The 144,179-nt window shown below is 38.2% G+C and overlaps 2 protein-coding genes across 10 annotated transcripts in view; one reads left to right on the top strand and one right to left on the bottom strand.

The window, feature by feature from the left end:
* The window catches only part of si:ch211-152p11.4 (regulator of G-protein signaling 1), a 43,141-nt gene extending 23,512 nt beyond the window's left edge, over positions 1–19,629 (top strand). For 2 of the 3 annotated variants that reach the window (XM_062056741.1, XM_062056742.1), the window contains exons 4-6: positions 2,353–2,486; positions 11,156–11,322; positions 18,580–19,629. In XM_062056741.1, coding sequence (XP_061912725.1) covers positions 2,353–2,486; positions 11,156–11,322; positions 18,580–18,750 — 472 coding nt within the window. In that variant the 3' untranslated portion in view covers positions 18,751–19,629. The remainder of the gene's footprint in view (positions 1–2,352; positions 2,487–11,155; positions 11,323–18,579) is intronic. The other variant, XM_062056740.1, reaches the window with a different exon arrangement.
* Positions 19,630–57,122: 37,493 nt separating this feature from the next.
* Positions 57,123–125,389, bottom strand: atat1 (alpha tubulin acetyltransferase 1). 7 transcript variants are annotated; one of them, XM_062056727.1, is made up of 12 exons: positions 124,953–125,386; positions 120,104–120,164; positions 119,938–120,029; positions 100,899–100,956; positions 100,699–100,812; positions 99,261–99,362; positions 95,343–95,388; positions 82,409–82,483; positions 79,960–80,167; positions 71,068–71,153; positions 65,569–65,653; positions 57,138–58,417 (listed from the first exon to the last, which is right to left on the bottom strand). In XM_062056727.1, exons 1-12 carry the CDS (start codon positions 125,042–125,044, stop codon positions 58,144–58,146), a joined length of 1,293 nt encoding a protein of 430 aa, XP_061912711.1. In that variant the 5' UTR covers positions 125,045–125,386; the 3' UTR covers positions 57,138–58,143. The 7 variants fall into 7 exon arrangements, 6 of the variants coding, with proteins under 6 accessions (XP_061912712.1, XP_061912711.1, XP_061912714.1 ...); XM_062056729.1 differs by lacking the exon at positions 71,068–71,153 and adding an exon at positions 88,133–88,178 and having other exon boundaries at positions 58,215–58,417; positions 124,953–125,389; XR_009827079.1 differs by lacking the exon at positions 57,138–58,417 and adding an exon at positions 88,133–88,178 and having other exon boundaries at positions 65,568–65,653; positions 124,953–125,387.
* Between the last annotated feature and the right edge of the window lie 18,790 nt (positions 125,390–144,179).

Raw genomic sequence — 144,179 nt, 5'->3', positions numbered from 1 at the left:
ACGACACAGAACAAACCAAAAGTAGTGAAACAAAAATGAATATTATCAACAACAGTATAAATATTAGTTACAATTTCAGCATAGCAGTGATTAAAAATCCCTCATTGACATTATCATTAGACATTTATAAAAAATGAACAATAGTGTCACAGTGGCTTACACTTGCATCGCATCTCATAAGCATCTCATAAACACACTGTGTCCAATATTTTCACAAAGATAAAATAAGTCATATTTTTGGTTCATTTAATAGTTAAAACAAATTTACATTATTGCAATCAGTTGATAAAACATTGTCCTTTACAATTATAAAAGCTTTTTACAAAAATCTACTACTCTGCTTACATGTCAGCAGACTGGGGTAGATCCTGCTGAAATCCTATGTATTAAATGAATAGAGAATCGTTTTGAATCGGGAAAAAATCGTTTTTGAATCGAGAATCGTGTTGAATTAAAAAAAAAAGAAAAGATTTTGAATCAAATCGTGACCCCAAGAATCGATATTGAATCGAATCGCGGGACACTCAAAGATTCACAGCCCTAATATATATATATATATATATATATATATATATATATATATATATATATATATATATATATATATATATATATATATATATATATATATATATATATATATATATATATATATATATATATATACACTACCGTTCAAAAGTTTGGGGTCACCCAAACAATTTTGTGGAATAGCCTTCATTTCTAAGAACAAGAATAGACTGTCGAGTTTCAGATGAAAGTTCTCTTTTTCTGGCCATTTTGAGCGTTTAATTGACCCCACAAATGTGATGCTCCAGAAACTCAATCTGCTCAAAGGAAGGTCAGTTTTGTAGCTTCTGTAACGAGCTAAACTGTTTTCAGATGTGTGAACATGATTGCACAAGGGTTTTCTAATCATCAATTAGCCTTCTGAGCCAATGAGCAAACACATTGTACCATTAGAACACTGGAGTGATAGTTGCTGGAAATGGGCCTCTATACACCTATGTAGATATTGCACCAAAAACCAGACATTCGCAGCTAGAATAGTCATTTACCACATTAGCAATGTATAGAGTGTATTTCTTTAAAGTTAAGACTAGTTTAAAGTTATCTTCATTGAAAAGTACAGTGCTTTTCCTTCAAAAATAAGGACATTTCAATGTGACCCCAAACTTTTGAACAGTAGTATGTATATATATATATATATATATATATATATATATATATATATATATATATATATATATATATATATATATATATATATATATATATATATATAAAAACTTTTTTGTCGTTTTTGCTGATGTTTACAAACTTAAGAAATACTTCCCGAGACACAGGGCAAAACACAAATAACTTACATATGTAGTAGATAATGCCACATTTCTTGGGCTATAGAGCGCCCCGCACCCATCAAATTTCTGAAGAAATAATACATTTTACATATATTAGCGGCAATAGACTATAAGCCGCAGATATATACCGGTACAAAATATTTTGTAAATGTTTATTTACAGACATTAATTGTTTCCAATCGCTGCATGTAATAAGGTAGTAAAACTGCTGATCGAACAAAACAAAATGTAATGGACCCACTAGCTGCGGAGGTTATCTCTCCAATCAGCTAAACAGCGTCAATAAAGCGACGTTGTGGTGAATTTACAAAACTGAAACAATACAAAAAAAATGCCATTGTAAGTTAATAATACTAACACAGACACGTGAATACATTACGATACACATGTGTCAATTTAATAAGTATGAATTGTTTTGTATTGTAAAACTTACAAAAGTTGCTTGGAGTGATGAATGAAGAATCCGTTCGAGCGGAAATGCTTTTGATTTCTCATCTGATTCAAGGAACGAAACAGAAAGTACATTGTCAACCCGCAGCCCATGCAGTGAGCGAACTCTCCCAAAAGATGACACCATTGCACAAACAATAACACACTTTTTTGGTCTTTCTGTCAGTGTTCTATGAAAACTATTTGTTGAATACGAAACAAATCCATAAATTAGCCAGACGTTCAACGCGTGAAAAAAAGGAGTGGCTAATAGTCTGGATAAAATTGTAGTTTTTGCTTATCGTGTACTATTGACTTTTCTTTGGTCAAAAAATGGTACGTAATAAAAGAAAATAGTAGTAGTTTAAATATTGTGATGATATTATTAAACTGACAATAGCACTCACCATAAATAAATGGAAACATTTACAGTTAATACAAGCGATCGGTAATGATATCGGGGCTGATATCTGCAGCATAAAACCTTGTTTAGAAAATGTCTCATTGTTGGTTTGAAAGAGACGATCTTTTTTACAATCTCTGATGTGTTCCTGGTCCACAGTGCCAAAGAGAGGAGGTCACATTTGCTCTTCATGCATCAGTGGAGCCAGGTGGGCCTCAGCAGGAAGCGCAAAATAAGCCAAGAGGAACTGGAAAAATGGGCCGAGTCCCTCGACTCCCTGCTGGCCAGTCCGAGTGAGTTCTGCATTTCCCCACAGATCACATCATGACGTTCTCATTTCCACCATTTTTTGAACGCCCAGACCACAAGAGTTGATGAAGTTGTTTTTACTTCTCTTTTTGGAATGTGCATGCACGGTATGCCAAAATCAAGTTTCAGTGCGTTCCCCGGTTTTAAGGTTATGGTTTGCATTCAATTTGGGTGCGACAAAATGCAAAACACAAAAATGTTTAGCTTTCGTGTAAACACCTCTTATTGACGTTTTTTCTCAATCAAACATACAAATCTGAAAACTACTGGCAATAAAAATATAAAGTAGATTCATTTTGTACATTAAAGATGTTAAAACTAATCCACAGTAGGTCAGTATATTCTAATCTAACAGCTTGGTGTTATAGCTGACAAAGCAAATTAGTGTAATACTGTATCTCAAAATATACATTTCATTATTAATGAATGCATTTTTCATGTTTTTAGAATTTGCAGAACACCCCTGCTCTTTGGTCTTGCTTGTTTTTGTGTGACTGGTGTAATTTATCAACATGAGTTGACTGAGTACTTTTTTAAATGGATAGACTGGTTGAGGGAATAAAGTAATTATTAAACTCAAATACAAATTAACAAATCATTTTGCAATCTCTCAATTATATTAATATACAGCTACCTTAAGAATAATGAATTGTTAAGGGGTAACTTACAAAATCAGCAGGGGATCAAACACATATTTTCCTTTAACCTTAAATACCAGCTGTAGTGCCTTTTAAACGGGAACTGCACTTTTTTTTTTTTTTTTAATTGTGTCCATCATTCACAATCCTTATATAAGCTATGACCACATATGTCGGTCTATTGCACCTATAAAGCGCTTTAAAAATATCTTAAAGCTTTCATCATCGTTTTATATACACACTACAAGTATATATGTAATGCAGTATCAGCCACATTCATAATAACATGGAATATTTACGTATTTTGCTCATTTTAACCATACAGCCGCGTATAAATTTCCCAGATGCATCACAACTTTTCCCTTCTACAACAAACACTAAGCATCATGCAGCAGCATTGCTAAGTGCTGAACAAGATATACAAACTTCGAACATAATAAAACAATTGCTTTTGTACAATGTCTGCTCTCACTGGGATGCCTAGAGATAGGATATTCATGTATTTCCGTTTAGATGAAGAATTAATCATAATACTCACTAAGGGTTAAAAAAAGTTGCTGAAAACTAGCAACTTTTTGTCACTTTCTCGGCATCTCAGAGTTTAAGTCGGATGTCAAAATGCACCAACTTCTCGGTTTATGGCTACAACCTTCTACTATCCAGGTGAGAGGCGTGATTTATACACTAGAATTAACTTTCACCAGCTTAAAGGCGATACAAGAGATTAATATATAGCAGCACAAGCTATCGCTCTTTGTGATCACAGCGCAGCTAAAATAGTTTGTCTGCGTTAGCGATTATAGTAACAATATTGCTAATACTTGGTTAATATTCAGGTCCTGAGATGTAAATGGAGTATTGTTGTTTGATGTTTTTAGTAGGCTTTTTATGGGCGGAATAGTGTACTCAGTTAGCTCAGGAATGTCCAAAGGCCCGCAGCTAATTTTTTTTACGGCCGCTAGCACTTTTAAAAATACTAAATAGAAAACAACAAGTGGAATAAGTGGAATAAAAGAGCAAACGGGTGCAATGTAACAAGAAAGTGTTGCAATATTGACAATAATAACAAAGCTGCCATGAAGGCTTTTTTTTTCTTCTTTAAAACTGTCATTGTTTAATTAAATAATAATTAAAATACATTTTGGTATGAATTATTGACCTATTCAAGGCTCCAATTACTTCACATCAAATACTTCACTTTGAAACTTTTTTTGGGGGAAAATATTGCATATTTTGTGTGTTTGCCATTGACAAAAGGGGTATAAACATAAAAAAATAATATTAACTTATAATCAACAAATAGATCTTAAAATGATCTAGAGATTTAAGTGTTGAAAGTAAAAATATTATATATTGATGTATGACTTATTTTTAACAATTTTATGATTGGGGCCCTTTTGGATCCCTGATCATTTAAGAGGTATTTTTTTCTTAAAAACTGCCCAAAATTTATAATGAATTAAAATCAAAGTTTTCATGAATTATTTACCTATTGAAAGCTCCAATTACTTCACATTTTTTTAATGAAAATATAGCATATTTTGTGTTTTTGCCATTAAAAAACAGGGGTTTAGTTAGCGAAAAAAGGGCATAAAACATAAGAAACATTTTATCTTTGTCAACTATCCGTTGACATAAAGTTTAAATGTTTCTTTCTATTGTTCAACTTCAGATCTATATCTGAAGTTGAACAGTATATATTTAAGTGTTGAAGGTGAATAAATATCAATACATACTTGCCAACCTTGAGACCTCCAATATCGGGGGGGCGTGTTTGGGGCGTGGCCAAGGGCGTGGTTAAGAGGAGAGTATATTTACAGCTAGAATTCACCAAATCAAGTATTTTACATATATATAAAATATATATATATATATATATATATATATATATATATATATATATATATATATATATATATATATATATATATATATATATATATATATATGTATGAAATACTTGACTTTCAGTGAATTCTAGCTATATATATATTTTATTTTATTTTTTTATTTTATTATACATATAAATAAAAGACATACTTGAATTTCAGTGTTCTGCAGGCTAGGTGGCAGTATTGTCCTGTTTAAGAGTGTCACAACATTGCTGTTTACGACAGACAAACTGCTTTACGGTAGACTAAACGTGACTGCTGTTGTTGTGTGTTGTTACCGCGCTGGGAGGACGTTAATGAAACTGCCTAACAATAAACCCACATAAGAAACCAAGAACTCTCTCTGCTTGTTGTGCACTCTACTCTCTAAAAGCCGTAGATGTTATGACGTCATTGGGCAGGCAAGCTGCTGGGAAAGCGGACGTGAGAACGGCTGTCCCCACTCAGGTCCGCATTGAGCTGGAGGGGGCATGGCCTCCAGCTCCGGCTGAATACCGGGAGTTTGTCGGGAGAAGGGAGGTTGTCGGGAGAGGCGCTGAATACCGGGATTCTCCCGCTAAAAACGGGAGGGTTGGCAAGTATGTATTAATATGACTTATTTTGAACAGTTTAATGACTGAGACCCTTTAACGCTCACCAAAATTGAGAGGAAGTTTCAAGGGTTACAATATATACTGCATTGGTTTTGAAAATTAAAAATATCAAAATGGCCCCGCCCCGAATGCTTTCATTTTTCAGTGTGCAGCCCTTAATGGAAAAAGTATGGACACCTCTGCATTAGCTGCATTGGTAGCCACCTGGTACTTGCCATATTTTAGGACTAAGAATTAGGGATGTCCGATAATGCCGATATCCGATATTCCGATATTGTCCAACTCTTAATTACCGATACCGATATATACAGTCGTGGAATTAACACATTATTATGCCTAATTTGGACAACCAGGTATGGTGAAGATAAGGTCCTTTTTTTAAAAATTAATAAAATAAAATAAGATAAATAAATTAAAAACATTTTCTTGAATAAAAAAGAAAGTAAAACAATATAAAAACAGTTACATAGAAACTAGTAATTAATGAAAATGAGTAAAATTAACTGTTAAAGGTTAGTACTATTAGTGGACCAGCAGCACACACAATCATGTGTGCTTACGGACTGTATCCCTTGCAGACTGTATTGATATATATTTATATACCGTATAATGTAGGAACCAGAATATTAATAACAGAAAGAAACAACCCATTTGTGTGAATGAGTGTAAATGGGGGAGGGAGGTTTTTTGGGTTGGTGCACTAATTGTAAGTGTATCTTGTGTTTTTTATGTTGATTTAATAAAAAGAAAAAAGAAAATAAAAAAACGATACCGATAATAAAAAAAACGATACCGATAATTTCCGATATTACATTTTAAAGCGTTTTTCGGCCGATAATATCGGCAGGCCGATATTTTTGGCCATCTCTACTAAGAATGCATAAAAAACATGAGGATTCTTATATAAGGATTATGAACGATAGGTAAAATTCTCAAAAAATTGTAGTTCCCCTTTAAGTATCCAGGGTAGCTTGTTGCCATTGACAACCTTTCATCTTCTACCTGGCAATTGTTTTAGCAGCCAAGCAGGGTAAGTCCGTTCCAGCTTCCGGCGTTTTTATCAGACTACTAGGGTTGCTGACGTCATTGTTTACTGTGTGCCTTGCAGTAAAGTCAGATGAACTGCAGGACTTCCCATGAACGGGCGTCTATGAATAGAATTGATAGTAAACACGAGCAGTTATAAATATCTGCTGTAACACAGTCTGTCTAAAAGCCTTGTCACCTAAAACTTGTTCAAGCTTTCTTGCATGAAACATTTTTAATTCTGCAAGCTAGATGAGGTATGTCTCTTGGGTCTCTCTTTGAGGGTGATTTCCGGTTTGTCTAGAATCTGACATATTCAGTATCAACAATTTCAAAACCAGGGCGAGCTCCGACTCAACCCTCTGAAAACAGACCGTATCAGAATTGTGGTTTGGTACGCTGGTCTAGACCAAAAGTAAAATATAAAAGGTTATTGCAATTCTTTTATTGGTGTTTACACTGGTACTTTTGTCATTAGACCAAATAATGCACAGTAAAAAACCTAAAACAAAACAACTATGCATGAAGTACACTTTTTAACCCCCTCTTTTCATCTGAAATTGGTACACCTTTGTGCCATTTTAAATGTCATGTCCCCATGAATCTGATTAAAACGTGCTATAGTTTGTAAACAACTGACAATACAAAAGCAAACTACATAACATTACACATCAAATAATGCACGTGTTCACTATTTTCTTTTCAAACTGTTCATCTATTAAAAATGTAAAAAGGATTTGAATACAAGTTTAATTAGTTCCTGTACCTCAGAAAACTAGTTTTGCTAACATTGTGGACCATTGAAATGACATTTTAAATGAATTCAATTAACATTTAACTTGCTTTTTAAAAAGAAAAACCTTTCATACAAAAACTATTGTATGGAAAACATTACAATATAACAATGGCTCTCAAACATTTTTCACCAAGTACCAGGGATGGTTCCCGCTGGCCCCACCATGGACTGGACTTTCGCTGATGTGTTGGACTTTTACAATATTATGTCAGACCCACTCGACACCGAGGATGTCGTTGTGGCTTGTACAGCCCTTTGAGACACTAGTGATTTAGGGCTATATAAATGAACATTGATTGATTGATTGATTGACCTCAGAAAACACTTGGCTCTCCAAGTACCACCATAATGACCAACATTACAATACAGTAGCGTGGTAGGTCTAAGTATTCATTAAAAACAAATCAGAGGTTTTATTTAACAAGTATATTTAATTATTTTGGCCACTGTAAAATTACACAGTTTGAACAGTAACACTGTGTTTGAATATAGGAAAATAAAACACTAATCATCTGATTAGTGCAGGCCTGGGCAATTATTTTGACTCGGGGGGCCAAATTTAGAGAAAAAAATGTGTCTGGGGGCTGGTATATCTGATTTTTAGGAACACTGATACAAAACCTCACAATAATACGGAATGGAATTTTAAATTTTTTTACTGAATGAGACACCCAGACTGGACATGACATTAAAGAATGTGGGATTTACAATATGTCAGATAGACAATAGTATCAGAGCTTGGTCCGCATTGCCGGCAGTAAGTCGGACCCGTTTCCAGTGAGGGTTGGACTCCACCAAGGCTGCCCTATGTCACCGATTCTGTTAATAACTTTTATGGACAGAATTTCTAGGCGCAGTCAGGGCGTTGAGGGTATCTGGTTTGGTGGCTGTGGGATTAGGTCTCTGCTTTTTGCAGATGATGTGGTCCTGATGGCTTCATCTGGCCAGGATCTTGAGCTCTCACTGGATCGGTTTGCAGCCAAATGTGAAGCGACTGGGATGGGAATCAGCACCTCCAAGTCCGAGTCCATGGTTCTCGCCCGGAAAAGGTTGGAGTGCCATCTCCGGGTTGGGGAGGAGATCTTACCCCAAGTGGAGGAGTTCAAGTACCTCAGAGTCTTGTTCACGAGTGAGGGAAGAGTGGATCGTGAGGTCGACAGGCGGATCGGTGCGGCGTCTTCAGTAATGCGGACGCTGTATCGATCCGTTGTGGTGAAGAAGGAGCTGAGCCGGAAGGCAAAGCTCTCGATTTACCGGTCGATCTACGTTCCCATCCTCACCTATGGTCATGAGCTTTGGGTTATGACCGAAAGGACAAGATCACGGGTACAAGCGGCCGAAATTAGCTTCCTCCGCCGGGTGGCGGGGCTCTCTCTTAGAGATAGGGGGAGGAGCTCAAACTAAAGCCGCTGCTCCTCCACATCGAGAGGAGCCAGATGAGGTGGTTCGGGCATCTGGTCAGGATGCCACCCGAAAACCTCCCTAGGGAGGTGTTTCGGGCACGTCCGACCGTTAGGAGTCCACGGGGAAGACCCAGGACACGTTGGGAAGACTATGTCTCCCGGCTGGGCTGGGAACGACTCGGGATCCCCGGGAGGAGCTGGACCAAGTGGCTGGGGAGAGGGAAGTCTGGGCTTCTCTGCTTAGGCTGCTGCTCGGATAAGCGGAAGAAGATGGATGGATGGATGGATTTACAATGTTAACTATGAATGATAAAACACTGAATATTGACAACATATGAACGTCACACCCCCTCTCGATTGACATATTTGCAACAAACACAGCGAAATATAGACACGAAGGGTAAAAAAAAAACACCTACAATCTGATACATCTGATATATCACTAAGGTTTAGAACTTTGTTGTAAAAATCTCCTTCCGCGTCTGTCCCTGACACCCGCATTTCAGGCTGGCCGCTCTGGAAACACTCTGTGGAAACGCTCCCCGCCCACACAGCTTGGTGCCTCGTCTTAGCTACTGTGACTTAGATTACCATAGTAACTAGTATATCATACAAAAGCGCAGATTCCAACCATTGAAATACTTTGTACAGTTCAAGACTTACAGTCATTTAAAAACATCACTGAACATCATAATGGCAGCTACGGTTTCCATCTTAAAGATCTAAAAAAATTATTTTGGAATGTCCGGCGGGCCAGATTGAAAAGCTCAACGGGCCACATGTGGCCCCCGGGCCTTAATTTGCCCAGGTCTGAATTAGTGGGAGGGCGGAGGGAGGACTTGGTGGTGGGTCGCCAGGCCAAGTGTCCCCGAATCCACCGGGCACAAGTCAAGTGGCGATGGCGAGTGGAACGCCGCTGCAGCAGCGAGGCGGGCGACCACGGGTCATACGCCCAACGCCTGGGCGTCGCTGCTGTTTGCGCAAAGGGCATCTATGGACTGGCCACTGAGGGAGCCGCGTGCGGGCGCCTGATGACCGCTTGTGCGGTGAGCCAGCTGGAGGTTGCCATGGCGACCAGGCTGGCGATGAGGGCGGTGCCCTGGATCGGCCCGCCGGAGACAAGGAAGATAGACAGACAAACATTCACATTTACACCCTAGGGGCATTTAGTTGACTAAAAAAGTGATCTTTTTGTATGTCTCTGATGATCCTAATAACCACAAGAGTCATTTAAACACACTAAACTTTACCAACAACACCAAATAGCAGTGGACATTTGTAATCTGTTACATCCGAAGCTTGAAAGTTACTAGCGCTAGCTTATTAGCATGTAGCATTCTCTTCTACTGTATTTCCAATTCGTAGCTAAACAAGCTGAAATGACCACGATCGCCCCCTAGTGTACGAGAGGCACACTCCGTATGGCCAGCAGTCACATTAGGTTTAATAAAAGCATGGAAACTAAAACTTTACACTGTGAAAATGTCTTGACATGACGTCAGACAAAGCAGCACAAATCTTCAATGTTTACTTTCAAACATTATGTGCTGTCAGTAGAAATGTTCCCATTTCAGCCTCCAAGAAAATATACTGCAATAAATTGTATATGAATTGTATGTTTTACACATGTCTAAGAACCTTTAAAAAAAGTTAAAGTACATAGTCACTAAACACACACTAGGTGTGGTGAAATTACCCTCTGCATTTGACCCATCCCCTTGTTCCACCCCATTAAAGTTAAAGTGCCAATGATTGTGTGTGACACACTAGGTGTGGCGAAATTATTCTCTGCATTTGACCCATCACCCTTGATCACCCCCTGGGAGGTGAGGGGAGCAGTGAGCAGCAGCGGTGGCCGCGCCCGGGAATAATTTTTGGTGATTTAACCCCCAAATCCAACCCTTGATGCTGAGTGCCAAGCAGGGAGGTAATGGGTCCCATTTTTATAGTCTTTGGTGTGACTCAGCCGGGGTTTGAACTCACAACCAACCGATCTCAGGGCGGACACACTAACCGCTAGGCCACTGAGCAGGTGGCAAAAAAATAGCTACTAAATAAATCAGAAGTTACTCACAAGTTACTCCATTTTTCACGGAATAGTTACTTTTACTCAATTATATTGATGACTACTTTTTACTTAAGGTCATATTATTCAAAACAGTAACGGTATTCTTACTTGAGTACGATTTTTCCTAATCGGCAGAATAAAACCCTGATCGGAAACATCCCTACTCAATACTCATTTAAAAAAAACGCAGAATGTGAGCATTGCTGTGTTCTCATCACTTTTTCTTCTTCCTCTCAGCTGGGGTTGCAGTGTTTGCAGCATTCCTCCGCACAGAGTTCAGTGAAGAGAATCTGCAGTTTTATCTGGCCTGTGAGCAGTACCGACACTCGTCCACTAGCTTCAGTCTGCAGAGGAGGGCAAAGGACATCTGCGCAACCTACATCCAACCTGGTTCCCCCCGGGAGGTACAATCCCATTTTTATGTTAAATCTAGCTACAGCTGTACCTTGGTTTTTGGCAGGAATCCTTTTGAAAAGGTCAGATGAATACAAAAACCAAACCATTGTTTAAAAAAAAAGAAATAACTTATATGTTTATCAAACTGCTGTCACTTGACTTTCTTTGGCTACATTGTGGCTTTTTTAGCCGACCTACTAAATACATTTAAAAAAAAAGAAAATAAAAAGGAGAGACTGAGTCACCAATGCTTGGGATTCTTTGTTTGGGCACTCGATTCAAACAGACTCGTTTGTTTGGCGCAATGTGTTCCTGTACGATAACCCAGATAGTATTAAAACTAAGGCAATCTTTTGACACATTTTTTTGTCGTAAACCAAATCACTTGAAGAGTGTCGTAACACCAACTGGGGCCCCATACACAAGATTCCTAAAGGGCCCCACATTCCACCCTAAACCCAGTATGTTTACTAATTATTGCATGGATTTGTTTGAAAACAGCTTTTATAACACTTTTAAAAACCTTAATTTGATTTTTTGACTTTTTAAAGGTTGGACTTACATATCTAGATAAACCCCGTGAATAATTTGGTTTTAATTTTTTTTTTACCAAAAAACCTAACAAAATTCAATAAAACATGACGTGAATATGAAATTAAATAATCATATAACCTGCCATTATTCACTTAAATATGATTATAAATCTGTCAGGTTTTTTTCTCTAGCCTACCTAAGAGTATAGTGAATAATATAATCATAATACAAATAATAATACATTACAATTACTATGTTTATATTATTTTTTATGCACCTCTTGGGAGTTACGTTTCAACCCTCTATTTAAAAACTTGTGACACCTTTGTTTGTAAATTGAATTAAGGGTCTTTGAATGCACCACAGTTATGGGCAATTATACGCAAGAGTTAAACTTGTGCAAAACCTTTTCCTATGCTGCCGAGATAGATTTATTATATTTAAACGTTTCGCCTATCACCTCGCCTTGTTTCAAAATGCTGGTGCTGTGTTTGAATTTTTAGAAGGAGAGCTTTGATGACGGCCGTGTTGAGTTAAATATTCAAAGTTAATGTAAATGCTGCTATCCAAGTGGAAGAACCAACTTTTATGAACAAGGTTCATCTTTAAAAGTGTAACAAGTAAAATTTAGAGGTGGGAATTTTTGGGCACCTCACGATTCGATTACGATTACGATTCAGGAGCTACAATTCGATTACAAATCAATTATTGATGCATCTATAATTTTTATATATTGATGTAGTTTTACATTTCTTTTTGTTTCACTAAATAAGCGTTTATCACTTGCAACTTTAAAAAAACTGTGCATTTGTAATAAGAAACAGTTAAATTAATTATCACACTTACTGAATTGATGGAAATGTGTGCAAAACTGGAACATAAGTGCCCTAAAATAAAGGAGCTGGTCGGATCTCTCTGTGAGGTGGCTCGCTGCAGTCAGCCAAATTTTAGAACTGTCTGCATTACTTTATTTACAATAAATATCAACGTTTACTAATCGATTTTATAATCATCCATATCCGAATTGTGATGCATCGAAAAACCGATTATTTCCCCCACCTCTAGTAAAATTGTTTGTACCCAACAAGTCACCAATTAACTTGACTGGTTTTGGGAAAGGTAGTCTTAAGCATTCTGAATTTGATTCAAGCAACCTTATTATTGAACTTGCTATATTAATTCAATATACATTTTTTTTGTAACTTACATATTTAAATGACAGGAACAAAATCTTTAAACGTTACAAAAGCCCACAGGTCCTCTTGAGCTTGGGGCCCCGGTACAACATCCACAGCTTACGACGCTGCTGCACGTGAAAACTTTAGTCTAGGGAAACCGAGGTACCACGGTGCACACAATTCATGTGATCAAGTTTTGTTGACCGTCCGAAAACCTCTAAAGCCAAATACAATTACATTTTTAACAGGTTTAACAAGCCAAACAGCTACTTAAGACACGGGGCGTGCCTCATACTTTGGAAATTCCTTCTACTACAGCGGACGGTTGTTGACATACCTTTCTAGAGACATAACAATGATAGGTGATAGAAAAAGGGTTTAAAAAAAAAAGCAATTTATTGTAATAGTTTTCCTCTAATTGTGCATATTTTCATATTATATATATTCTCCTATCTAACAGCTGCTGCTGCAGTAATTTGGTTGATGTCTTGACTACAATGACAATTAAGCTTTTATTCATATGTAAATCTTTCTACAAGTGGCTAAAATCTGAATAAATAACAATTACAAAATAATACATGTCAGTTGCTGTGGTAGAATGCAGGTTATACTTTTATTGTGAAGCTTACTTTGCGCTGAACAAGAAGTACTGATACTACCCTTGGCAGTGTGGCCACTACACACTAACAGTTGCTGTTATATAATCTTCTCCAGACTTTAATCTACTTGTTAATTTCCTGTTGTAACAATGTTCCATCATAAATTTACAGCTTGCTTGCTGTTGCTTGCTTTTCTGTGTGTAACATGTTTAGCCTCATCCTCCGATGATAATACTTTTGATACAATGTAGTTTACTTGCGGAATGGAGGTGATGATTATTAATTCACACTGTGTATGAAAATACACTGTTAGCTGCCCGCTAAGGGACCAAAATAATGTCTCAGCCAAGACATTAATCAGCATTGGCTGATCACATAGTGATTGGTGGCCGATCATTTGGCACTATAACACAGGGCTGGGCAATTAATTTTTACCGGGGGCCGCATGAGCAACCCGAGCACTGCTGGAGGGCCACATCGACAATATTTCAATTAAATTTTGCTCAATATTATTTTTTATATATACCGTAAGATAAATAATAATAATAATAATAATAATAATAATAATTAATAATAATAGTAATACTTCAACATAGTGTGTGTAACAGCATTCCATGACTAATATAAATAAATTAACATTAATAATAAATGACAGTAAAATAAGCACACGTATGACTGAGGAGTCACAGTGTAACTTTGTGTGGTGTTTGAGTTGTCCGACTTTTTGTGTGGCCATAAACGCACCAGTGGTTTAGTGCTATGCGTGTTGGTGACAGATGACAAGTTAGTCTTGGCCTGGTTTGTACGGCAGAGAATGACTAGTTTTTCGAGATAGAATTGTTTTACTCATGTTTTTGGTGTGGTTATGTCCGAATATAAACAGTTTTGCTCAATAAAGTGATCGATATAATTCCTGGCCTCGAAGCATCTCGATAGACGTTACAATAATTGAACGGTGTTCAATTGAACGGTGTTGACGAACACCGTTAGGGCCGCTTGTTGTCACTGTCACTCAGAGTTGCATTGCAAAATTACATAGAATAAATATGTTTATTTTGTTTAGAATTCAGATGGGATTTGATTTGGTGCGCGGCATATATTTGCTGCGCGCAGCGGACGTTTGAGCAGTGCGCAATTGCGCAGGCACGCACCTTAGAGGGAACGTTGCTTTGCAGTCCATGTCTTGTTGGAAACACGCCATTCGTCATCAACTTTTCTCTTTTTAGCGTCTCGGGTGTAAACCGTGCATCACTTGTCGCTGCATGTGCACCTTCACTCGCAGGTTACACACGGACACACGCCCATAAATAATACTTTTCAAAATAAAAGCAGCACAGTTGTATTGCGCGCACGACATAGATGTTTTTTCAACTTTATTTTGTGATTGCAGCTGTTCACATTCACTCACAATCACGCACACGCATACGTCCACACGGAAGTAATACAAATAACGATTTTCAAAACAAAAGCAGCACCGTTGTATTGCACACTCAACATAGATACTTTTTTATATTTATTGGCCTCACGCGGGCCGGACAGGGACGTACAAAGGGCCGGATGCGGCCCACGGGCCGCAGAATGCCCAGGTCTGCTATAACAGGTTGATATAAACGGGCGCATTGTTCATTGAAATGACCGCTTTGGCTCTGAAATTGTATGTTTACAAAAGTGGGTCGAATTAAGCGGGCACTTTCTAGTATTAACATTGGGGCCTCATATACAGTATTAGAAGTTGCGTGGATTTTCTCCTACAAAATGGTGTATGCTCAGATCCAGAAAACAACATAGACACAAACAGTTTCAGATGTACTAAAGTGTGCGCACACTAGAGATGCGCGGTTTGCGGACACAACCGCGGAGTCCGCGGATAAACCGCGGGTCGGGCGGGTGACATGACGAAAAATTTTTATTTTAAATAGATTCGGGCGGGTGGCGGTTGAACCAATTGGGAAATATATATACATAGTTAAATGTTGTTACCCACTTACGAAAAACGAGCAGCACTCTTTGAAACAGTCAATTATTCATCAGGCACTGCAGCACAACACAACACAACACAACAGAAGAAGAAGAAAAAAGAAAAAGATGGCAACGCCGGCAGCAAACGTGGTACGGGACAAACTAAAAAAAGGAATACTAAAGACCAGGGAAAAAAAAGGCCAGAAAAGTTCAGCGTGGACTCGTTTTTATGAGGTTGTAATAAGGTTATGAGGTCTACTTTACTTTTGGGGGAAACAAGGACAATCATTCCCACGACTACAACACCTTGCCAAGACAATCCTATGCGTCCCAGCAACAATTGAGTGCCGCAAGTGAGCGCTCCTTCAGCGCAGCAGGGCGCATTTTAGAGGCCAGGCGCTCTCGCCTGAATCCTGGCACTGTAGATGCCATTTTATTCCTGCATAGTGCTAACAAAAAAAAAAGTAAGTAGACATACGGTTGGATATGTTAAACGAATTAGTCTACGTTACCTAGGCTATACCAAATAAGCCCATGTCTAACCTATATTGAGTTCGGTCAGCTGAATAATTTTGATGGTTACGTGTTGTTTGGGCGCACTACAATGCAAAGGAATTAAGGCAATTGCGTTGTTTATTGTGTTTTTTTTCTATTCGAGATATACTACTGTGTGTTAATTATTTGGCCTCGCTTTCAAGTGAAGCGCATCTCCGATTTGCTACAATGTAAGGCTATTTAGCCTGCTTTGTTTGTCGCGAACGTCTATTTTCATTATAATTCAAGTTTGATGATAAAGTACAGTCTGATGGGTTTGATTTCCCCCCTTCAGCTATTTGCATTGGCCAATAAGTTGCAGGTAATTTATTATTATTATTTATTTTATTTATTTTTGTTTAAATAGAATGTTTAAATATGTTATTGTATAATTTAAGTTTGTGCGCGTGATTGACAGCCTAAGGCTTATGAGGCACATTTTTTATTTATTTTTTTATTTCAACTTAAAAACGTATGAGCCTATGCCTATGCCTACAACATAGGCTATGTGTTTATCTTTATTTTCCTGCCTGTCGTTGACAATGGAGATTGTCTGATATTTTGACATGGCTGCAGATCAATCAATAAAGGTTCATCTTTGTCGCAAAATTGTTCACTGTTTCACTGTGCACCCCGCCCTCGTCCCTATTTGAGCATTATAACGTTAACAAGTTAATATTCGTTGAAATAAATTCAGAATTTTTTTTTTACATAACGAAAATATAGGCCTAGTCTTTCTAAAACATTTTTTTAACTTCTTAAAAGCATCGTTCTGCTTGCTGCAACTGCGCACACAAAGTGTGAGGAACGCACTCCTGATCTGAGGGCATTGGCAACAATAGTCAACACTTTCTTAATGGAAATGACAATAATATTATAATAATGATAAATAATATTATCACGCATTAATATCTCTTAGCCTCTAATGCGTGGCCAAGAGATATTCATGCGTGGCACGCATTGAATGTCTCTGCTGCATTGGATCAGTCTCCTTTCTTTAACAGGCAAAAGCTTTCTAACCTCTCTAATGCCTTGCATCGTCTATATTAGATATATAACAACGGGCGGGTGGCGGGCGGGTGTGGTTTTGATAAAATGTTGGTTCGGGTGGATGGCGGGTGGATGACGACTTTTGTGATGCGGTTGCGGATGAAATAATTGCCTATCCGCGCATCTCTAGCGCACGCATTATTCCAACTACCGTATTTTACAGACTACAGGGCGCACCGGATTATAAGGCGCACTGCTAATGAAATGCAAAATGATTGCCTTGATAAAGTAATAGACAACTTATATATTAATATGAATATGAAGCTTTAAATGTATTGGATTAGGGTTGTACCAAAACCCCCAACTACACACCGGCGTCAAAATGTAAACAAAAGCGATTGGTCGATCTACACCTGACACCTGACATAATGATACCAAGTACAAGAGCGTATATACTACTATGATTACGTCGATATTTTTTGGCTTCACAACATCTTCTTTCGTTTAAAAAAAATGTATATTATGTTTATAAACTCAAGAAATATGTCCCTGGACACATGAGGACTTTGAATATGACCAATGTATGATCCTGTAATGACTTGGTATCGGATTGATACTCAAATTTGTGTTATCATCCAAAACTAATGTAAAATACCAAACAACAGAAAATTAAGTGATTATCACATTTTAACAGAAGTGTAGATAGAACATGTTAAAAGAGAAAGTAAGCAGATATTAACAGTAAATGAACTAGTAGATGAATCATTAATTTTCTACCATTTGTCCTTAATAATTTTGACAAAATAATAGAATGGAAAATGACACACTTTGTTACTGCATATGTCAGCAGACTAACTAGGAACCTTTGTTTGTTTACTTACTACTAAAAGACAAGTTGTCTTGTATGTTCACTATTTTATTTGAGGACAAACTTGCAATAAGAAATGTGTTTAATGTACCTTAAGATTTGTTGTTAAAATAAAGCCAATTATGCAATTTTTGTGGTCCCCTTCATTTAGAAAAGTACTAAAAAGTATCAAAATAATTTTAGCACCAGTACTGGTACCAAAATATTGGTATCGGGACAATACTATATTGGATTTTGTGTCCTTGCCTTGACCTTTTACATGGTTTACATCAAATAATGGCAAAGCTCGAACAACCACCTCTTTGTCCATCCATCCATCCATTTTCTACCGCTTGTCCCTTTTGGGGTCGCGGGGCAACCACCTCTTTGTGTCGCCAAAATATATACAGCATGTAGAAATGTGCGTACGTGAGCCATAGGTTGGCGTGAGGCACCGCAAATTTTCAGTTCACTCTTGATACATTTCAACTTTGGTGCGAAAAAGGGCATACGGCAGGTTTTTGTGTGTCCACACACTTAATACATGAGGCCCCTGGACTTGATGAGTTGGTGTATCGTTTCCACTGTATTTAACTTGTTTTAACCAATCATTTCTTACATTAGGTGAACTTGGACTGCAAAACCAGACATCAGACCATCGAGTGGCTTCAGACTCCCACTCTCACGTCACTGTCCCAAGCACAGCGACGCATTTACTCGCTCCTGGACACAAACGGTTATCCTCGCTTCCTCCAGTCCACCATCTACCTCACCCTATTGCAGGAGGACGACTAGCTGCACACAGACTGTTAATGTATGCGGCAATGATGGCATATTCGCATACCGCAATGTAAAAAAGAGTGTCAAGTCTCACTGAACTGAAAAAACAAAGAGAAAAAGGTTCCCAGTTGTACAAGTTCTAAATAAGTTCATGTCGAAATTCCTAGACAAGCACAATAATTACCTCAATGATTATTGTCTGTTTGTGTTGGCCCTGTGATGAGGTGACGACATGTCCAAGGTGTACACCGCCTTCCACCGGACTGCAGCTGAGATAGGCTCCAGCACCCCCCATGACCTCGAAAGGAACAAGCGGTAGAAAACGAACAGATGTCAGGCCTTCTTTGTGCAAATGAGTTAGTTGTGTGAATGGCCACCAAAAGAAAGTAATTCATCCACACTATTATTTTACCAGTTGTTATATTTAGTTTTCTTACACTTCTGTCATTTGCAATTATGCATTCATTTCGGTTTGTCCTGAGTGTTGCAGAAGTCTGGAAGTTGTCTTTGCCATTACTTTGAATGTGCTAGTCTTGTCTTTTGATGAGCCCTACAAAGTATTTATACTAAGGCTGTTAACGTTAAAGCGTTAACGCATGTGATTATTAAAATGTTTTCGCATTATCAAATGTGAATGAAGATGAATCATTTGAGCCTTAACCCGAAAGACGCACTCATTTGTCACACGGTCTGTGATTGCAATGAGGGGCGGCCCATTCCGCTTCAAAACAGAACTTTGGATAAAACTAAGGTAACTTGTTGATGTTGCAGCGACAACCGTTTTTATCATCAGCGCACATCAAGTTTAAAGGGGAACTGCATTTTTTGGGGATTTTCTTTATTGTTCACAATCATTATGAGAGAAAATAACATGTCTTTTTGGGGGGGAGAGGGGATTTTAAAGTTAAAAAACGCTTGGAAGATGCGGTTAATGGGAGTCACCATTGTAGCCTTCTAAAACAACTTTAAACCCTCAATTAACGTTTTGTATACACACTGCAAGTCTACACCGTATTTTTAGGACTATAAGTCGCTCCGGCCGAAAATGCATAATAAAGAAGGAAAAAACATATATAAGTCGCACTGGAGTATAAGTCTCATTTTTGGGGGAAATTTATTTGATAAAACCCAACACCAAGAATAGACATTTGAAAGGCAATTTAAAATAAATAAAGAATATTGAACAACAGGCTGAATAAGTGTACGTTATATGACGCATAAATAACTAACTGAGAACGTGCCTGGTATGTTAACGTAACATATTATGGTAAGAGTCACTCAAATAACTATAACATAGAGAACATGCTATACGTTTACCAAACAATCTGTCACTCCTAATCGCAAAATCCGATGAAATCTTATACGTCTAGTCTCTTACGTGAATGAGCTAAATAATATTATTTGATATTTTACGGTAATGTGTTAATAATTTCACACATAAGTCGCTCCTGAGTATAAGTCGCACCCCCGGCCAAACTATGAAAAAAACTGCGACTTATAGTCCGAAAAATACGGTATATAATTTAGTAACAGACACGTTCATAACAATATTTAATATGTTCAATATTTACCATATTTTGGTCATTTTAATCATTTCCGGAACTAATTATTCCGCACATTTATTTCCGTTTCCAAAGCAGCGCACGTCTGACTTCTGGCAACAACCCCTTCCGGAATTAAACACACGAGTGTGTTTTAATCATGGCAGATTCCGTAACAAACGACGAAGAATGAGGATTCACAAACGTATCTTTTTGAATATGAATTTGTGGAGGACAAACTACAGCTTCTGAAAGCCTGTACAAAGGAAGAGTGAGATGTTGGAGTAGACGGAAGCTGAGAGAGTGAGGTGAAAATGAATCAAAGCTGCAAAATATGGAACTTGAAGCCAAGCTATTTCGACATAAAATTGAGTGCTTACCTAAATAAAAAAGGAAAAAAAACGTCCCTGGCCAGGTGGACTAAACAGACAACTGTCAATCGAGTTAGTCACACTTTATATTGATCATGACACACAGCACGCCATGTGTGTTTTTAAAATTACTTGGGCAAGACACTTTACCAACTTTCTCCCAGTGCCACCCACACTGGTTTAAATGTAACTTAGATATTGTGTTTCACTACGTAAAGGGCTTTGAGTCACTAGAGAAAAAGCGCTATATAAATATAATTCACTTCACTTCACTTAAAACTCTACTATGCAAAGCGAAAGCCATTTATCAACAACACCCAGAAACGCCGCCGGCTTTGCTGGGCCTGAGCTCATCTAAGATGGACTGATGCAAAGCGGAAAATAATTCTGTGGTCTGACAAGTCTACATTTCAAATTGTTTTCGGAAACTGTGGACGTCGTGTCCTCCGGACCAAAGAGGAAAAGAACCATCTGGATTGTTCTAGGCGCAAAGTTCAAAAGCCAGCGTCTGTTATGGTATGGGGGTGTATTAGTGCCCAAGGCATGGGTAACTTACACATCTGTGAAGGCACCATTAATGCTGAAAGGTACATACAGCTTTTGGAGCAACATATGTTGCCATCCAAGCAAAGTTATCATGAACGCCCCTGCTTATTTCAGCAAGACAATGCCAAGTCACATGTTACAACAGCGTGGCTTCATAGTAAAAGTGTGCATGTACTAGACTGGCCTGCCTGTAGTCCAGACCCGTCTCCCATTGAAAGTGTGTGGCTCATTATGAAGCCTAAAATACGACAACGGAGACCCCGGACTGTTGAACAACTTAAGCTGTACATCAAGCAAGAATGGGAAATAATTCCACCTAAAAAGCTTCAAAAATTGGTCTCCTCAGTTCCCAAACACTTACTGAGTGTTGTTAAAAGGAAAGGCCATGTCACACAGTGGTAAAAATGCCCCTGTGCCAACTTTTTTGCAACGTGTTGCTGCAATTAAATTCTAAGTTAATGATTATTTGCAAATAAAAATTAAGTTTCTCAGTTCGAACATGAAATATATTGTCTTTGCAGTCTATTCAATTGAATATAAGTTGAAAAGGATTTGCAAATCATTGTATTCTGTTTTTATTTACGATTTACACAACGTGCCAACTTCACTGGTTTTGGGTTTTGTAAATGAAGTATTGACAGTTCTTTAAAGTGATTTAGTAGTAGAATTGATGGACCATGATCCAGGATTAAGTTCGAAACCTTGAGGAAGAAGGAAGAAGAGCTAAAGCCGTCGAGCTCGCAACCCAAGGTGCCTGGATAAGGTGGAACCTTCCCAAGAGGAAAGTGATGTGGAGTGAACTGTGGAGGCTGGAGCCGTTCCGTATCTCGTTTGTGCTCCGGGCAGTATACGACACCCTGCCGACCCCAGTCAGCTTGCTTAGGTGGGGAATGAGGGAGGACCCGCTGTGCAGGTTGTGTGGTGATAGGTTCTACATGTAAAGCGACTTTGGGTACTTAGAAAAGCGCTATATAAATCCCAGGTATTATTATCATTATCATTATTATTATTAAAGGAACTATGGCGCACATTCTTTCTGGGTGCAAAACAGCATTGACCCAGGGAAGATACAGGTGGCGCCATGACAAGGTGTTGGCAATGCTCGCAGACATCTTGGAGCAAGAGAGGAGAAAGAAACACCCAGCCAAAACTAAGCCACTGCTGAGCACCATCACCTTTGTGAAAGAGGGTCATAGACCAGTTGTCCAAGGCAAAGCCAAGCAAAACCTCCTGCAGTTGGCCCAGGGATGGGAGATGGAGGTCGACCTGGGGAGGAAGCTCTTCTTCCCAGGGGCGGTACTGTCCACCACTCTGAGACCAGACATAAGACAAGAAAATCATCCTGGTGGAACTTACTGTCCTGTGGGAGGAGGGATGTGAGGAAGCGGCAGAGAGGAAGAAAACAAAGTACCAACAACTTGTCCAGGACTGCCGGGACAAGAGGTGGACAGCATGGCTGATGACAGTGGAAGTTGGATGTCAAGAATTCCCTGCTCAATCTGTGTGGAATCTGATGACAAAGATCGGATTGAGAGGTCACTTGAGGAAAACAGCAGTTCGTAGGCTGGGAGAAGCGGCAGAGAGAGCCTCCTGTTGGCTCTGGCATAAAAGAGAGGACAATAGCTGGAAGCCTGGATGAGAGGGGCGGTGATCTGGCCAATCACTGCTGACCCACCAACCCGAGAGTGTTGTGGTTAAGGGTCGAAACACTCGGTGAACGTTGGGGACCACCTGATGACCTCTTGTCCAGGCCAAAACTTTATCCATTACAAATTGATTATAATAGCATCTTTGATGTATTTGCAAATGTATTGCTCCCATTAGCTACATTGCTAGCCACCAAGAATGAGCCGTTTTTTGCATGTGAGAATGCAAAAAAAAATTTGTCTTCTCGTCTCTTATAAGGATTGTGTGCAATCGACACATTTCCAAAAAAAAGTGCAGTTACTCCTTAAAACACCATCTTAAATCAAAACAAGTACTCCAGGATGCATGGCGCAGACAGTGTTGTCAATCCTCTTGATGACTTATTTTGTAAACAGCTACTAGCGACAAATCTAGAGACTTTTCTGGGTGATATTGGAGACAAAGCAAGCAGCAGTCAGCGTCCTCAGCATACAGTGATGGCTGCTGCCGGTCAGCTGGTGCTGCCGCGCTGATAGCTACATGCTAGCATGAATGCTAGCTACATCGACAGGAAGAAGAGGTGAAAACTATGCTGGCAAAGTTTATTGATTCAATGTTGTCAACAAAAGTACCACAGTTAAGTTAAACATATGCCTTTGCTAAACTGACAGACAGCGCATGTAGGACATCTAACCTCTGATGAGAACAAGTCCTGCAAGATGTCGTTCTTATCACCACAGCTGAGTCATCGTACAATACCTTGAAGAGGCATAATTACAGCAAGGATAAACCAACTGTACTAAACAAACAAGAGCGTCAAATTGCAACTGCAGAATGAATGTTCATTTATTTTGCTTCCTGGATAATGTTGGACATCTGTAAGTAATCACAACGAGCTGGGGTCGCATTTTACCAAAACAAATGTGACCCGTCTTGAGCAAATCAATGACCACCCACGTATTGGAGTATTTTCTTCAGCAAATTTTATTCATGCATGTGTAACCCATATGGAAATATAGTGTCACTAATATATTCTCCTATTATTCATTTCTAATCTATGGTGTGCCAAAGTCACTTTGGTCACTTAAAAAATGTTAAACTTTATGTGTCAAAGTCATGTGGTCACTACAGGGTTAAATTAATGATACATGCACGCAGCACGTTATTCACATGTTGGCCAGTAGAGGTCGCATGCACCTTTCTCATTCCAGACATTCCTTCACTGAACGTCAAAGAGTGAAGGCACGAGTCATATCGTTGTGTTACAAAGACAAGGTTTATAAGTTAAAATACTTGTCACTTCTCAAACCGAGTGTTGGAAAAGCAGCATAAGATAGCCTGGTTCCAGTGGGAGCTGGATTGCTGTGTTTTGTGCTGCTGAGAACTTCAGTAAGTGTTACTTTGTGAGTGAGGCCTACTAGCAAGCCTGTTAGCCTAGCCATCCTGTTAGCGCTAAAGAGAGGAGTTTGATAACAAGACACAGAGTTAAAATGTACAAAACCAATTGGAGTAATATGATGTCTTGAGAGAATGCCTTGTGACATGTTAGCATGTTGCAGTTGGATAACTTTATTGTATTTTCGTTTTGTGTAAAAGAGAGGTTTATTTAATGTTACTGTGTTCAGCCTTAGCAGTGAGCAGAGGAGCTGCATTCATTTCAATGCTGCTAAAAGCACCCTCGTCATTCTGCTTAAAGGGGAACTGTTGATACATTTCATTTATTAAATTGATACAGTTAAAATGATAACCATTATAATACATGATGACCAAAATGTGATTTCAGTTAAATAATCATTTATTTTATTTTGTGATGGTTTAAAAAGTGATAATTCACAGTTCATAATTTAAAGATAAAAGGGTAAAAATCCTTAAATGGATGTAACTCATTTCATTCATTGAAGTCATAAGTAAGAGGTGAAGCTACTATAGTTTTCATGATTTGATGCTGCTGTTAAAGTCTTACAGACTTATATGGAGTACAGTGTGAACCGACCAGTATTCATATATCCATAACTAAATGGTTAAAATGAGTAACTGTGTTTATTGATTTAAAATTGAAGTTAACATGGTACCATATGGAAGAGAACTAAGAGTAAAAAGAGTATTCTAACTGATTACATTCTGTACTGCTATGTGCAGATTGGTTTTTGTATGATCCTGAAGTCTGGTTCCAAACTGGACTTGAGTTATGATGGCGAGCCAGTCCCAGTGAGTGAGAGTCTGCGGAGAGGGAGCGTTTGGATGTGGTGTGGCCAGCTGCATCGGTCTCCACACTCTGCAGCGACCTATAACTGAACTGATCCACCATCAGAGTCGCAAGTATCGAACCGAATCAGTATGGAATAACGGATTACAATAGAACTAAGGATTCCCAACCAAGGAATATAGACAGTGTTCAATTCATTACTACCCGGGTAGAATTTACTTTTTCAAAGGACAATTTAAAAAGGACATTTCTTCTATTTTGCTACTTTTGAATTTTTGCAACAGAGCTCTATTTTTATTTATTTTTGGGGGGTATTTACAATTTAAAAAGCACACTGTTCATGTGTTATTGTTTATTATTGTGCAATAAATTTGCCAGCAGTTGTTCTGTGGTCCACTAAGTACGTAACGTCTCATTGCGAGTCTCTCAATTATACAGCCAAGAACCTAGTAATCTTAATTGTTGTACTAACCTGCTATCCTACAGTAGGGGTGCTACACACTTGGCGAGCCAGCCAGGAGCGCTGTGATTCCGAATTCATACTGTGCGTACAATACAGAACAGCTCTGGCAACGTTTATTCACAAATTTTGTAATACCTCTGACTTTACACTTGAAATATGGATGTCATTAAGTCTGAAAACATTAAGGTACCCAGTTCAGTACTGGTCAGTGGCATGTCTGGTACTGAAGTAGATGAGGAGGTATTTGACTTTTTGAATCAATATGGGTCCATTGAAAGAGTGGTTAAAATTGACAGTTCCGATGCTAAATTCCCAAATTCTGCTATTGTTGAGTTTAAATCTGGGGAAGGTGTTAGTGTTCTTGCACGTGATTTACCATATAACAGACCTTCTTCAGATGACAAAATTACACACTATGTGCAACTTTTATCTAGTGTTTATGCTGCTAATGCAGGTTCGAACATAACCAAATTCTACCTGTGTGAGCTTGAAAGCATTGCAAAATTGAGTGGCACAGACTTTGAGAAAATCCTGCGAGAGGAGTTGGCCAGAATTCAAGAAAGCAGGCCAGCTCAACGAGATGAGGATGTTGAGCACCAAACCCCCTCGTCTACTCCTCACAAGAGTGGAGTTGAACCAGCATCAGTCCAAACCCCAACTCAGTCCACTCTAAATATGAATGCGGTCCCACTTAGACAAACCCTGCCTAGTGGTGCCAGATCACCCTTTCAGCTACCACTTGACCAAATTAACACACCTGAGGTGCAGAGAATGGTCGTGGAGCATATTGTAAAGAGCAGTGACATGTCGTCAACACACCATGCCAGGTTGAGGCCTTTCTCTGGGAAAACTCCCTGCCCCAGCCTGGAAGTCGATTATGACACTTGGCGTAGTAATGTCGAGTTCTACTTCAGCGATTCCACAATCCCTGACAAGCAAGTGGTCAGAAGGATTGTAGAAAGTCTCCTTCCTCCAGCTGTAAATGTTGTAAAGCATCTTGGGCCCCAGTCGAGCCCACGTGACTATTTGCATGCTCTTGACTCAGCCTACGGTACTGTGGATGATGCTGATGAGCTCTTTGCAGCATTCCTTACCACCGACGCAGAGCCGGGTGAAAAGGCTTCTGCTTATTTACATCGTCTACAGTCAATACTGAGCAAAGTAGTCAAGAGGAATGGCATTCCTGCCAGCGACGCAGACCGGCAACTGCTGAAACAGTTCTGCAGGGGATGTTTCAACAATAGTTTAATCACACATCTTCAGCTGTCCCAACTGCAGAAGGATGCCCCACCCTCATTCTCCGAGTTGTTGCTCTTAGTGAGGACGGAGGAAGACAAGCAGGCTGCCAGATCTCGTCGTATGAAGCAACATGTTGGATTTCACAAAGCTAAAGTGCAGTCTAATAATGTGAACGTGTACAAATCTGATACAGATGAGAGGGACGTAGCAGCCGTTGCTGTAAAGTACAACCATAATGAGAGTACAAAGAAAATACAAAAACAACTTGCACAACTTCAAGCCCAGTTGGCAAACCTGAAAGCGTCCATGGATGAATCTTCCACAAAGGCTACCTCCAAGGGAGCTAAGCAAAAGAAACCCAAGGAAAGAGAGCCTAAGACTGAGGCTGTCCTAAGAGGCAAAAAGAGACCACGAGCGTGGTATTGCTTTAACTGTGGCGAAGATGGACATATAGCGCCAGCTTGTCCCAACGAGCCCAACCCGGAGGTTGTTGAGGCTAAACGCCAAGAACTCAAAGAGAAACAAAAGCTGTGGGACGAACAAAGCAAACAGGATTTATAAATCATGTTCCTGTTGAGGAGCAAACAGGAACAAAGACTAACACAAGCTCCAAACAAAATGTTTCAAGTTATTCTCACAGAACCAAGCACCAATCTAAAATACCAAAAGGTTTAATTGGCAACAAATGCATCAGTAATGTGACTGTGTCAGGTGTAAATTGTAACTGCCTTCTTGACACAGGGTCTCAGGTGACCACAATTTCAAACTCATTCTACACAGAGCACTTGTCAGAACAGCCTATCCAGCCATTCAATCTTCTTGATGTGGAAGGTGCTAATGGTCAGTCTGTCCCATATTTGGGCTATGTAGAAGTCAGTATTAGGTTGCCAAAAGAGTTTATTGATACTGCACCCGAAGTGAACACTCTAGCATTAGTTGTCCCTGATCAACGCTCCAACAGTGACCTTCCTGTTCTAATAGGGACCAACTTACTTGATGTATTATATGATGAAGAGTGCCAATACAACACTCAAAAGACCACTTCAACTGTTCATGGCTACAAACAAATCCTCAGTGCACTTGAATTTAGACAAAAGCTAAAGAGCACTGGGCAAATAGGTCTAATGACACTCAAAGGGAAACCGCAGAAAGTTATTCCTGCACATGATAAAGTCCTTGTGGAAGGCCAGGTCAATGTCAATCTTGCAAATACGGAGAAATTGGCAGTTCTGGAACAGCCAAGAAAGTCTGTCTTACCTGGTGGCATTTTCGTTGACTGTTGCCTCGTCACTTTGCCCCAGCAGCCTCAGCACAAGTTGGCTGTTTGGCTGAGAAACGAGACAGACCATGACATAACACTACCCACAAACTGTATTGTCGCAGAACTGCATGTTCCTGATAAGATTGTTGAAAAAAGTCCATTACCTGACAAGAATGCAGCTACTGTGAACTGTTGTAGTGCAACATTTTCTCCAAATCAGTCCACAAACAACACCCTGACATTTGACTTCGGCAATTCTCCTCTACCAGAGGAATGGAAAACCAGAGTCACAGAGAAACTCAATGGTTACTCTGATGTGTTCGCACATCATGACCTTGATTTTGGTCATGCCACCAAAGTCAAGCATCTTATCAAGCTCAAGGACGAGACGCCTTTTAAACAGCGTTCAAGACCCATACATCCCAATGACTATGAGGCTGTGAGGAAACACCTTAAAACACTGCTAGAAGCTGGTGTGATACAGGAGTCCGAGTCACCCTACTCGTCACCCATAGTCGTTGTAAAGAAAAAGAACGGTGATGTCCGACTTTGTGTCGATTACCGTAAGTTGAATACGCAAACCATAAAGGATGCTTATGCACTACCAAACCTCGAAGAAGCATTCTCCGCCCTCACCGGGTCACAGTGGTTTTCCGTAATGGACCTCAAGTCCGGATATTACCAAATTGGTATGGAAGAGAGTGACAAAGCCAAGACTGCTTTTGTCTGTCCCCTGGGGTTTTGGGAGTTCAACCGTATGCCCCAGGGGATAACCAATGCGCCGAGTACATTTCAGCGCCTAATGGAGAAATGCATGGGTGACATTAACCTGAAAGAGGTGCTTGTCTTTCTTGATGATCTCATTGTGTTCTCTGCCTCCCTGGAGGAACATGAGGCCAGGCTTCTGCACGTCCTTCAACGGCTAAGAGAATATGGTCTCAAGCTTTCTCCCGAGAAGTGCAGATTCTTCCAAACGTCTGTACGTTATCTTGGACACATCGTCTCAAGAGATGGTGTTGAGACTGATCCCGAGAAAGTCATTGCACTGAAAACGTGGCCAAGGCCACAGACCCTAAAAGAATTGAAGTCCTTTTTAGGCTTCGCCGGCTATTATCGCCGCTTTGTCAAGGACTATTCTAAAATAGTGAAGCCCCTAAACAGTCTCACTTCTGGCTATCCACCTCTCAGAAAAGGCCAGAAGATGACGACATGTAAAGGGAAATATTTCAATCCAAAAGAGCCGTTCGCAGAACGATGGACACCTGCTTGTCAGGACGCTTTTGAATGCATCATAGAGAAGCTCACATCTTCTCCCATCCTGGGGTTCGCAGATGCAAAGCTCCCCTATACACTGCATACGGATGCTAGTACTACTGGTTTAGGAGCTGCTTTATACCAAGAGCAGGACGGCCAATCAAGGGTCATCGCCTATGCCAGTAGGGGCCTTTCATCTAGTGAGGCCAGATATCCAGCACACAAGCTGGAGTTTCTAGCTTTAAAATGGGCAATCCTAGAGAAGTTCCAGGACTATCTCTATGGTAACAACTTCACTGTGGTAACGGATAACAATCCGTTAACTTACATACTCACCTCAGCTAAGCTAGATTCTGCCAGTTATCGCTGGCTAGCAGCCCTTTCTACGTTCAATTTCAACATCAAGTACAGGGCTGGAAAGAGCAATCAAGATGCCGATGGTCTCTCCAGGCGACCGCATGGAATGCTGGTTGAGGATGACGCTTCACTGGAAGAAAGAGAGAGAATAAAGCGGTTCACCTCACATCATCTATCATCGTCACCTGACCATCTAAACTTACCTGAAGATGCAGTTACAGCCCTTTGTCACCGACACCTGATAAGAGAAACCGACAACTTACCTTCCATCACGTTGGTTGAATCCCTAGCTCTCAACGCCAACGCTGTTCCAGACATCTACAGTGATGAAGAATTATTAGGTCATGTGACAGTACCCATCTTCAGTGAGGATGACCTCCGAGAACGTCAGGAAGCTGATCCTGCCATCAAACATGTTATTCATCTGTTGGAATCTGGAGGCCCAGTACCTCGGAACATTGGTCCTAATTCTCCTGAACTCACACTGATGCTCAAGGAGTGGAAGCGCCTTGTGATGAGAGACGGTCTCCTGTACAGGAAGCGGAAATGTGAAGAGGAAACGATCTATCAACTCGTTCTTCCAGAGTCCCTCAGAGTCACTGTACTCAAGTGTCTCCATGATGACATGGGACACATGGGCATAGACCGTACCATTGACTTAGTACGGTCAAGATTCTACTGGCCACGAATGGCTGCGGATGTTGAGCACAAGGTCAAAACCTGTGGCCGTTGTGTTAGGAGGAAGACTCCGCCTGAGAAAGCAGCACCGCTGGTCAGTATCCAGACAAATAGGCCAATGCAATTAGTCTGCATGGACTACCTATCACTGGAGCCTGATTCCCACAATACTAAGGACATTCTGGTCATCACAGACCACTTTACAAAATATGCAGTAGCCATACCCACGAAAGATCAAAAAGCTACTACTGTTGCAAAGTGTCTGTGGGAGCAGTTCCTGGTTCACTACGGCTTTCCTGAACGCTTGCACAGTGATCAGGGAAGAGATTTCGAATCCCACACTATTAAAGAACTGTGTGCCATAGCCGGTATCAAGAAAGTGAGAACCAGTCCTTATCACCCGAGGGGAAACCCGGTTGAGCGGTTCAACCGCACGCTTCTTGGCATGTTGGGTACTCTGAAAGAAAAAGAGAAGAGTCACTGGCGTGATTTCGTTAAACCCCTCACACATGCCTACAACTGTACCAGAAGCGATGTCACCGGGTTCAGTCCCTATGAGTTAATGTTTGGGAGACAACCCAGGCTTCCAGTCGATATTGCATTCAACCTACCCGTAAGGGAAGGAACACCAGTATCTCACTCCCAATATGTGCGAAATCTCAAGTCTCGACTGGAGGAGAGTTGTCAAACAGCCATTGAAAACTCCCAGAAGGTTGCTGAGAGGAATAAGCAGCAGTGGAATAAACGAGTCAGAGAGTCTGCACTTGAAGTGGGAGATAGAGTACTGGTGAGAAATGTCCGTCTGAGGAACAAACACAAACTCGCTGACAAGTGGGAGTCCGCTGTGTACAGTGTCTTACAACAGATGGGCGACTTACCTGTTTACAAGGTTCAGCCAGTAGATGAAGATGGTCCAGTCCGCACTTTACACAGGGATCTTCTGCTGCCATGCGGGCAATTGGTTGAAGTCGAGGATGAGGAACCCAATCAGCCAAGGCCGATTCGTCGTCCCAGGACAAGACAATGTTCTCCTCAGGTCCAAGAAGAGGAAAGTTCTGAGTCTGAAGAGGAGTACACAGTCCTTCCCGAGGAAACCTCAGCTCTCACTGAGAAGAGATTTACAAAGGTCTATGACATCCCTAAACAGCTGGTTGTAGCTGACAATCCTCCCACAGAAAAGGAAGTGGGCGAGACACTACAAACCCAATCACAAGTGGAGTCCTCTGCTGGTAATGAGCCTGCGTTGCCAGTTGAAAAAGAAAAGGAATTTCCTGAAGTGGTTGGAGATCACCAGTTGGAGAGTAATGAAAATGGAAAACCGGGAAATGACACTGAAATTCCAGAAGCTCAAGATACTCAAGGCGAGGGAACCGACTTACCTGATGACTGTGGGGAAGGCAATATGGTACGCCGATCTATAAGGTCACGGCGGCCACCAGACCGATTGAACTACCCACTGTTGGGTAAACCCTTCATCTCTTTTGCTCAAAGTCTTTTAGACAGTTTCAATCACGCACTCATTTCCTTAGGTGACTACGACAGTCATGAGGTTATAGCAATTTGAGTCAAGATGTTATAGCACATGAAGGGACTCATGCTGACTTAAGGGGGGAGTGTGTAACCCATATGGAAATATAGTGTCACTAATATATTCTCCTATTATTCATTTCTAATCTATGGTGTGCCAAAGTCACTTTGGTCACTTAAAAAATGTTAAACTTGATGTGTCAAAGTCATGTGGTCACTACAGGGTTAAATTAATGATACATGCACGCAGCACGTTATTCACATGTTGGCCAGTAGAGGTCGCATGCACCTTTCTCATTCCAGACATTCCTTCACTGAACGTCAAAGAGTGAAGGCACGAGTCATATCGTTGTGTTACAAAGACAAGGTTTATAAGTTAAAATACTTGTCACTTCTCAAACCGAGTGTTGGAAAAGCAGCATAAGATAGCCTGGTTCCAGTGGGAGCTGGATTGCTGTGTTTTGTGCTGCTGAGAACTTCAGTAAGTGTTACTTTGTGAGTGAGGCCTACTAGCAAGCCTGTTAGCCTAGCCATCCTGTTAGCGCTAAAGAGAGGAGTTTGATAACAAGACACAGAGTTAAAATGTACAAAACCAATTGGAGTAATATGATGTCTTGAGAGAATGCCTTGTGACATGTTAGCATGTTGCAGTTGGATAACTTTATTGTATTTTCGTTTTGTGTAAAAGAGAGGTTTATTTAATGTTACTGTGTTCAGCCTTAGCAGTGAGCAGAGGAGCTGCATTCATTTCAATGCTGCTAAAAGCACCCTTGTCATTCTGCTTAAAGGGGAACTGTTGATACATTTCATTTATTAAATTGATACAGTTAAAATGATAACCATTATAATACATGATGACCAAAATGTGATTTCAGTTAAATAATCATTTATTTTATTTTGTGATGGTTTAAAAAGTGATAATTCACAGTTCATAATTTAAAGATAAAAGGGTAAAAATCCTTAAATGGATGTAACTCATTTCATTCATTGAAGTCATAAGTAAGAGGTGAAGCTACTATAGTTTTCATGATTTGATGCTGCTGTTAAAGTCTTACAGACTTATATGGAGTACAGTGTGAACCGACCAGTATTCATATATCCATAACTAAATGGTTAAAATGAGTAACTGTGTTTATTGATTTAAAATTGAAGTTAACATGGTACCATATGGAAGAGAACTAAGAGTAAAAAGAGTATTCTAACTGATTACATTCTGTACTGCTATGTGCAGATTGGTTTTTGTATGATCCTGAAGTCTGGTTCCAAACTGGACTTGAGTTATGATGGCGAGCCAGTCCCAGTGAGTGAGAGTCTGCGGAGAGGGAGCGTTTGGATGTGGTGTGGCCAGCTGCATCGGTCTCCACACTCTGCAGCGACCTATAACTGAACTGATCCACCATCAGAGTCGCAAGTATCGAACCGAATCAGTATGGAATAACGGATTACAATAGAACTAAGGATTCCCAACCAAGGAATATAGACAGTGTTCAATTCATTACTACCCGGGTAGAATTTACTTTTTCAAAGGACAATTTAAAAAGGACATTTCTTCTATTTTGCTACTTTTGAATTTTTGCAACAGAGCTCTATTTTTATTTATTTTTGGGGGGTATTTACAATTTAAAAAGCACACTGTTCATGTGTTATTGTTTATTATTGTGCAATAAATTTGCCAGCAGTTGTTCTGTGGTCCACTAAGTACGTAACGTCTCATTGCGAGTCTCTCAATTATACAGCCAAGAACCTAGTAATCTTAATTGTTGTACTAACCTGCTATCCTACAGTAGGGGTGCTACACAAGCAAAACATAACCCATGTTTAATCACAGGTTTAGAGTTTGATTAATCTGATTTTAAAAAATTAATCACTTGACAGCCCTATTTACACTGTAAGTATTGCTATTATTACGCACCAGCTATTTGATTGTAACATGCATTTTAGTTGTATACCTATGAAGGTTCTCATTCATCCAGGTCGTTGTCATCTCAGGGCGTTCAATCGTTCGGAACTGAACTGCTTGGTTTGTCTCGGAAGACGTTCCACCTTTTAGTTGTAGTTTTCATTACCAAATTCAGAAGTATTGACATCACCATGTAAAATCCCTAATGCTAATCAGTAGCATGTATATGGCATATCTCAATTAGCAGTGAGCTGGCACATTTGAAAAAATGGAGCGATTTCTATCAGGCATGCCTGCTTTGTTGGCATGAAGAATTCCAACATTATCTAAAGACATTCCGCTACAAATATGCTTGTTAAGTGCTTGAGCCGGTGCAGAGTCTGAAACCGGATGTGACGTTACGTGGTATGGTAGGTAACCTATGTTTTTATGTGAATTAGTACTGGGTGGTACCATCGAAATTCCGTCAGTACCTATAAAAAGGACCAAATTCTGTACCCGTCCATAGATATGACGGATATGAAGAACGTGTCAATGCACATTTTCATCCCATAAAACCTAAGTTCTGTTTAATGTTATGGCTTTCGTGTGGCCTACTTTTCATAAGATTCTGTTTTTCGTGAATATTTTTGCCCTGCTTTTTGTGTATCAGCTGAGCTAGTAATTTGCCCGTGCATCTTTTTGCGGAATTGAGTGCCCAAACAAAGGATCTGCAAAAAAAAAAAAAAAAAAGCAAACAATATGGGGCCAAAGATGTCATAATATGTTTGGGCTACACCAACAAGAATCACAAAAGTGACGTTAAAAAAATCTGTGCTTGAAATTGTTTAGATTTCTGTGCAATAACATTTCTGTCTGATCTTTTGGAATGGACAATACTAACGAAAACTGAGGTACCACTTTACACACTTTTCATAGGCTTGTTTAAATTTGTCTAAAGGGAAAGTAGCAGAAAACTTCATTTAAAATGATATAATTTTTCTATTTTCCACGTGACTGAAGCGTCAAAGCACCATACCGGTGATTGCAAAAACATTATCGATGAACCGTGTTGAAGCAGATGTAGGTTCACTATTGATAATATACAAAACTCAAAACCAGTCAATTTGGCACGTTGTGTAAATCGTAAATAAAAACAGAATACAATGATTTGCAAATCCTTTTCAACTTATATTCAATTGAAAGGACTGCAAAGACAAGATTTTTCATGTTCGAACTGCGAAACAACATTTTTTTTTTGCAAATAATCATTAACTTAGAATTTAATGGCAGCAATACATTGCAAAAAAGTTGGCACAGGGGCATTTTTACCACTGTGTTACATGGCTTTTCCTTTTAACAACACAGTAAATGTTTGGGAACTGAGGAGACCAATTTTTTAAGCTTTTCAGGTGGAATTCCTTGCCATTCTTGCTTAATGTACAGCTTAAGTTGTTCAACAGTCCGGGGTCTCCGTTGTGGTATTTTAGGCTTCATAATGCGCCACACATTTTCAATGGGAGACATGTCTGGACTACAGGCAGGCCAGTCTCGTACCCGCACTCTTTTACTATGAAGCCATTGTCTTGCTGAAATAAGCAGGGGCGTCCATGATAACGTTGCTTGGATGGCAACATATGTTGATACATAACCTGTATGTACCTTTCAGCATTAATGGTGCCTTCACAGATGCATACTTGCCAACCCTCCCGTTTTTAGCGGGAGAATCCCGTTATTCAGCGCCTCTCCCGACAACCTCCCGGCAGAGATTTTCTCCCGACAAACTCCCGGTATTCAGCCGGAGCTGGAGGCCACGCCCCCTCCAGCTCAATGCGGACCTGAGACTGAGTGGGGACAGCCTATTCTCACGTCCGCTTTACCACAATATAAATACGCTTGCAAGTTCCAAAACGAATGGAAACAAGAATTTCAGTTCATCCAGGACAGTTCGAAGGGGAAGGTGTATGTTGCCTGTAAATATGTAGAACAGACTTCTCCATTGAACACAGTGGCCGAAATGTTTTCTCAGTCATGAACAGAGAAGTTAAACAGGACAATACTGCCATCTAATGGATAGATAATTCAAGTATTTCTTTTATGTAAATAAAATAAATATATATATATAGCTAGAATTCACTGAAAGTCAAGTATTTCATACATATATATATATATATATATATATATACATATATATATATGAAATACATATATACATATATATATATATGTATATATATATATATATATATATATATATATATATATATATATATATATATATATATATATATATATATATATATATATATATATATGAAATATATATGAAATACTCAAGTTGGTGAATTCTAGCGGTAAATAACCACGCCCCCAACCACGCCCCCCGCCCCCCCACCTCCCGATATTGGAGGTCTCAAGGTTGGCAAGTATGCAGATGTGTAAGTTACCCATGTCTTGGGCACTAATACACCCCCATACCATCACAGATGCTGGCTTTTCAACTTTGCGCCTTTTAACAATCTGGATGGTTCTTTTCCTCTTTGTTCTGGAGGACACAACATCCACAGTTTCCGAAAACAATTTGAAATGTGGACTTGTCAGACCACAGAACACTTTTCCACTTTGCATCAGTCAATCGGGCCCAGCGAAGCCGGCGGCATTTCTGGGTGTTGTTGATGAATGGCTTTGGCTTTGCATAGTAGAGTTTTAACTTGCACTTACAGATGTAGCGACGAACTGTAGTTACTGTCAGTGGTTTTCTGAAGTGTTCCTAAACCCATGTGGTGATATCCTTTACACACTGATGTCGCAACGCCTGAGGGATCGAAGGTTCATAATATCATCGCTTACGTGCAGTGATTTCTCCAGATTCTTTGAACTTTTTGATGATATTACAGACCGTAGATGGTGAAATCCCTAAATTCCTTGCAATAGCTCGTTGAGAAATTTTATTCTTGAACTGTTGGACAATTTGCTCACACATTTGTTTACAAAGTGGTGACCCTCGCCCCATCCTTGTTTGTGAATGACTGAGCATTTCACGGAAGCTGCTTTTGGCACCCACCTGTTCCCAATTAGCCTGTTCATCTGTGGGATGTTCCAAATAAGTGTTTGATGAGCAATCCTCAACTTTCTCAGTATGTATTGCCACCTTTCCCACTTGTGCCAGCTTTTTTTAAACATGTTGCAGGCATCAAATTCCAAATGAGGTAATATTTGCAAAAAATAACAAAAGTTTTCCAGTTCTAACATTAAATATCTTCTCTTTCCAGTTTATTCAATTAAATATAAGTTGAAAAGGTTTGCAAATCTTTGTATTCTGTTTTTATTTACGACTTACACAATGTGCCAACTTCACTGGTTTTGTAATTGTGGTTATTTGGTCAACATTTTAAATAGATTATTTTAATAGACCTTCTTTATGGAAGTATTATTATACCAAAATTATTTGAAAACGTTTATCTCAATCTGTGCGCGTTTGTGTGCGTGTGTACTAATTTGTGTGTCTGTATATCAATAACCAATCCCAGGCAAAGCCATCAATCATTGTGTTGTCCCGATACCAATATTTTGGTACCGGTACCAAAATTATTTTGATACTTTTCGGTACTTTTCTAAATAAAGGGACCACAAAAAATGGCATTATTGACAATATTTTAACAAAAAATCTTGCGGTTCATGTTAAGTTTGTCCTTAAATAAAATAGTGAACATACAAGACAACTTGTCTTTTAGTAGTAAGTAAGCAAAGAAAGGCTCCTAATTTAGCTGTTGAAATATGCAGTAACATATTGTGTGTTACGGTACAGCGGGGGAAGAAGACGGCACAGAATGCAGGACGTCGTTTAGTTCAATTTATTATAATAAATTATATGCAATGAGGCGTGTCAGAAAACTTGTATTTAAATTATCAAAAAACATTCCGTTCTGAGTTTCCAATGAACAGACAAGCTGTCTTTGTTGCACCAAGCCAAACGCTTGGAAGATTCCGCTGTGTACGGTGGAATGAGACGGGAGGGGTCATCCATTGTCCTCAAAAACCTGCCAAAGCTGAATCCACGACAAGCCCAAGCCCGAGGGATCTTCTTCTTTTGTCTTCAATGTGACCGAAAACAATGACTGTTTACATACTCCCCATTCCTGTTGAGACAGGTGTTGTTGCGTAAACATTGAACATCTAAATAAAAGAGGGGACGAAAACCTTCTTCGTCAGAGCGTGGTCCAGGACTGTACAGAGAGTACAGTGGCCATGTCTCTCCTCAATATTGAGTCCAAATTTAATTCTGTCTCTGTTTGATTCCTTGCCTTTTGTCTTGTTTAATAGATGTCATCAGTGTTTGAACCTGACAAGGCGTTTAACTAAACCAAAATGTATATGTGTGATTATATGTTGAGTGTTACCAGGAGTTGTTGAACGTGCGTGTTGAGTGAGAGGCGGAAGTCCAAGATAGGGCAAGGCAGGCTCGGAAGTCCAGAGACCAGCGGGAGGTCAAGGGCAGGCGTGAGTCGAGATCCAGAGAGGCAGCAGAGAGTCCAGGGGGGAGACACACAGCTTGACAACGGAGAAGAAAGACAGGAAGCTGAATGACGACACAACGAGCACGACGGGGAAGAACAAAAAGAGCGAGAGAGAGAGCATAGAGGTAGACACGTGTTGGCTTACTGTACGAAACAGGAAACTACGTTCTTGCCCGGAACGCAGGTTTGCTCTAGCTTGAGAAGCCCAGGGAGCTCATCAGTGACAGGTGTGTTGAGTGCTGAATGATTGCAGCCGGAGGTGCGCGCTTGGAGGTGCGCTATGCGCAGCACACAGATGAAAGCGCATTTGGATGCACCCGGGCCGTGACAGTACCCCCCTCCTTTGGACAGCTTTCAGATGTCCTAGGACTGTAAACAGAAGAACACAGATCAAGAGTCAAGGGAGGGCGGAGGGGGGAACTGGTGGTGTGTCGCCGGCCCAAGTGTCTCCGAATCCACTGGGGACGAGTCTGGTGGTGGCGGCGGCGTTCGCCGCTGCAGCAGGCGAGGTGGCTGATCATGGAACGGCCACCTCCTTGGTCGGAGTCAGAGACGAGGAGGACGATGTCGTCGGAGCCAGAGACGAAGTAGCAGGCTGAGGAGCTGGCCGAGGGACCAGTCTGGGTCTTGGTATGGGTACCGGTCTGGGTGCTGGTACGGGGACCAGTCTGGGTGCTGGTACGGGGACCAGTCTGGGTGCTGGTACGGGGACCAGTCTGGGTGCTGGTACGGGGACCAGCCTTGGAGCGGGTGCTGGTACGGGGACCAGCCTTGGAGCGGGTGCTGGTACGGGGACCAGCCTTGGAGAAAGTGCTGATACGGGGACCAGCCTTGGAGCCGGTGCTGGTACGGGGACCAGGCTTGGAGCGGGTGCTGGTACGGGGACCAGCCTTGGAGCGGGTGCTGGTACGGGGACCAGCCTTGTAGCGGGTGCAGGTACGGGGACCAGCCTTGGGGCGGGAGCTGGTACGAGGGCCAGTCTTGGAGCGGGAACTGGTACAAGGGCCAGCCTTGGAGCGGGAGCTGGTACAAGGGCCAGCCTTAGAGCGGGTGCTGGTACGGGGACCAGCCTTGGAGCGGGTGCTGGTACGGGGACCAGCCTTGGAGCGGGTGCTGGTACGGGTACCAGCCTTGGAGCGGGTGCTGGTACGGGGACCAGCCTTGGAGCAGGCGCTGGTACGGGGACCAGCCTTGGAGCAGGCGCTGGTACGGGAACCAGCCTTGGAGCGGGCACGGGTACAGGGACCAGCTTTGGAGCGGGCGCTGGTACGGGGACCAGCCTTGGAGCGGGCGCTAGTACAGGGACCAGCCTTGGAGCGGGTGCTGGTGCGGAAACCAGCCTAGGAAAGGGTAGTGGTGGTCTGGCTGAAGGTTGCGGCTTGGCCTGCCAAAGTCTAGGTGGTGGTGGTGGTCTAGCAGGGTGTTCTGAAAACTATGTGGTGATGGTCTAGCAGGGGGTAGCTGTTTTGATGGTCGCAGCTGTGCCACCCCATCAGCACAGCCATCACCCCCCTCCGAAAGCGGATGCCAGTCACTTCCTGCCAAATGTGGAACAGTCACTAAGGGTGGGAGGTGGGAGGCCAAGAGGCGGGTAGATTCTTCTTCCCCTCTAGATAGGCTAAAAAGTCAATTTCTCATTCCACCATGAGATTGTTGTTGGGGACGGCGTGGAGCAGTCGGGAGAGTGGCCGTGCCAGCAACCTGAGGGTTCCTGGTTCAATCCCCACCTTCTACCAACCTAGTCACGTCCGTTGTGTCCTTGAGTAAGACACTTCACCATTGATGGGTCGTGGTTAGCACTTTGCATTGCAGCTCCCGCCATCAGTGTGTGAATGTGTGTGTGAATGGGTGAATGTGGAAATAGTGTCAAAGCGCTTTGAGTACCTTGAAGGTAGAAAAGCGCTATACAAGTATAACCCATTTACATTTACATTGTTGAGGAGGGCCAGAAAAAAATTCCATTGGGGGTGGGGCTACAGTCACTGGGGGCGTGGCTTGAATCACTGGGGGCAGAGTTAGAGTCCCTGGAGGCGGAGCTTGAGTCACTGGGGGCGGAATGTGAATCACTGGAGGAGGAGCTTGAGTCACTGGAGGAGGAGCTTGAGTCACTGGAGGCGGAGCCTGAGTCACTGGGGGCGGAGCTTGAAACACTGGAGGCGGAGCTTGAGCCACTCGGGCGGAGGGTGAATCACTGGAGGCGGAGCTTGAGTCACTGGAGCGTCCCGGCAGCGCGTCGAAGCCCTTCTGGAAGGTCTTCGACCTCGCCGACGCGACCGGCGAACCCTCGGGACCCCACATTATATTTTGTAGATCTTCGGGCGAATAGCTGAGGGTCTCCACTATCATTGCGTCCAATGCACTCCACTCCCAGGTACATACCCGCAGTCTGCGTCGCGATGATCGGGCACAAGGGAGTTCCAGGCTTCCAATCATTCGGCCGCGTGGTATGTCTCCTCGTCCTTGTCCTCTAAAGAATACCACGACGGCAGCGAATCAGTCTTCAACTGTTGAAAAATTCCTCTCTTTTCCTGGTCGGAGAGAGACGGGGCAATTCACAGCGTCTAGGACGCATGGTCGACAGATAGGGAACCGTGGGGGGTCGAGAAAGGGGCGGGGACTATCTGTGCCGTCTGGTTCCTGATCTTTTGGTCAGAACGTACTGCTACGGTACAGCGGGGGAAGAAGAATGCAGGACGTCGTTTAGCTCAATTTATTTGAATAAATTATATGCAATGAGGCGTGTAACTAAACCAAAATGTATATGTGTGCGACTATGTGCAGTGATTATATGTTGCGTGTTACCGGAAGTTGTTGAAGGTGCGTGTTGAATGAGAGGCGGAAGTCCAAGATAGGGCAAGGCAGGCGGAAGGTCAAGGGCTGGAGCAAGGCGTCGGGGTCAGAGGGCGGCGTGAGGTCGAGATCCAGAGAGGCAGCAGAGAGTCCAGAGGGGATCCAGGAAGACGAGACACACAGCTCCACAACGGGGAAGGAAGACGGGAAGCTGGATGACGACACAACAGCGGACACAATGAGTGTGACATGGAAGAACACAAAGAGCGAGAGAGTGAGCATAGAGGTAGAAACGAGTTGGCTTACTGTACGAAACAGGAAACTACGTTCTGGCCCGGAACGTGTTTGCTCTGGCTTAAGAAGCCCAGGGAGCTCATCAGCGACAGGTGTGTTGAGTGCTGAATGATTGCAGATTGATTGCAGCCGCCTGCTGCAGTCAGAGTGGCGCGCGCAGGTGCGGGTTTAGAGGTGCGCTCAGGGCAGCGCACAGATGAAAGCGCTTTGGGATGCGCCCAGGCCGTGACATTGTCATTTATCATTCTATTATTTTGTCAAAATTATTAAGGACAAGTGGTAGAAAATTAATTATTAATCTACTTGTTAATTTACTGTTATCTGCTTACTTTCTCTTTTAACATGTTCTATCTACAAACCCTGTTTCCATATGAGTTGGGAAATTGTGTTAGATGTAAATATAAACGGAATACAATGATTTACAAATCCTTTTCAACCCATATTCAATTGAATGCACTACAAACACAAGATATTTGATGTTCAAACTCATAAACTTTATTTTTTTTTTGCAAATAATAATTAACTTAGAATTTCATGGCTACAACACGTGCCAAAGTAGTTGGGAAAGGGCATGTTCACCACTGTGTTACATGGCCTTTCCTTTTAACAACCCTCAGTAAACGTTTGGGAACTGAGGAGACACATTTTTTAAGCTTCTCAGGTGGAATTATTTCCCATTCTTGCTTGATGTACAGCTTAAGTTGTTCAACAGTCCGGGGGTTTCTGTTGTGGTATTTTAGGCTTCATAATGCGCCACTCATTTTCAATGGGAGACAGGTCTGGACTACAGGCAGGCCAGTCTAGTACCCGCACTCTTTTACTATGAAGCCACGTTGATGTAACACGTGGCTTGGCATTGTCTTACTGAAATAAGCAGGGGCGTCCATGGTAACGTTGCTTGGATGGCAACATATGTTGCTCCAAAACCTGTATGTACCTTTCAGCATTAATGGCGCCTTCACAGATGTGTAAGTTACCCATGTCTTGATCACTAATACACCCCCATACCATCACAGATGCTGGCTTTTCAACTTTGCGCCTATAACAATCCGGATGGTTCTTTTCCTCTTTGGTCCAGAGGACACAACGTCCACAGTTTCCAAAAACAATTTGAAATGTGGACTCGTCAGACCACAGAACACTTTTCCAGTTTGCATCAGTCCATCTTAGATGAGCTCAGGCCCAGCGAAACCGACGGCGTTTCTGGGTGTTGTTGATAAACGGTTTTCGCCTTGCATAGGAGAGTTTTAACTTGCACTTACAGATGTAGCGACCAACTGTACTTACTGACAGTGGGTTTCTGAAGTGTTCCTGAGCCCATGTGGTGATATCCTTTACACACTGATGTCGCTTGTTGATGCAGTACAGCCTGAGGGATCAAAGGTCACGGGCTTAGCTGCTTATGTGCAGTGATTTCTCCAGATTCTCTGAACCCTTTGATGATATTACGGACCGTAGATGGTGTAATCCCTAAATTCCTTGCAATAGCTGGTTGAGAAAAGTTTTTCTTAAACTGTTCAACAATTTGCTCCCGCATTTGTTGACAAAGTGGTGACCCTCGCCCCATCCTTGTTTGTGAATGACTGAGCATTTCATGGAATCTACTTTTATACCCAATCATGGCACCCACCTGTTCCCAATTTGCCTGTTCACCTGTGGGATGTTCCAAATAAGTGTTTGATGAGCATTCCTCAACTTTATCAGTATTTATTGCCACCTTTCACAACTTCTTTGTCACGTGTTGCTGGCATCAAATTCTAAAGTTAATGATTATTTGCCAAAAAAAAAAAGTTTATCAGTTTGAACATCAAATATGTTGTCTTTGTAGCATATTCAACTGAATATGGGTTGAAAATAATTTGCAAATCAGTGTATTACGTTTATATTTACATCTAACACAATTTCCCAACTCATATGGAAACGGGGTTTGTACACTTCTGTTAAAATGTAATGATCATTTATTTTTCTGTTGTTTGGATGCTTTACATTTGTTTTGGATGATACCACAAATTTGGGTATCAATACGATACCAAGTAGTTACAGGATCATACATTGGTCATATTCAAAGTCCTCATGTGTCCAGGGACATATTTCCTGAGTTCATAAACATAATATGAATTAAAAAAAAACGAAAGAAGATGTGATGCCAAAAAATATTGACGTAATCCTAGTAGTATCGACTAGATACGCTATTGTACTTGGTATCATTACAGTGGATGTCAGGTGTAGATCCATCAATGGCATTTGTTTACATTGTGATGCCGGTGATCTACAGTGTGTAGTGAAGCATGTTTAGCTATTCCTCGCCCTGCAGGGATGAGACTTGTAGGGATGAGACTTGTAAGAAATGTACTTTATTTGTCACCATGGAGACCAGGATTAGTGATTTAGAAGTAGCTAAAACACTGCCGACGGCGGATGGACGTTAGCTGCTAGCTAGCTAGCCATGTCTTAAAGTAACTCTTCCTGAGGGCGTTTCAGTGTTATAACTTCACCTTTATCATTAGTTTTTAAGCCAAAATGCCTCCGTTTTCCCTCTTCTGTCTACACACGGTATCTGCTTGTAAGTACTCTGGGATTGTGCGCTGCCAAACATGCTCCTCTGCTCGTAATCAGAATCAGAATCAGAATAGTTTTATTGCCATTGTTTGAGAACGGGTTCAACAACTAGGAATTTTTCTTGGTGCAATCATGAAACATAAAACATATATAACACAGAATATGTAATAAAAATGAGCTGTAACTGAGTTATCAGATCTTGTTATTGTAAACCAGCAATGACACGACGTGACGACGGCAGGGGCATGCGGGACCGGTACTTTTCAGAGGCGGTATCGTACCGAATATGATTCATTAGTATCGCGGAACTTGGCTAATACCGGTATACCGTACATCCCTAGTGCCCACATTTAACCAACCACGGAAGACACCACACAATTTAAACATAAGGCGGGTCTTGGCGTCTCTCTTTCACGCACTTTAGCTGTACGTTATTTCTGATTGGCTTAAATTGCGTGGTGTCTTTTGTGGTTGGTTAAATGTAGGCACACCTCAAGCAGTGTTTCCATAAACTGCCAAGATACCTGTGGCGGTGGGGGCGTGGCTATGGGCGTGGTCACCATGACATCATCAAGTAATTTGCATAATTTACTACAATGATTTGATTTTCTCTAAAAAGGCTAAAAAAATGTATACTTACTAATTAATAATAACAGTTTTGTTTTAAACGTCCATCCATCCATCCATTTTACAATATAATTACAACACTTTAGGTACATATTTATATACAGATTTGAACAATAAGTTATTCACTGAAATATATTTATTAATTGTGGTTCTTACAAAAAATATATCTTATAAAATATAAAAGTTAAAATGTCTCAAAGCTCTGCCCCTTTAATTAGTGCATACTAAATAATTTAACTTTAGCCTACTACTACAACCATATTATTTACCAGCAACATAAAGTGAAACAGAGGCAGAGGTGTCCTGCCACAGTCAGTAACAAATAAAGAGAAAACAGGAGTGGTGGTAGATAGACACAGAGCTTCATCAAACATCTGATCCACTGAACAAAGAGCTCCAAAAATCTTGAACTTTAGACTGCCATCAGTTTTACTCCCTACACTTAACCATGTGTTTCCTACTGCCTGCAGACTTTGCACCCTTTGTTATATACACATGTTGTGTTTCTAATATAAATACATTTAATAAAGTCAAATACAAATAAGGCAACAAGAGAAGTATCCTACACTTCTCTTTTGTAAAGTAAATCTGAACAGCCGATATGGGCATCTACATCAACTATATGATTTGCCTGAGAAGCTGGAGAGGACCAAAAAAAATAAAATAAAAAAATAAATAAATAAATAAAAAATACAATTTTTAATTTTTTTTTACATTTTTTTATTTGTGGCGGACGTAATTCTTTCGTGGCGGGCCGCCACAAATAAATGAATGTGTGGGAAACCCTGCCTCAAGATACGCACACGCAGATTGTGTTACATGCACACACTTCTGAATACGTGCGCATAGGTTGCTCAAATCTTACACAGCAGAAGTGTCGCAAAAGTCACGTGTAAGTAGACCGCCTATCGAGGGCTCTTTCTGATTAGGGACAGACAACTTAAAACACACATAGGCGGATCTGAATACACACACTCAAGATTGATTTACAGACACACAAACTAGTACACACGCATGCGAATTGGATTACACGTGCACAGATTGAGAAACACGTTTGCAAATAATTTTGCCACAATAATATTTCCATACTTCTTCAAGCCGTTTTCTGACCGTCTTTGCGCTGTTTGCTGGGCGGTCTTATTTAAGTGCCTCCACTTTGACTGCGTCTTTTCCCATCATCCATGTTGTACTTTTTAGCGCAGACAAATATAAATTTGAACTACACACTACTCTATATTAGAAATAGCAACAGCGTAAGATGCATCTGCATATATGAGCCAATCTGCCCCACGATGGGAATTGAAAAAAAGGAATTTACTGACTACAATGGCGAACTCGCGCAAAGCTTTTCGGGTAAAGCTTTACCAAATATCGAGATATCTGCTGACCTCACATTTAAGAAAAATATTTAAATTGGGCAAAATCCAAACGGCTCGTTTGGCGGGAGCATGAAGGAAGGCAAGATTGTTTTATAAATACCTCTGCCATGCCTCCATGGTTTGAGTTCACATTTTCGGGACTCATGCAGAAGCCAAAAACCAAAAACAGAAGGGACAAGCGACAGAAAATGGATGTATGGGAAGGTAGCAATAGGTAGGAAAAGTCGGTTATAATAGGTCCCCTTTGATACCAAATTACCACAAAATAGCACACAGACAACGACTGCACTGTTTGAGTGGAGATGTGTGTTTTTGAATTTACGGTATGTAAACTGTACGTATGTACATAAATGTATATGTATGTACATACGTATATGTAAATGTAAACTGTACGAATGTGCAGTTTAAATGTTGCCAGTCATACAATAAAGCAGAAAGGCCTTTCTTTTTGTCAAAGTAGCTATGTAAAAAAAACTCTGCACTAGAAATAAATACATACTGAAATACGAGATGTAGATGAAAATGTTTTTGTTGTTGATGACCAATATTTACTTAATGTTATGGCAAAACAAGCGTATTACCCATGTTTGGGTTGAAATTGGCTATAAAAATAAACGCTACAAAAATAATCTGAAAAAAAAGTTGGAGACCCCTGGCTCAGCATATATTCAGTATCTAATGTACAACTTTTTTCAGTGGTCACTAAATCTTTTTATTTGTTCTGTATGTGACCCTCACTGGAAAAATCCCAGCAGGCACAAGACATTGAAACAATGTTAATTATACATAAATGTCATTTAAAACTGGCTTTGAAACAACGTTGCAAACATTGATTGTAAATTGAGATGTTGTCTAATGTTGGATCCATGTTGTTGGTTGGGAAATGACCAAATTTCATTGGTCAAATCAACGTCACAAGCTAACATTTAATAAACACCGTCAAAAAGCATGTCATTTCAACGTTGTATTTATGTTGTAGAATGTTGGTTGGGAAATGACTAAATTTCAATGCGCCGATCAACGTCAGAACCCAACATTGATTAAAACGTCGTCAAAAAGCATGTTGTTCCAACGTTAGGTTTGAGTTGCTTAACGTCAGGACGTAATTTGACAAGTTCTCAACAATGTTTCAATGTCCTGTGCCTGTTTGGACACCCTAGTTGTAAAGGGAATGCCTTCCAATATTGTAATTTACTCCTAATAAATAGTATGAAGCTGTTGCGTCTTTTTCGCCCAAAATACGGCATTTTGTACTTAAGCTTTCTTCTCGGGTTGGAAAAAGACACATGTAACACACTCTGTGACCCGTGAAAACGTCACAGCTCTTACTGTAATCATTAAACATCTTGTGTGTGAGAACGTAATGTCCCTCATGGTCCAGCAGGCACCCTAAGCCAGGTTTTTAATGCAAATGGAGAGGAAAAACAGGTTGAGCTCCTTGCAAAGAGCAAAAGAGTCCAAAGTACTATGTGAGTTTCCTGAATATCTGTGTAGACTTGACTTGAGAATTACAGGGAAGTTGTGTAACATATGCTTCTTATTGTTCTAAACTGCAACGTGCTATTTGTAAGGAAGAGTCTGAGCTACAGATGTAAACATGTTGAAAAAAACGTCACAAAATGAGATCCATAACAAGAACTGTATTAAAATGATTGTCAGTCCCTGCAGGATTTTGCAGGCATTTTGTTGTTACTGTAAGAGCCATGTTCCGTTATTAAAATACTGTATATGCAATTGCATGTAATACACAAATTTATTTTAGTCAAAAATAAAAGGAGAAATACATTTAGTAAGAAAAAATAAAGTACTTTATTGAAAAATATTTCTTGGCCAAGGTTCAGTTGTGGCTCTTCTGTTGTGACTCCCTCAGATTTTTTTTTTTTACCCCGAAGTGAGAAAAGTTAAGAATTTTTAAAGAGAGTTGTATCATTTCTGACTGTGAGGCCATGAATGAAGTGAAATGAAGTCAAGTAAAAGAGACTGGAAAACTGCGTGTTTAGTTTAGCTTCTCGAGTGTGACACCCATTGGGTAAGATAACTATAAATATGTGCCAAAAAATAAAGGAGAAAAGGAAAAATAATTTAATTTCACATGGACTGATTGTAAAAAACAACAAATAAAAAGGCCAAAACTTTCACAAGTTTATCAGCTGTATTACATCTCGCTGCTCTGTACTATTTTTCTTTAGTGGAAAAGGTGGCAAAATGTCTCTTGATAGTAAAGGTCACCTGTGCCCTGTAAGAATTAATACTATTGTGAGCTATGAGGCCGAGTTCAGCTTGTGAACGATCAAGGGGCATGTCCATGGTTCTTTGTGACTCACACATTCTTTTGTGAGTGCACATAATGTTCCACATGCTATGACTTTGTACTTTTGTATTTGTAAATTGATTGTGTAGTGGAAAGTCCAGGTTGTCAATGAGAACCAAAGTAGATTTAACACAAGAGTTTTATTTTACTTATAATCAAATGGTACAATGGTTGAGGTGAGTTGTCGAGTTGAGTTGGCTAGGTGTTTTCTCTCCTTGGGGGTCCTCCCAGTCCGGTATCGGGTGTTGGTCTTGGATCGGCTTTGACCGTGCCCCTCTTAGCGAGTGCAAGGGAATCTGGGGTGGCTGCTTTCATCCTCAAATCTGCACAGAGGAACTGGCACACAAATTCTACATTTTGCAAACTTACCATTTTGGTCTCATGGTCTTTCCACCTTCCTAGGAAGCTGCTGGTCCTGAGAAGTGCTGATCTTGTGACTGAAGATGATAACCTGTTTTCTTAAAATGGGTGCCGTTGTTTGACCTAATCTTTTTGGGGAAACCATGTCGGGATATTAGATCATTCACAAAACATTTAATTACTGAATTGGCATTCTCCTTTGAGGTTGGGGTTGCTTACGCCAACCACTGCAATTGTCAATCTAAATCATTACGTTCCTTATCCTTGTATCGGATTGATCACATCGATTAAATAAAACCTCAACACGCTCAAACTTGACCCAATCCAAACTCACCTCCCCCCTCTGTCCCTGAAACAGGGACAGTGTTAGTCGTAGTAATAGTAATAGTAATAGTAGTGGTAGTAGTAGTGGTAGTAGTAGTAGTTTCAGAAACATCCAAGAAAAAGAAAAGACAGCTGATAGTCAAGTGCAGCAAGAACAGAGGCGGAGGACAGGTCATGTTTGAGGTCACTGTTCGCTTTTGCAATAGTACTTTGATATTTTACAACACCTAGTGAATTATTGTGGCCACAATAATTCACTAAATCGTTGTATTTAATTTAGTCTATCTATGATGGGACAATGCACAGAAACATTAAGTTCAGAAACAGATGTGTTCTGTACCAGATTATATCTAAATAGCTACTTTCCATCTGTAGTCCCTGGCTACCTAAATTAAAGGGATCCAAAAATCAAGCAATAAAATTATGACACTAATTAATCATAATAAATATATACATTCATAATAATCAATAATTAATCAAAAAATAATCATACTGTAGCATGTAATCAAATTTAGGAAAAGTCATAAAATGCCCCTTCATGGACACATTCTTAATATACAATACAACCACACCTTATTTACATCATCACACAAAGACCATACATGCTCTTGTTCACATCTGTCATAATTCGTAACAACAACCAAGATTTTAACAGCCATACCTCACAATTTACAACAAAAATGCTCTCATGGATAAATATAGTACACATTAAGTTGATGTGTCAACATAATGCCCCTCTTAGTGACCGTGTGAGCAGCCTTGATTGCTCCAAAGCCACTTTTTAACTTCAAATTTTCTATTCCTTTTGTTGTAACGTGGAGAAGGCTAATTGGTCTGTACATGTTCTGGTCTTCTTTATTTCCTGCTTTATGGATTTAATTATAGTAGCAGTTTCTCGACGTGGTAGGGAAAGTGTTTTCCGTTATTGATTTATTTATCAATTTTTGTTATACGAGCAATAATACAATCCTTGTATGTTTTTAGGAAGATAGTGTCCAACCCATATATATATCTCAAGATCGTGAGTCTGATAATGCAGTGAAGATTTTGTTTAACTTTGTTTCATTTGTTAATTCAAAAATTAGTCCATCCTAAATAAATGACAATTATTTGCACTGATTTTGAGGGATTTTTTATTCAGGGTTTGTACAGACTGGATGAAATGTTCATTAAAATGATTACTTATGTCCAGACTGTCTGCGATAGTAGCGCCATTGATATCTAATGTTATAGTGTTGTTTCTTGTTTGCTCTCTTTCCGTAAGTTTGTATCTGGTTTTCCATAACTTTCTAATGTTCCCTTTTGCAGCTTTGATTAATTCTAAGTGAAAGTCAGCCTTTGTTCCTCAAAACTTTTGAAATCATACGATCTGTATTTAGACCTGTTATGATTGCTCTTATGAGAGCTGAGTCCTCATGTCTTATTAGAATCCAAATTGTTTTATTAATCCAAGGTATTTTTATTTTAGCACTCTTCTTTCTGGTTTTGTATTCGTGTATTTACAGATGATCTCTTTGATTTTTGTCATCCAATTGTAATTCTAGTAGAGCTGCTTATCCTTTGTATCATGTAGAAGCCGTTTATAATATCCTTAAGTTTCTTTCTACGCGTCTTATTTAACCAGTCCAGCTTAACGTCCCCCATGACGTTCAATTCTTTCATACTATGCTGTTTGAGGATGTCTGAAAATGAATCGAGAAAAATGTCTTTAGCTGTGGTCGGTCGGTATACTACAATTACCTTGAAATACATTTCTGAGGAAAATTAAATTAAATTAAATTTTAACATACTCAAATTGATCTACTTTTAATGTTTTCTCTTTCAAAAATCATAATTCCTCCCCCCTTTGTCACTCGATCTGTCTTTTCTGTAATCTTGTCCCCCGGGACATTAATTAGAACGAAAGGTGTTGTGGGTTTTAACCATGTCTCTGATAGACACGGTAATCCGGATTAGAGTCTGACAGTAACTGCTGTATTTGTTCAGTATGTTTCCTGTGGTAGAAAGTTTAATAATGCGGACACGTTTGTTACTGAATACTTTCTACAGACTTCTGTCTCTCTGCGACTTTGTGTATGTAATAAGCAACTATAAATATTTGATATGCTTAAATTTGTTATTTTAGCTCAGCTGTTGTATAGCTGCTAGCTCCTTGTAGCCTACAGCAGGAGTGTCCAAATTGCAGCCAATACCTATGTTTTTAACAGACAACCGAAATAATTAAAAATGTGGTATTAGCGTATCGGTTCAATCAGCGGCAGCTACGCCCTGTTTTATCATTTGACCTACATTTTTGGTTTCGTAGGCAGGACAGAGGGAACAATGTGGGACAGCAATTGTCCATCTTATACCATTCTAATTGTTGTAAGGATAGTTCACATGAGCGGCCATACCTTGAGTCCCACCATATACAGTATAAGAGTCAAAAGGCTCCTATTATGAGTCGTCTAATTGGTGATCATACACTTTGGCGGTTTGGGTGGCAGGACACACGGTCGCACCTCAGTCAGCAAGTGCTAGGACAGTTGGAGCAGTCCCCGTCCTCCATTCGTTCCTGGGAGGCGTCCCCAGTAGTTGTCAGCTGATGTCGTGCTGTCAGGCAACATCAGGAAGTTCCTTCTGTGCAGTATTGAATTGTCAGGGCACAGTTCGTAAGCAGGTCATTACAAGGTGTGTGCAGGTTGACCACAAAGGAATGCTTCAAAGATTGTGTTGAACATTGTCCGTTGACACTTATGTCCAGCAGGGGTCTGTTTGTATCCTGCTGTGGGCGTCCTCTGTCACACCTGTATTTTTTTTTGTGTGAGCATGTTCTGGCTACACTTTGGAGCTTGTCGTGTTCAGAGAAGTTGGCAGTCCCCCTTGCATATCCTTTCCACCCTCGCTTGACCTAGGACAACCGTGACTACCACCCAAGTCCGTCTGTATGGTTTTACGTTTTGTTGAGGTTTTTTTTTTTCCTCCAGAATTTGGAACTCAAAACATGTACACTCATCGTTTTCATATCCTCTCGGTTAGTTCAATTTTGCATATCACGTTTTAAAATCACAGTCTTAACTATCCCATTAGATGTTAATCAATAACCCTAATTCAAAGATTATGCGTACTATTTCATGTGTATTTAAGTACCCTTTTAATTCAGTTAAAGATTATCTATAAGTTAATTTAAACTATCATTTGTCTATCAGTAGGCGCGAGCAAGCTGTACGTCATGCTACAGGCAGAATGTTTTTTATTCTCGTTTTTCCATCTTCTCTTTCACACTAGTCACAACATGCACACACACATTGTTTTGTGCCAGCTTTCCTGATATCGCAGCACAAACACCTCACAAGGCCACCTCCCAGATGTATGGTGGAATGCAATGTCTAATTAAAAATATAAATGACTCTAAACTAACCACCACCACAGCAGACATCTTCCTCAATCCTATCCCAATACTCCCATAAATTAAAAGTGTTTCACAACAGTGGTTAAGTAGTTATTTTAAGTAATAGATCTCAATATGTAGAAATTAATAAGACTAAATCTTTACCAGAAAGAGTAACTTGACAGAGTATATGAACTAACTTCTTGAGAATAATAATTGATCATAAATATGTTGGAAGCCACATATTGAACATATTAAAGAAAAATATCCAAATCCATTGCTATTCGGTATAAAGTAAAACACATGCTGAATAAGAAATGTCTGCACATGTTATATTATTCATTTATTTTTCCATATGTAATATTGTTTTGAAGTTTGGGTTATAGAAGACATATAGACCCAATACTTAAACTTAAAAGGCTCATTTCAATAATACACAAAGCATTATTATTATGATCATACCAATCCATTTTTTATAAGTCATAATGTGTTAAATGTTCAGATAATTAAATTTTAAAACAATGGCAATTATGTTTCCGAGTAAAGAACAACAGCCTTCCAGTTTGTATTCTTAGCTTATTTACATTATGAGGAGAAAACTATCATTTACGGGGGATATTTATTTTTAAAATAGGTCAAGTAAAATAAAAATAAAAACACAAATGTATTTCAGTTTTAGGAGTTAAATGATGGACCATCCTCAGTGATGAGCTGAACACATGTAGTTTTTTGTTATGGTTTAAGAGACCCTTGAAAAGTAAAGTTTTTTTAACATTATAAATTATAGTAACAATTACTTTCATCTTTTAATGTTGATGTTCCAGGTAATTTAATGTTCAGTAAATGTATATCATAGGCCAATATAAGCTTTGGCTTCCGCCTATTCTTTTTTCGGTCATTCTTTTTCTTTTCTTTTCTGTGTGTAAATGTGTATGATTGTTAATATGTCTAATTTACTGTTAAACTGCTCACACAAATTGGTTGATGGTTGATTATATGACCAAAATAAACCTATTTCATCTATTCATTCATTATCTATCGCACTCATAGTTTTATTCCATTTTGCATGTAATTATTCCTATTGATTTCTTCCCATTTCACTCAAACAACTAAACAAACAAACAATTAAACAAACTTGCAGCTAACCACAATCAACAGCATACCATTTACGAATACCTTCATTTGTCACTTTCTCATCTTTTCTTCACTTTCGTTTTCCTTTACAAACAACATCCTGTATCCATCTCTTCCTTACACTTCACACAATGTTTCTATTTTCTGTTCTCCTAGAAACCATTCACATAACGTAAGGTTATAAACATCCTTTTCCCATATTTTCTCAAACCATCCTCTTCACCCTCAATCTTCCTTCACCTGCTCTCTCTTCCTCTCTCTCTCACCCTCTTTCCTTCTCTCACAATACAAACACAATAATCCAAAATAATCAGTCTTATAAAATAATTTTAGCTTTAGATATGATCTAGGGCAGTGGTTTTCAACCTTTTTTCCCAGTAAAATAAAGAAATAAAATACAGCATAATGTAATCAATTTCTGATTTATTAAATTGTATAACAGTGCAACATATTGCTCATTTGTTGTGGTCTTACTTGACTTATTTGGACAACAACAAAAAAATATAAGAATAACTAAAACGTTTTAAAAATTGAACAAGTGATTAAATTATGTTAAAGATTTCTATACATATAATCAATCATCAACCTTCTTTGGATATTGTAATAGTGATCCATCTGGATTCGTGAACTTAATTCCACATATTTATTTTGTTGAAGTGTTATTCTATAAATATATTTATAAAGGATTTTTGAATGGTTGCTATTGGTAGAATATTTAAAAATCCTACGTACCCTTTGGCATACCTTCAAGTACCCCCTTTTTGTCCGGGCGGAAACACCATTACCTCCTTCGAGAACTACTGGTTTAGACTATAACGAATCCTTTGTCCCACACATCATTAGACTGTACAACTCCTCTTTGGGGGGGCTAGGATGACAGGGAATGCAAAACAATAACAGTGCAATACTTTTTTATGTCATGGTCGTTAATGCCTAGTTTCTCTTATTTTACTGTTCTATTTTTATTCTCATTGTGATATTTTTCTATTTTGTTTCCATTTATACCCCCATTAGTTATGTTTATGGAACAAATATGGACCCTATAATTATTATTATAAACTTAAAAACAAATCATTAGAATACTACACAAAGCGTGCTACTCTGAACATACCCATCCATTATTTATAAGTTATAATATGTTAAAATTTCGTCTGACCACGGGGAAATCTGCAGTTTCTGCGCATGTGACCACTCCTTCCACAGTTGTAGCATCTCATTCTTTCCCCCCTGCAATTCTCCGTCCTTTGTCCTGTCATTCCTCTTCCTCTTCCCATCATTGGACCTCCTCTCCAGCTCTGTGGCTGCATATATATTACCTGGGGGGCAGATATTGGTGTAGGTACTGGAGCAAATGGTGTTGGATCCGCTGGTGACATACCTGCCCGCACCTTTCTCTTTCCCCCAGTCAGCTGATGTTGTGTCAGTCTTCTCACAGCTTCCTCATCAGCCTGCTCTTGTTGTAGGCTTGTGGTTCTTGTGGCCAGCAGGTGGTTCGCTGAGTGTGTTGATCCTTCCAGCACTGTTGTGGTGGCAGGTGGTCCCTGTGTCACTAATCTGATTTCACCATTTACCTGTCCCCATTCTTCCACAACTTCATCACCACCAGGAAGCGTAGATGCTGCAACTCTTGGATGAGCTTCCAACTGGTTCTGATGCTTGAGTATGGCTCTACCCACGCTTGTGTTAAAAGTCCCGTCCCCTGGCCAGGGTGACAGACAACTTTGTGTCCGCCTGTTCCATGTCTGTGAATATCTTTTTATTTCATCGGCTACCAGTGGTTTCAGTTTACTGAGGACGCAACCTGCTGACCAACCCTGCGACTCAGATTCCATGATTTACCGGTGTGACTATAAACGTCGACAATATTTTGATTTAAACCCAGTTACACAGATAAAAGTAAAAAATAACCAGATTCAAATTTTTAAATTTCCTTTTATTGTGATTATTCTAAAAATTAAAATTAAATATATTTAAACAACTAATTTATCTTTTTCCTATTTAAATTCAATATTATTAATTTATGTGTTGTATAACTACTAATTCAACGCTACAATGTTTTCTAATCTATGATGTGCGTGCGTGTGTGTTTTGTCTCAGCTCCACACAGGAACTGTATGGATCAGCAGAGCATCAAGGCTGTACCAAAAAAGTATACTAAACATATAAATGAATGATGAATTAAACAATGTTTCAATGTACCACAATCCGTATTTATTTATTGATATTTAAACGTGTAATTTTCCATATATCTATTATTTTACTGGACTTAGCAAGCACCTACTGCTAGCACACTCTACAGACCGAGAATAACTTTTCAACCACACTTAGTAATGCCAAGCTAGATGCTAACTTAGCCTTACTATGCCTCAGTAAGCAAATTTTTGCTAACCTAGCCCAATGCTATGCCAACCCAATGCTAACCTAGCTCAATGCTATGCTAAGACAATGCTAACCCAGCTCAATGCTATGCTAACACAATGCTAACCCAGCTCAATGCTATGCTAACACAATGCTAACCTAGCTCAATGCTATGCTAACACAATGCTAACCCAGCTCAATGCTATCAGTGTCACTCCTCTTCGAACCAATGCCTCGTACAGCTGACACTCACACAGCCTTGCCACTTCTGACACACTCTTATCTCAAAATGTCTCCCAGCTGAGACTCCTTTTTTTTTTTATGCGTCACACACGCACTCACACACAGAGAATTTACCAGCGAGCGAGAGCCTTTTTTCCATACTCAAAATCTCAGTGTGTAAAACAACTGTAATATCGCACAGTCACAATCACCAGTATAGTTAAAAACAAATTCAAATGACTGGAATTCGCTCGCAGTGCCAAAGAGGGGGAGCTTCCCTGCTTAGGCTGCTGCCTCCGCGATCCAACCTCTTGATAAGCGGAAGAAGATAATTGTATGGATGGATCATTCACTCATATGTTTTCTGTACATAACTTTGTCTATTTTCTCACAAGCACACACATTTTGGACAATTTCCCAGCTCTTGCAGATCAGCGTGGGTGCGAAAAAAGCGTGAGGGGAGAGGTTGATTTTTTCAGAGGGGAATTAAAACAGGTAAGAAACCAGGTGCTACACAAATGTTATTACAATACGCAGATATATACATATAAATTTAAAAAACACACATTTTTATCCCACAAACCACGCCCCCCTGGTCCGGACCAATATAAAAAACTAATGCACGCGTGCTTTTGTGGAATCGGCCGTATCATACACAAAAACCAGGTTCCATCATTGCTCATACAACGGCGATTAACCCATTCAGTGGAGCAGCACCTGTGTTTATTCCCTGACCAACACGGATAACTGGCCTCTAAGGCGCCATAGGACCACTAGAAATCACCCAACAATCCTACAGACATCGTGTCTGGTCAGTCCATACAGTTTCACCAAGTTTCACCAAAGCTCTACCATATGGAGCCCTTAACTCTATCCATCTATACTGCAGCAAATTTCCAAATTCGTGACAACTTGGCTCAGTTGATCTCCTTTACCGGAGTCACTGAACGATCACCTTATATCAGGCTTCTTACCCGGCTGCAGTTTCCACATAGACAGATATGTAGGACCTTCATAGACGTCATAAATTTGTGTGGGCCAAATGTCACACCAGTTAGCCAACCTTGCCTTAAATTTCGCTGTGTCCAACTCCGGCTAACCTAATGTACTTGCAGAAAAAAGCATCCTCTGCCAACAACGACAGAGGATGAAGAGGTTAAAAGAAATTTTTCGTCTCACATCGTCTATGCTTCAAAAACACTCCAAACCACCAATAATTCTATTAACAATCCCCTTATAGCTAAAAACAAGAAATCACAAGTTTTCAACAAACACACAGACAAATGATCACATATAAAACAACTCAGGCCAACCAACACATGCCCCAGTCTAGGTTGTTTTTGGAGAACCTGCTAGGCCTATCTTTTATGAAAAAAAAATTAAGTTTTCGTCTTACCGATCCCGTTTCTCTTCAGACAGACAACTTTTACACAATAAGCAAAATAGCTTACCTTGTATTAGATGCGCGCGTGCAAGCGTTGTCTGCCTGAGAGAGAAGCCGGGAGCGGATGTTGACTTGCAGAGTTCTGGACCATCCTAGTTCGTGACGCCAATTGTGTAGTGGAAAGTCCGGGTTGTCAATGAGAACCAAAGTAGATTTAACACAAGAGTTTTATTTTACTCATAATCAAATGGTACAATGGTTGGGTTGAGTTGTCGAGCACACAGAAAGTTTTCCCCCCGGGCGCGCCCGACAGCATGGAATGATGGCTACCAAAACACTCTCTTCGTTTGACTTTATCCCTTTCTTATCTCTCTTGTTAGTGCGTCAATGTCTTTTTTGTTTTCCCTATCTGTTCCATAACAACTCGAATCCTTTAGACAGTCAACACATTCTGTAGACAGGTTGGCATGACTTAAAATTCACTTTTGTCCCACAGAATAGAAATCAAAATGAGCATACATTCTTGACATACATGATATATAGGTCAAAAGGTCAGAAATTCTACGACAGTACAACACTGACTCACACCACTTACTGCTCTTACGTCTGTTTTTACTCCACAGAGTGAAAGAAAACTGGCACAGGGTTTTCTAATTGAGCAGGAAACTGTCTTACTGCCTTAGTGACGTCATGTATTTAACAATTATTGACTACAATTTGGTGTGCAAACCAAGCATTTATGACAATGAACACCATATGAATACTATTCTGTTTCAGAACAGTGGCAAGCTGACATTACATATATGCAATACATACTGTATACCACAGCCATCACCATGGACAGGTGCTCCTGTATACGTGCATCTGCTTCACCTGTTGGGCAGACCAGCAGCTGTTTCCCACAGTCCAAGAGCACCCACTGCTGCTTCTAGCTTGCTTCTTCGCCAACAGGCCTCCTGTAGCGCCCTCTGGTGCTTTAACATCCTTTTTAAGACCAACCACCTCAGCACCTATGCCGCGGTGTGGTAGCCCTCTGTTGTTTAGGAATGTTGGGCAGCAGACGACATTGTTCTTGGACGTGGATAGAGGTGGCCGTGTAAGAAGCCTGGAAGGATTAGAGGTAGGGCATACATATGAAAATGTCTTTACCTTTTAAACCATAGGCTTTGGAGGTGAAACTTTGATGCTTCTGAATATTTAGAATCTCTGAATTTAGGTGCTTGTGGTTTGAATTAGCGTCTGTTTTTAGAAAAGTTGGGTGTCTCGAGCTTTTAGCTGACAGCCTGCAGGTCCCATGCCCCTGTCTTGCGGAATGACAATGTCTTAAAGGGGTCACATTTAGATTTGTTTTCTACATTTAAAACACTTCCTTGTGGTCGACATGACATGTGATAGTGTTTCTTTGGTCAATATGTTGCATAGATTTTGATTTACAGACCATTTTCAAGCTGCTTTCTGACCGTCGCTTTAGAATGCACCGTTTTGTGGGTGGTCTTATTTATGTGCCGGAGCCCTCCTCTAGGCCAAGCCCCCTTCGACTGTGTCTCCACCCTGTCAGTCATGTTGTAGTTTTTAGTGTTTCCATATCGAGTCTACTGACAGATATAAGTTAGAACTACTGTATACATTACTTTGTATTTGAAATGGCAACAGTGAAGGATTTTAGCATGTACGAACCAGTCTGTTTTACAGATATCCACCTACATCGGTATGATTTTGGCATCTTTAAAGGCCTACTGAAAACCACTACTACCGACCACGCAGTCTGATAGTTTATATATCAATGATGAAATCTTAACATTATAACACATGCCAATACGGCCGGGTTAACTTATAAAGTGACATTTTAAATTTGCCGCTAAACTTCCGGTTCGAAACGCCTCTGAGGATGACGTATGCGCGTGACGTAGACCGGCGAACACGGGTATGCCTTCCACATTGAAGCCAATACGAAAAAGCTCTGTTTTCATTTCATAATTCCACAGTATTCTGGACATCTGTGTTCGTGAATCTGTTTCAATCATGTTCATTGCATTATGGAGAAGGAAGCTGAGCAAGCAAAGAAGAAAGTTGTCGGTGCGAAATGGACGTATTTTTCGAACGTAGTCAGCCACAACAGTACACAGCCGGCGCTTCTTTGTTTACATTCCCGAAAGATGCAGTCAAGATGGAAGAACTCGGATAACAGAGACTCTAACCAGGAGGACTTTTGACTTCGATACACAGACGCCTGTAGAGAACTGGGACAACACAGACTCTTACCAGGATTACTTTGATTTGGATGACAAAGACGCAGACGTGCTACTGTGAGTATGCAGCTTTGGCTTCTAAACATTTGATCGCTTGACCGTATGTGCGCAACTTTTTTTTGCGTATGTACGTAACTTTTTTAAAATATATAAGCTTTATGAACCTTGGGTTAGGTGAACGGTCTTTTGGGCTGAGTGATTGTGTGTGTGTTGATCAGGTGTTTGAATTGTATTGGCGTGTTCTATGGAGCTAGGAGCTAGCATAGGAGCTAGGAGCTAGCATAACACGTACCGTACCGTACGTGCGCGTCACGTACGTAACTTTTTTAAAATATATAAGCTTTATGAACCTTGGGTTAGGTGAACAGTCTTTTGGGCTGAGTGATTGTGTGTGTTGATCAGGTGTTTGAATTGCATTGGCGTGTTCTATGGAGCTAGCAGAGGAGCTAGGAGCTAGCATAACAAACACGCAGGTGTTATTATGCAGGATTAATTTGTGGCATATTAAATATAAGCCTGGTTGTGTTGTGGCTAATAGAGTATATATATGTCTTGTGTTTATTTACTGTTGTAGTCATTCCCAGCTGAATATCAGGTACCGTGAGTATGCAGCCTTGGCTGCTAAACATTTGATAACTTGACCGTATGTGCGCGTCACGTACGTAACTTTTTAAAAATATATAAGCTTTATGAACCTTGGGTTAGGTGAACGGTCTTTTGGGCTGAGTGATTGTGTGTGTTGATCAGGTGTTTGAATTGTATTGGCGTGTTCTATGGAGCTAGGAGCTAGCAGAGGAGCTAGGAGCTAGCATAACAAACACGCAGGTGTTTTTATGCAGGATTAATTTGTGGCATGTTAAATATAAGCCTGGTTGTGTTGTGGCTAATAGAGTATATATATGTCTTGTGTTTATTTACTGTTGTAGTCATTCCCAGCTGAATATCAGGTCACCCCCGGCTCTCACAGCATCTTCCCTATCTGAATAGCTTCAACTCCCCACTAGTCCTTCACTTGCACTTTACTCATCCACAAATCTTTCATCCTCGCTCAAATTAATGGGGAAATTGTCGCTTTCTCGGTCCGAATCTCTCTCACTTCATGCGGCCATCATTGTAAACAATAGGGAACTTTGCATATATGTTCAACTGACTACGTCACGCTACTTCCGGTAGGGGCAAGCCTTTTTTTTTATCAGATACCAAAAGTTGCAACCTTTATCGTCGTTGTTCTATACTAAATCCTTTCAGCAAAAATATGGCAATATCGCAAAATGATCAAGTATGACACATAGAATAGATCTGCTATCCCCGTTTAAATAAAAAAAATTCATTTCAGTAGGCCTTTAATGTACAAAATGTATCAAAGTGGCCGCCATTAATTTTTCTGTATGCAGCCCTCTGTGAAAAAAGTGTGAACACTCCGTGTTAAAAAGATAAGTCATAGATAAATAACGATTAAAAAAATTGATTGCGATTAATCACAGTTTGTTCATAGTTAACTCGAAATGAACCGGAGACAGATATAATTTTTTCATCATTAATAAGTGGACCCTAGACAGACAATTTTTTTGTTTTTATTACCATGACTAGACAATTAGTTCGCTTTAATGAAATGTTTTTTTAAACATTATGCTTTTTTTTTTTTAAACAGGTCAACACAAAATGGACAATCATGCTTTTAATGACAATAATGAAATTACCTGCAGTGTGTTGGTGTCTTGTATTTTGTAGGAATACAAAACTTGTTTTCCTGCTGTAGAAGCACTTGCATTCAGAGGAGAGGAGCTACATCATGTTTAAATATCAGTTACACACATTAATAACACATAATGTGGATTGTCTAATATGTTTGGTAATGTAATCTGTGATATTTTTACCTGAATATATGCTTCTGATATTCTGTACATTACATGTTGTATAAGTTAAGGATATTCACATCTCTGCATGGCAATGTTTTAACCCTCTTTATTTTTAAATAAAATTACCACCTCAACCGACGCACGGGGGTGGGGGAGGATGTGTGGGGGTTGGGGTTTGGTGGTAGCGGGGGTGTATAATGTAGCCCGGAAGAGTTAGGGATGCATGGGATTCTGGGTATTTGTTCTGTTGTGTTTATGTTGTGTTACGGTGTGGATGTTCTCCCGAAATGTGTTTGTCATTCTTGTTTGGTGTGGGTTCACATTGTGGCGCATGTTAGTAAGAGTGTTAAAGTTGTTTATATCGCCACCCTCAGTGTAACCTGTATGGCTGTGGACCAAGTATGCCTTGCAGTCACGTACAGTATGTGTGTGTACAGAAGCCTTATATATCATGTGACTGGGCTGGCATGTTGTTAGTACAGGCTGCTGAGGGCGCTAAAGGCAGTGCCATCACGGCACGCCCTTATTACTGTTGTTTGGGTGAAAATCAGCAGACATTCGAGAGAATAGTTGCCCCGATATACGGGGGTCTCCTGGAAAAATCGGGAAGGTTGGCAAGTATGACGCTGTCAAGCAGCATTCATATAAAACTTGCGGGCCGCACTAACATTAAATGTTCTTATTAAAGTGCGGGCCGAGTGTCTGAGAACCCTGGTTTATACATAGCACAAAGCAAAAAAAAAACTTTGTATGCAGTGTTATTTCATTTTAAATTTCAAAATAGTTTTGTGGCTCCCATTGTTTTCTTTAATTTGTGAAACAGGTTAAAATGGCTCTTTGAGTGGTAAAGGTTGCCGACCCCTGCCCTAAGTCAAGCATTGATACGTTTTAGAACTGGATTAAGGCAACTTTTATTGAAATCAGTCAAATAATAACTTTCTTATGTGAAGACTTCAACATTGACCTCTTGAACCCTAACAAAACAAAAGTACATAGATTACTTTATAGACAAAATGTACAGCCTGAGTTTATATCCTAAAATCACAAGGCCCACCAGAATCTCAGGATGCAGTGCCACTTATTGATAATATTTATACTAATGATTTTGATAATACTACAAGTGGTCTGCTAATATCCGACATCAGTGACGGAAACTACAAGAAGAGGAAAAGATTACAGATCCCGAGTCAGTTGAGGACTTGAATGACACTACAGACAGAAAACCCCACTCAATGTTCCTCGAAGGTGTGACAAAACAGGAAATAATAAATACTGTGAAAAAATGTACATCAAGACCTCAACTGATTGTAACGGGATTGATATGGAAACGATAAAAACGGTTATTGAAGAGATTTCAAAACCTGTAACATATATCAGCAACTTAACATTTCAAATAGGCAAATTCCCAGATAAAATGAAAATCGCAAAAGTCGTACCAATTTATAAGACGAGAGACAAACACCAATTTACAAACCTGTTTCTCCAAAATGTTCTAAAATTATTGAAGAATTGTTTAACAACAGATTGGATGAATTCATAAATAAAAATAAAACACAGACAAGCAATACGGATACAGAGCCAACATTTCAACATCAATGGCATTAATCGAAATAACAAAAGAGATCACCAATGCAATAGATAGCAAAAAATGTGCTGCTGCAGTGTTTATGGATTTCACAAAAAAAGCATTTAACACAATCAATCATAGCATCTTAATAAACAAATTAGAACGGTCTGAAATCAGAGGGTTGGTCTTGAAATGGGTAAGAAACTACTTAACCAACAGGAAGCAATAGCTGAAAATATATTGTGGCGTACCTCAGGGATCAATACTAGGAACAAAATTGTTTTGTCTTTGTAGAAACGACATTTGTAAAGTTACAAAGGACTTAAAGCTAGTATCATTTGCAGATTATACAACTGTGTTTTGTTCAGGAGAGAACACACATAAGCTAATATAAATAACAACAGAAGAAATTAACAAATTAAAAAGATGGTTTGACAAAAACAAAACTAAAATAATGCTATTCGGTAAAAGTAGAAGGGAAAGTCAAACACAAATAAAAATAGAGTAGATATTAAAAGAGTAAAATAAAACACCTTTTTGGACTGAAAACCTCATGTAAAAATATTCAACATAAAGTAGCAAGAAACATATCAACAATGAATAAAGCAAAAATGTTCTGGACCAAAAATCACCTCATATTCTCTACAGCTCATTGGTGTTACTGTGTAGAAACATGGGGAAACAACTACAAATGTGCGCTTCATTCAGTAACTGTGTTAGAAAAAAGATCAGTTAGAATAATACATAATGTTGGATATGGAGAACATTCAAACCCTTTGTTTATTGAATCAAAAATATTGAAATTCAACAACTTGGTGCATTTGCAATTAGCTAATATTACGTACAAAGCAAAACTATAATCTGCTACCCAAGAATGTACAACAATTCTTCTCAACAAAAGAGGAGTAATATAACCTTAGAGGAAAATCTAACTTAAAACATTTGTATGCACATACAATACTTCAGACCTTTAGCATATCCGTATGTACAATTAAATGATAGAATAGATTAATTAAGCAAAGAAATCAAGCAAAGTACCAATAGGATTCAGTTTAAGAGATTGTTCAAACTACAAGTGTTCACAAAGCACAAAGAAGAACAATTATGAACATCTTAAACCTTTAAAAAAAAAAATTGAATGATTATTTATGTACCGTATTTAATATTTGTTTACTTATTTATGGTATATTTATTTATTCAAACAGAGAATAAGGAAATGGGATAAATCTGATATGATATAAAAAGGGGTAGGATTAAATATGCTCTGCTTCTCCCCATTCCTTTTCGGATGTGCTGTAAAGAAACAACTGAAAATATGTGATGCATTACAGTGTATTGTATACATGTTCGAAATAAACTGAAACTGAACTGAACTGAACTGAACTAGAAAATGTCATATTCAGCCTGCTAAACATTCTGTAATCGCGGACTATCAATCAAAACAGGTTATAAAAGAACATGCACCTTATTTTAACCTGCCAGAAACATTTATTTTGGTATAAATATCAAAGATAACATCACAAAAACATATTTGATAAAGCATGATCAAAATATTAGACATTTTTCCTCTTGTTATAGTGGTAAGATCGAATGTGACGTGTTTTTGTGAAGCCGGAAGTATGTGATTGGTATGCAAAGGGGTGTCTTGACATGTTTTAACAACGTGAAAGTCTCCAATAAAAAATTACTCCAGAGTTCCTGCCTTTCTTTTCTGCTGAGCTTTTATTCCATCTTACTAAAGCAGTTAGTGTAACAATCCACATTTTATGTTATCAAAGTCCTCAACCGTAATCCAAACACGGAAGTGAAGCTCCACCTCTTTGTTTGCAAGTTGCAAAGCGCGCCAGCAGGCGTTTGCATCAATGATGTCGTCTCATGGCGATCAAAAATCAAATAGTCTTGCATTGCTGGGGGGAACGACTTGCTATGGCTTTAAATCTGGCATTTCTATAATGTGCCCTTTTCCTTATGCATTTCTGCTCTCTATTTTCGAGCCTGTGGCTCAGCAGTAACTGAACGCCATTACATTTTCCCATGCTACAGAATGGACCGAAGATCAAAAAGGAGTCAGGACACATGCATGTTAATAACATAAGAGCCGTTAAAGGGACTTGTAGTTAACACATTATTATTGAATTAACTTTGACAACCCATGTTGTAAACAATCAAAATGTGTCCCTAAGGGCATCCTCCAGCTGTTATTGAAACTGTATGCATATTTTGACATACCACTGACATACATTCTAATTAGAGATGTCCGATTACAAATATGATATTGGATCCCATTGGTATAATTTTTTTTGCTGATAATCATATCGGCATACCGTATCGAACTGCTCTGTGCATCACAAAGCAACACGCTTGCTGTTTGAAGGCTAACATTTAACCCCGCAGAAGCAGCAGCCTATGAGATGATTATGAAACCATCTTTTTATCAAATTGAATCCATTATAATGTATCAATTTGGTCAGTGCGGTAGATATTTTGGCCATTATTTTTTGTTTTTATCCCAGAAGCTTTATCTACCTGTACATTGTTTAACAGTGTCTCAAAAAGATGTTGAGTCCAAGAGTGTAAATACCTGCTCTGTGGTATAGGAAGATTGGCCACTTTGTGTGCTTCTGGATGCCCCAGTATGTGTGGCCGTTCTCCTCCCCATCTGAGACCTGAGGGGGCACAGGTGACTTGGAGATGACTGTACTCAAAGCAAAATATTTTGGTATATAAAAGGTTAGGCTAATGTTCAGTTCAGTTTCAGTTTATTTCGAACATGCATACGATACAATGTAATGCATCACACAATTCCAGTTGTTTCATTACAGCACGTCTGAAAAGGAGTAGGAAGAAGCAGAGCTAATTTAATCCTACCCGTTTTCATACCATAGCAATTTTATCCAATTTCCTTGTTCTCTGTAACAGAACAGTGAACAAATAAATATTAAATAAATAATATACCATAGTAAACATACAAATATTAAATACATAAATAATATTTGTCTCAATTAAAAAATAATTTAAAACATTTTCATCACACAAACCCTGTTTCCATATGAGTTGGGAAATTGTGTTAGATGTAAATATAAACGGAATACAATGATTTGCAAATCATTTTCAACCCATATTCAGTTGAATATGCTACAAAGACAACATATTTGATGTTCAAACTGATCAACTTTTTTTTTGTTGCAAATAATCATTAACTTTAGAATTTGATGCCAGCAACACGTGACAAAGAAGTTGGGAAAGGTGGCAATACATACTGATAAAGTTGAGGAATGCTCATCAAACTCTTATTTGGAACATCCCACAGGTGAACAGGCAAATTGGGAACAGGTGGGTGCCATGATTGGGTATAAAAGTAGATTCCATGAAATGCTCAGTCATTCAAAAACAAGGATGGGGCGAGGGTCACCACTTTGTCAACAAATGCGTGAGCAAATTGTTGAACAGTTTAAGAAAAACCTTTTCTCAACCAGCTATTGCAAGGAATTTAGGGATTTCACCATCTACGGTTCGTAATATCATCAAAGGGTTCAGAGAATCTGGAGAAATCACTGCACGTAAGCAGCTAAGCCCGTGACCTTCGATCCTTCAGGCTGTACTGCATCAACAAGCGACATCAGTGTGTAAAGGATATCACCACATGGGCTCAGGAACACTTCAGAAACCCACTGTCAGTAACTACAGTTGGTCGCTACATCTGTAAGTGCAAGTTAAAACTCTCCTATGCAAGGCGAAAACCGTTTATCAACAACACCCAAAAACGCCGTCGGCTTCGCTGGGCCTGAGCTCATCTAAGATGGACTGATATAAAGTGGAAAAGTGTTCTGTGGTCTGACGAGTCCACATTTCAAATTGTTTTAGGAAACTGTGGACGTCGTGTCCTCCGGACCAAAGAGGAAAAGAACCATCCGGATTGTTATAGGCGCAAAGTTGAAAAGCCAGCATCTGTGATGGTATGGGGGTGTATTAGTGCCCAAGACATGGGTAACTTACAAATCTGTGAAGGCGCCCTTAATGCTGAAAGGTACATACAGGTTTTGGAGCAACATATGTTGCCATCCAAGCAACGTTACCATGGACGCCCCTGCTTATTTCAGCAAGACAATGCCAAGCCACGTGTCACATCAACGTGGCTTCATAGTAAACGGGTACTAGACTGGCCTGCCTGTAGTCCAGACCTGTCTCCCATTGAAAATGTGTGGCGCATTATGAAGCCAAAAATACCACAACGGAGACCCGGACTGTTGAACAACTTAAGCTGTACATCAAGCAAGAATGGGAAAGAATTCCACCTGAGAAGCTTAAAAAATGTGTCTCCTCAGTTCCCAAACATTTACTGAGTGTTGTTAAAAGGACAGGCCATGTAACACAGTGGTGAACATGCCCTTTCCCAACTACCTTGGCATGTGTTGCAGCCATGAAATTCTAAGTTAATTATTATTTGCAAAAAAAAAAAAAAAGTTTATGAGTTTGAACATCAAATATCTTGTGTTTGTAGTGCATTCAATTGAATATGGGTTGAAAAGGATTTGCAAATCATTGTATTCTGTTTATATTTACATCCAACACAATTTCCCAACTCATATGGAAACGGTTTGTAATTCTTGTTCTGTGTACTTTATGAACACTTGTAGTTTGAACAGTCTCTTAAACTGAATCATATTGGTGCCTTGTTTGATTTCTTTGTATGAGCATACAAATGTTTTAAATTAGATTTTCCTCTAAGGTTATATTACTCCTCTTTTGTTGAGAAAAATTGTGGTACATTCTTGGGTAGCAGGTTATAGTTTGCTTTATACATAATTTTAGCTGTTTGCAAATGCACCAAATCGTTGAATTTCAGTAATTGTGATTTAATAAATAAAGGGTTTGTATGTTCTCTATATCCAACATTATGTATTATTCTAATTGATCTTTTTTGTAACACATTTAGTGAATGAAGCGCACATTTGTAGTTGTTTCCCCATATTTCTACACAATAACTCAGATATGGTAACACTCGCGAGCAGTATAGAATATGAAGTGATTTTTGGTCTAGAACATGTTTTGCTTTGATGTGTTTCTTGCTACTTTATGTTGTATATTTTTTCCATGAGATTTCCAAATAATTGTATCATCTATTGTTACGCCCAAAAATGTGTTTTATTTTACCCTTTCAATATTTACTCCATCTATCTGTATTTGTGTTTGACTTTCCCTTCTACTTTTACCGAATAGCATTATTTCAGTTTTGCTGAGATTCAAAGATAGTCTGTTTTTGTCAAACCATCTTTTTAATTTGTTAATTTCTTCTGTTATTATTTGTATTATCTTCTGTGTGTTCTCTCCTGAACAAAATGCTGTTGTCTAGTGCATTTGTGATCGCATCCGTTATTTCGATTAATGCCATTGTTGTTGAGATGTTGGCTCTGTATCCGTATTGGTTGTCTGTGAGTGTTTTGTTTTTATTTATGAATTTGTGTAATCTGTTGTTAAACAGTTTTTGAATCATTTTAGAACATTGTGGAAGTAGAGAAACAGGCCTGTAGTTTGTAAACTGGTGTTTGTCTTCAGTCTTATAAATCAGTACGATTTTTGCAATTTTCATTTTATCTGGGAATTTGTCTGTTTGAAATGATAGGTTGCTCATATATGTTAAAGGTTCTGAAATCTTTTCAATAACCTTTTTTATGGTTTTCATATCAATTTCGTTGCAATCAGTTGAGGTCTTGGATTTACCTTTTTTCACAATATTGATTATTTCCTCTTTTGTCACTCCTTCTAGGAACATTCAGTTGGGGTTTCTATCTATGGTGTCATTCAAGTACTCAACTGACTCAGGATCTGGAATCTTTTCCTCCAGATTTGGTCCAATGTTCACAAAGTACTTATTGAAGCTTTCAACTACTTCGTCCATATTGTCATTTTTTACATTTTCATATAAGAAATATTTAGGATAGTCCTTTTTAGCACCATTTTTAATAATGCTAGTTAGGATGCACCATGTTGCTCTCATATTGCTTTTGTTCTGGTCCAATAATTGACCGTAATATTGTTTTCGACATGTTCGTAGTATGCCAGTTAGCTTATTCTTATACGTTTTGTACTTGTTTTCTGCTTCTGTAGATCTTTGTGTTATAAATGTTCTATATAGTGTATTCTTCTTTTTGCAAGTATTTCTCAGTCCATTTGTCATCCATTGTTGATTATTTTTATTGTGCTTCTTACTAAGTTGTTTCAATGGACAGTGTTTGTCATAAAGCATCTAGAAGGTATTAAAAAAAAAAACATATGCATCATCTACATCATTTTCAGTGTAGACATTGTCCCAACTCTGTTTTCACAGATAATTTTTGAGAGCTTTCATACTTTGTTCTGTACATATTCTTCGAGAAGTCTTTTTGTCATGGACCACAATGGAAACAAGCCTTTTGGCTTTTTGTGCCATCCATTTGCCTTTTTAAAGCATTACATGGATTAAATTCTATAAGCTTCTCAATCAATCAATCTAATCAATCCATATTCTTCCTCTTGTAGTTTTCGTCGTAGATTATGAAAACTGGCAGATGATCACTGATGTCGGATATTAGCAGGCCACATGTTTTTTGTTATCAAAAGTATTAGTAAAAATATTATCAAGAATGTGGATCTTAATCTTCTCGACAGATACAAGAGTGGAAGTTACTCATGGACCTTGTCACAACATTTTGCCAACAATAAGGATTGTGTCATGATAACGCTATTGTGCAATATACCATATTAAGTGGAACCGCGGTTTTGTACACCACACTTTTCTGATTGTTTTTGACAAAGACTTTTCACCCAAAATTTGCCCTTGTTTTCGCATACTGTCCTAGTTATTGTATTGCCAAACTTTGCGCGTAACAAACTAGTCAATTTGCTAGTTTTGACAGCATCTTATTCCAGTGGCAAAAGAATCCCACCAGTGACTCTACTTTTTTTATTGTGTACGACTGCAAAAAAACTTATCATGGGACCAAAGAAAGTTGCGGGTGACAACATTTTGATAAAGGTGAAACACCTCTAATTCAAACTAGTATTTAAAGAAACCATTATGAGAACACTATCAATTACAAGTTGTACTATATGCTAGGGGTGTGGGAAAAAATCGATTCGAATTCGAATCGCGATTCTCACGTTGTGCGATTCAGAATCGATTCTAATTTAAAAAAAATCGATTTAAATTTTTTTAAATTTTTACATTTTTTTTATTAATCAATCCAACAAAACAATACACAGCAATACCATAACAATGCAATCCAATTCCAAAACCAAACCCGACCCAGCAACACTCAGAACTGCAATAAACAGAGCAATTGAGAGGAGACACAAACACGACACAGAAACCAAAAGTAGTGAAACAAAAATGAATATTATCAACAACAGTATCAATATTAGTTACAATTTCAACATAGCAGTGATTAAAAATCCCTCATTGACATTATCATTAGACATTTATAAAAAATAAAACAAATGAACAATAGTGCCACAGTGGCTTACACTTGCATCGCATCTCATAAGCTTGACAACACACTGTCCAATATTTTCACAAAGATAAAATAAGCCATATTTTTGGTTCATCTAATAGTTAAAACAAATTTACATTTTTGCATTCAGTTGATAAAACATTGTCCTTTACAATTATAAAAGCTTTTTACAAAAATCTACTACCCTGCTTGCATGTCAGCAGACTGGGGTAGATCCTGCTGAAATCCTATGTATTGAATGAATAGAGAATCGTTTTGAATCGGGAAAAAAAATCGTTTTTGAATCGAGAATCGTGTTGAATTGAAAAAAAAAATTGATTTTGAATCGAATCGTGACCCCAAGAACTGATATTGAATCGAATCGTGGGACACCCAAAGATTTTTAGCCGATAACACTAACTACTCAAGATTACTTAAAAACAAAAAAAAACATACGTACATTGCCAATTATGCAAATTATATGATGTAATCTTGATATTTTGGCAATCCCACCAAATAGATTGCCATTATGTGGAAATCGCTGTAAAAGATCCTGTTTTCTTCTTTCCTGATCCAAACAATTAGCCCGGTACATTGTCAAATAACTTTACCTGACAAAGGTGTTCCCCGCTTTCCCAAAGATTTGATGTCCATGTAGCGACTGTGCAGATCACCTCTGGCAATTGAGCCTCGTTGGCTATCAGAGAAAGGCCAGCAAGGAGGATGAGAAGGAAAAAAAAGTGGGGCCCAATAGAGAGGGAAAAGGAATTATGAGGGGAAAGGAAAATGCAAGCAAAAAGAAAAACAACATTTTTAAAAAGCATGAAATACCCTCAACATAAAAATGCAACACTTTTGTTTTTTTCCCCATCATTTATTATCTGAATCAAAGATCTAAATCATACGTTAAACACACGTTAAACACACAGGGAAACTTGGGATTCATCAGTAAAGAGAACACGTCTGCAAAGCGCCAGACGCTATTGAATGTGAGCAATTGCCCACTCAAGTCGGTTACAAAGACAAACTGCAGTCAGGTCGAGGCCCCACGGTGAGCATGCACATGAGCTTCTCTGAGACAGTTTGTGCTGAAATTATTGTTTTTTGTACAAATACAGGTTTTTGAAAGAGCTGTTCGAGTGGCTGGTTTGTGTACATATAAAAACATTTCAATATTTGAAGTCAGATCATGAAAGATGGGAGGAAAACTCAAACTGTTGCGTCAATTTTTTTGTTGAGTGTATGTAATGAATATCACAAAGCAGAACTAAGGATCAAACATAACAGCTTGAGATGGTGATGGCACATACAAACTGCAATAGAAGCATCTTAATTCATACTGTGTACAGTTTTGTGGAAGCAAGTTTAATGCAAAGAAAATAGGCACAACAGATCTCTTTTAGCTGGCCAGATAACGACAATGTTCTTTTATAAGGGCAAATAGGATTTTATGCAAGTAAAATAACTATTCAAATGCCAGCACAGTCTCCACCTCTGTGTCGTACAAACATGGCGAGTCTATCAAGACACAGCACCATTTATTTTTATTTTTATGAGACAACAGTGCCAGTTAGAATGTGGTCAATTGAAGCCCAGTTCAGATCTATTAAGGCGACTAGTCGTCATAAGCATATAATGATCATTGTACAAACATGATACAGTGAATCAATCATGAAGGGAATTGAAAAGAAAATAGATTGAAAGGATGGGTGAAAAGATAAATGAAGTGGAGGAAAAGAGAAAGCGACAGAGTTACAAAGCAGTGTATTGGACAAACAAATAAGGAGAAGAAACTCACTATGTATTGGTTTCAAAAATAGATGTGGCATTTCTTCGTCAATGTATATTTCTCCCAGTGTACCAATATAACTGCTGATGGAAGGAGCGTTACAATAATAAATAATACTAATAAGACAATTTAATAACGCCACATAGGTACGCCCAATTTAAACATCTTAATCTGAGAATCTGATAACACCTTGACTCATAGAATGTAACTAAATACAAATAGGAGATTAGTCTAGATCAGAGGTCTACAAAAGGGGGTTCGTGACCCCTAGGGGGTTTGCAGAGGTACTGCTGGGGGAATTTGTGAAATTATTGGTTGAGTAGACTTTAAAAAAAAAATATTACCCTACAATTTTCCATAATTTTTTGTCTTTAAATACACATTTACATTGAGCGAACACACTGTAATGTAGTTTATAGTTGGCATTGGCATAGCCACCCTACTCACTGTATCTTGCAGGTTTAAAATACAATTATGAATAAATAATTATAACATTCTGGTGAGCAGATAAGATAGCTAGCAATTAGCAGTGCTAGTTTCCAGGTAGCAATTAGTGGCGCTAATTTCTAGCTAGCAAATAACAATGCAGGTTTTAAGCTAACGATCAACAGCACTAGTTGCCAGCTAGCGATTAGCAGTACTAGTCGCCAGTTAGCAATTAGCTGCAATAGTTTTTGGCTATTGATTAGCAGCGCCAGTTAGCCATTAACGGCGCTATGGTGTATTATTTGAATATTTTAGTGTTGCATAATAACAGGACCAGTCTTGTTTAAAACCTGATTTCAGACAGGATATATAAATAAGGGATCCCCGCTCCAGCTTCCCATCAAGTTCAGGGGCCTTGGCTTGGAAAACAATGAAGACCCTAGTCTAGAGTAAACTGTTGCCCTAGTCTAGAGTAAACTGTTGCCCATTAATGCGCTACAACGCTAATTCAAGCATCCGTCCAATTATTTTCTATACTGCTTGTTCTCATTATAGTTGCAGGTGAGGTGGCACCTATTATAGTTGACTTCAAGCAAGAGGCAGGAACACTTTAAAGTTAAAGTACCACTGATAGTCACACACACACACTAGGTGAGGTAAAAATACTCCCTGCATTTGACCCATCCCCTTGTTCCACCCCCTGGGAGGTGAGGGGAGCAGTGAGCAGCAGCGGTGGCCGCGCTCAGGAATCATTTTGGTGATTTAACCGCCAATTCTAACCGTTGATGCTGGGTCTCATTTTTATAGTCTTTGGTATGACTCGGCCGGGGTTTGAACTCACGACCTACCGATCTCAGGGCATACACTCTAACCACAAGGCCACTGAGTAGGCTTTGGACTAGTGGTCAGTCATTTGCACTCTGCAGGGCACATATTAGCTGCATCTCAAATGAATACCTCTGTCAGTACACTTGAATAGTTTTACTGTATACAGTCATGGCCAAAAATATTGTCACCCCTGCATTTGTCAGATAATGCACCACTTCTCCCAGGAAAATTTTGAAATTGCAAATGCTTTGGTATTCACATGTTTATTTATTTTGTTTGCATTGGAACAAAAAAAAAAGCCAAATCTGATATTTTACACAGAACTCCAAAAATAGACTGGAAAAAATTATTGGCACCCTCAACCTAATATTTCGTAGCACACAATTTGGAAAAAATAACTGAAATCAATGGCTTCCTGTAACCATCAATGAGTTTCTTACACCTTGCTACTGGATATTTGGACCCCTCTTCTTTTGCAAACTGCTTCAGGTCTCTCAGATTTGAACGGTGCCTTCTCCCAACTGCTGTTTTTAGATCTCTCCACAGATGTTCTATAGGATTTAGATCTGGACTCATTGATGGCCACTTTAGAACTCTCAAGCGCCTTGTCTTAAGCCATTTTTGTGTGCTTTTTGAAGTATGCTTTGGTTCGTTGTCCTGCTGGAAGACCCATAACCTCTGACGGAGACCCAGCTTTCTGATACTGGGCCCTATATTAGTCCTCAGTTTTCATGATGCCATGAACACAGTCAAGGCATCTGGTGCCAGAAGCAGCAAAGCAACCCCAAAACATCAGTGAACCTCCACCATGTTTGACTGTAGGGATGGTGTTCTTTTCTTTGAAGGCCTAATTTTGTTTTCTGTGAACAGTGTGATAATGTGTTTCACCAAAAAGCTCCACTTTAGTCTCATCTGTCCACAGAATGTTCTCCCAGAAGGATTTTGGCTTCCTCAGTTAAGTTTTTGCAAACTCCAGTCTTGCTTTTTTATGTTTCTGTGTCCTCCTGGGTCTCTTACCATACCGTCCCTTTTCATTGAGATGGCGATGGATAGTGCGAGCTGACACTGTTGTACCCTGTGTCTGCAGGTCAGCTTGAATTTGTTTGGAAGTGGATCGAGGTTCTTTATCCAAAATTCTAACAATCCTTCGTTGCAGTCTTTCATCAATTGTTCTCTTCCGTCAACGTCCAGGAAGGTTAGCTACAGTGCCATGGGATTTATACTCCTTGATGACATTGCGCACAGTAAACACAGGAACATTTAGATCTCTGGAGATGGACTTGTAGCCTTGAGATTGTCCATGCTTTCCCACAATTTTAGTTCTCAAATCTTCTGAGAGTTATTTGCTCTTCTTTCTCTTCTACATGGTCAGTGTGGTACACACAACACAAAGGTTGAGTCAACTTTTCTCCATTTTAACTGGCTGCAAGTGTGATTTCTATATTGCCAGCACCTGTTACTTGCTACAGGTTAGTTTAACTACAAATTAAAGGAGCATTACATGCTTAGAATACAACTATTTCTTACAATTTTGAAAAGGTGCCTATAATTTTGTCCAGTCCATTTTTGGAGTTCTGTGTAAAATAATAACAGATTTGGTTTTTTTTTGGTGTTTTTTTGTGTTGATGCAATGCAAACAAAAGAAATAAACATGTGAATACCAAAGCATTTGCAATTTCAACAATTTTTTGAACGAAGTGGTGCATTATCTGACAGAAATGCAGGGGTGTCAATATTTTTGGCCATGACTGTACATTGTGCACACAGAGTTCTTAAGGGTGTTAAGTTTGACCATGTAATAGTGTCAATGACTGTCTCTCCAATGGAACCCTTCTGCTAGTACACCTGAGTAAGTACTCTATACTTTGTACCCTTTGTCTTTCATTCCTGAGTACGCAAATCTGACAAATTAACCGTCAACAACAAATCGATTATTGTTGTTGCGTACTTACGAGAAATAATAATCCAAATATTTAGCCACTGCTGGTTCTTCGGTTTCCTACTTTACAGTGCTACAGGTTGCTCCTCAGTCACCATTATATTAAGTTTCTACCCACGTCTCCTTTATTTAGTCAAGATGGCGATTATTAAAGGTATTAAATCTCCATCAGTACACACTCACCACTTAGGCCATTGTAAGTGCAACATCCGGATACTGACCACTGCATTTGACGTACTTTTACTTTTAGATACGCAAAAAGCTTTTTGTAAGTGCAGAATCTTGCAAATTGAGTCACAGCCATTGACAAACAACAATTCACATTCACACTTGTTTTTCTATTTACAGCTGCAACTGAGAGTCCCCATTTACAGTAACCTAACACACCTGTTTTGGGGAGTAATCAGAGAAAACCAATGCAAGCATAACATGTTAACTCACATAAATGTTCCAAGAGATATTGGAACCTGGAACTCCTGACCGTGAGGCAGACATGCTATGTTGTAAATATTCATGATAAAATAATCTACTGTTATGTGACTGTATTGTAATGTTAGGGAGTATTAAGAGTCCCTGATATAAACATCATCAAATACAATAGTTTTACTTACTTTTAAACCCTCATGTGTATTTTGGATACTTAATGACTAAATGCCCTTCTGACAGACAAGAAGGATCTATTTAAAAATGTGTTTGTTTTTTTGTTAGGGAGATAAATTTACTTTACTGAAATAATGTCTGGATGTATCAGTATATCGATACGGTAGTTTGCTCTTGCAGTGATGACCTCCTATTTTTTCCATAAGGCATCTATTTGAGGAGCAATTTGTTGAAAGTGGATGACACACCAGTTGATCAATGTGTGCATTGAAAATATGCTATCAAATACATTGTTACTGTATACACTTCATCTAGTTTAGACCATACAAAGGGAAGAAAAAAAATAGCTCATGTTACATGGCAATTGTATAAAAGTGTCAATAATGGATTCCCACTGAGTGATTATAGGTATAAATGTGAGTTTGTTATGGTTGTTTGTCAATAGCCTGGTGTCAAACTCATTTTCAATGATGATCAAGTGATTATTAAGCGTACCACTAGCTGGAGCCCACGTAATACAGTTTGAGAACAATGGATTTAAGTATTTATTTTATTTTAACAAAAGAGATAATCAATGTTTAAAAGATATGCAATTGCATGGAGTAAGAAAAAATAAAGTAATTTATTGACCCATATTATTTCCAGGCTTTCGCGGGCCATATAATATGATCCAGATCTGGCCACTGCGCCTTGTGTTTGACACCTGTGATCGTTTACTGTGAGGGTGTACAGTTCCCTGCCACTTGCCTATAGTTAGCTATAAAAGGCTCCATTTTACCCGCACCCTGTAAAAATGGATGGATGGAATTCTTAGACTGCCAGTAACCAGAATATATCTCCTGCATATCTGCCCTCAAGCACCACTTATTTAAACGTATGCTGCACCTGGATTGGTGAGTATACAAGCATGCAGCCTAACAAATCTAACTTGCCAAGTTTCAAACTGGTCCCCTTGTGGGTTAAAAATAAATGGACCAAACACTAAAATTGTTTTAGATGTGACACCAAGAAGCAATGCAAGCTTGCACAACGCCTTGTAAAAAATATTCACTCACCCTGCACATTTCAGCCTTTTAATGCTTTACGTTATTTGCCTTGGATTTGAAATTTTAAGAATTAAGCTCCTTTCATGTCAAAGTGAAAACAGATTTTTACCATTTAAATTACATAGGTAAGTTAAGTAGAAGACTGCATAAGTCAGGGGTGTCCAAACCTTTTTTTTCCAATGGCTGCACGCTAAAAGGTCAATGTATGTAGGGAGCCATTTGATATTTTTTAATTTAAAAAAAAGTTTTTTTTACATATTTAAAGACAGCACTTTGTGTCAGCTTTGTATTATATGTTTGTATGTATTATATCATATATGACGAGGTATATTATTATCAATTATTAGTTAAAACATTTCAGCTTTTTCTTTTACAATCAGATTTTTTTTTGCTCTTTTTTCTCATATTTTTACTGTGGTTTTTTCGTTTTTTTCCCCTATAAGAATATGATCATAATGATAATAATAATAATTATAATAAAAATACCATTGTTTAGCAGTATAACCTATTGTGTCAAATATTCTGCCTGTATGTAAATATTAATGTTTAGTTACACATTTAATAGTGTTAATATTGTTGTAATTTTTCAAATTAACTAAGTCATAAGTTAGTATTTTTATTTTTTAATTAACTAACTAAACCCTGTTTATATTTCTACTTAATTTTATTTTTATTTCGAAAGCTTCTAATATTTCAGACATAAAACATTGGAACCCCTGCATTTCTGTCAGATAATTCACCACTTATCCCAGAAAATTGTTTAAATTACAAATGCTTTGGTATCCTCATGTTTATTTATTTTGTTTGCATTGGAACAACACACACAAAAAAAACAAAAAAACACCAAATCTTATATTATTTTACACAGAACTCCAAAAATGGACTGACACAATGATTGGCACCTTTTCAAAATTGTAATTGTATTGTAGTTGTATTTTAAGCATGTGATGCTCCATTAATTTTTAATTAAACTCACCTGTAGCAAGTAACAGGTTCTGGCAATATAGAAATCACACTTGCAGCCAGTTAAAATGGAGAAAAGTTGACTCAACCTTTGTGTTGTGTGTACCACACTGAGCATGGAGAAAAGAAAGAAGAGCAAATAACTCTCAGAAGATTTGAGAACCAAGATTGTGGAAAAGCATGGACAATCTCAAGGCTACAAGTCCATCTCCAGAGATCTAAATGTTCCTGTGTTTACTGTGCGCAATGTCACCAAGAAGTTTAAAGCCCATGGCACTGTAGCTAACCTCCCTGTACGAGGACGGAAGAGAACAATTTATGAAAGACTGCAACAAAGAATTGTTAGAATTGTGGGTAAAGAACCTCGATCCAACGACCCAAAGCATACTTCAAAAAGCACACAAAAATGGCTTTAGACAAAGTGCTGGAGAGTTCTGAAGTGGCCATCAATGAGTCCAGATCTAAATCCTATCGAACATCTGTGGAGAGATCTAAACACAGCAGTTGGGAGAAGGCACCCTTCAAATCTGAGAGACCTGAAGCAGTTTGTAAAAGTAGCAAGGTGTAAGAAACTCATTGATGGTTACAGGAAGTGATTGATTTCAGTTATTTTTTTCCAAAGGGTGTGCTACCAAATATTAAGTTGAGGGTGCCAATAATTTTTTCCAGTCTATTTTTGGAGTTCTGTGTAAAATAACAGATTTGGCTTTTTTTTGTTGTTGTTTTTTTTGTTCCAATACAAACAAAATAAATAAACATGTGAATACCAAAGCATTTGTAATTTCAACACATTTGTGGGAGAAGTGGTGCATTATCCAACAGAAATGCAGGGATGCGAATATTTTTGGCCATGGCTGTATATGATAGCCAATTTTGATATGTTTTTTACAAAAAAAAAGCTAAAAACAGATATTATTTAAAGACAACACATTGCGTTATAAATGACTAAATATATTATTAATTATTGGTTTTAGAATTTCAGATTTCTTCCTCTTTTTTTCTTACATTTTCACTGTTATTTTTTTTCCCAACAATATGCTACGGATCATTAAAACTTGGTCTGTGGGCCGCAAATGGCCCCTGGGTCACACTTTGGACACCCCTGACATAAGTATTCACACCCTGAGTCTGCATGGATGTGTCTAAATTAGGATGGCACATCTGGACTAGGGATGGGTATCTTTCACATTTAAACTGTTACCAGTAACACTTTTCTGAACTTTTGTGTGCGTTCATGTATTTGAGGCAGCGTGGCTCAGTTGGTACGGCCGTGCCAGCAACTTCAGCGTTCCAGGTTGGTTTAAATATAGTTTAAAGATGTAGAGGTTTCACTATGTAAAGCGCTTTTGAGTCACCATATAAATATAATTCACTTCACTTAATATATTTATTTAGTTAATAAATTGTTCAATAAAAAAATCTCCTTAATTTCCTCTGAGAAGCATCCCCATATAATGTTGCCAGCACCACATTTTAGGGCGCGTGATGAGGTATATCATAGGTGAAAAAGTAAATACAAAATGTATCAAAGTGGCCCCACATCCTTCAAACTTCTTTTGAAGCACTCATTGGAAAGCTTTGACCCATCTGTTATAAACTATTATATAATAATTTCATATTTATACATTTTTTTTTTTTTTACATTTGACATTTTAATTATTGCAGAATTACCTGTTAAAAGTTTGCAGGTTTCTTACGTTTTATTTCAAAATCATTACTTCCAAGGGGGTTTATGTTTTGTATTTTGTTCCTTTAGTCTAACGAATTAGAGTACATTTTAATATTTGCTTTTACATCTATTAAAGGCCTGTTTCAAACTATTTTATAATTGTAAAAAAGAAAAAACACATTAGAATACCACTTATTTGCTAAAAACAATTGTCACAGATGACCTATTCAGTAATTTGTTTACCTGGTGCTTCTTGCTCTGCAGCGTTCGATGAGAGGAAAGTGCGGGCTCTGGTTCCTCTCTATCCCAAGGACAGGCACGCCGAGGGCTTGAGGTGGCACCCTGGTGGGGGACGATCCCACACTGTGGGAGTACTGGGAGAATACCGACCGCTGGGGAGAGTGAGGAGGAGCAAACGGCCATGGAGGAGTCCTCTGCTCCTGACGTACCACTGTTGATGAATTGTATTACATTAAGAGTTGACTATATTATTCAAATAATCACATTACTAACCTAGTATGAGTTAAAGGAGCCATATGTAATAATTCCACATCAAGTCATCATTAAATGGCCCTGATAAATAAATCATGTTCTTTTCCAATACCTCTATAACTGATAACAGTAGTTCAGCCGGGATATGCTCATTTCAAAATTAGATTTACGACCTTGTTATTGTTTTCATTTCCATGTCCCGCCCTCCACCGTTTGACCAATTAGAAAGTCTGAGTGTGTCACATCCAGGTTGCCAGTTACGCACCGCCCTCTTTGTGTGCCTACTGCCACTGGTAAAGTTACTAAACATGTCAGACCTTAGTAAATCTAAAAGGCGTCGTTACGATTCTCAACTTATTCATGACAAATCCAGGAACAAAACGAGGATTTGTATCGGGGATGCCTTTGAAAGATGGAGACGATTGAAGGCGGAGAAGAAACTTGCTAATTTCCTCCTTGACAGGTAAGTCAGGCATTTACGTTTTCTTATTACTTTATTAAATGGAAATGGACATTTTGTACGTAAACTATATTGTCCAATACAGTCTATGATCTTGTCTGAATTGGGGTTAAATCACCAAAAATGATTCCCGGGCGCGGCACCGCTGCTGCCCACTGCTCTCCTCACCTCCCAGGGGGTGAACAAGGGGATGGGTCAAATGCAGAGGACAAATTTCACCACACCCAGTGTGTGTGTGACAATCATTGGTACTCTAACTTTAACAAAGCTAGTATGTTCGTGCAACAAATGCTTAGTGTGATGGTGCTAGAGTAATGCTTAGCATGCTAGCCCGGTCAATGACACATCGACATACAGGCTAACGAGAGAAATATATGCCGTTAAGCCTGTATGTCGATGTGTATTCGAACTGACAGGGCAAAATAAATTTTCAACAAATAAAACCTATGTGGATACGGGTAAAGTCAGTGCCTATTTCGTTCTCAATATGCTGATACGCTGAGGAAATGGATTCCAACATTAGCACGGCTGTCATCATGGCAATGTGAAATGTAAGGAGACAGCCAAATCACATGATAAAATAATTACTCATTTGTGTAGCCTAAAGGCTTGGTAAAATGTCTGCTCTTTAGTTCTGGGTGTACATTAGGCTGCTAAACACGCTCTACTTATTTACACCAGTATAACCATTGCTAGTGTTGGTTGTAGTTTGTTTTAGTCTTTGTTTTCTTTTAGTACTGACAATAACCATATGATTGCCATTTGTTGTGATATTGTACGCAAGCATGACGTATTTTTCCTGAAAATACCCTAATTTCTGTGTAAAATGTGTTAGAGATTTGTTATTGACAAAACGCTTGTCTATTTAGCTATTATGGTCCCAGCACCTCAACTCCTAAGAGGCAGTGGAAGTTTAAAGTTCCTTGGAGTAGCCCAGTCGATCGAGCTGGATTTGGCTGCGTATCTGGCAACCTCAGTCAGGGAGAGGGGGAGGGGACTACAGAATTTTGATTGTGATTGCAGTCTCATTTCTGGCCACATTATTACATATGGCTTCTTTAAGAGTCAAACAGCAATTGAGGAAGGCGAGAATAAATAATTCAAAGCTCAATTGTAATGATTTAATCCAAACTGAAAAATTTGCTGTTAGCTTCGGCTTTCTAGGAAAGGTTTTTACCAAGTATGACACGCAACAGTCCATTCGCATGCCTATCAATTCATGGAATTAAGTGTCTAAACAAAGAATCCTATGCGCTGGTGAATCAGTACCACTGTAAAAGGGAAAGCAAAATGAAGGTGAGAAACACTGTTTAATTCAATAAAGTACTCATAGCAAAGTATGAACTATGATGTCTGTGTCGTGGCTTTCCCCTCCCTCCTCTCAACACCGTCTTTGCTAACATGAGTCTTCAACAAAGGTGAACGTTAAATGTTAATTTGTCATTTATATGTACAGTACTTTGCAAAGTTGTATGCATGTAAAACTATCATTATTCTTTATAAAATGTATTTAGTGTTAACATTTTGGGTGTCTGGAAAAGATTGATTAGATTTACGTTATTTCTTATGGGAAGAATTGCTTCGGTTTACGCACAATTTGTTTTTGTTGGACCATTTGGGACGGGTTACTAACGAAAACCAAGGTGCCACTGTTTTGCAATATATTTCCTTATGCCAAGTCCACAGCTAAAACTGAACCTAGTAGCGAAAACTTGTCAAGTAATAACTACTAAATATTACCTTCTCTCTCCATTATAGAGTAAGGTTTGATCTCGCTGTCTGGCTTTCTTAGGGAAACCTTTCTCAACTGGACCACTGTGAATGAGAATACATTGAAACACTTAATAATTCTGAATACAGCCTGAAAGTGTGAGTCCTACAAAGTGGCTAACATGCTACTTATACTTCTACGCCAGGGGTCACCAACGTGGTGCCCGCGGGCACCAGGTAGCCCGTAAGGACCAGATGAGTAGCCCGCTGGCCTGTTCTAAAAATAGCTCAAATAGCAGCACTTACCAGTGAGCTACCTCTATTTTTTAAATTGTATTTATTTACTAGCAAGCTGGTCTCGCTTTGCTCGACATTTTTAATTCTAAGAGAGACAAAATTCAAATAGAATTTGAAAATCCAAGAAAATATTTGAAAGACTTGGTCTTCACTAACTGACAAAGAAGCAGATAACAGATTTGGTGTCTAGTTCAAAGTGTGACATGATTTATTTAAAAATTTGAGAGGTGACTTTTGTATTTTACATGAGTTATTATTTGTACAAACATGGTGCAAAGTAATTCATGATTCGTTAAAAAATGTTAGTGGCTAGCTAGTTAAAATGGGATATTGTGATACCACAAGACTGTCTTAGAAGTGATCATTTGAAAATGTTCAATTTGAAAAATGTGCACTTAGAGAAAATATAAAAATAAAGTGTTGCATATTGATATTTATCTGTTTCTATATATATTTATTGTGAGAAATCATTAAGATGATCAGTGTTTCCACAAAGATAAATATCATTAATTATTAATAATAACATAGAGTTAAAGGTCAATTGAGCATTGAAGTGTGTATCAAACTGGTAGCCCTTCGCATGAATCAGTACCCAAGAAGTAGCTCTTGCTTTCAAAAAGGTTGGTGACCCCTGTTCTACGCAATGTTGGTCAAAAGGTATCTGGTGGTGAACCAACCATTAAGGGATCACATGATGCAAAATTAACCTTTCTTACCTGTTGGCACCTGTTTTTGTGTATCTGGGATACCTATAACTTCCGAAAATTTGAATTCAAATCATGGATGCGTGATGGAGATATTAATGAAACATTTTTGCCTCGCTTGCACTGGAAAAACTCACAATCTCACCAAGTAACACCTAGTGTGTGTGTTACAATCATTGGTACTTCTCATTTCGAGTCAAAATATCTAAACAAACTTAATACAAGTCACAATCCCCCAATAGTAATTTTCAGTGACACATACGAGCTTGTCTTTAGGCTGTAGATCTTTTGAGGAAAAAAATACTACTTTTGAGCATCACAAGTTTGTTGGAAGACAACACTTCACAATATGAGTAGGTATAACTAATAATAAGTTTTTAATTGCTAATTTCAAGCTCAATTAAAAGGGAAGTGCCCCTTTTTTTTGGAATTTTGCGTATCGTTCAAAATAATTAGAAGATTAGATTTAGACTAGATTTTGATTTATTGGTCCCCGTTGGGGAAATTCCTTTTCACTGCCGTACATTTAAACAATAGACATTACACATCACAAAACAAAAATAACAAAAAGACATCATACATAAGGATGATGTTTGATAAGAAATTATCGAGTTTGAGCCCATTATCGAATCCTTTTATCGAACCGATTCCTTATCGATTCTCTTATCGAATCCATATAGGTTGTTGTATATGAAAAAAAAGACAATATTTGGTTTAACAAAAGCTCACTTTTATTTTATAAGAAGAAAAAAAATATATATATTTTTGACTGTTACCCCTCTAAAAAAAAATAAAAAAAATATTGACTGTTGTAACCCAAAGTATATTAAGTGGGATTTCTTTAGAAAAACAAATATATACAGTAACACAAAAACAACCTGTCTCTGTGATCACTATAGGTGTATAAATAATAATATAGTGTTAAATAAAATCAGTCCCTTGGGCACAAAACTGAAAATACAGCTCTCCAAAAAGTGCACTTCTGCTGCTATTGGAACATACTAACTACACACACTATGACACTAAGAACACCACAGTCATCAATCAACAATTCTTCCCCCCTTACATGAGAGCAAAGCCTGGCAATAATTGCATATTGCCTGTTCTGCCCTCACTATACGTGTTGAGGTTATACAGCTTGGCAGACAGCTAACAAACAATCCAAAGCAGATGAATCCATTTAGGCTCTTTATTGTTGTTGATCTTGCTTTGTCTTTTCCTATCTTTACTTTTGTCTTGCACTGGACTGTTATTTTTATTTTTTTAAACTGAAATACACACAATGACAAATGTATAAGCTATGTGATTAAATTAACATACTGAAATGTAATACACAATATGTAAATATTAGCTTCACACAAATATACAGTACTATCATCAAACAAATACTTCTGAGTGTTGAAACTATTTCGATGGTGGAAATACACGACTGGCAGCCATTTTAAGTCCTCAAAACATCCATTGAAACAGTGCACAAAAATCGTTTTTCAATAAACATCTTAGTATCAAACTTAAACACTTTCCACCTTAATATTGAGTTACATAAACAAGTTAAACAGTTTACTTAAAGACTTATCTTTTCCAAGGCTTGTAAGAGCTAACACAACTTGTCTACTTCTCAATTGTCTCAACTCGGAAGTGCCCAAACTAATGACGCGTGGTATTTTCATATCGCCACAAGGTGTCAGTAAGAGTCTACAATCAAATGGGCATAACATTGCAGGTCCCACAGGGCATTTCCTGTACGTGGGAAGGGATTTGTTCCCAGGGAATCGAATAAAGAACCAACTCTTTTTCTTTACTATAGTGGCCTTGATAACGGGAACCGGTTCTCAAAAAGGGATTCGAGTCCATGGAATCGGTTCTTTTCTTATCGAACAACCGGGAGAACCGATTTTGAACATCATCCCTAATCATACTTGACCAACACATTTACAGGCTTGTCAGACAGGTCGGCCGGGCCTGCTGTTAAGGGCGGCTATAGCTGCAGGGATAACGCTAAGACACGACGAGGGATGTATTTTTTTAATGCAATCTAAACATTAAATAAAGTAAAATAAAAGTCCACTTACAGCAGAGCCAATGTGAGGTCCTCTATTCCGCCCAAAAAACCCAATAAAAATAATCCAAAAACCGGCAAAATTATTGTTAGTATAAGCGTGACGCAGACAAACTATAGCGACGCAATGATCACGAGCTTGCGTGCCAATGTTGAGACAATCGACTGATCAACTGCTTTCTTGTTTCCTTGCTCGTCAAACTTTTTTCAAGATCATAAAATCATACCTCTCACCTAGATAGTAGAAAATGAGGACATATTCTGACATGTTGGTCCACTTTGAGAGCCATTTAGACACGAAAAGACGCTTGGTTCCAAACCCCTCTTCTTCGCAAGGAATACGAGTCATTCTTCATCGTAATGGGAATATATGAACATCCTAGCTGTCAGCATCCTAATGACAGCAGACATTGTACAGTAAGTGATATTTTATAATGTTTGCTGGCTCACATAAATTCTGCAGTGAGTAGAAATCAGTTTTTTTAGTGTAAAAAATAATATCTCCTGGCTTTTGGCAAAGACAGTCGCACTCCCTCCCTTCTCCGTGTCCGCCCTGCTTGCTTCTTTGTTTTGTCTTATCTTAACTTTCTTGTTGCCTCTTTTTGCACTGCTCTCCAAATCTAAACAATGGAATTGATCAACTGGCCTTTAAAGAAAATTGACAAAATCTCGGGTTCAGGTGAACCTGTGTGTCTAGACGAAACGGTTGTTGCTGGGCACATAAACTCTTTGGGGTGCCTGGCGACCCTTTCAGTCGAGGACGCTGACAATATCTACCTATTCGTAATCATGATAACAGGACATCTTCTGATTGTAGTAAGCGTTGTACTGCATCGACAAATTGGAAGATGCTGGCTGCCATTCCAGGTACCCCAAAGTTGCCACAAATGATTGGAGTTTGGAGTACAAGTTTTTTTCTCGGCCCCAGCCTCATAAGAGGGTAGGGGATCAACTGAGGTCGACTTTTTTATTTATTTATTTTTTACTCATCCTTCCCCAGCGTCTACCCTTTTACCACGTTTAACGGGGTGCCGTTAACTGGCTACCCATCACAGTTCCTGTTCTATCTACAATGTTTGTTTGTCTAATCTTGAATGGGTTTGTGGTGAAAATTAAAATTTCGTTGTACTTCTGCAATGACAATAAAGAAGAGCATACCATACCTCAAAAATGCGAACATTGTAATGCGTTTTTGAAATTTATGCGCCGCGTATGCGTAAAATTTGCAAAATACGTAAATATTAAATGTTAATATAAATGTGCTTGTTACTACATTACATATATACTGTACTTACATAATGTATATAAAACCTTAATGGAGGTGTTTGTATGTTTTTTAAAGGGCTTTATAGGCAGAATAAAGCAACTCCCAATGGCTTCATTGTAAGAGGACTGTTGATCACAAATATTCAATATTTAAAATGCAAAAAAAATAAAATAAAACATCCGTCATCATGTCTTTCATAATGATTATGAACGATAGGCAAAATTCCAAAAAAAGTGCAGTTTCCCTTTGAGTTTTTAAAGTTTGAATATAATGTCTTATTTCAAGAAATCTTACCAAGACAATTTTGACTTGAAATTCCATTGGCCGATTTCTTTTCTGCTCATTACAAGCAAAAATAACTTGCACTATTTTGTTTTACTCTTTAAGAGAGGCATTTTTTCAATGTGGAATTTGAGGCGATTGAGACATATTTTGCCACAGTTACTGTATGTCAACGAATATCTCCGTAGAGGTTTACCCAAACAACTTTAGGCGAATTCGCCATTTTTATTTAATTGTAGTCCAAATTTGTAGTCAATAAGTTCCAAATTGTTCTCTATTCTCTTATTTTGATTCGTACATGCACATGCATCCTCCGCTATTGCCATTTGTAATTAAAAGTCGTGTATACTTTTATCTTATATCTGTCAGTAGACTTGATATGGAAGTGCTAAAAACTACAACATGGCTGGCGGGGTGTCGATGCAGTGAAGGAGGGCTTGGCCTGGAGGAGGGCTTTGGCATGTAAATAAGACCACCCACAAAACTGCGCATTTTAGAGACAGTCAAAAAGCAGCTTGAAGATGGTCCGTAAAACAAAATCTGTGTAATATTTTGACCAAAGCACCACCATTACATTTTGTATACCACAAGGAAGTGTTTTAAATGTAAAAAAAAAATCATAATATGACCCTTTTTAAAAAATGATTAAGAGTGCCTGCAATTGTCAAGGTTAGTAAGGCCATTTCCAAGAATGTCTTTTTGAGTTGGAATGGTGTCTACATTGACCAATCCAATTTGTGAGTTATGTATTTTATGTAATTTTTTCTGTTATTTTATTGCTTTTATTTTAGGCACTTTATTTCATAATGACTTATGTATTGTGTTATTTTGTCTCAAGATTACTCTGCTTCAGAAGGGACACAGTTGCAAAGCAACAGGTTCCCTAGGATTGGCTCTGACCAGAGTATGCGCGGCTGAGCGCACGCACAATGTGGTCTTTGCGCACTTATTAGGGTCTCTGTGCGCACAGATTGTGGCACGGTTTTGAGGCAATACAAACAAACCTAAAATATAATGTTAGCAATGCAATGTAAGCTTTTTGTTAAATACAAATTATGGATAAGAAAGGAGGCAAAGAAAAAAAAGATTTAAATGCTATGGGACAAGATGCAGGATAAAGGGATGAGAAAGATAGATAGTCTTACAAAAAGCTGTACATCCCCTGATCCGTCAGAGGAGATGAAGATGAACCTGAGAAAGTTTGACGGGGGAAAAAGAATATGGAACTTCAATAGAAAATAAATCAGGTCTCTTTGGTTGACCACCCTTGTTCACACATAAATCAAATCAATCAAATGGGGGTGTGATGACTTCTTTTTATCGCCCACAATAACATCATACATTTTTTTTAATTTTTCTTTACTGGTATCAAAGCAAAAGTTCACTTTAAAATGGTGGGGTGCAAAATATCTTATGATATACACTATATTGGCAAAAGTATTTGGCCACCCATACAAATGATCAGAATCAGGTGTCGTAATCACTTGGCCCGGCCACAGGTGTATAAAATCAAGCACTTAGGCATGGAGACTGTTTCTACAAACATTTGTGAAAGAATGGGCCGCTCTCAGGAGCTCAGTGATTTCCAGCATGGAACTGTCATAGGATACCACCTGTGCAACGAATCCAGACGTGAAATTTCCTTGCTCCTAAATATTCCGAAGTCAACTGTTGGCTTTATTATAAGAAAAGTGAAGAGTTTGGGAACAACAGCAACTCAGCCATGAGGTGGTAGGCCACGTAAACTGACAGAGAGGGGTCAGTTGATGCTGAAGCGCGTAGTGCAAAGACAGTGAGTTGCTACAGAGCTCCAAACTTCATGTGACCTTCCCATTAGCCCACACAGAGAGCTTCATTGAATGGGTTTCCATGCCATGTGATGTATGCCATCTAAGCCATACATCACCAAATCCAATGCAAAGCATCTGATGCAGTGGTGTAAAGCACGTCGCCACTGGACTCTAGAGCAGTGGAGACGCGTTCTCTGGACTGATGAATCACCCTTTTCAATTTGGCAATCTGATGGACCAGTCTGGGTTTGGAGGTTGCCAGGAGAACGCTACATTTTGGACTGCATTGTGCTGAGTGTGAAATTTGGTGAAGGAGGAATTATGGTGTGGGGTTGTTTTTCGGGAGTTGGGCTTAGCCCCTTAGTTCCCGTGAAAGGAACTTAGAATGCTCCAGGAAATGAAAACATTTTGGACAATTCCATGCTCCCAACCTTGTGGGAACAGTTTGGAGCGGGCCCAACCCTCTTCCAACATGACTGTGCACCAGTGCACAAAGCAAGGTCCACAAAGACATGGATGACTGAGTCTGATGTGGATTAACAGAGTCCTGACCTGAACCCGATAGAACACCTATGGGATGAATTAGAACGGAGACTGAGAGCCATCAGTATGTGACCTCACCAATGCGCTTTTGGAAGAATGGTGGAAAATTCCTATAAACACAGTCCGCAACCTTGTGGACAGCCTTCCCAAAAGAGTTGACGCTGTAATAGCTGCAAAAGGTGGACCGACATCATATTGAACCCTATGGGTTAGGAATGGGATGGCACTTCAAGGTGGCCAAATACTTTTGGCAATATAGTGTATGTGGCCACAAATACTTTGACTGTGATGTTGACTTAAACTTGAACAAACATCACAACTTTAGGGCTTTATCTACTAAGATCCAATAACACGTGCTAAACAGCGTGTGAAAACTTTAAAATTACGTGTAGTGGGCCTGTCGCGGTTGATTTACTAAGACTGTGTCTCCATTGCAAAAATGAGCTGACAAAATGTAAGATAAAAATACTAGATTTTAGGAAAAAAAATACTAAAAACTAGTGAAATTGAAGTGAAGTGAATTGTATGAATATTAGCGCTTTTCTCTAGTGACTCAAAGCGCTTTACATACAGTACATATACACATACTGTACAAATACAAGCACATATGCATACATACAGTCACGCATTCAATCACGTTTCATCAAACGTATATTAATGTTGTTCCCCTGCGGGAAACTGGGTAACACATGGCACACTGACAAAGCTTAACCTATTGTACTATAACAATCTACAAGGTTAATACGGTTTGCTTCTCTTTCTTCCCCTCCATTTATATGCTTTCTTTTGTATTTCAAGTTATCATTACATATATGTATTGTTGCATTTGAAACAATTGTATTGTTGATAAGAGGTTATTATTGTTATTATTCATTATCAATAGTGCTGTTGCTATTGGTATTTGTATTGCTCCATTTGTAATGTAATAATGTTCATTGTCATTTCTGTGTTATTATTTACTTCACTAACTGCTTCTCTGCTATCAGATTTACTATCATATTTGTACATATCATATTTGCTGATGCTGTTCTGTTGTTGTTGTTGTTGTCGTCTCTGTGTCTTATTTCCATCTTGTCCCTGCAATTTCCCCCCCTGTCTTCCTTTTATTCCTCTTTCAATCCCCTCCTGCTCCGGCCCGGCGCCAAATAATAATATAAATTCATTTAATAAAGTCACATACAAATAAGGTAACAAGAGAAGTATCCCACCCTTCTCTTTTGTCAAGTAAATCTGTACAGCAAATATGTGCATCTACATAAACAATATGATTTGCCTGAGTAGCTGGACAGGACAAAAAAAAAAGTGAAACCCATTATCTTTAGTTACATTTAAACCAGTGTGGGTGGCACTGGTGGGTAAAATGTCTTGCCCAAGGACACAACGGCAGTGACTAGGATGGCTGAAGCGGGGATCGAACCCGGAACACTCAAGTTGCTACATTGTTTGTCCATGCAGCTAGTTAATTTTACTTGATAAGACATCCTAATTTAAGATTTGTATATCTAGAAATTAGCAGGACTTTTGAAGCATTTCATTCTGAAAACAAGCATTTTTCAACTTTCAATTCTGAAATCAAGCATCCTCTGGATGTTGCAGAATCTTTAAAAAAAAAATATTTGTATGTGGGGAAAACCTAAATATCCTATTTAAATACCTAGGTATCTTCTTAAGTTTAACAGTTTACAACTATAATAGCCAAAATATAATTATTCATGCTAAAATTAAGATTATGATGTAAAGTTAATGACTGAAAATAAATGGATAACTCTTAAAACTAGGGAAAATTCTAGAATTAAACTGTTGTACTTATATAATGCAACAGGCAGACATTTTATTTTTGCATATTCATTGTACATGCTTTGTGCATGCTCTGTATTTGTTTTTAACTGGGCAACATTGCCAGTATAAACACTAAGCCAACAGGGACTTCCCTGTTTTGAATCACTGTACGTACCTGTTTTTTTTCTTTGGTTTGAACTGGACCAAGCATTGAAATACATTTAAACCACCACATGGTTTAAATGTGGTGGTTTAAATTTGTTTTGCTTAGTTGGTTTTTTTTTTTTGTTTTTTTTTTTTTTTTGTTGGTTTTTTGTTTGCTCCATGCTTTTTTAACCTGTAAAGCACTTTGGTGCAACCTAAACAGTTGTTGAAAATGTGCTATATAAATAAAGTTGACTTGACTTGACTTGACTTGACTTGACACATATAGATTTTATAGATTACCTGTTTATCTTTGCTCATAAACACATTATAATTGGACTTTGGAGTGGGAATTTTTGGGCACCCGAGGTTTCAATTACGGTTCACATGCTACGCTTTGATTATGAATTGATTATTGATGCATCTATAATTTATGTATATTTATTATGTAAGCCGGTAAGCCTCCACCTTTGGCTGCTGATGCGGTATCATACTGTGTGATTTCCGGTTTTCGAATGTGATCTACCACAGATATTTTACAGTATTTAGAAGACTACTACATGCGTAATCACTTCATATTCTATACTGCTCGCTAGTGTTACCATATCTGAGCTATTGTGTAGAAATATGGGGAAACAACTCCAAATGTGCGCTTCATTCACTAACAGTGTTACAAAAAATATAAATTAGAATAATACATAATGTTGGATAGAGAACATACAAACCCTTTATTTATTGAATCACAAATATTGAAATTCAACAATTTGGTGCATTTGCAAACAGCTAAAATTATGTACAAAGCAAACTATAACCTGCTACCCAAGAATGTACAACAATTCTTCTCAACAAAAGAGGAGAAATATAACCTTAGAGGAAAATCTAATTTAAAACATGTGTATGATTGTACAAAACTTTAATTTAAAACATTTGTATGATCATTAGGGGTGTAACGGTACACAAAAACTTTGGTTCGGTACGTACCTCAGTTTATAGGTCACGGTTCGGTTCATTTTCGGTACAGTAAGAAAACAACAAAATATACATTTTTTGGTTATTTATTTACCAAATTTGCAAAATCTTCCACCAAAAATATTTTTTTAGTGGAATATTTTATGTGAAGTAATGGGAACCTTGGATAGGTCAATAATTCATAATAACATTGATTTTGATTCAATATTATGTTTTGAACAATGACAGTTTGAAAAAAAAAACAAAAAAAAAACCGCTTTGTTTTATTAGTCAACATTGCAACTTTTTCTAAATTACATTTAACCTTTAAGCTTTTTTATTTCACTTTTGTTATGTTTTTGTTTATTTTAATAGTATTTTTAGAATGTGCCGTGGGCCTTTAAAACATTAGCTGTGGGCTGCAAATGGCAAATGCTTTTGACACCCCTGCTGTAGATAATAAAAAATGTAATCTGATAAATCTATGGATAAAAAGCAGACGCACACGCTCTCTCTGTCTCTCCCCCTCCCTCACGAATGCTGCTGCGCGCACAATTTGTTTTGTTTTTAACCTTCTTAACACTGAACGTACATTGTTAATACACGCAACCATAACTCGAGGTGCCGGACATTTGGGGCGTCCGGTGAGGGGAGGACGTGTGGTCAGGACCTAGCCCGGTCAGGACCTAGCCAGGACATGTCCTCTTTTGCTAGCATGCTAGCAGCTAACGGGCGAGGTCATAGACTGACCATACGTCCTCTTTTCACCGGACATGTCCTCTTTTGCGGAGCTGTCAGGGCGGAGTTTCTTGAATGCCTCAAATGTCCGGCATTTTGAGTATTGTTTACACAACGTGCAGTACGCTACTTAATATGTCTGTGTGGAAACTCGTTCGGTACACCTCCGCACCGAACCGGAAACCCCGTACCGAAACGGTTCGATAAAATACCCGTACCGTTACACCCCTAATGATCATACAAAACTTAAAACCTTTAGCATATCCGTATGTGGAATTAAATTATGGAATGGATTAACCAAAGAAATCAAACAAAGCACCATTATGACTCAGTTTAAGAGATTGTTCAAACACGTCTTCACAAAACAATAATTATGATGAACATCTTGAACCCTTTTTCTTTTGAGATAAAGATTAGATAAGATAAGATTAAGTAAGATTTGTTTACTTACTATGGTATAGTATTTATTTATTATTTATTTATTCAATGCTCTGTTACAAAGAACAAGGAAATGGGATAACATTGCTATGGTATGAAAAGGGGTAGGATTAAATAAGCTCAGCTTCTTCCTACTTCTTTTCGGACGTGCTGTAATGAAACAACTGGAAATATGTGATGCATTACATTGTATCGTATGCATGTTCGAAATAAACTAAAACTGAACTGAACTGAACTAGAGTAGCTTGCTAAGCGAAGTGCCTACATAGCGGGCAGGCAACCTTTTTGTTTGAGTTTTCATGCCTTTTAAAACCACAAAATTCCTAGACCAATAGTTCTCAAACTTTTGTCGCCAAGTACCACCTTAGAAAAATCTTGGCCGTAGTGACCAACGTTAAAATACAGTAGCGAACTAGGCCTAAGTATTAAATAAAATACTTAACACTTATAACATTAACACTGTGTTTGAATATAGGAAAATATAACCCATTACTTTAATCAAGTGATTCTTTGGCATTTCACTAGATGGAACCTGCGTACCACTAGTGGTAAACGTACCACAGTTTGAGAATCCCTGTCCTAAACACTTTGGCCCCGGTTGCTAGAAGCCGCAGCTCAAAGAATGTGTGTCATATCTACACATTCATTTCTACGGCTTACAGTGTTGAAGGGCTGTGTAAATATTACTCTCTCTCCTGACTTATTCATCTACTTTCTAATTTCAATTTTCTTAGCTGGTTACTCTCTGCTGTGATACATTTCCAGTTAGACTTATGTTTAGGTGTACAAAACATTTATTCTTTTGTTGTTGCACTACTTTACATAAAAGCTAACTTGGCGGTTAGAATGACTTTTCCTCTTCTCCTATTGTCTCTTGCCCTGGCTTCCGCACTATTTCCTTGTTAGAACGGTCTCTATTACTTTAACATACTTAAACAATCGCATGTTGACCCCAAAAGGGACAAGCGGTAGAAAATGGATGGATGTTTGTCTATCGATTCAGAATTGTCCACGTCTAATTTGCGATGCATCTCAGAATCATTCCCCTGCCCCTAATGGAACTGCTTGTTTATAAAATCTGTACAGTGGGTGGCACCGTAAATCCACTTCTTGAAAGCATGAAAGCACTTCTCAACAAGCAGCGGGTGCTGCTGTGCTCTTTCCCCCCTTAAAAAGCCCTTAAAGGCGGCTCCGTTTTGCTTGTGATATAAAACTATGTAAAAAACAAGCAACAGAAATAAAGGTCATTTGAATTTCTCAACATATTTGTTTTGTTTTTTATATTGTTTGCTCGCTTTTTGTCTCTCCCACTTATCTCTTATACAAATTAGAGAGAGAGGTCATCCATCCCCCATCTTTCTTTTAAACGCTGATATATATATATCTTTTTTTTAAAATGAATGGCTGCATTTGTTAGTTGCTGTGGTAGAATATAGGTTAATACTACCATGTTTTTATTTTTCAAACTTACTTTGCACCTACAGGAGATCACCCTGTAAATAGACTATTATGTTGCTGTCCCTCTATGCTAAACTGTCTTATAAAACATTAATGTCTTAGGTTTGTGTTTGTGGTAAAGCAAATTAGTGTGATACCTAATTATATAGATCATTTTTATTGAATTAATTGTTTTTGTTTTAGAATATGGTGAAGGTCATTATGCCATTCAGGATTTAAACACATTTGTTCTTTTACCAATTGGATCTTATTGAGGTTTAGAATTTGTTTGGAACAAACTTTAAATGCTTTAAAGTGTGATACCCTAAGGACTGTGAATAAGAAATATATCTTGTTTAATAATAAAATCAATGGTCTCTCGGCACAACACAAACTCTGACTGAGAAGCTTGACAAGTTTTGAAACTTTTTAAGCAGTCAGAATGGCAAATTAATCTATAGCTTTACATATTGAAACAAGTTTGGTTCTACACAATTCTGAAATATGCTTTTCTCTAACAAAACATTGAAACACTTACCTGCTTTGTTGAGGAAAAAGCCTTCAAAAACAACAAAGTGATTGACCTGGAAGCAAGACAGATAACACAATTACTAAAATGACATTGTACAGTCGATCACAAAAACTCAGTATTCAATTTGGATTTTTGGAGTGGCGATTTGATCCTGAATACATTCTTGATTAAAACAGATACATTATCAATACTGTTTTGGTAACAAAGATTGCCAGTTCCATGATTAACTACATTTCTCTATAAACCCGAAGTTTAAAGTTTTTAAGATATAATTTACTGTGATGACTTGTACTGAATGTAATCAACCAAAGACGCACATAGGTTCCAAAGAATATGACTTTGTGAAAAAGAGTGCATGCAAGCGGTCAGCTTTTAGCTACTTACGTTTGTACTTTGTGCAACTAGCATACTAATTTCAAAGAGTGCATGCAAGCGGTCAGCTTTTAGCTACTTACGTTTGTACTTTGTGCAACTAGCATACTAATTTTTATACTTTTTGGGAAAAAAATATTTGGCTTACTCTGCTGCTCAGTAGCTATTTTTCAGAGACCCTTATTTTGTTAGCGTAGGGAGATATAATGTAGCAGTGCTTTTATTGTGAATGCCGGAGTTGCAGTTGGTCTCTGGACTCTTGCTCTTGTCACTACACGATTGGCACCGGAAGACACGATTGGTCCATGCATGCGCAAGACTGCATCACTTCCTGTACAGGCAATTTTTATGATGGTGCTTCTGCGATGTCACGTGTTGTGACATTTATAGTTTTATGAATATTTTGTATTAAAAAAAGCATACATTTTAGTAAATTTGGAATAATTATTTTTCAAACAAGGCACTTCATTTAAATCCATATTTGCAGACAAACACAAAAAGTACACTTTGCAATTGTGATATGATGTAACTTAACTTAACTGTAAAGAAGTAAAAAAAGATAGATGACTTTGTTTTTTCTTTAGTTTAAGGCTGCCGAAAAAATTGTTTCTGTACAGATCGAGTGGTGTTAGTCAATTGTCACAATGTGGACAATGACTGTTAAGAAATAATGTATTCTTAATATATAATGTTTGTTTTGTATGTAGTGTTTTATGTTATATTGTCATTTAAAGATAATATATGGTATCAGTGACAGCATGCACCAACCTAACTGTCGTAGGACTGCCGTAAAATCAGTTGATAGCAAGTGACGTAACCTTTGCACGTGTGGACCGATCGTGTCTTACGATATTCATCATGTAGTGACAGCTATGTTTAGATAAAAAGGGCCTTTCAAGTTCTTGCCTGCTGTCCTTTCTTTTATTTAGCATGCACCACATTACTGACCATCAGTTGGCATGTATGTCAATCAAGACAAATGTCTTAGTGAGAATGGATCTGATTGGACTGATCTGATTTTTTTCCCGACTCCCACTGCCTTCGCGATCAACTAGTCGAGACATTCAGCTGCGAGACATTTTTATATTACTTCTCCTTACCCTTGCATACAGCGTAGTTAGGCTGACTCACTGTATTTCTTTCTCCTCCATGCAGGAACATTACCAACATCTAAAGCTATCCAGCCTGCCGGCCCCACTCACAATAAACTACAGAGGCCGTTACCTGACAAACAGCACATGCAGTGAGTAAGCTAAGAGATAGCTTAAAACATTCTTTAAAAACGTTTTTTATTTTATTTTGGATACATTTAGATTTGTAATAAAAAAGAATAGCACATCGAACGCAAATATCTTTTTTTTCCAGCACCCCTATTAAGTCTGATTTACGTTATTGCCTTGTGGCGCCACCAAAAAAATGGCTCGCTCCTCATGCTCCAAAACTCCTGCTAGTTTGATGTTGACCTTCTTCTCTGAGTTGCAAAAAATGAGACTGTTAATCATAATAAATAGATAAGACACCGCTCCAAAACTCTCCCCGACCCTTTTTCATTGCCATTGTTTGCTCACAACGAAGGAAGTGAACAAGCTACTTGCATAAAAACACAATCCAGGATTAAGCTAGAGCTTAATACTGGATTGTGCTTTTATGCAAGTAGCACATTATAGATAATGTGCATCATCAATTGTATAGGTAAGTGTACACCACCAGAGGTGCAACGATTCAACAACAAATATCGACAATAATATTTCCTCAACTCGTTAAGATAGTTGTTACTTTGCTAGCTAGCTAACAAGTGTGAGACGAAGTTGTGTGAAAATAAATTTAACTATAATTTTAGTCGAAATCCACCAGCTAAATTTTGTCTTCATCAATTAAAGTACTTTTTAAATATTTGTCAGGAACTTCAGGGGGGAATCAGCGTCAATTTGCAGTGCAAAGAAGGCATAATAACAAACATCAATCACACATAAAATAATTTTCAGAAATAATTGAGTCTATTAGATTGCTAAAAATGCCAGGAATTAATCAATAATCAATAGTAAACCTGTGAATATATATATATATATATATATATATATATATATATATATATATATATATATATATATATATATATATATATATATATATATATATATATATATATATATATATATATATATATATATATTTATTTATATATAACACAATGTGTGTTTCTTTTTTAGGAAGATAGAGAGCCTTGGTCTTTGTTTTCATTGCTGCTATTTTTAATAATTTAAAAAAAATTATACTTTGTTTTTGTCAGGACTGGTTCCACAGGCCACTGCGTCGTCCTATTCCAGTAAGGATAACGACTTTACTACATGTTTTAGGGCCGGGTTGTTAACTGTCAAAGTTAGTACTTCCGTAGCCAATATCTTGGGATCCACTGTAGCTACAAAGAGATGCTTTATATTGTACAATGATTTACAGTACAACGGAGGTCATTAATAAATCTCTCGTAGGCTGCATAATCAAAAGCAAACATATAATTTCTGGCTATCGCAAAAATATTGTTGGAAATCAACACGGAAGCAGCTAAATGTACCATTGAAACAAAATGTTAACTTTACACTATTAAAACTGCTGACACGATGTATAAATAAATGAAAGCAAAATATTTGGCTTACAAGACAAGATCAACTGCAAAAACTAAACGTATATATATGTCAGAAGGAAATTGCCTAAAAACACAGAAACACCAATCACAGCAGTACAAGATACTTGTTAATGTCAACAAAAAGTTACTTACAGATGCACGAATAAGTGAACCATTGTCCTTAATTGCTTTAATGCTAATTTGTGGAGCCATCCAGATCTAAAGACATGATGTGCCTCACATTCTTTTGCACTTTTACTCCTTGCGAAGTAAGAGCAGTTGACCAGATATCTTGACTTTGGTGATGTTAAATATTTTAAACCTTCAGAAAATTATATTATCCTAAGAGTACATGGATTGACTCCATCACATTCACACATTTCTTTCTGATATCCGGTTTGTATATTTGCCTTTAAACCTGTAAACACATAAAAATTTGCAGTGCTGCAGGTAAATAAACAGTAGACACCAGAAGTGCCTCTAAGTTACATGGTTGCAACCCATCAATAGCCTTAGCTTGTAGATATTCAATTTAATTTGCAGCCAATGCCAATCAATTGCTGAAGACTTTACATTTCTTTAAACCCCACTGGGCGAATTGAATTATAACAAAAATACTTTGTTTCACAAAAGGAAACGTCTTCTTGACATTCTCTCAATGTATTGGTACCTTGAAAACAGTATTTAAGATCAACTATACTGTATCTTTGTTGTGGTTGGGAAGGGGGTAATTTATGAAACCAGACAATGTGTTGTTGAATTGTGTTGTGATTGGCTTCATACATCTTACAACAGGCAAGGGAAGGAAGCCCGAAGCGAGAGGCATCACACAACCATCAAACATACTCCCGACCCTCTCTAACTCCTCAAATATAAGATGTGATATATGTATGTGATATATGTGTGAGTCAGCAACATGTATACAATACCTGAGGAACACTTTGTGTGAGGCAGTAATGCTTGGCCAGAAAAGACAACAATTTGGGCGAGGGTCTGTCAAAAGCCATCAGCTCTGGTTCTAAATTCTTGTCCTACAGGGATAAGAGTCTTCAGATTTACCAAGAACTGTAGATGCTCAGTCAACATATCATGGAAATGTGCCAAATTTAAATCAAGGCAACTGGACTTCTTTGTGATTGAAAATATTTCAATACAAAACCCTTCCTCAGTTTTAAACGTTTTGGTGCAGCTGCCATATGTTCTGTCTGCCCTTGTTATAATGAACCACCCATAAAAATGTTGGAATGTCCATATATGAGTAAAGGGGTAAAGTAAAAAGTCAGCAAGTGATCAAATACATATTTTCTCCACAGTACTGTAGAGTTGCTGGGAGTACTACCTGCATTTTTTACGTGTTTATCGTTACGCAAGTTGTTGCTTATTATTGCCCTGTAGTAATAGTAGTAGTGTGTTTACTTATCTGTTGGTGTGCTATGTGGTGTTTCTTGGATCTTTATATCATGCACTGTGACTCTAGTTAGTGTTCTGCCTCATGACTTTTTTCAATTCCATTGTGAAGTTAGCTTGTTGCTTGCTTCATTTTGGCTACTGCTTGCCCAAATAAAGAGCAACTTCCTGTAAGCAAGTTTAAGTGCCCTTGGCCATTTCTTCTGTTTTAACCATCCCCTTAAGTTATCCAGCAATTATATTGCTGAATAGACGACATGTCTATTATGTTTTATTGATGACAGTTCAAATTTGCTGACACCCACACATAGGACGAAGTATTGTCTATCCAGCTGTCTTAGCAGCGCAATCTCCTCCATTTCATAGCCATTGTGTAACTGCCAGTTTGCACGCAGATTTCAGACATACTATATAAAGATTCAAAATGGCGCCTGCAGAACAGTTTTAGCATTGATAAATCACATTGTGTATGCTTAGTGATTATATTTGCATCTACTTCTCCCAGTATTGTGGGCGTTCTGATAATCAGCATATATTCTGTAAATTCATGAAATGAGACAGGCACGCTAAATGATTTGCACTCCTTCTTTTGCTCACGTAAGAGACGGAATCAGCTGCGCACGGGATTAGTAGATAAGCTTAACATGCATTAATCAAGTTTTTTAGTATTTTAATGCACGCAGACCTTAGTAGATGAGGTCCTTATTACATTGTAGTTAGTTAGAAGACATATTGGAAGTGATAAAACCACTTCAACCAGGACAAAATAAATTTTTGTGGTACACAGTTTTCCTAAGTGCTTGGTGCCCCAACATTTTGTCATATAAAAGTGCCACTTTAATAAAGATTTATGATGAGGAAATACTATACATTTTCTGAGAAACTGTCACAATACTTCATAACGATGTTTCAACACAGATCCTGTCTGACTAGGATTTGCACTGTGTAGGAATGGTTCACCTGCAACATGAAATTGAACAGCTCTAGTCCATATCCGTGTCTTTGCAAGTTCTGAGCAATGAAGAAATCCAGAACACACAGTGGCTCAGCTTCTACGTGGACACCTTTTTTATCCTATGGAGAGAATACAACAGGGATGAGTTTACATGAATGGCATAGGACGGTCCCAAGAACAAAGAATGAAAATGGATGAGACTCACGAGCAGAAATAACTTCTTGCGTCCCACCTTGAGAAATCCTACAATGACACCACGTCCTCTGTAGATAGTAAGGAGAGGGTTAAGGTGTGGGTCAATGTGGGATGGTGTGTGAGTAAAGCGGGGTACACACAGATTTTCTAAATCTGAGGAGATCTGCTATCTCTTACAGACCCCACACATGAAGGTAAAGACACACGGCATTGAGCAGTTTTGATCGTTATGTATGTGGTGTTCTCGAATAATATCAATACAGCACACCACACACAAAGATTTTGACCCATCAACAATCCAGAATCTACTGCAATCCTCCAACCCTGAAAAAGAAAGAAACATAGCAAACACTGGTAGAAACAGTCAAAGGCACTGGAACAACCTAAATACACAATAGGCAACATGGAATAAGACATACGAGAGGTGGGAATGATGTGGTCTCGGGACTATTTATATAAGAATAATCCCAAATTTAAACAACAAAAGACTGTAAAAAATATTGGAGGCTTGCATGAACACGGACCTTATAATTTACTGAGCGTGCTGAAGGTGAGTTGTTCTTAAATTAAGCTAACAGTTGGAGTTATTTGTAGTGATGGGTAAATTATGTCTTAGTGCATGTGTGGGACACTCACTGGCTGTAATGACATAGCACTGATACTCTGTTGGTGTCAATGAGCCAAACAGAATAAGAAGAATATTTTCCTTATTTGGCGATTTAAGATCAAAACGATCCCACACTTCAGAACTGTTCCTTTTTCTTAGTTACAGTTAGATGGCGAAGAAAACCCATGTCACTATTTCAGTACGAGCGGGTCACTTCTGAATCGAAAGAAGCGCTTCTTGATTAACACGGTTTAGCGCTTCACAGTGAAATGACACAAAGGCTGGATCGGTCACGCATCTTCTTAAAGTGACACACACATTAAAGGTATCGAGGGACCCATCATTAGTTATTGCCTAGCCACTAAAAAAGAGACAATGATCAGGGTTAATTGTGTTAAACCTCTTCATTTGTATTCTGCTGAGAATCGGGTGATTCGGCCGTCGTCAGCTTTTTCCACAGACATTAAGACTTTTGGTTGTAATTGTAAACATTTAAGAAGTTTAATTGGGACCACCGTCAGTCTACTCCAAGGCAGCTGTGGATTCATATGTAGCTTACCACCACCACAGCGTGAATGTGGACTGAATAAATGTTAAATTCTCAGTGTAACGCGTGTTGAGTCACTAGAAAATAAGCGCTACATAAATGTAATCCATTATTATTACTATTATCATTCACGATGGTCTGCCCCTACTAGTTTTGGAGCCGATTATGTGTCTGTGAGATTAAGTCTTCTCGAGCTTCTGTGACTCAGTAAAACTTGAGAGCTTAGCAAGTGAACTGTTCTTTCTGTCGAGTTTATGATACAGCTCAGAGAGGAAAGAAGAGTTGATTTATGGGGGGGCTAATTTAGACAAACACAGTACGAGTACCAGTTGCACAGTGAGTGACATGCCTGTGTGACAAAAAAGCAAGGTTTATATCATTGGCGCCGTTAGGCCCATTTTAGGGGGTCTAAATATTCTTGAAACCCCCTAAAAAATTGGTGTGATTTTGTTTTTTTGTTTCAAAAAACTGCAGAAAAATTCAATATAAATACTTAGGAATAGGAGTTCAAATAAATAACAAAACCTCTCATTATTCACGATGATTATAAATTATTTGAAGACCCTTATTATCCAATCCTATCCATTCCATCAGTAACGCCTGCATTACTATACTGAACATCCAGTTCACCTTTTTACTGTTACCTTAGCAAAGTCAAGCAAGATAGCAGCAGCAGGATCAGAATCAGAATCAGAATCGTTTTTATTGCCATTGTTTTATTGCCATTGTATTGCATTCACAAGTAAATGCAATACTTTGATTCTCAATTACTTTATCCCGCCCTCTGCCTAACCCAGGGGTTTGCAACCCGTGGCTCTGGAGCCGCATGTAGCTTTTCTGCCTTTATTGTGGCTTGCTCAGTATTTTTTAACCCCGTAGTGAAAAAAGTTTGCCTTTTTAAAAAGAGTTCTATAATTTCCGACTGTCTGTGAGGCCGAGTCCTATGGTGCAAGGAAGGCAAAAAGGCCTTAAGGTAGGCAATGTTCAAATTCAGTCTGAAAACACTTATTTATTCGTGCATATGGCAACTGAAAGTATTTTATCTACAGTATTTGATTGATTTTGAACTAATTATGATTGTTTTTATGATGATTACATTTTCTGATTTTAATTTGAATTAGTTTTCCTTCCTTTAATTTTCTGTTAAGCACTTGTGCACGAATTGTGCTCTCTACATAAACTTGCCTGGCCTTGCCTTGCCAAGTAAAAGAAATGGAAGCCTGTGTTCAGTTCAGCTTCTCAGGTGTGCAACCCCTTGGGTAAGCTAACCATGAACACCTGCCAAAAAAAGAAAAGAGAAAAAGAAAAATAGTTTTATTTCACCTGAACAGATTGTTTTTCCTGTAAAATTACAATTTAAAAGAATCAAAACTTTTAAAAGTTTATCAGCTGTGTTACGATTTGCGGGTCTATACTATTTTTTTTAGTGGTAAACTGGAAAATGCCCCTTTTGATATTAAAGGTTGGGACCCGGGGTGGACCACTCCTCTGTGCATCAGTTGGGGACGTCTCTGCACATCTCTGGGGGCAAGTTTTTTCTTGCCCTAATGTGGGATCTGAGCCGAGGATGTCGTTGTGGCTTGTGCAGCCCTTTGAGAAATTTGTGATTAAGGGCTATATAAATAAACTTTGATTGATTGATTGATTGAAGGTTGCAAACCCCTGGCCTAACCTATCTGTACCTGTCCCGTCCAAACAAAGTATACTTCTGTCCAAATAATTTGTAACAAAGTGTTGATTCCTCCAGTTGTGTTTTTCTTCCTAAATTTTAACCCAAAGGAACCTATTTTGACACACCTGTCATCAAAAATAGATCTTATTTTGCGTTATACTTGACGTAAACTCAGGAAGTCAACTTCGGCATGCATTAGTAGTATTTGATATTGGAAAAATAAAATGTGTTCCACTTGGTCTGTTATAGGCATCTCCCATCATTTTAATAATTACATAGGAAATAAGATATCAATTATCCCTGCTTTTAAAATGTTTGATAATGTCAGAGATTTGCAAATATAATTACAACATGTGTGTCAGCCTCTTTAGTTTTCTTATTATACTGTACGTCACTATACTGTGTGATGACCAAAATCTTGACATGAGGTTTCAGCTTGATGATTCATTCATTGAGGTTCCCTCAAATGGGGACAACCTGAATTACAAATGTTGCTATGCTGCCCCAGAACAAATACAAACACAAATATAAGGATGCAGCAAACAATGGTATTATATGGAGCCAGAACACTGCTGGTAAGTTTTGGTATTGAAAGAAAAAATTGGCAGAGTGGGAAAACTTGCATTGACACTGAAACAAGTATTTGTGTTGTAAAATGTTGAATTGAAAAATAAAACAAAGACAATGCCAATTGTCAGATTTGTTTTACACTGTTATTGCAAGTGTTACAGTTTACCATTTTTCAACTTTCAACTCTATGGTGAGGTTTTGCATGGAGGAGGTTGGGTGAAAATGAAAGTGCCTTATTCTGTTTGTATATTCAATAGTTAAATTAAAAAAATGTATTGCCTTCTTTTTCACCCATTCACACGCATAAAAAATATTATGTTCAAAGCAGCGTCGATCTACAATGCATCTGGAAGGTATTTATAGCGCTTCACTTTTTCCACATTTTTCCTCCAAATTATACAGACAATACCTCATATTGACAATGTGAAAAGGTTTTTTTTTTAATTTTGCAAATGTAAGTGGCTGCTGAGCAGTGATGGTGTAGGACAGGCCTGGTCAATTATTTTGCCTCGGGGGGCCAAATTTAGAGAAAAAAAATGTGTCTGGGGGCCGGTATATCTATTTTTAGGAACACTAATACAAAACATCACAATAATGTCTGAATGCTAAAAACGATATGACAGACCGCCTTAAAAAAACGTAATGGAATTTTATGTTTTTTTACTGAATGAGACACCCAAAATGTACATGAAAATAAAGAATGCGGGATTTACAATATTAACTATGAACGATAAAACACTGAATATTGACAACATATGAACGTCACACCCCCTCTCGATCGACATATTTTACAATCAAGCGAAACGCAACAAAAATGCAACAAACACAGCGAAAGGGTAATAAATAAACCCACCTACAATCTGATACTTCTGATATATCACTAAGCTTTAGAAATGTTGTTGTAAAAATCTCCTTCCGCGTTTGTTCCTGACACCTGCATTTCAGGCTGGCCGCTCTGGAAACACTCTGCGGAAACGCTCCCCACCCACACTGTTTGGTGCCTCATCTGAGCTGCTGTGACTTAAATTACCATAATAACTAGTATATCAAGCAAAAGCGCAGACTCCAACCATTGATATACTTTGTATAGTTCAAGACTTACGGCAATTTGAAAACATCAATGCACATCATAATGGCAGCAACAGTTTCAATCTTAAAGATCGCGTGCGGCCCCCGGGCCGTAATTTGCCCAGGTCTGGTGAAGGACGCGTTTAGCAGTGGCTTTATATATTTTAATAGCACTTTTTGTCAACTTCAGCCGTTTTTATCAAAGTACATTGTAGTCATTTGTTTTGTAAAATGTATTGTTTCCTTTCGTCTGTGAAATCAGACGGTAAACCAGGCTGCAAGCCTCGGGCCTCTCCGCAGCCTGACTCCCCGGAAAAACCTGTCGCCGATTCAACCCTGCAGCAGAACGTAAGGGAAATGAGAGAGGAAATGTGCACTGATATTTACGGGAAACTTGAGTCTTTTGTTTCAGGCTCGGTTAGAAGGGAGATAGCCATACTCGCCAACCTTGAGACCTCCAATATTGGGAGGTGGGTGGGGGGCGGGGGGGGCGTGTTTAGGGGCTTGGTTAAGAGGAGAGTATATTTACAGCTAGAATTCACCAACTCAAGTATTTCATATATATATATATATATATATATATAGATAGAGATAGATAGATATATAATAAAATAAATATATATATATATATATATATATATATATATATATATATATATATATATATATATATATATATATATATATATATATATATATATATATATATATATATATATATATATATATATATATACAGTGCCCTCCAAAAGTATTGGAACAGTGAGTCCAATTTTTTTATTTTTGTTGTAGACTGAAAACATTTGGGTTTGACATCAAAAGATGAAAATGGGACAAGAGATCAACATTTCAGCTTTTATTTCCAGGTATTTACATCTGGATCTGATACACAACTTAGAAGATAGCACATTTTGTTTGAAACTACCCATTTTTCATCAGAGCAAAAGTATTGGAACATGTGACTGACAGGTGTGTTTTGTTGCCCAGATGTCTCCCAATTACATTGATTATTCAAACAATAAATAGCACTGAATGTCTGAGTTCAGTTTCAGATTGGGTAGGATAGGTTTTGCCTGTGCAGACTGCATTTAGAGGTAGAACCAACATGAAAACCAGAGAGCTGTCTATGGGTGAAAAAGAAACAATTGTGAATCTGAGAGAAGATGGACAATCAATCAGAGCCATTGCACAAACATTGGCCATAGCCAGTACAACAATTTGGAATGTCCTGAAGAAGAAAGAAACCACTGGTGTACTAAGCAACAGATGTGGAACAGGTAGACCAAGGAAAACATCAGCAGTTGATGACAGAAACATTGTGAGAGCTATAAAGAAAGACCCTAACACAACCGTTAGTGACATCAGCAACAACCTCCGGAGGGCAGGAGTGAAGGTATCCCAATCTACTGTTCGCAGAAGACTTCATGAACAGAAGTACAGAGGCTACGCCAGAAGATGCAAACCACTCATTAGCAAGAAGAATAGGAAGGCCAGGCTGGAATTTGCCAAAAGGTACAGAGATGAGCCTCAAAAATTCTGGGAAAAAGTTTTATGAACTGATGAGACAAAGATTAACTTCTTCCAAAGTGATGGAAAGGCGAAAGTTTGGAGAAAGAAAGGATCTGCTCATGATCCCAAACATACAAGCTCATCTGTGAAACACGGCGGAGGTAATGTCATGGCTTGGGCTTGCATGGCTTCTTCTGGGACGGGCTCTTTCATCTTTATTGATGATGTAACACATGATGGCAGCAGCAAAATTAACTCAGAAGTCTACAGAAACATTTTGTCTGCTAATTTAAAGAAAGATGCAACCAAACTGATTGGGAGATACTTCGTCATGCAGCAAGATAACGACCCAAAACACACTGCCAAAACAACAAAGGAGTTCATCGTGGGCAAGAAGTGGAAGGTTTTGGACTGACCAAGTCAGTCTCCAGACTTAAACCCAATAGAGCATGCATTTTACCTGCTGAAGAGGAGACTGAAGGGAGTAACCCCCCAAAACAAACAACAACTGAAAGAGGCTGCGGTGAAAGCCTGGAAAAGCATCACAAAAGAAGAATGCAAAAGTTTGGTGATGTCAATGGCTCACAGGCTTGATGCACTTATTGAAAGCAAAGGATTTGCAACTAATTATTAAGTCTTATTCACTTTAATCTATTTTAAGTTTATATGTTCCAATACTTTTGCTCACCTAAAAATGTTGTGTTCCATTACAATTAATGCTATCTTCTAAGTTGTGTATCAGATCCAGATGCAAATACCTGGAAATAAAAGCTGAAATGTTGATCTCTTGTCTCATATTCATCTTTTGATGCTAAACCCAAATGTTTTTAGTCTACAACAAAAATAAAGGAATTGGCCTTACTGTTCCAATACTTTTGGAGGGCACTGTATATATATATATATTATATATTTATTTATTTTATTATATAAATAAATAAAATAAATACTTGAATTTTAGTGTTCATTTATTTACACATATACACACACACACACAACACTCATCTACTCATTGTTGTACTTGAAAGTACAATGCTTCGTTAAGGGTTGAATTGGCCATCCTCTTTCTATTCTCTGTCACTATTTTTCTAACCATGCTGAACACCCTCTCTGATGATGCATTGCTGTGTGGCACGCACAAAAGTGCTTTCATCAAATGCACGAGAGTGTGGAATCTTCCATCTCTCCCTAGCATGGCCCAAAACTTTGTCCATTTTACATCTGCTGTGACAACTAGAAACACACAAGCCTCCACCAGGGGTGTAGCGTACCCAGATGTAAATCCTCTTTTGCACAATCAGCCTTTTCATATAAAGCCATAAAGGAATGGAACGACCTCACAACAAACTTAAAAAGTCTAACAGATTACTCTTCATTCACAATTTAAGTTAAAAAGTGGCTTTGGAGCAATCAAAGCTGCTCACACGGTCACTAAGATGGGCATTATGTTTGACACATCAACCTAATGTGTATTATATTTATCCAAGAGAGCATTTTTTATTGTAAATTGTGAGGTGTGTCTGTTAAAATCATGGTTGTTTTTACAAATGATGACAGATGTGAACAAGAGCATGTATTGTCTTTGTGTGATGATGTAAATGAGGTGTGGTTGTATTGTATATTAAGTATGTGTCCATGAAAGGGCATTTTATGACTTTTTTCTTAATACTTGTGTATGATTTTACTGTCATAATTTTATTGCATGATTTTTGTATCCCTTTAATTTAGGTAGCCAGGGACTGCAGATGGAAATTAGCTATTTAGCTATAATCTGGTACAGAACATATCTGTCTTTGAGCTTAATGTTTCTGTACATTGTCCCTTCAAATACAGACTAAACTAAAACCGGTCAATCCTTGCTTCCTGGGGAAGATCTTCCCTGGCAAGCAATTGGTACTCCAGTACTTGTACCCGGAGGCTGGTCAGGTCCAATCGCAGCTGCGGCAGACTTTTTTTTTTGGGGGCGTGGCCTTCAGCTCCGGCTGAATATCGGGAGTTTGTCGGGAGAAAATCGGGAGAGGCGCTGAATATCGGGATTCTCCCGCTAAAAACGGGAGGGTTGGCAAGTATGGAGATAGCAGCTGCTCTGGAGCCATTCGAGAGCAAACTTTTGTCCTACGGCGAGGCCATTGCTAGCTTGGCGCTCTCTGCTAATGCTCACGCTAGCGACCTCAATGCTAGCGTTAAAAAAAGCTAACTATTACTGTGGATTTCCTCACGAAAAAGTGTGAATATCTGCAGGGTCGCTCGAGGTGAAATAATGTCTATGTGATGGGTCTCCCTAGGGGGTCACACATTTGTCCACAAAGTGGTGGCCCTCGCCCCATCCTTTTTTGTGAATGACTGAGCATTTAATGGAATCTGCTTTTATACCCAATCATGGCATCCACCTGTTCCCAATTAGCCTGTTCACCTGTGGGATGTTCCAAATAAGTGTTCGAAGAGCATTTCTCAACTTTCTCAGTCTTTTTTGCCACTTGTGCCAGCTTTTTTTAAACATGTTGCAGGCATCAAATTCCAAATGAGCTAAAATTTGCAAAAAAATAACGAAGTTTACCAGTTCCAACATTAAGTATGTTGTCTTTGCAGTGTATTCAATTGAATATAGGTTGAAAAGGATTTGCAAATCATTGTATTCTGTTTTTATTTACGATTTACACAACGTGCCTGGGGATAGGTTGATTGGCAACACTAAATTGTCCCACGTGTGTGAATGTGAGTGTGTCGTAGAATTTCTGACCTTTTGACCTATATTACTTGTCTATTAAGAATGTCCGCTCATTTTCAATTCTCTTCTATTTTGTGCCATTGAATGGACCAGTTGTGGGACAAAGGTGAATATGGAGTTATGCCAACCTGTCTACAGAATGTTTAGATTTTCCAAATATGACTAAGAGATACAAGGTTGTTTTGGAACAGACAAACCAAAACAAAACAATCATGACGCACTAGATAAAAACAGTGACGCACAAGATAAAAAACAGTGACGCACAAGAGACATATAAAAAATGGCAGAAGACCGGAACTCGACAGTGATTTTGGCTTGTGTGTGTCTTGTTTGCTCTGGAGTACATGTGGTCTGTCTGCACGGCCAACTCAATTCAACCTGCACTTCTGATAATAGGTAAATACATTTGTTGTACTAAACTACTCTTGTTGCCTGCTTAAGCTTCGGACAATCCACTACAAGTGTGAGTATATTGTCTGTCTATCTGTGTTGGCCCTGCGATGAGGTGGCAACTTATCCAGGGTGTACCTCGCCTTCCGCCCGATTGCAGCTGAGATAGGCTCCAGCACCCCCCGCGACCCCGATCGGGACAAGCGGTAGGATGGATGGACAACGTGCCAACTTCACTGGTTTTGGGTTTTGTATATATATGCAGGTAAGAAGGTGATTTGTACCTGTCACAACAAGTACAAAAACTCAGACCCTAGTCAAGTGTGGAGCCAAAAAAACAAGATAATCGGCTGCAAAAAAGTCTCACCCTACAAAAAATAAAAACACTTGGTGAAAACAGGAACCAATGTCGCAAAGAGCGAGCAAGACTGTCAGGCAGAGTGTGGCACGAGGCAGGAATAAATTGCTCTCTGAATAGTGACCAGGAGTAGGTGAGCATCTCGACCACTAATCAGAGGCAGGTGACAAAAATCTGCACCCATGGCAACTAAGAAAACAAACAATGGTACTGAAACAGAACTAACCAACAACTAAGGAAATACTAAACTAAACAAAACATGACTCAGGCAACGAATCATGACAGTATTACTGATTTGCACATTTCATTGTGTACTTTTGTATGCACAATAAATCAACTCTAAACCCGTTCTTTGTAGCAATGTTCACAGACTGTAGTATTTTACTTGTTAGCTTCCCGTCGCAGGCAAGCGATGATGGTCAGGGTTGAGGGAAGAGTAGTTTGATGTTGGATGCTAGAAAATGTCCGATGCGTTGCAACAGTCAGCCTTAATGCATTGTTGCACATCATTCCATGTGCATTTGCGATACGAGCAGGTGAAATGTGTGGCCGCGCTTGGTAGGTGAGGTCGCGGTGTAGAGAGCGGCTGGATGTGAGGCTAAAGAGGGAGAGGCGAGGCGTGCGGGTGTGTTCAGGGGTTAGAATGTGTGCTTGTTGACGGGTCTGTTGGTCACTCTCCGGGTGGGGGTGTCACTAATGTCATATTAATCTTTTTTTTTTTCCTAATATTTTCGTGATCGACCAGTAGGGTCCAAAAGATCGACTGGTAGATAGCGGAAAAAAACGTTGGTGACCCCTGCCATAGGTGTACAGTATTTTCTTTTGGTCTGCTTTATATTTTTTTCTGCACTTTAATGTATTTTTTTTTTGTCTTTGTTTGAAGTTTAAGTTTATTTTGAACAAGTATAAAGTTTCAATATGGTACATCACATATTGCATTTTTTTTTCATACATGTCCTAAAAGGAGTAGGAAGAAGCAAAGCCTTTTTAATCCTACTGTTTTCTACTTCACAGCAATTACTCATATGTTCACTTCCTGTTCTCTATTTGTTCAGAGTTTACATTAAATTCTTCAAGAAAAGTTAAGTCAGTTATGGTTCACTTCATGAAATTAATGATATAACTCTTTCAATAAGTTCAAGAGGTTTATCATAATTCTTCTTCTTTGTAGTTTGTGAACATTTGTAGTTTGCACAGTTTCATAAACTGGATCATAAAGCTGGGTTGCAATCAACTGGGGGCCCGCAGGCCACATCCGGCCTGCTTTTCATCTAGCCCGCCACACGTCACCCAAATAGGCTTGATGAAACCATCAAAACTAGGGTTGATCATGTATGCAGTACTCCCTCCACTCCGCAAGGCGCCACAGCGAGGCATATGTGTCACAGTGAAGCAGCAGTAGGCTGAGTAGAAACCCCCCCCCCAAAAAATCTAAATCAATTGCAAAAATCTGAGTTTTAAAAGGGGCTGGACAACAAAGTATGAATGTTCTACCCCAAGCAGGTGCTTTAGTCGTTGTTTTCTGTTGGACCTTTTGGGAGACAGATACATTGATCCACACAAGCAACAAAAATGGTAGAAATCCCAGCGTGTAAGCTTCATCACGAAACTTGGTCAAACATTTGTAAGTAGATATAATTTGTGCATAAATATATTTAGTTTGTTTTGTATTGAAAATGCTCTCTTCGTGATGTCTTTTGTATTCGTGATCGCGTTGTTTTTTGTCTGACAGTAACGATCAAACCTAGTTTAATACATGTACTGCTAAATTTGACTAGTAGAGGGCAACAACGCTGATAGTGATAAGTCACAACGTTTGGTGTGTGAATGTTGTGGAATTTCTATTCGTGTAAACATTTGTAGATTATTGTGTGAATATATTAACACTAAACCCTCTATTTTCATTATGTAAAATACACAATGGGCATTATAAATGTAAAATAAAAAATGGACATTATTCATGTAAAGTACACAATGGACGTTATACTTTTGTTTTGTTTATTTTGTGTTTATATTTCCAGTCTTACAAACCTAAATGAAGGAAGAAGTGTAAAGAAATAAAACTAAGGAAGGAAAATAATACAAAAGAAGGAACATCAGTCCTCAACAAAAACTGGAGCTTCCTTTTCTTCATACTGTTAACTAGCTGTACACGCTGGAAACAAGTAGTGAGGGCAGAATAATGAATTTATTGACAGTGCAGTGTGAAAGCCGATGTGTTTACTTTGCAATTAAGAAAACGCAGTTTCAAAGAAATATTACATGTTGAGGCACTTTCTAGCAAAACTTTCACAATTGGATGTCTGACCTCTGAGCCCTTGTGCTCTTAAAAATTGCAGCCCTCTTCATAATTTTGTTGAATAGCCCTCATTAGGCTATTGTTTATTTACCTGAATCAGTGCAGATTTGGGCGTATTTTGAAAGGTTTAGAGGCAAATATATAAGAGATCATGAAAAAAATATTTAAAATGGGATGGAGTGGATTTATACACACTTAAGAAAAATATATGTTTTAATGATTTAATCCATTTATCATCACCAAGACGTTACTGCTCGCTATACAACCTCACCTATCAGAATAGTTTTATTGCCATTGTTTGAGAACGGGTTCACAAATTAGGAATTTTTCTTGGTGCAATCGTGCAACATAAAACACATATAACACAGAATAGGTAATAAAATGAGCTGTAACTGAGCTATCAGACGAGTTTCCACACGAACATATTAAGTAGCCGCCAAAGCTAAAGTCTTAACAAGCTGCTCCGTTTCTACTGCCTATGTCTCTGTCAGCACTCAGCATTGTCCCACCCACACAACCATCTGATTGGTTACACACAAAGCGGTAACAGCCAATCAGCAGTGCATATTCAGAGCGGTAACAGCCCAGCAGTGCGTATTCAGAGCGCATGGAGTCAGTGCTTGTCGTGATGAGCATGTAGGTGTTTAGCAGGTGAGCATAATGCAGCGTACTCTCCCCAAATTACAATAAACACCTCCCAGTCAACTACTAGTAACATCACTATGAGCCCGTTGACGTTCTAGAAATATAAACTGCAGCTCAGCTCGCTCGCAGTCCTGGCTTGAGGTGAAGGCTAATTCGCTTTTAGCGTAACGTTAGCTCATTTTGCGGTGTGTGTGTGTGTGTGTCTGTGTGAGTGTGTGTGTGTGTTACGGACAGCAATGCCCTGTCTGTCTGTTATTTCACTTTACCTTTTTCTGTGTTGTAGCAGCAAAAAAGGACATTATGTTAAATGAAGAGTTTCCTGAAGCTGTCTCTGATAGTTTGTTATGATCCGCTGCCCGGATCATATTTCTGTTTACGTTTTCTAGTCACTTGTGTTTTTCTGTTAGTCTTGATCTCTTTCTAGTTCCTGTTTAAGCACTTCTGAGTTTGGTTACCATAGTTACTGATTACTTTCACCTGCCGCGGGTGTTCCCGACGCGCACCTGTGTTTCATTACTGTCATCATTATATAAGCCTGCCTTTCCATTCAGTCTGTCTTGCATCGTAGTTTGTTTTTCACACAACAGTTGACGACTTTTGTTTCCTGCTCTTTAGCGACTAGTTTTCACACTAGGCTATTTTAGCTTGCTAGCTCCCACGCTAGTCTTTTAGTTTTGTACTTTAAGTGCTATGAGCACGTGTTTATTTGTTCCTGTCTGATTTATGCTTTAATAAATCATTCTTTACCTGCAAGCTGTGTCCGAAGTCCGATCTGCATCCCTGGGAGAACGAACCCGCAACCATGCGACCCTGTCGTCACATAGTTGATATAATAATGTAACTACATCATTAAGCCTACATGGACTCCATGGTGTTCAGGGATGAATAGTCTCTCCTATTACTATTGTACTATTTTTTTCAGCTATAGTTACATTAATCACTAGTAATGGAACAGCCTAGTTTTGAATGGCAGGGTCCCTGCTATCACATGTTGATAAAAATATAACATTTACGTAATAAAAATCAACTACAGGCTTCCCAAATGCTGTAATAAATTAAGCATGATGAGTTCACTTGAAACTGTTTAATGTTGCACTTTTTATATATAGAAGAAAAGTTTTGTCATTTTATTTAATCTGAGCAACAACTTGAGGCAGTTTAATGTTGATTAACGTGGACCCCGACTTAAACAAGTTGAAAACTTATTCGGGTGTTACCATTTAGTGGTCAATTGTACGGAATATGTACTGTACTGTGCAATCTAGTCTCAATCAATCAATCAATCAACAAAAGCACTTTATAAATAGAAAAGTTTAGTTAAGAAACCATTCTGAGCCTTATCTTATTTAGTTTTTATTTGATATATGTTGACCACATTAACCCTGGCAATGTGTGTATATGTATGTTTATGCCATTGTTTACAAATTTGGTAAATAAATAACCAAAAAATTTATATTTTGTTGTTTTCTTACTGTACCGAAAATGAACTGAACCGTGACCTCTAAACCGATATATATATATATATATATATATATATATATATATATATATATATATATATATATATATATATATATATATATATATATATATATATATATATATATATATATATATATATATATATATCAGTGGCGTGCGGTGAGGTCTGGTGAGGCACTGCATCATCACAGTCAGATTTACAAACATATGAACCTGCAGTGCAGGTGTACCTAGTGCTGTGTCCCTGCGGTTGTTCGCGGCTCCTGCAGCGCGAGCATTGTTGTTTTCGCACTTTTTGGCTTCTTGTTAAGTGACTTTTTTTGGGTGGATTCGGTCTTGCACGTGGAGGGTTTGGGTGTGGGCTTTGGTTGGTGTGGCCGCGGCGCTCCCGTCGGGGGTGCATTCTGTGGCGGAGTTGCTTGGCACCAGGAGGCGGGGTTATGAGACGAGCCTCACACAGTGTGTCTTCGCAGCAGATTTATGAATGCTCAGCACTTTACACACATACAGTTGTTGACAAAATACACTGTACTTTATATACCTCAGCTAACTAAACTATGGAAATGTATAATATAATTCATATAGCAATACGGTCTCACTGCACAGCAGGCCAGCAGTTAGCCGAGTCATTGCGCACAATCCATGTTGAGGCACAAATCAGTGACGTGCCTCAACTGGCTGCTGATCACCGCACCGTCTCTTCTCAGTATTTGAACGGCAAATGTGAAAATAAAAATAAAAATAATCTAAAACTGGTGAAGTTAAATGGAAAATAACTTTAGTATAATCACTGGATACATATATAAATTTAATACATTTTTTTTTCTTTTTACTTTTTTTTTTCTTTCCATGATGGCAGGAGAGGCCGTGCCTCCCCTGCCTCTAGTGACGGCACGCCCCTGATATATATATATATATTAATTAATATATATATTAATCGTCTCAGTATTGGCGCATTTGTTGGAATTTCAAGGATTCTGTGCAATCAAGTCAACATTTTCTGAACCGCGGAGAAGATTATGCAAGAAGATGTGTCCCACAGTTTAGGGGACATTTGCCTTGATGTCTGCTCTGAAGAGCGTGTCGGCGATCAGTGGTGAAACATTGATTGACGTGAGTTCCTAAAACATTATTTGTTTTGTGAATAATGATGATGCTTATGATAAGCGTCACCATTATTCGCCATTATGCGACTGGAGCGCGGGACAGTTCACACTGAAGTTGCATGATAACACTATCTGATTGATTTGTAATATAACTCTGAAGACAAGATGCACTGACAGACTTATAGTCAAAAAGGTAGCGTTCTATGGGTGTTTTTTTTTTTCTTCACTTTTATCGTTTTCACCATGAATGGCAAGTTATTGTAATAGTCCATAACACCCATCCCTACACCTGTGGTCTAAATCCCTTAAATTACCATTACAGTAATAACAGGAGACTAACACTATTGCTTTTCAACCATTTCAAATTATTCAGTATTTGCTGTGTAATTCTAATACAGTAACAACAAATTGTGAGCAAAAAAGAATCTTGCAAATGCAAAAATCTGAATCAAAGAGGTTGTGCACAAACATATCTTTGGGTGGAGATCCAGCCTCTGTTTTCCAGGCAAGGCAAGAAAGTTTCTTTCCACCAGAACCTCCTCTGTTTTCAGGTCAACTCTGTAGTGCTGTGCAAGTTTGTTTACATTGCTATCATCTGTGCAATGTTTCCCTGTTTGCCAAGTTGCCTGCTAGCTTTTCCATGCAACAACACTGTCCTTATGTTTTGGGCCATCTCATGCTTACTAAAGCTTTCTTACATTTCCCTTTAACCATTTAGATGTATTCAGCGTTTGGTGTGTACTTATAATACAGTGCCAAAAAGTTGTGAGCGAAAAGAGCTTGCAAATGCAACATTTCTTTGCCCACTCGCATCACAGGAACCTCCTAGGGCCTAAGCCCCCCTGTTATTTAAACCTAGTGACGCCCCTGGTTTATATCCCTACATTCTGGACAAAGTGATATTTTAGCAGGCATTTGGGTGTTTGGATGTTGGGTGCTGCATTTTGATTAAATTTAAATGCAACACATCGAGGAGGTCGATACACAGCTGATTCATCGGAATCCTAAAAAGCAGTAAAGACTTCTCTTCCCAAAAAACACAGAGTGGGAGAATGTCACGCAGCCAGAATCCGCGCAGTTTCATGCCTTTTTTCACATGCGAGAATGGGCCCTTAAAGTATGCGGTAATGCAAACCCGCTGTCAAATGTTAAATTTAGGACCCATTATGGCTTACACGTTGAAAGGTTTTCCCACTCCTGGTCTAAACCTTACAGTACGTACTAGGGGTGTGGGAAAAAATCGATTCGAATTCGAATCGCGATTCTCACGTTGTGCGATTCAGAATCGATTCTCATTTTTTTAAAAATCGATGTATTTTTTATTTATTTACATTTTTTTATTTTTTTTATTAATCAATCCAACAAAACAATACACAGCAATACCATAACAATGCAATCCAATTCCAAAATCCGACCCAGCAACACTCAGAACTGCAATAAACAGAGCAATTGAGAGGAGACACAAACACGACACAGAACAAACCAAAAGTAGTGAAACAAAAATGAATATTATCAACAACAGTATCAATATTAGTTACAATTTCAACATAGCAGTGATTAAAAATCCCTCATTGACATTATCATTAGACATTTATAAAAAATAAAAAAAAAGAACAATAGTGTCACAGTGGCTTACACTTGCATCACATCTCATAAGCTTGACAACACACTGCGTCCAATATTTTCACAAAGATAAAATAAGTCATATTTTTGGTTCATTGAATAGTTAAAACAAATTTATATTATTGCAATCAGTTATTAAAACATTGTCCTTTACAATTATAAAAGCTTTTTACAAAAATCTACTACTGTAATCCTATGTATTGAATGAATAGAGAATCGTTTTGAATCGGGAAAATATCGTTTTTTAATCGAGAATCGTGTTGAATTGAAAAAAAAAATCGATTTTGAATCGAATTGTGACCCCAAGAATCGATATTGAATCGAATCGTGGAACACCCAAAGATTCACAGCCCTAGTACGTACAATGACTTATTTATGATGCTCACGAGTTGTGTCCCGATACAACTATTTTACCTGGAATACGATGCCGATATGGAGCCTTGAGTATAGGCCAATATTGAGCCGATGATATCAGCACAAATCATATATACATGTATTATTTCGTAATGTGAAAGTTGGAAAAGGCTTGATCAGGTGAAATTACTCAGAAAATCATGGTAGGTATGAAAAACATCTAACTTATTTTCTTATCAACGGTTTGAAATGGACTTATGCAGTCTTTAAGTTGACATGGAGTGGTAATCGTTTTTGGTGATACCTATAGGGGACAAAATAAATAATTATGCTGAGCTCATGATACTGGAAAATAAATGATGTGGACACGTTTGTTACTGGATACTTTCTAATATGGTTCTGCTTTGGAGACTTTGTATCTGTAGGTTAAATGCAACTATAATTATTTGATACTTGTTTTTATTGACAAACATGGTATTTTAGTATGTAATATTGTTAAACTAAAGGTGCTCTTTGCAACTTCCTCACAGTAACATTTTTCAAAGCAAAAAATATAACAAGAACACCACTGGCTAGCTTGCGTTACCATCAGTGGTTTAACAGAACACATTTGTTTGAAAATGTTATGTATTTTTCACAATTACAACGTTTATGTAATAAAATGTATTACTGGTCACTCACCCTGTCTGGTCAACACATACGCACGTGCACACATACAAAAGTGGTCCAAGAGAAACAATGAACAAATTGCAGTCAAGTTGTTGTTATGATAGAATATACATTCAATGACAGCTAACGCTAGCTGTCCAAATTGCTATTATTAGCTAACAACACCTAAAGCTAATACGCGTGTATTTGTTACGCACGTATGTAATTATGTCATACGCGAACCTCATATTCTATTTCTCTCAATTCTCTCTCACTCTATTTCTTAGGAATCAAGCTATATATTTCTTCATTTGTTACATATAGTTTATTATTTGCACACTATTGACTAGTGATGCACCAAAAAATCAGCTGCCAAAAAAATACAATCATGGGTGCTTACGGACAGTATCCCTGCAGACTGTATTGATCTATATTGATATATAATGTAGGAACCATAAATATTAATGACAGAAAGAAACAACCCTTTTGTGTGAATGAGTGTGAATGGAGGAGGGAGGTTTTTTGGGTTGGTGCACTAATTGTAAGTGTATCTTGTGTTTTTTATGTTGATTTAATAAAAAATAAACAATTTTTATTTTTTATTTTTTTACATTTCTTGTGCGGCCTGGTACCAATCGATTCACGGACCGGTACCGGGCCGCGGCCCGGTGGTTGGGGACAACTGATGTTGACCACGCCCTTAGCCATGCCTTCACCGCCACAGGTATGTTGGCAATCTGGGGGATACTCTGGGCGCAAACTTTCCTATGTATTCTATGCAGTATATCCCGACTTCTTACGCCTTCTAGGATGTACAGTACAAAATATGCGCACGCACGTTAGTTGTGGTTGTTGTTAGCTAACTATAGCGATTTGGACCGCTAGCGGCCATTGAATGTATATTCTATCATAACAACATGACTGCAAATTGTTCGTTGCTACTCTTGGATTGCTTTTGTATGTGTGCAGGCGCTTCCTTCGTGTACATGTTGAAAAGACAGGGTGAGTGACCACCATAAACACCAATCATTTATTTCGGGCAAACAAAAATGTTTATTACACACATTTAGTAGGTAAAAAATAAAGAACATTTTAAAACAAATGTGTTTTGTTAAACCCCTAATAGTAACATAACCTAGCCATGGAACTTTGAGCAAGTTGCATAAATACAAAAATAGCTTTTGTGCTTATTGGTGGACATTTACTGTTAACTGTGTGTATAGCGTTGCACAACTAAACAAACACTCTGCAGAACGCTTGTGTTGAAGCTAATATCGGAAAGTTTAGATGCAAGCTGATGCTTGTTTTGTTGCTGATATTGAACGGATATTCAATCTCAATTTTTGATCGGGACAACCCTGCAGCTCACCTCACCTACAGTACATCAAGCCCACTGACAAACAAGCAGATAGATGTACAGTAAATATGGATTAACTGAAATCTTACCCATTGCTTTCTCCATCCTTCATCAAGTAGACTTGATGCTGCTGAGACTGCAACTTGATAGTACTTGTTACAGGTGTTGTTAGCATTTGGGCCTGAAAACAATACATAGTTATGACAAAAAAAAACTCTCTACTTAACATTTCACACACTAAACTTCAAGGCTAACCTTTGCTGAGGCTTTTCCAAGTTCGTCAATTACAGCAACAAGTTGGGACTGAAGATTTGGCCTGCAGAGACACACATCACAATTGGTATAATTCATTAAGCAGAGAAAGGTGCCGTCGTACAAGTACAAGTTATAGTAATAATAATAATAATAATGGATTAGATTTTATATCGCACTTTTCTATTATTAGATACTCAAAGCGCTAACACGGAAGTGGGAACCCATCAGTAGTACATAGTAGTACTAATAGTAACTGTTGCAAATATACAACAGGATGGAAGCTAATCTCCATCCAAATAAATCGCTGACTTGCTCATGTCGTGCCTACAAAATGTTTGATAAGGCTGCAAAAGTGATGTGTTGCTGTGACTATTTAAAAACAAACTTTTCACTCAGTGGAATTATTTTACATTGATTGATAACATCTCAATGATGTTTAGATTGTTGTATATGGGCATGCCATTCTTACTTGACAAAATTAAGTTTGATAAAGGAAACTGCCTCTTCTTGTGGGTGTTCTTCTCAGTGACTGAAACATATTTATTCAATATTTGTAGCAACTTTATTCATGGCAATGATGACTGAAACATATTTATTCAATATTTGTAGCAACTTTATTCATGGCAATGAGAGGCAGAGAAAACGTTTTAAGTAATCTACTGCCATAATGTTGTCTACTACCTTATCACTGACTAACCAAATACACACATACTTTTAGTCCATTTTATTAATTCACCTTTGAATACGAAATTATGTTTTGGTCGAAAATTTGGCTGTTTGATACAATTCTACCTAACCTAACGGAGATGTGTTTAGGCATCATCTTCAAGAATGTTCTGCCACTTATTAAAAATGAGGTAGGTTTTATTCAATTGATAAAATATTGACTTACTGTACACTAAAATTGTTTTGCCTAATCAAAATCAAGAATGTTCTGTCTGCCACCTATACAAGAGGTATGTTTTAATTTTAGCCATACAATTGAACAAAATTAACTTACTTTACTTAAGACTCTGTAACATGTTGGTTGGTTAGTTTAAGTTTTTTTTTAACGTGTATATAGTTACAACATGATGCATTATATATTTTACATATTTTCATTTTCATGCCCGAAAATAAGTAGGAAGAAGTTTATTATTCTACTAATTCCACATTATAGCAATTACTAACACATATGTTCACTTGCTGTTCTCGATTTGTAACACAGTTTACATGTGTTACAAATACAGTGCATTCTAAATGTAACAATTCTCTTCATAAATAGTTAAGTCAATTATGATTCACTTAATGAGATGAATAATATCTTATTTTGAATAAGTTTAAGACATCTGTCATAACTCTTCCTCCTTGTACTTTGTAAACACTTGCAGGTTGAGCAGTTTCTTAAAATGGATCATATTAACAAATAACAAATATATAACACAAACATAACAAAATCTTAATCTACGATTTGACTTCCTCGAATGGCCTTGATGCAACAACAGGAGTAGGCTGTTCTGAAAACATCCCCCCGAGGACTCCTCAATGATGGATGCTTTTGACCTCCCTCCCTCCTCAACGACACCTGGAGTCGAACTTTTGCTTGCATGCAGAACGGCCCCAGGCCTATGGACACTACATCAACAAACCCAAGACAATGGGCATATACCCCCCCCCCCCCCCCACGCCTTCACCACCGCTTAATTCCCCTTCGGGGTGATGGACGGCTGGCAGCGCTTTCTAGCAGCAGTCGACCTCAAGGGCCCCAACTCCCCCCCCCCTGTTGCGAGTTGTCGTGATTATATGTAACACGTTTATGTGTGCATGGCATGGAGGTTTTTTCCCACTCAAGACTAGGCCCCCTTAGGAGCCCAGTCTCGATTGTATTTTTTTATTCATCTTCTTCCCCAGCGTTTTACCTTTTTCCCCATCTTTTACGGGGCGCCTTGTGGCGACCCATCAGCGTTCCTGTTCTGGAACCCTGTACACTGTTTGTTTGTCTAATATTGAACGGGTTTGTGCTGAAAACAAAGTTTTGTTGTGCTTGTGCAATGACAATAAAGTCCTATCCTATCCTATTACTACATTGTTTGACTTATTTGCTTAAACCGTTCCACATTTTTATCATGCATACTGATATACTAAAGGTTTTAAGTGTTGTACGTGCATACAAAATGTTTAAGTTTGATTTTTTTCCTAAGGTTATACTTCTCTTTTATTGGGAATAATTGTTGCACATTCTTGGGTAGCAGGTTACCCACTATGCTTTGTGCATAATTTTAGCTGTTTGCAAATGCACCAAATCGTTGAATTTCAATATTTTCAACAATTTATTATTTTTTATTTAATAAATGAAGGGTTTGTATGTTCTCTATGAATTATTCTAACTGATCTTTTTGGGAGCACAATTCGCTAATGTAATGCGCTTTTGTAGTTATTTCCCCAAATTTCTACAGAATAACTCAGATATGGTAACACTAGCAAACAGTAGAGAATATGAAGTGATTTTTGGTCTAGAACATATTTTGTTTAATTGATTATAGAAATACTTCTTGCCACCTTATGTTGTACATTTTCTATATGATATCTTGTTCATTTTATCATCACACCCAAAAATCTGATTTATTTTACACTTTCAATTTCTACGACATCTATTTGTATTGGACTTTCTTTGCTGCTGTTACCGAATAGCATTATTTGAGTTTTACTGAGATTCAAAGATGGTCTGTTTTTGTCAAACCATCTCTTCATTTGTTCATGTTTGTTAACTTGTTTACAAAAAAAAATATTATTTTTGCCTAATCATAATCAAAATTCAAGAATGATCTGTATCCATCCATAAATGTCATCCACACTTCAGACTGTGAACATGTTTAACTTGTTCGCAAAAACTTTTTTTCCATTTTGCCTAAACCAGGGGTGTCAAACGTACGACCCGAAGGCCGGATCAGGCCCGCGAACAGGTTTTATCCGACCCGCGGGATGAGTTTGCTAAGTATAAAAATTACCCTGAATTTTTTTAATGAAAAAAAATCAGCTGCTCTAAATGTGTCCACTGGATGTCGCAATAGTAATTCTTTGTATCTTTGTAGATGATGCTACATATGTACAAAAATAAACCACATGATGTTACTACATCAGTCGAGGAAAATTATCAAACTACATAAATAACATATTTTAATTTGATTTTGATATAATTGTTTTATCTTGATAAGATTGAAATTTAACACCAATGAGTTGACAGGTGAACATTATCACATAATTTATTCAGAAAATATAAATAATGACAAATAAAGTATATATTGGGGCGGCATGGCATAGTGGGTAGAGCGGCCGTGCCAGAAACTTGAGGGTTGCAGGTTCGCTCCCCGCCTCTTGACATCTAAATCGCTTCCGTTGTGTCCTTGGGCACAACGATCCTTCACCCTTGGCCCCAGTGCCGCTCACATTGGTGGATTAATGATGGGTGGTGGTCGGAGGGGCCGTAGGCGCAAACTGGCAGCCACCGCTTCCGTCAGTCTACCCCAGGGCAGCTGTGGCTATGAAAGTAGCTTACCACCACCATGTGTGAATTAATGATGGGTTTTCACTAGAGATGTCCGATAATATCGGCCTGCCGATATTATCGGCCGATAAATGCTTTAAAATGTAATATCGGAAATTATCGGTATCTGTTTTTTTATTATCGGTATCGTTTTTATTATTTTATTTTATTTTATTATTTATTAAATCAACATAAAAAACACAAGATACACTTACAATTAGTGCACCAACCCAAAAAACCTCCCTCCCCCATTTACACTCATTCACACTCTCATTCACACAAAAGGGTTGTTTCTTTCTGTTATTAATATTCTGGTTCCTACATTATATATCAATATATATCAATAGTCTGCAAGGGATACAGTCCGTAAGCACACATGATTGTGCGTGCTGCTGGTCCACTAATAGTACTAACCTTTAACAGTTAATTTTACTCATTTTCATTAATTACTAGTTTCTATGTAACTGTTTTTATATTGTTTTACTTTCTTTTTTATTCAAGAATTTTTTTAAAATTTATTTAGCTTATTTTATTGTATTTTATTTTTTTAAAAGGACCTTATCTTCACCATACCTGGTTGTCCAAATTAAGCATGATAATGTGTTAATTCCACGACTGTATATATCGGTATCGGTTGATATCTGTAATTAAAGAGTTTGACAATATCGGAATATCGGATATCGGCAAAAAGCCATTATCGGACATCCCTAGTTCTCACTTCTCTGTGAAGCGCTTTGAGTGTCCAGAAAAGCGCTATATAAATCTAATCTATTATTATTAATATTATAATAATATACTATTAACCGCAACAGGTAATTGTAAAAAAACAAACAAACCCAACAACATTATGATTTGTACAATTTCAGGATGTGCTTGTTCTATTTTTAAACAAAGAAAACAATCTGAAGTTGTCTTTATTTTTAAGTTATCGTGCCATGATTTTACCAGTCCGGCCCATTTGGGAGTAGATTTTTCTCCATGTGGCCCCCGATCTAAAATGCGTTTGACACCCCTGGCCTAAACCAAATAATAGTCACATACAAAGAAAAGGTACCAGTACTGGTGATACAACCCTTGTTTTTTATTCGGTAGTATTGCCCACCTTGCCTGAATTTTTAGTACAGTACATGTAAACGAATAGATGGACCCATTTCGATAGTTTTGAATACTTAAAAAATATATATAAATGCCTACAAACAACAATATGCAAACAAAGTAAGTGATTCAGCTGAATATTTGAGTAGAACAAGATGCTAACACTAACAGTATTGAATGTTTACATGACGTGACTATGGTCACCAACAACACAGAGAACTGTGGCATTACCTTCTCGGAGTAAGTCGACCTCCACCAAGGGTCTGGTCCAAGATGGTTACCCTCTCGGAAAATAGCTGGTTTATATCAACAGGAAACTCCATAGTATGTCCTTAGTGGAGAGGATGATGCACACCCAGTCCGGGCAGCAGGTGCCTCCCTTGTTAGCTCGCTAGCTAGCTGACAAAGCTATACCGGCGTTTTTGGCTTAGCAAGCGGACTCGTCAGAAATTTAACAAAAGCTAGTTAGTTGCTCCAAGCCTCACACTTCTCTTCACTTCACAGGCAAAACATGAATATAACTGTCGGTGAGACAGGCAGATAACTGTCGGTGATACCAAGAGCTGCCGTTTAATCAATTTAAAGTCGGGGCGCTTCCATTGTGCCGTAGTGGTACAGTCGCTTCAAATAGCATTTACCGTAATGCCGGGCAATGCAGCGACTGCTAATAAAATTACCGGGATCACATGAAATCGGTTCACCTGTCATTTGTAGATCAATTGTTAAAAGGTCTTCGAATCCTTACATCATCAGTCTGTGTTTGAGAAAATACAAACGAAAAGTTTTTAAACTTTGATACGATGGTGGCTTTTATGACGTAATACGGTAAATGCGCGCTGGCATCACTTTTAGTTTAGCAATAAATTATAATATGAATAACCACAGCAGCAGGTCCCGTTGTGGTTTACATCGTTTTAATTAAACATTGCATCATGCGTGCTTAATACTACTGTGTCACAATGTTTTTAATCCAATACAAGACATAAATATAATGCTACTGGAAACATCATACACACACACACACAAACACACAAACACACACACACACACACACACACACACACACACACACACACACACACACACACACACACACACACACACACACACACACACACACACACACACACATAGATAGATGGTTAAACATCAGTGTTGGGTTAGTTATTGAAAACCAGTAACTAGTTACATTTACTAGTTACTTTATTTCAAAAGTAACTAAGTTACTAACTCCGTTACTTACACCAAAAAGTAATGCGTTACTGTGAAAAGTAACTATCTAGTTACTTATATATATTTTATTTTTTTAAGGCCCCCTTTAATGCCCTTTTAGCCTTCATTTCAGTACTGTTATTGCACTGGAGAATAATACAATCTGTTGATCAACTTGACATGCATTTGCATCACTGAACTCTGCTAAGCAATGTGGTCTACATACAACACACAAAGACAAATATATGTTTTACAGGGCCAATTTGTTTCAGGCCAGAACAAATTGACAAAACTATTTTAAATAGCTGCAACATAACATACATAAGTAACAAACAGCATAAGAACAACATAGCTGTAAAACAAGGAAGGCACACACTACATACACAAAGCCTAACCAGGCGTTTTTCTCTCTCAGGGAATTCTGAAATAAAATCATGTCTGAAGCCCAGAATACTCTACACATTTCCCCAGTTTTAGTTTAGAGATAAGGAAAGATTGGCCTGGCCCACTAGCATCCCTCTTTATGTTTGTGAACTTTATAGTCTATACATTTAGAGTGATGTGATAATCAAACACTCTAGAAGTCTAGAATGAAAGAGCAACAGTATATAAGAGAATTGACAGAGTGTGTGTACCTTCAGTGCGCAGTGCCTCGTTAAAATCCAGCCGCTGTTGCTTAGAAGGTGAAGTGTGTCTCTCTTTACTAGCTTCGTCGAAGCATGTTGGGTATCAATACGATACCAAGACTTTACAGGATCAAACATTGGTCATATTCAAATTCCTCATGTGTCCAGGGACATATTTCCTGAGTTTATAAACATAATATACATTGTTAAAAAACGAAAGATGTTGTGATGCCAGAAAATATCGGCAGACCAGTACTTTTCAGAGACGGTTTAGTACCGAATATGATTCATTAGTATCGCGGTACTATACCGTACAACCCTACTGTGAAGTGAAAACCCTTTCAGGTGACTGCCTCTTGAAGCTCATAGAGAGAATGCCGAGTGTGCAAAACAGTAATCAGAGCAAAGGATGGCTATTTTGATGAAACTAGAATATAAAACATGTTTTCAGTTATTTCACCTTTTTTTTATTAAGTACATAACTCCACATTTGTTCATTCATAGTTTTGATGCCTTCAGTGACAATCTACAATGTAAATAGTCATGAAATTAAAGAAAATGCATTGAATGAGAAGGTATGTCCAAACTTTTGGCGCTGGAGCCTATCTCAGCTACAATTGGGCGGAAGGCGGGGTACACCCTGGACAAGTCGCCACTTCATCACAGGGCCAACACAGACAGACAGACAACATTCACACTCACATTCACACACTAGGGCCAATTTAGTGTTGCCAATCAACCTATCCCCAGGTGCATGTCTTTGGAGGTGGGAGGAAGCCATATATATATATATATATATATATATATATATATATATATATATATATATATATATATATATATATATATATATATATATATATATATATATATATATATATATATATATATATATATATTTATATATATATATATATATATATATATATATATATATATACATATATATATGGATATATATATATGTGTGTGTATATATATATATATATATACACACACATATATATATATACACACACACACACACACATATATATATATTTATATATATATATATATTTATATATATATATATATATATATATATATACATACACATATATATACACATATATATTTATATATACATACACATATATACACACACATATATATATATATATATATATATATATATATATATATATATATATATATATATATATATATATATATATATATATATATATATACACACACACACATATATATGTGTATATATATATCAATCAATCAATCAATGTTTATTTATATAGCCCTAAATCACAAGTGTCTCAAAGGGCTATATATATATATATATATATATATATATATATATATATATATATATATATATATATATATATATATATATATATATATATATATATATATATATATATATGTGTATGTATATATATATGTGTATCAGTGGCGTGCCGTCACTAGAGGCAGGGGAGGCACGGCCTTATGAGGGGCCGTTAGGGACATTATTCAGAATTACCTCTTACATACACTACTGAAATGCTCTCACATAAACAACTGAAATGTTTTTCTCTCACACACCCTACTGAAACACTCTTATAAACACTACTGAAATGCTCTTACATACACTACTGAAATGCTCTCATATAAACAACTGAAATGTTTTTCTCTCACACACCCTACTGAAACACTCTTATAAACACTACTGAAATGCTCTTACATACACTACTGAAACACTCTTATAAACACTACTGAAACACTCTTATAAACACTACTGAAACACTCTTATATACACTACTGAAACACTCTTATAAACACTAGTGAAACACTCTTATATACACTACTGAAACACTCTTATAAACACTACTGAAATGCTCTTATAAACACTACTGAAACACTCTTATATACACTACTGAAACACTCTTATAAACACTACTGAAATGCTCTTATAAACACTACTGAAACACTCTTATAAACACTACTGAAACACAGATTATAAACACTACTGAAACATTCTTACATACACTACTGAAACACTCTTATAAACACTACTGAAACATTCTTACATACACTACTGAAACACTCTTATAAACACTACTGAAATGTTTTTGTCTCACGCACACACACACACACACACCTGGAATTATTTTTCACTAGTATGTATAAACGGATTTCACCTGTGTGTGCGTGTGCTTTTTACACGTGTGTGAGGGACAACAATTTCAGTAGTATGTGTGCAAAGATTTCAGTTATGTGTATGAGCGCATCTTACCATTGTGTATACGAGCATTTTACCACTATGTGTAAGAGCATCTTACTAGTGTGTGTGAGCGATGTTGCATTCCGGTTCCGGTATAATCCCCGCCCCTTTTCAGATAAGTTTATTTTTATTTTTTTTAAAGCCAAGTTGTGGACAAAATGTCTGCCGACAAGTAGCTTAACCGAGGCGGGAGCTCCACTTCATAATTTGAGGGCTTCAGCGGAGAATATAAGAACACTTTCAATGCAACAAGGGTCGGGCTGCCGCCATGGGTCTCCCCTGCAGGACGCGGCACCTGAGCGGCCACACAGCGGTGCCTTTCTCGTCCCGACAGCCAAGCAGCCTGGAGCACTCGCTCCATTGCGAGGTTGCACCGCACACATGCAACGTTTCAGTTCATGGACATCGGGGCAAAAGGAGGAAAAGGTAATTAGACATTATTTATTTCTAAATGATTGTTGAATCACACGAAATGTAAGACAACATTGTAGTGAGCTACAATGGTAACATGTCCAAATGTGAGTCACGTCGTGTTACGTCAGTAGCTAATCATATACTAATGATAATGGATTGCATTTATTTAGCACTTTTTTTTATCGACTAGATAAGGGGTCCCCAAACTACGGCCCGCTGGAAAAAAAATAAATTTTGTATTATTATTTTCAATCTGTCTTTTAATTCATTTTTTGGTGTCCCCTAGCCGCTCGGGCAAATCATATTGTATACAAATGCATTTCCCTGTATGACTTATATTGTCTTAACTGTTTTCATGTGATCTGATTGTTACATTCTTATTTCAGTCACCACACAGCTGCATGACCATTTCAACAAAGACGGAATAAACAACCTCTGGATTCATTATAACTTCTCTGCACACAAATATATTAATTGGAATATTCAATAAATTTCACATAAACATATTAAATATCCTTTTTTTTTTTTTTTGCTCAAAAAAGGTTCCCTATGCCTTATTATTTATATACTTTTCAATGCTTCTTGCACACAAATATATTAATTGGAATATTCAATAAATTTCACAAAGAAACATTGTGAATATTATTTAGACAAGAAATCTGCGTTCAAAGAACTCCGGCTTATTAGTGATTCCCAGAGCCAAAAAAAAGTCTGCGGGCTATAGAGCGTTTTCTATTCGGGCTCCAGTACTCTGGAATGCCCTCCCGGTAACAGTTAGAGATGCTACCTCAGTAGAAGCATTTAAGTCCCATCTTAAAACTCATTTGTATAATCTAGCCTTTAAATAGACCCCCCCTTTTTTAGACCAGTTGATCTGCCGTTTCTTTTCTTCTCTCCTCTTCTCCCCTGTCCCTTGCGAGGGGGAGTTGCATAGGTCCGGTGGCCATGGATGAAGTGCTGGCTGTCCAGAGCCGGGACCCCGGGTGGACCACTAGCCTGTGCATCGGTTGGGGACATCTCTGCGCTGCCGACCCGTCTCCGCTCGGGATGGTTTCCTGTTGGCCCCGCTGTGGACTGGACTCCCGCTGATGTGTTGGATCCACTGTGGACTGGACTTTCACAATGTTATGTCAGACCCACTCGACATCCGTTGCTTTCGGTCTCCCCTAGAGGGGGGGGGGGGGGGGGGGGGGTTACCCACATATGCGGTCCTCTCCAAGGTTTCTCATAGTCATTCACCGACGTCCCACTGGGGTGAGTTTTCCTTGCCCGTATGTGGGCTCTGTACCGAGGATGTCGTTGTGGCTTGTACAGCCCTTTGAGACACTTGTGATTTAGGGCTATATAAATAAACATTGATTGATTGATTGATTTTCAACAGTGTGTTGAAAACAACCTTTTTTGGCTCAGAATGGTTCCTTATGTCTCATTATTCATATACTGTCAATACTTGTCGGTGTGTAATTCCAGACATAGATGTAAACATTAATGAGACAACAATGAACATTTTTCAACAAGTGAACCCACTTGAAAATGATGGCAACTATGGAATAGACATTTTCACTTCAATCCTGCACTTTATTCAGTGGACAACATGGGAATTATAAGGTTTGTTAAAATGTTTTCTTCACTTGTGCAGTGTATTCTGCGAATTAACATTTTTTTAAAACATTTTGTAAAAAATAAATATTATACAGACCTGTATGAAGTTGCCCACTTTATTATTGCAAATATCAAAGTAACACTGCAATACGTTTGTGCTGTGAACATTTATGTTTCTACGGTTGAGGTTTTTAAGTTATTTTATGTTCTGACTAGTAATGTCATCCAGCCCCCACCACCACACACACTTTGTCAAAATCTCCCCAAACTTGTCCCAAACGCTTGTGATACACAATTTTTTTGTCTTATGATTATTGTATTTAGGTTAGGGGCTAGGTGTAAATAATAACACATTAACTTAAACTATAATTTTAGACAAACAATATCTATTGTCTGACTACAAGAAGCATTGAAAAGTATATAAATAATAAGGCATAGGGAACCTTTTTTGAGCAAAAAAAAAAGGATATTTAATATGTTTATGTGAAATTTATTGAATATTCCAATTAATATATTTGTGTGCAGAGAAATTCCATGAATCCAGAGGTTGTTTATTCCGTCTTTGTTGAAATGGTCATGCAGCTGTGTGGTGACTCTGAAATAAGAATGTAACAATCAGATCACATGAAAACAGCTAAGACAATATAAGTCATACAGGGAAATGCATTTGTAGACAATATGATTTGCCTGAGCGGCTAGGGGACACCAAAAAATGAATTAAAAAAGACAGATTGAAAATAATAATACAAAAAAAAATGTTTTTCCAGCGGGCCGGATGTTGGACTTTGGCGGGTTGTAACCGGCCCGTGGGCCGTAGTTTGGGGACCCCTTATATAGTCGATAGAAAAGGGCTAAATAAATGCAATCCATTATCATTAGTATTTGATCAGCTACTGACGTAACACGACGTGACTCACATTTGGACATGTTACCATTGTAGCTCACTACAATGCCATGCTGTCTTACATTTCGTGTGATTCAACAATCATTTAGAAATAACTAATGTCTAATTACCTTTTCCTCCTTTTGCCCCGATGTCCATGAACTGAAACGTTGCATGTGTGCGGTGCAACCTCGCAATGGAGCGAGTGCTCCAGGCTGCTTGGCTGTCGGGACGAGAAAGGCACCGCTGTGTGGCCGCTCAGGTGCCGCGTCCTGCGGGGGAGACCCATGGCAGCAGCCCGACCCTTGTTGCATTGAAAGTGTTCTTATATTCTCCGCTGAAGCCCTCAAATTATGAAGTGGAGCTCCCGCCTCGGTTAAGCTACTTGTCGGCAGACATTCTGTCCTCAACTTGGCTTTAAAAAAAAAAAAAAAAAAACTTGTCTGAAAAGGGGCGGGGATTATACCGGAACCGGAATGCAACATCGCTCATGCTCTTACACATAGTGGTAAAATGCTCGTATACACAATGGTAAGATGCGCTCATACACATAACTGAAATCTTTGCACACATACTACTGAAATTGTTGTCCCTCACACACGTGTAAAAAGCACACGCACACACAGGTGAAATCCGTTTATACATACTAGTGAAAAATAATTCCAGGTGTGTGTGTGTGTGCGTGAGACAAAAACATTTCAGTAGTGTTTATAAGAGTGTTTCAGTAGTGTATGTAAGAATGTTTCAGTAGTGTTTATAAGAGTGTTTCAGTAGTGTATGTAAGAATGTTTCAGTAGTGTATGTAAGAATGTTTCAGTAGTGTATGTAAGAGCATTTCAGTAGTGTTTATAAGAGTGTTTCAGTAGTGCATATAAGAGTGTTTCAGTAGTGTTTATAAGAGCATTTCAGTAGTGTTTATAAGAGTGTTTCAGTAGTGTATATAAGAGTGTTTCAGTAGTGTTTATAAGAGTGTTTCAGTAGTGTTTATAAGAGTGTTTCAGTAGTGTTTATAAGAGTGTTTCAGTAGTGTATGTAAGAGCATTTCAGTAGTGTTTATAAGAGTGTTTCAGTAGTGTTTATAAGAGTGTTTCAGTAGGGTGTGTGAGAGAAAAACATTTCAGTTGTTTATATGAGAGCATTTCAGTAGTGTATGTAAGAGCATTTCAGTAGTGTTTATAAGAGTGTTTCAGTAGTGTATATAAGAGCATTTCAGTAGTGTTTATAAGAGTGTTTCAGTAGTGTTTATAAGAGTGTTTCAGTAGGGTGTGTGAGAGAAAAACATTTCAGTTGTTTATATGAGAGCATTTCAGTAGTGTATGTAAGAGCATTTCAGTAGTGTTTATAAGAGTGTTTCAGTAGTGTGTATAAAAGAAAAAGATTTCAGTTGTTTATGTGAGAGCATTTCAGTAGTGTATGTAAGAGGTAATTCTGAATAATGTCCCTAACGGCCCCTCATACGGCCTCACCTGCCATCATGGAAAGAAAAAAAAAAGTAAAAAGAAAAAAAAAAAATTAAATTGTTATATGTAGCCAGTGATTATACTAAAGTTATTTTCCATTTAACTTCACCAGTTTTAGATTATTTTTATTTTTATTTTCACATTTGCCGTTCAAATACTGAGAAGAGACGGTGCGGTGATCAGCAGCCAGTTGAGGCACGTCACTGATTTGTGCCTCAACATGGATTGTGCGCAATGACTCGGCTAACTGCTGGCCTGCTGTGCAGTGAGACCGTATTGCTATATGAATTATATTATACATTTCCATAGTTAGCTGAGGTATATAATGTACAGTGTATTTTGTCAACAACTGTATGTGTGTAACGTATTTCTTGTGCTGAGCGATCATAAAACTGGAGGCTCGTCTCATAACCCCGCCTCCTGGTGCCAAGCATCTCCGCCGCAGAATGCACCCCCGACGGGAGCGCCGCGGCCACACCAACCAAAGCCCACACCCAAACCCTCCACGTGCAAGACCGAATCCACCCAAAAAAAGTCACTTAACAAGAAGCCAAAAAGTGCAAAAACAACAATGCTCGCGCGGCGCGCCGGAGGAGCCGTGAACAGGGACACAACATTAGGTACACCTGCAGACGGCAGCGCGGATTTCATATTTCATTCATTCACAACTCTTCCAACATGAACACCATTGCTCCCGCACTTATAAGTAAAGGCAAGACCATAATAACGTTTTTTTTTAATTAAATGTGCTTTTTTTGTGTGCATGCTACAGTTTGTAAGTGTAAAGTTAAGTTAAAGTACCAATGATTGTCACACACACACTAGGTGTGGTGAAATGTGTCCTCTGCATTTGACCCATCCCTTGTTCACCCCCTGGGAGGTGAGGGGAGCAGTGGGGAGCAGTGGGCAGCAGCGGCGCCGTGCCCGGGAATAATTTTTGGTGATTTAACCCCCAATTCCAACCCTTGATGCTGAGTGCCAAGCAGGGAAGAATGCTGGTATGAGCTTTTAAACACAACCCGTTAACTGCTGCCAATCACATGGTGAATAAGATACTATTTAGGGTTCATATGTTTGTAAATCTGACTGTGATGAAGTCAGTGCCTCACCAGACATGAACCTCACCGCACGCCACTGATGTATATATATATATATATATATATATATATATATATATATATATATATATATATATATATATATATATATATATATATATATATATATATATATATATACTATATATATATATATATATATATATATATATATATATATATATATATATATATATATATATATATATATATATATATATATATATATATATATATATATATATATATGTGTATATATATATATATATATATATATATATATATATACTGTATATCCAAAAGTGATGCTCATGATAAATATTAACTATAGTTTCCTTTTATTTACATTTTGATGTATTATCTTCTGCAGAGTCACTCAAATAATCATGTTTTTTTAATCAACAATTCAGACAGACTAAATATTTCAGTTTTCCAGAGCAGGTTGTCTTTAAAGCAGTGGTTCTCAAATTTGTTCACCTATTTCCACCTCAGAAGTGGAAATAGTGGTGCGTGTACCACAGTTTGAGAATAATGCTTTAAAGAACATACAACTATACAGTATGATCAGTACAAATGAATGTTGTTAAATAAATAAATAAATATACTTACCAAATGTTGTGTCACCAGATATGTTGATAATGTGGGGAATTGCCTTACAAACCCCAACCATCCCTCCATATACTCTCTGCCGCGACTATAAATAGTATCATTTGTCTATACAATTGTTATAAGCACACCTCTGCATAACATTGTATCTCTATTAAAGGTTTGAAGCAAGACACTGCAATGATATCGATGAAGCATGCATGTTTGTCCGGTGTCTCACTGGCATCGCACTGCGCCCCAAAATTCCTGTTTAGGATGACTTTTACTGTGATTTTTTTTTTCACCATCAATACTCTTTATTTTTTGTACCGTTTTTGCAGCCAATAGCAGCAAGAAGAGCTGCGGCAATCAATCAAAAAGTGTAATATTGACTTAAGGTTACATGAATAGTTCAAAAAGTTCAAGATGACTAAAAATAACAGTTTTATATGTATTTAATTATACTTTTTATACTTACATTTTTTTGAGGTGTATACACTTTTGATATTGAAGTACATTAGATGACAGCTAAAAAGTAATTTTTTGACAAAAAAAACTTTCACTTTTGCCAAAGTCACTTTATTCAGGTATTTATTTATTCAAGATCTGAGGCTTTTTTTAAAAAAGTGCCTTGGAGTCATCTATTGGTCTTTGTCCCCATCTAGCGGGAATGAAGCATAACTACACTATAACATATATGTTCTCCTAATAAACACCTAATAGTATCAAATTAGTTATGTTTTTTGGTATTAAAAACATGCAAAGTTTTTAACAGCGCCTTTGAGCACAATAGATAGCAGCCACTTTAAGACTTGATCTCAAATTATTTTTTGTCAAGAAACTATCCCTTTTACTCAACTAAAGTCACTTTCTCTAAGGCAGAGATTCTCAAACTGTGGGAGATCGGGCTCTATCTTGTGGTAAGCCAAATCAATCATCAATTAAATAGAATTTTCAAACACAGTGTTACTGTTCAAAGTGTGTGTAATGATACAGTGGCCACAAATATTGTTGAATAAAACCTCTGCCTTGTTTTTAATGAATATGTAGGCCTACTGTACAATAATGTATTTTAATATTGGTCATTACGGTGGTACTTGGAGAGCAAAGTGTTTTTTTGAAGTGGTACTTGGTGAAAAAAGTTTGAGAACTACTGTTTTAAGGTATTTTTAGTTTTATTTCAAAATTTTTTTATTGAAGACTTACAGCATCTGAGGACTTTTTAAAATCTTCATGGTATGTTTTGCATTATCAGTTGGTCGCTATCGAGCAGGTATAAGGCATACTCTAACTCGAAGCCCGGGGGCCAAATCTGGCCCGCCACATTATTTTATGTGGCCCACAAAAGCCTGGAAATAATGTGTTATAAAATGCTTAATCTTTTCTTACTAAATATCTTTTTTATTTCCCTTTTGACATTAAAAATCATGTACTGCAAGGAATTGCATATCTTTTAAAATTCAATATTATCAAAATCTTATATTATGTATTCCAAAAATATTTTTTGTTAAAATAAATATAAATACTGTACTTATATATCTGCTTGACCTATGATTTCAAAACAAATTAACGATCAAATTGTAGACTGTAAAATTGACAATAGATTTTTTTAAACTTTGGTATTGTTTTTTTCCATATACAGTAAGACGCTAAAACATTAAAAAACAACAACAAAAACATTAAAACAACAAGATTTAACAGCTAAAAACAGTTGTATTGTTTTTCCATTCCATTTATTAAATTTGTTTTACATGCTGTAAAAAACCCACTGCTTTTACTGTAAAATTCTGGTGATTGAGCTGCCAGTTTAAAGTAAAATTCAAATATGCTCGTATACACAATGGTAAGATGGTGCAGGGCCATGTATATTCATATATTACTCATTGTTTAATGCGGCCCTCTGAGTGCAACCATAACTGCGATGTGGCTCTCAATGAAAACAAGTCTCACATCTCTGCTCTAACTGCAGTTTTTGACTAAGAAATCTTCCCTGATAGCCTAAAATAAGTAGGCAATGTTCCAAAACTAAGCAGTATTGAGACATATAATAGACTGAGATGTTTTATTGTGAGCTTACAGACATTGGTTCATGTTTTTTTCTAATGTGCGGAAGTAGCGAGTACATGGTTTCAGCTCACATATCTGAAGAGGTTCATGACTGTGAAAAGTTTGGCTGGCCGAAGAGAAACATAAAAAGACAAAACACGACTGGTTCAAGCACGGATCCCTGTGGGACACTAAGGCAAACACACGCTGAAGAATTGTAAGCCCATCCATCGATTTTCTACCGCTCGTCCCTCTCGGGGTCGCGGGGGTGGCTGGAGCAGCAACATTCGGCCGGAAGACGGGGACACCCTGGACAAGTCGACGTCTCATCGCAGAAGAATTGTAAGCGATCTGACAAATTGAGCCGATATTAAGAAGTTTCCTGAATATAAAATGTGTCAAAGGCTGCACTAAGATCCAATACGACATACACACCTGGCCAAAGCAATAAGGAAGTTGTTACTAACTTTTATTGTGCTGTCTCAAAAATGTTACCTAGTATATCCTGACTGAAAGTCCTCAAATAAATCGTAGAAACTAGTCATGTTTGGGTTTGATTACAGCCACATTAGATGACTGTGCTGCATAGCATGTTATTAAAGACCTAACATAATATATATAGGGTTGTTCTGATACCATTATTTTGGTACCGTTACCAAAATGTATTTCGATACTTTTTGATACTTTTCTAAATAATACTTTTCTAAATAAAAGGGATCACAAAGAATGGTATTACAGTACTGGCTTGATTTTTTACACAGAATCATATGTTTCTTATTGCAATCAAAGAACAATTTTGGCATTAAATAAAATAGTGAACATATTAGAAACCTTCACATTTAGTAGAAAGTAAGCAAACGGGTTACAAAGGCTCCTAATTTAGCTGCTGATGAATGCACTAACATATTGTGTCATTTCTCATTGTCTTATTTTGTTAAAAATATGAGGGAAAAACAGTAAAAAATGGATGTATTATTAATCTAAACATTTACTGTTAATATCTGGTTATTTTCTTTTTTAACATGTTCTATCTACACTTATGTTAAAATGTAAGAAGCACTTATTCTCCTGTTGTTTGGATACATCACATAAGTTTTGGGTGATAACACAGACATAGGTATCGATCCGATACCAAGTAGTAACCGGGTCAAACATTGATCATATTTAAAGTCCTCATGTGTCCAGGGACATATTTCCTGAGTTTATACACATAAAAAAGATTTTGTGTTGATGAAAAAATCTTGATGTAATCATTGTAGTATTGACTAGATTAGGCTCTTGTACTTGATATTCAATCAATCAATCAATGTTTATTTATATAGCCCTAAATCACAAGTGTCTCAAAGGGCTGCACAAGCCACAACGACATCCGCGGTGCAGAGCTCACATAAGGGCAAGGAAAAACTCACAACCCCAATGGGACGTCGACGTGAATGACTATGAGAAACCTTGGAGAGGATCGGTCTCCCCTCTAGGGGAGACCGGATGCAATGGACGTCGAGTGGGTCTGACATAATATTGTGAAAGTCCAGTCCATAGTAGATCTAACATAATAGTGAGAGTCCAGTCCATAGTGGGGCCAGCAGAAGACCATCTCGAGTGGAGACGGGTCAGCAGCGCAGAGATGTCCCCAACCGATGCACAGGCGAGCGGTCCACTCTGGGCAGCCAGCACTTCATCCATGGCCAACGGACCTGTGTCCCCCCCCTCCACAAGGGAGAGGGGGGCAGAGGAGAAAAGAAAAGAAACGACAGATCAACTGGTCTAAAAAGGGGGTCTATTTAAAGGCTAGAGTATACAAATTAGTTTTAAGATGGGACTTAAATGCTTCTACTGAGGTAGCATCTCTAACTGTTACCGGGAGGGCATTCCATAGTACTGGAGCCCGAATAAAAAACGCTCTATAGCCCGCAGACTATTTTTGGGCTCTGGGAATCACTAATAAGCCGGAGTTCTTTGAACGCAGATTTCTTGCCGGGACATATGGTACTATACAATCGGCAAGATAGGATGGAGCTAGACCGTGTAGTATTTTATACGTAAGTAGTAAAACCTTAAGTCCCATCTTAAGTGCACAGGAAGCCAGTGCAGGTGAGCCAGTATAGGCGTAATATGATCAAACTTTCTTGTTCTTGTCAAAAGTCTAGCGGCCGCATTTTGTACCAACTGTAATCTTTTAATGCTAGACATAGGGAGAACCGAAAATAATACGTCACAGTAATCGAGACGAGACGTAACGAACGCATGAATAATGATCTCAGCGTCGCTAGTGGACAAAATGGAACAAATTTTAGCGATATTACGGAGATGAAAGAAGGCCGTTTTAGCAACACTCTTAATGTGTGACTCAAATGAGAGTTGGATTGAATATAATACCCAGATTCTTTACCGAGTTGCCTTGTGTAATTGTTTGGTTGTCAAATATTAAGGTGGTATTATTAAATAGATGTCGGTGTCTAGCAGGACCGATAATCAGTATTTCCATTTTCTTGGCGTTGAGTTGCAAAAAGTTAGCGGACATCCATTGTTTGATTTCATTAAGACATGTCTCCAGCTGACTACAATCCGACGTGTTGGTCAGCTTTAGGGGCATGTAGAGTTGGGTGTCATCAGCATAACAGTGAAAGCTAACACCGTATTTGCGTATAATGTCGCCTAGCGGCAGTATGTAGTTACTACTTAGTGCAGGGCCAAGAACCAAACCCTGGGGAACTCCACATGTACCTTAACATAGTCCGATGTCACATTGTTTTGGGAGACGCACTGCATCCTGTCAGTAAGATAAGAGTTAAACCAAGACAAGGCTAAGTCTGACATACCAATACGTGTTTTGATACGCTCTAATAAAATATTATGATCAACAGTATCGAAAGCAGCGCTAAGATCAAGAAGCAGCAACATAGATGACGCATCAGAATCCATCGTTAGCAATAGATCATTAGTCATTTTTGCGAGGGCTGTCTCCGTAGAGTGATTTGCCCTGAAACCGGATTGAAAGGGTTCACAGAGATTGTTAGACACTAAGTGTTCATTTAGCTGCTGTGCAACAATCTTTGAGGATTTTCGAAAATAAACGGAAAGTGGCCGGTAGTTTACCATGAGGTCAGGATCGAGGTTAGGTCTTTGGAGCAGAGGATGAATAACCGCTTTTAGTGTATTTAATAAGCCAATAAACTTTAAGTACTTCCTGTTTAGCTTTCTAATGTTGGCAGTTCACCATTAAAGACGTGTTTGGAAAAGCAACAGAGTGTTTCCTCAAACCGCATTGGTGACATCCACAACTGCCACGACACATTAATTTATCATCATTCAAATATTACAATTATATTGTAATCAAAACAATTGTAAAAATGACATAATAGCCAAATTATAGGTAACATAACTACAAACTTCACCAATGTGAACATCCTAGATTCAAGCATAAAATTAAATAGAACAAACAACAAATTTAGAAAAACAAATTTTTACAATGGAGTTCAGTGTGCACATCATGCTCTTAACCAAGCGCTGCACGGAACTCCAACTACAAAGATGATGGCCATGTTGACTTAAGTCTTTGCATCATATTGTTTCCTTATTTTATCTGTTGAGTGGATAATTTACAATTAAAGAAGATAATGTGCATTGCTACAGCATTAGTCTGCGTCAGCCACAAGAGGAGCAGCTGATTGTTTGCACCTGCGCTGATTAGAGTAGCGGCAGCCAATCCAGAGGGCGCTTCGAGTCAGCTGACACGTCATCTTTATACAGTGTGATGTGGGTTACACAAGTATTGCTTGTGAGACATCCAGTGGACACATTTAGAACAGCAGTTTCTTTCATTAAAAAAGTGTAGCTCATTTAAACCTGGATTAAACCTGTTCGAGGGGCTTATACGGCCTGTGGGCCGTACATTTGACACTCCTGTCCTACAGTGTGTAGTGAAGCATGTTTAGCTATTCCTCGTTTTTCAGGGATAATATTTGTAAGAAATAGTTTATTTGTTGCCATGGAGGCAAGGACTAGTGATTTAGAAGTAGCTAAAACACTACGGAGAGACGTTAGCTATTAGCTAGCTATGTTTAAAAACACCGCTTTCAGAGCAGCGTTTATATGTATATATATATATATATATATTTTATTTTATTTTATTTATTTTATTTTATTTTTTTTTCTCCCCCCCCCCATTGTTTACCTGTATCTTACCTTTTTTGTAGGGGCGCCGGAAGTTGGCAGACCCATCAGCGATCCTGTTCTGTCTCCCTGTAATGTTTGTCTGATCTTGAATGGGATTGTGCTGAAAATTTTAATTTCCCCTCGGGGATTAATAAAGTATTTCTGACTCTGATATAGAGATATATATATATATATATATATATATATATATATATATATATATATATATATATATATATATATATATATATATATATATATATTTCGTGAATGGTTGATAGCTGTTATTTCTCTGAGAAATAACAGCTACCAACCATTCACGAAACCCAACCCAACACTCCAATACGTGCACCATGACAGCAACCACCCACCCACCACCACGAAAAGAATACCTACCGGAATTAATAAGACTATCGATGCTGTCATCTAGCAAAGCTGAATTCGACCAAGCAACCCCCCCGTACCAAAAAGCACTTGATGAAAGCGGATACAACTTCACCCTCACCTACGAACCCACAACAGGAAACCAACCAAAAAAGAACAGAAAACGAAACAACATTATCTGGTACAACCCCCCATACAGTAAAAACGTCTCAACTAATATTGGCCACAAATTCCTCACCCTGATCGACAAACACTTCCCCAAAGGCAACACCCTAAGAAAAATATTCAACAAGAACAGCATTAAATTGAGCTACAGCTGTATGAACAATATACGACAAATAATTTCAAACCACAACAAAACAATTGCAAAGGAGCCGTCTACCACCAGACAAAGCGAACCCGACAAAGACTGCAACTGCCGCAAGAAACCTGATTGCCCTCTCAACGGGGGGTGCTTACAATCATCAGTCGTTTTCGCCTGCCTGTACCTACCCGTTATGTGTCCTATATAAACCATGGTATGTGAATGCTTCTATTAAAATCTCCTGATTTAGGGAACCCCTCATGAAACAGGCCTGTAGAGATGAAGTAGTCTTGTGATTTTTTTACACCCATACACACACATATATATATATATATACACACATATATATATATTATATATATATATATACACACACACACACATGTACACACAGCTGAGATAGGCTCCAGCACCCCCCCGCGACCCCAAAAGGGACAAGCAGTAGAAAATGGATGGATGGATATATATATATACACAGCTGAGATAGGCTCCAGCAACCCCCCCGCGACCCCAAAAGGGACAAGCAGTAGAAAATGGATGGATGGATATATATATATATATATATATATATATATATATATATATATATATATATATATATATATATATATACACACACAGCTGAGATAGGCTCCAGCACCCCCCCCCCCAAAGGGACAAGCAGTAGAAAATGTATATATATATATATATATATATATATATATATATATATATATATATATATATATATATATATATATATATATATATATATATACACACACATACACATAATATGCTTTCAGAGCAGCGTTTATATACACTTGCTTAGGGATTCAAGGAACTTAATTGTCATGTTAGCCAACAGACGTGAGATGCCCCAACATAAAATATTTATAATTTAAATAGAATATATCAATAGAGTATAAGATATAAACAGCACAGGTTAATAGGAATAGATTATAAATAAAGCCTAATACATAGAAAAAATAAATTGCTATGCAACTAGGAGAAACTAAAAAGAAAAGAAAGATAATTTCAAGGTAATACGGTTTTTACATTTTCTTGAGACGCCATGAGGTGGTGCTGCCAACAAATAGAAGTCAAATGAGGTGCTCTATTCTAGCCATGAAGTGCTTGATGTGTTTTATCTGTGTACTGTACGATAAAATACAGTATGGATACAATTAGTTTTAATAAAATATTTGTATACCCTGTTTCCTTTAGCACACAAATATTTAACATATTTGTTGTTTTGTTGATAAAGCCAAAGCCCAGCCATTTTTGCTAATATATTACTTGCGTAGTAAATATATAAATAAGAACAGCCTAAAGTTGTGTAGAATGCAATGCAATTCAATGCTCTGTATTTGCAAATGATGCAAAAGTCTGTCAACTAAATGCGTCAGATAACGTCTTTGAAAGTTGGAAAAAAAAAGTAATTAAATACTTAATTATTATCTATCAAAAGGTAATTATTCCATAATTCAAATTCTTTTTTGAGAAAGTAACTGTAATTAATTACTTCTTAAAAGTAAATTTCCTAACACTGCTAAAATGTAACTTTGCAGTGTGCTTTCATCAAAAAGGGGCCAACATTTCCAAAGTTGGTAAAGTTAGATGTCAAAGGGGCCGAGAACAACCACTAAAGAGTCACTCAGAGCATTTTATTGATAGCTAGTTGATAGTTGTCTGATTTTGCGGCTGTTTTACCCAATTTCCCCCAGGGGAACAACATCAATATGTTTGATGAAACGTGATTATATGCATGACTGTATGTATGCATATGTGCCTGTATATACTGTATATGTATGTACAGTGAATGTGCGTGTGAATGTACTGTATGTACCTTGAGTGTGTGTGTATGTATGTACTTTATTTGTGTATGTATTTGGGAGCGTTAGTATCTATGTATGTGGGTAAGTACCAATGTGTGCGCGTATGTATGCATTAATGAATTAATATACTGTACGTATGTGTGTATTGTATATATATATTATATATATATATATATATATATATATATATATATATATATATATATATATATATATATATATATATATATATATGAATAATTGTGTGTACGTGAGTATGTATCTGAATTTGTATTTAAATCCCACCTTTCGCCCGAATGCAGCTGAGATAGGCCCCAAAAGGGACAAGCCGTAGAAAATGGATGGATGGAATATATTTATCTTCCAGTGTGTGCGGGAGCCAAAGTACGGCCCCAGCAGGTGGAGATTTTTATAAAAACAATCTTGCCTTTCTTCATACTTACTCCAAACGAGCTGTTTGGAATTTGCCCAACTTGTGACGATTTTCCCAAGTATGACGTCAACGGAGCTTTCCATACTAGGTAAAGATTTACCCAAAGAGCTTTGCGTGAGTGCGCCATTGTAGTCTGACGTTTTAGTCAATAATTTCCTTCTTTTTCTCTATCGTCTT

Source organism: Entelurus aequoreus, linkage group LG08 (genome assembly GCF_033978785.1).
Source record: "Entelurus aequoreus isolate RoL-2023_Sb linkage group LG08, RoL_Eaeq_v1.1, whole genome shotgun sequence".
NCBI lineage: Eukaryota > Metazoa > Chordata > Actinopteri > Syngnathiformes > Syngnathidae > Entelurus > Entelurus aequoreus.
The sequence above is the reverse complement of the archived record's forward strand: the minus strand, read 5'-3'. Positions and strand labels throughout refer to the sequence as shown.

What these genes read in the sequence shown, in the direction of transcription:
- atat1 (XM_062056727.1), bottom strand. Translation starts at nt 125,044, where the DNA reads ATGGAGTTTCCTGTTGATATAAACCAGCTATTTTCCGAGAGGGTAACC. An exon ending in AAGGATGGAGAAAGCAATGG is followed by an intron (nt 100,957 to 119,937) that starts GTAAGATTTCAG and finishes TACTATCTACAG; the next exon opens with AGGACGTGGTGTCATTGTAG. An exon ending in TGCAGAGCAAGAAGCACCAG is followed by an intron (nt 71,154 to 79,959) that starts GTAAACAAATTA and finishes TTTCTCTGATAG; the next exon opens with CCAACGAGGCTCAATTGCCA.